This window comes from Brassica oleracea, chromosome C3, assembly GCF_000695525.1.
Source record: "Brassica oleracea var. oleracea cultivar TO1000 chromosome C3, BOL, whole genome shotgun sequence".
In the NCBI taxonomy this organism is placed as follows: Eukaryota; Viridiplantae; Streptophyta; class Magnoliopsida; order Brassicales; family Brassicaceae; genus Brassica; species Brassica oleracea.
The window spans coordinates 61802713-61906679 of record NC_027750.1 but is presented as its reverse complement, the minus strand read 5'-3'; the positions used below and the strand labels follow the sequence as shown (position 1 = coordinate 61906679).

The window sequence follows — 103967 nt, the reverse complement described above, 5'->3', positions numbered from 1 at the left end:
TCGTGTACCAACTGAGATTATGTGGAGAAGAGGTAACAAATAATGATTGTCTATTCAAGAGATACTCCACATTCCATCAAGAAGATTTGTTGTCAAAACATATCTACATAGAAAGAGGTTCTACCACTTACAATGACCTGATCTCTTGCCTAACGGTGATTGAGAATGACAAGGTACTAAAAAGGAGCAGCGAGATAAGATATCTTGATACAAATAAGACAGATATGGATCAGGATAAATCCAAGGGAGCCGTGTCCAAAATAACTCAAGGAGTGGCCGGCATGTCTATTGACTAAGGGGATCTCGATATTTTATTTTAAAGTCTTTGGTTTTGTGATTTTCTTTTAAACATATTTGATGGCATTCACGATTTTTATATAAAAGAGTTTGAGTTTATTATATCTTGCCTGATCTTACTTGAACATATGAATGTTTTGATAAAGAGTTGCCTAAAAGGGCATAATATCAAGTAAGAAATCGTGAAAAGGGGTATAGTAAGCCTAGTAAAGAAACTATGGCTAAGGCATTTCCTATAAGGCATTATACACACCCAAAAGAACATATGACCCATGGAAGTTATAATGAATGGTTTCCAAGTAGAAACAATGGGCAAGAAGGAAACAAGTTCCTTCAGTTTTAAAGAAAAATAAACGCCTAAGACCTTATAAGTGGTCGAGACTATACCTATGAGATCTCTACTGATTTAAACTATGCTATAAGATCAGTGTGATGAGAGGCAAGAACCGTGGTGATCATATTGAGATAGACCACGAAATTTTACACTATATGGCATGATAGGATTGGCCATCCTAAAGTCTAAACTTGATGCAAAGATTGAAAAGGCACAGAGTTATCCCGTAAAGATCTCACGTTGCAAAACATGTACACATAGGGAAACTCATTAGGCTTAATTGTCCCAAGCACCACGACCTTATAGTATGGTCATGAGGGGGAGAGAGGATAAACCCATGATCAATACTACAAGTTCGTGTACTACTATGGTCTAAAGACCATGTTATAAATGGCTCGGCCATAAAAGCCATTCCTCGGCCGTAGAAGGCCATGATATAAACAGCCAAACCGAAGAGGCCATTACTCGGCCAAAGAGACCATGTTATGAACAGGTCAGCCGCAAAGGCCATCACCTATAAACGGCTTGGCCACGACTTGGCCATGACTTAGCTGTATAGTGCAGGCTTGGCGCCATACAATCCATTACATATAAAAGGTTCGGCCATGTAAACCATTGTCTATAAGACTAAGATTCTAAATTTTATAAGCTTGGAGACATTATGTTTTACATGTATAGAATGATAATATGATCATATGCATCAGGCCATATAAGTGAGCATAGATATTCTCATCTCAGATTGAATACGGTTCATAAAACCAGACATACACCATCTTAAGAGATTTTGAATAAACCACCACATACATACATGTGCCGTCTAAAGATGGAACCTCAGAAGAGGATTGGGAATATATAAGAATAAGATCTTCTCCACGAAATCAAACGGACCGTGAGCCAAAACATGGGTGATAAAAATAGTGGCCAGGTACGGATTGCATGAAACAAATGAATCTGAATATTAAAGGAGAAAGATTATAAGCTGGATAAAGAATGTTAAAAGTACGAATGGTTTTAACCATCATTGTCTTGGCAAAGATCCTCGGACTATACATTATGATTTAAGACGTCCAAAGAAATATTATACAAAGCTAGCTAATTGAGAAGCTAATCGAAATGCCAGACACTGACCCGAGAAATGACTAACCAGCTTAGCACCAAATGAATGTCCTAGAAGATACATAGTCAAGTTGCTATAGAGTCTATAATAGACCAAGTGTTCCATAAGATAAATGAATCTCAGATAGAAAAGAATGGTGCATAGAAAACAAATCCGAGATTCATAAGGGAAACCATACCAGACATAGAGATAAGGCTGGCCAACTAAACATCTAAGGTACCAGACCATGTAACTTGGGACGCCAAGCTACTAGGTAACAAAGGTCCTAGATAACGAAATCTCAAAGTGATTAGATCATGTCTGGAACATAATGGAACCATATGAAAGTATCGACACACATATGAATATTATAAAGATGCATAAGAGAATAGCGCTTGAACATAAAGAGATGAACGAGGATCATGAACCCACGAATGGGTACTCATACAATCATAAAGATTATAAAAGATCATAGAGATTAGAAAAGATAAAACGTGGAGGTTCAAAGTATCTAAAAGAGAGATGGGCGTATTGGCCAAATACATATACAAAAACGCCATCTGATAAAACCAGTGAAATAGATGGATCTTGTGAGAAGTAAAGAAACCGTGAGAGATGTACATGATGTAAAGGTGTTCAGGTTTTCCTAATAACAGCTTTAGATCATAGCTTGTTACACAAGGTACTCACAGAGATCAAAGGAACATATTATAAGGAGATAAACTCATATGTGGTTGATGCTGCTACAGATTTTCGAAATTGACAATGGTCTGGTCATAAGAAAGAAAATAGATACAATGATGTAGTAAGCAGTATATGGATCACTGGATAAGATGAAAGAACAGCTTCGTTCCTAAGCTGATTCATGGACTGAAACATAAAGCAGCTGCATATAGTATGTAAAATAAGTTGATCACGCATGATCATTGGATCTCATATATTTGAAATTCCTTGGGATTATACTAAACCTAAAAGAGGTTAGTAGGCATAGAATAAATCTATGTGGGTGTCCGACCAAAAACGTCCGGCCCCGGCCTTTCAAACTAAAGATGTCCGAATCTATCCGTCTAAGGGCGTCTGGCTCTTCAGCAAAGAACGTCTGGCTCTTCTACTAGACGCGTCCGGCTTTTAAGACTAAAAGGCGCCTGGCCCTTCTTCTTGATCACGGGCTAGTAGAGACAAAAAATCAACCGGATACAAATGTATTGTAGTCCATAAGCTTGTGAGAGCCGAGATCTATGACCTAATAATATATATTTCAGTGTGTGATATAATCCACAGCAACAGAGGTCATGAGACACCATCAAAAGATGGATAAAGAACTGCAATGTCCGAGATAAATACATATGGATGGTATTGCCTAAAGCAAGGAAGATCGATGACCATATGTATGGATCATGAATATGTTCTGGCCAATATGCCATAGTATGGGAAAATTATAAAGCCATTGATATACATGTGTGTATAGAAGATACACCGAGACATAGGTTCATGATAACCATGCCTAGTACATTGTCCATAAATACTTATTTTATCCGACCATAGTAAAGAGTTAAGAGTAGACGATCACGTCTAGACTACGGACATATCCAAACACGATTTGCAAAGACCCAATAGTGATCTCCGTGGACAATGTGATTCACACTGCTTAGCACATATGCTTTACCGGGACACTCGATGTCAAAGGACATGAGAAACGACCTAAGAAGTCGAAGTGGTCTAATTACGGTTCAGTAATGAAACTGGCCGATTACTCCCATCCTATGCATACATGAAATAACACGCACCAAGATGCGTAGAATGTAGAACCTACACTGAGGTTCACATCAGGGGGAGTAGTGCGTGTTGTACTCTTTTTCCTTCATCATGGTTTTGTCCCACTGGATTTTCCTGATAAGGTTTTAATGAGCGTATTACAGATCATGTATGGTTATGACATCCAAAGGAGAGTGTTATAAATCATGGAGTGGATTGCCATTAACCAGGCCCGGCCCAAGACCGGCCCAATACGTAGAAGACAAGAGGAGAAAGCCCGTCGGCCACATCAATCCCAGCCCCGACCGCAAGGAGGAGAGAGAGTCGGCCAATGACCTAGCCGACTTAGAATTTAGGATGTTTTCATTTTCTATGTTTTAGTAGTTTTCCTATTTCATGTTGGATTAGGATTTGTACTCTTTCCTTTTATCTCTATCTTGTAATCCTTATATAAAGGAACCCTCATTGTTCATTAATAATAACACAGAAATATTCAGTATCTGAAACTCTCTAATTACAACAGGAAATAGTGTTTCATAAATAATTGTACAACTCAACCTTTTAAATTAATAAAAATGATAAAAAATAAAATAAATTATCTGCGTGAAGCGCAGATCAACCATTAAATGCAGATATCCTTTATATATTAATTGAGAAACATTACAACATTGTTTTGTAGCCATGTGTTACCATCAAAATGAAATTCAGAATTTTTAGAGAAATAGGTTGGTATTATATTTTTTTATTAAACTAACTATTAAATTGATAAATAGTGTACAAAAAAATATTCTCGCACTTTCTTAAATAAAAGCTACGGAATTGCCTAATATGATTAACGTATATATGACAATCAGTGATTATGAATAATAAATATTTGATAATAATTTTTGTATCTTAACTCTTTTTTGTTTAATTTTATATTATTAAAAGATATAATACAACCACATTAATCATATAATAAAAATAAATAAATTTTTTCTTATATGTTATATTTTGAATTTTTAAAACGACTATAAATTTCTATAAACGTTAAATGTCTTACACTAAAATTTTGTGATCAATGATTTAACTTTTTTTGATAATAAGAAGATACAAATGATCATAAATCGTATGAATATGAAATCTCATTTACTAGACATTCATATTATAAATCAGTATAGTTTAAAATTAAACTATAGAATATAGAAAAATATTTAAATATGATAATTTCTAAATTTGTATTGAAAAAGTATTGAAACCTTAATATTTTAATTTTGAAATTTGTATTAAAAAATCGCACATTAAAAATTTTGTATTTACATATGAGTATGTATTCTCAATAATAAATATTTATATTAAAATATACTATATATTTGTGTCTATGTCATTAAAATTTAGTTATATACCAAAAATAAATTTTTTGATTTATTTACCAAAAAAATATCGTAAATAAACAAGATGTATTGTTTGATTTACGTCTCTACTCTAATTTAATTATATACATAATAAATACAAATAAATAATAACAGATAAAATTAGTTTTATATATAACATTCATTCCGCGCATATAATAATTACGCGGATCTTAAGCTAGTATATTAATAAATATGTAAAAGGTTGATTGTGGATAGGATAATTTTTTTTTTTTGTAACTTGTGGATAGGATAATTTTTCATTCAAACAGACGAAATTCCTTTTTTCGCGTGTGTGTGGGTCTGTCCATAACTAATATAGTATAATATATAATATTCATTAAACATATTGCATATATAATACATAGGGAGAATATTTAACTATAGTAAATTTTGACTATAAAATAGAATAATAACTATAGCATTTACAAGAATTATTAAAAATATGTGTATATTCTTCTTGGAAGATATTATTCTTGGAAAAATTGCTTTTGCGTTGGATTTAGAAATATAAATTAACTAGTATTACCACATGTGCTATGCACAGGTCAATTCTCTGTTTCAAAAATTATTTGATCATCGTTTTAATTTTCAAATAAAGTGAATGTTATTTCAAATATTATATGAATAGTAGCACGTAATATTAGAGGTACATGCATGATACAAAGCTGTTAAAAGGTCGAAACAATAACTTTGATATCATTACAAAATTGAGACATGTTTGTAGAATTTTTCATACATAAATAAAATATATACCAAAATACAAAATATACTTGAAATACAATATTTGATGGTTAAGTACAGAGTAACAAATGATTATTAGAAATTTATTATTTTAGTTTGTTTATAGTTTGAAATTGACATTTTATTTTAATTTACCTAACATGTTTTTTTTTTAAAAAGCACACATTTAACCAAAATTAACCCACATTAGTCATTACTTATTTTGATAGTTTGTTTAATTTATAAGATTAAAATTTACAAATTTAGTTTGTCTTTTTTAAATAAAAAAAAATTGTTTAGCAATAGTAAAGTGATTCAACTTTGGATTCAAAAATGAAAGCTTCGCTATACGTTCAACAAATAAAAAAATAGTAAAAAATGGAAAACGGGCAAACCTTCTTCGTGAGGCCAAAACCTTATGCGCTTCTTTGATTCCACAAGAATAATATTTTATGTTCCATACTATCACTCCAAACCGTGATCACCAGGGATCGAAGAAACACGAAGTCAAAATTGCAGATTTATGAGAGGTGAAAAGATTTGTTGCTTTGTTGGAAAAGATAGAAGAAAGAAAAAAAAAGAAACAGAAACTAAATTATTAGATCAAAAGTTATATAAATAGGAGAACAGTTGAGATCGTGGTAGAGTGGCTTTGAACATGAATGAAATATTGATATATAAAATTGCAAAAAACAGGGATTGAAGAGGTTTTTTTTTTCCAGTCAATTGTTTTTTTTTCTAAAATTTTTTTTATTTGTCAAAATTTGATTTGTCAAGTGACTTGTGCTTTAGTATATAGGGGATGTTAATCTATAAATATTGTTAAATTTATAAATTTATAACCGTCACATATCTAAATTCTGTCTCAAGCAAGTAGTACGAAGATTCTGTTTCAAGTAAATAGTATAGAACTGTTCCTTTTTAAAATAGTATAGTATAAAATTCACCGAATGATAGTTTTAGCTTTATCGAATCCATCGAAAATATCATTTCAAAACAGCTTTTTTTAGCAATGTCTGCTTTTCTTACTGTTCCCTCCGTTTCACAAAGTAAATAGTTTAGACTAAAAACACTAATATTAAAAAAATTGATACTTTAAAAATAATAATATTTAATTAATTAGTTCAACCAATTATAAAAAAATTGATATTATTTGATTGGTTACACTATATCCAATAAATATAAAAATTATCTAAATATGTGGAAACTAGTTACATTTTGAAACAAAAAAATTTTGCTTAAACTATTTACAGTAAGAAACGGAGGGAGAATTATTTTATAGTTTTGATTTGCTCATTATCTTATGGATTATATTATTTTGTTCTAGACGGAGAAAGTCGCTCAGGGGGTCACGTTGTATTCTTGTATTGAACGCCTAATCACGGGCAACGAGAAAGATTAGTCAAGCTTTAGACAAATTGTCACATCTCTAAGCCGATTCTTACATGAACATTTGTCGATTCTTCCATATCGGTTTTCCCCTAATTCTTATTTTTTCCTATAAGTAGTTATCCCCTAATTCACCTTAGTCAATCAGTTTTATTTTAATAAAGTTTTTTATTAGAGCACGTAAGTCTTAAGACAAAACTTAACAGCAACGACGACGACAACAACAACAAGATTTGCGCATCAAAGTAGTAACATTTCAATATAGTCTCCTGCAAATAGTGATCCCATCGCCAAGCACAGCGTGCGAGATCTGCACTCGCTGATCAGCAGAGAGTTTCTGGTTCAGCTCGAGGATGGCTTTCCTGCCTCCTCTCCTCCACTCAGACGTGGAGGTCTCCGGTTTAGCAACTGTTCCTCCCCAGAGAGTGTTGTCATACACTACAATCCCACCAACCTTGATCAGTCTCATAAGCCTCTCGTGGTAGTTCCAATAGTTCTCCTTGTCTGCGTCCACAAATGCGAAATCGAAGCCGCCCTCGTTGGCTTTCTACATCATAAACATCAATAATAGACAGACCATCTCAGGACAATTACTATTTATGACAAAAAATTCTTAACATGAATCCTTAGTACTCTTTCATTCCTATTGTCTGGGAAATGGAACGGACATAATGAGACAAATAAATGACTAGGAAGCTGTACATGGCTTAAAAGTTCGTCTAGGACTGGAAGAGCTTCAGATTCTCTGAAGTCAATCTTGTGTTCAACACCAGCTTTGTTTATAATTGGCAATCCTACCTCTTCGTATGAGCCTCTATCCACGTCAATGGCAATAACCTGCAGAGCTCGTGTACCACATAAGTTGCAGAATGAAACAGATGATCTTCTTTTTTTTGAAGAAATGTTAAATTTATTCAAATAAAAAAAAAACCTTTTTTACAACAAGTGTGGCTTTGTTTCAGGTGATCTTTTTTATTTAATAAATGTTAAGTTTATTCATCTCAAAAACATTTGTACAATAGATAGATATGACATTGTTTGAAATCATATTTCTAAATTCTGAAAACTAACTAAAAAATAGCGCGATTCTAACTCGTGTCTTTATTTCTTTTTCGATATATGCACATACCTTTCCATCTTCTGGAATGGTAAGAGCAGTGAGGAGAAGAGAGTATCCAGTGAAGACCCCAACCTCAATCGTTTTTTTTGCATTTACCAAATTTAGAAGCATCCCCATTAACTGACCAGCATCTGGTGCAGTAGCCATCACAGCTTCAGGGTGGTTACAGGTAATTTTTCTAAGCTCCTTAAGAGCCTCAGGCTGGCGTGGATACACGCTGGTCTCCAGTATATACTGCAACATTTTTCTCCAAAGAAAAGTATCAGAGAAAGGTGAGAAAATAGTGAGGATCGATGAATGTGTGTAGCGTATGGCCATACTTTATAGAGCTCTTCACTCTGCAGCAATCCCTTGCAGAATTCCTTAGACATTGTAACCACAGTCTTCTTTCCACACCCACAAGCACTCAAGTATCTGGTCAAGGAATTAGGGCATAAAAATACCCATGCCATAATTTAATAATGTGCACAGAAAATAATGGTTTGGTGAAACTTTACAAAATAAGAAGTCTGAAATTGACCATTTTTATGTTCTCTAAAGATGTAAAAAGGAATAGAAAAGTTTTGTGGTTAATAGCAAAACTGATCACAGATTTCAGCCGGATAATTGAAACACAGGTTCTAAATAGCTTTTGCCTCTATGAACCCTTAAATCAGACCAGCCATTAAAGTTCACCATCAACCAGGGGGCATTTCCGGAAAAAGAAATCGTTACAAAGAGAAGAGTAGTAAGAGCATCCCTATATGGGATATTATTGAGTCTCTAAAAAAATACAAAAGATTAAGAAGTGGAGGAAAGAGTTTTATATGAGAGCCAGTGAGATATTATCCAAAAACTGTTATGCCATGTGTTCTTTTTTCAGTGACTTTAACTTTCTTTCAAAATTAAAATTTAATTATTTTGACAAAAGACATATTTTGAGCGCTGCAATGCTGTAATGAGAGAGAGAGAGAGAGAGAGAGAGAGAGAGAGAGAGAGAGAGTACCTGAGGATCCAAGTCTCAGTATCTACTAGCCAGTGAAGTGACGATTATAGAGGGGACCAGGCTTGCTTTTATGTGAAGTACAATGACAAGAAAACGGACAATTGTCAAAAGTGCGTTTATATGGCAGACACGTTAAAGCTTGCATGATGGCTACTCTGCTAAAGTTCACAAGTTCTAATGTTGACGAGACATCACAAATCCGTTCGATATAAACGATGATAGTACAAGAAAATTTCAACATAGTTTCTATAATCTTGTTTCCGTTTCTAGCATCATATTTTATGTTTTGGGCAAGAAAATGGTCATTCACATTAATGAAACTAAAAGGAAAAAACAAAGAGTGGATGTTATGTGAACCGAGATCCGGGTTTGTATTTGGATCTCAACTAGAGTCGGGTTTTAATTTCGGTCCAAAACATCATAATTTGGAATCTGTTTATGTTCAAACCATTAAAACCAAGTGAACTTTAATTTATGGGGATACAATTTTCGTTCTTTCTGATTGGGGGAGAAATATGTTTTAATACTTCTAATATGTTGAATTAGACGAGAATAAAAATGTGTGTAATTGTTTTATATAATATTTATGGTGTGGAATTAGGCCATTTACCCAAAAAAGTCATGTGCTGCATTGCAGTTAATATGAATTTCATTAACACTTTTTATTTTATGATAATTTCCAGTAAAATGGATATTTTCTGCATATATATTAGAAATTAATATTTATAAGATTTAGTGTTTTTTAGTGAATAAGCTATGGGTTTATAGATGAGGAGGGGAATACATTCTAGAAGATTTTGCGGAAGCAGACCAATAAAGATTACTAAAAATATATAACAATTATTTTTATTTAGAAAAGCCGTTTACTAAATTATACTCCTTCTGTTTAGAAAAAAATATTACTTTGATATTTTCATACAGAATAAAAAGTGATTAAAACATATTTATTTTCTTATTAATTACACTTATTCCATCAATATTATTTGAGGTAAATAAAATTATTTATAAATCAATGTACTTGTAATTAATATTAAACTTAAACTACGCATAATTTTAATTAAAATTATAAAATGATAAAATGACATTTTTTATCAAAAAGAAGAAATATAAAAATTTCACGATAATTAGTCATCGAAGCAATAGCGATTGAATTTATGGAGTGGTCAATAGGTGGATAGAGTTATTGTTTCTTGTAGCTGCGTAGATCCCTTGATTTAGGCTTCGTACGTACTAATCTTCGGAGATTCCTTCCAAGGAAATTGATCGTGTCTCTCCCAAGTAGAGTTTATTTTGTTGAGCTATTTTTTTAACAAATTTAGTGTGTTCTTTTTTTTTGATGGACTTGGAAGTGTTCTAGGCAGAAATCCAACTAATTAATTTTTAAGAGAGTGATCTATTGGTAAGTCGGTAATAGGTAAACTCGGCTGCTCTATATGGGAGTTAAATATCTATATTGCGTGGTTATATACGGATGGAAAATCTAAAGCCAAATTTTCAGTTCAGGACGCTTAACACATTTCCAAGTCCACCATACCACCCAACCACATCCCCACAGTTATTAAGTGTATTCTTGATCTTGTCTCTTTCAAAAAGTTATTTTTATAGAATATTAGAGCATGTTCAATGGTTAGAGTCCTTGATGGGTTCTAACCATTAGTTTAATTGTTAAATGTGTACTTTATGAAATTAAGAACTCTTGTTAATATAATTAGTTTTGTGAAGGTCCAATGGGAGAACCCCATTGAGGTTCTTAAGAAAAAAAAATTATTTTAGAAAGTGAATTATTAAATTTAAATTTTACAAAACTTATAAATTATTGGATTTCATAAAATTTAAACAACTATGACATAAAAACATCAAATGCTTCTTGATGATCATCATGATGAATGAAAAAATTTTAGAATTGTTGATTGAAAATGTGGTCGAATTTTTCATTCTTCATTTCTACAAAATTATTAGAAGAAGAAGAAGCCATTTCGAAGAGAAATGGTAAGATAAACAAAATCTTTAATTAGGAAATGGTAAGAGAAACAAAGTAACTCAGCACTTGTTCTTTTTGGTGAAATGGTAAAGAGAAACCAAAATCTTTACAATCGAAAGAGAAATTATAAGCTTGTAACTTACAAACCAAAAGAAATTTAACTTATAAAGAAAAAAAGGAGACACATCTTGCAAAGCTTGGCCACACAACTACCATCTACGTATGTCTTCTTCTTGTTCACATGTAAAGGCTCTGTTTCTTTTTGGTGTTTTTTGTGTCACATGATACTGATCACAAACGAGAAAACTGATCACATGGCTCTGTTTTTTTGTGTCACATGCTCAGAACTTCATGAACTCCAAAACCAACCTGCAGTACTAGTTTCGTCTCAAACATCACAACAAGGAATTTTAAGAAAAATACAATAACACAACATTATGCATTCCAAACTAGAATTTTGGACAATATTTTGGACAATAACACAACATTTTGAGTCGTTATATAACACACACACAAACTCAAACTACCATAAAATCATGTGATCTCTCGTAACCTCCCTGTAACTTCCTTCATCTTTGGTCTCTGTTTCGGGTCTGTCCCTGTGATCTCTCGTAACATGATTAAGAGCGATCACATTGCAGTCTACCATAAAAAGAACATGTATAGCATTAGAAAGAGCGATCACATTGCAGTCTAGCATGGCTAAATTAAACGGGATGACTCTTACCACCACAAAGCAACGTTCTGATCTGAGTAGTAGTCTCGATCAACAGGTCCTTCTTGTCAGACCAGAACAAAGCCATTCTTCTTGGTGTTGTGAAACTTCCAATTACTTCAGCTAGCTTCACCTGCAAAAACTGAAGCGAAACGTGGTGACTCACAAGCAAAACGTGGTGACTCACAATACACCAAACTAACTTGCATATTATACATGTCATACGTTACAAACACATACATGGAATCAACGAGCATTGATCAAAGAGATAATCTACCCATAAATGGATTGGCCACCACTTCAAGTTCCAGTAAGATCTCCACCTTGCACGATGAAATCCTGAAAATTCAGATACCAAAGGAACAAACTTTCATCATCACTGTGATCTCGGTACAACTAAAAATTCAGATTAGAAAATAAAGAACAGACCTTGATGATTCTGTGACAGAGAACGTTGTCATAGTAACCTCTCTGTGATAGCTCGACGAAGTTCCGGAAAGTTCTCGGTGAGTATTTGTCACAGTCTCCTCTGTCCATGGAGTCTCTCAAATCTCATCATCAAAACAAAATTTTCGAGTCAAATCTAATATCAATTCTCATCAACAAAACAAAATTTTCAATTATAATCAACAAAATTCAATTCACGAACATCAAATCAATACAAAAAAAAAAAAAAATCCGAACCTCCTCGGTGATTTCATCGCCGGATTTGGAAGAAGACGAAGCACCCATCGAACAACATCAACCAGAGGGATTGAAGGGTTTGAAGTTTTGGACTCGTGAAAGAGAAACACCCTAATTTTTTCCCCTTTTGCCTAAAACGATTAGCCTATTCCAACCTGCCACGTAAGGGGTTTTTAGCAGCTCCCCAAGTCTCATTTTAAACAGCGGTTCTGTCTATTTTTCTTTTTTCTCATTTATTTTTTTGGTTTTTTTCTCTAAGAACCCATGTTTGCATCCTCCCTTGCTCATTTTAGTTTAAAAAAAACACGATTAAAAAAAATATCGTGTCATAATCTGGATTGATATTTGTCAATAGTACATGTGAGTGAGTTACATATATATTTTTTAAAAAAATACCATTTCCTCTAATTGATTAGTTGATATTTAAAGTTTTTATACAAAGATTAAAAATAAAAATTTTTACGTAATTTATTTTGATGATATAAAATTATATAAAATAAAACTAGTTAAACCGATAAAAATGTAAAAATGTAGCATTTTTTAATCAATTAAAAGATTTAAAATATATTAATTTTATGTCAAATAGTGAAAACATCATTTATTTTGCAATAAAATAAATAAATTTCTTTAAAGACCAAATAAATTGAAACATAGGGAATATTATTTAAGATCGTCGCCTAATCATGCGCAAGTGTAGTGTACATTTGATATTATAATTATTCCAAAGAGACGAATCTCTTGCCCTCATATAAAAAAAAAAAGACAATGCACGTGATGCATAGGAAACATGCACTTTAGTAAGCCATGCAAACTGAAATGTGACAACCACCTCGGTAATAGATATATGACTAGAAGTTCTGCAATCAACGCACTTCGAGCAAACATATAATAAATTGTCGATATGAACACAGAAAGGAAAGCTTGAACATCATGCAGCCAGGACACTCGTCATATTGGTCTCGTCTTCGAATGCGTTTGTGATTGTAAAAGAATTCTCGAGGAAACATGAGATTTACATCCCAATAAATTTTATGATCAGGATGTATTATCTATATCCTATTGTTTATATCAATATGCACGTACGGTGATGGACCTATACTATTTTTTTTTTACTTGGGTCATTAATTAAATTAAATATTTTATAATTATTAGTATTATATAATTATTAAAGTTTAATATATTGTTTATATATACTTTTAGGTTCACTAGCTATAATAGGAAAACAAAACATTATTTAGCCAAAAAAAAATCAGGCTTTTAGTTTAAATTAACTAAATAAATTGGACTTCAGGTAAACCCATAATAAATTTGAAAACACAAAAAAAAAAAAAACTGGATGCAAACGTAGATTTGAACTAGGGGTGTTCAATCCGGATATCGGTTTGGTTTCGGTTCGGTTTTTTCGGTTTTTCGGTATCTCAGTTAGTAAAATATAACTACCATTCTAAATCCATATTTGCTTCGGTTCGGTTCGGTTTATATACCGTTGGTTTTCGGTTTATTCAGTTTTATACCAAAAAACATAATTCTTTATTTTGGGATCATATTATATGAATTTTAGAGTCTTGTTGTCAACACATTCATTTATTAAAAAATATTATAAGTTTAAATAAAAGTTCATCAAAGTCATGTTTCTTCTATTAAACACGAAACTCTATTCGTTTATAGATAAAAAAAATTGTGAAGAATTTCCACTAATTGTTATCATCAAATTTATAATCTTTATTTCAATTTAGTCAATGCTAAATTAAAGCAAAAAGATCAAAAGAAGACTAAGAAAATAAGAAGCATGTTTGCGATGAATTGTTATTTAATTATAGTTCAAGTGTTTTACAAATCAGGACTATTTTATTACTGTAAAAAATATGGTAATAGTTATTAGCAAAAAAAATAACTTATGATTTTCATACGTTGTTATAAAATATATACATATTTACATGTTTCTATTTTTGATCGGTTTTATTCGGTATATTCGGTTTTATCGGTTATATACTGAACCATATCCAAATCCTACGGTTTTTTAAAAATCATATCCATTCGGTTTGTATGGTATATACCAAATCCAAACCATATTATCTATTTCGGTTTGGTTCGGTTCGGTACGGTTCGGTTTTGCCATATTGAACAGCCCTAATTTGAACCTAGGTTTAAGAGGGTCAGTGGACATATCTCACTTGTTCTATTTTACAGCTTTTTTTGTAAGACATATTATTATATTAAATTTAAAACGAGTTTAAGCGATTACATCTGGAGCTATGCTTAATGGTAACAAGATAGTATAACATGAGGGATCCTCGACGATTTGATGAACATCATAAAACATAACACTAAAACAAGAGATAACAAAGCTAACGAAAGAGTCTTGCTGTGTCCCTGAATCGACATTGATTAGACCAAACGGCAAAGTTTGGAAGGAGGTTGAACGAGCATGAACAACTCTAGCTCCGACATCGAAGCTCTCCGAAAAGACTAGGTGAATCTCAACAAAAACGAAGAATATAAAGGTATTGAATTTGACGCTGACAAACAAATAGGATGGACCTTGAAACCGAATAGCACATGTGACAAAATCAGAGCTAATGCAAACTCCACAAACCTGTGATGGATATACACATAATGGCAATTTAAGCACCACATCACGGCTTTGGGCTAGATGAACCCTTTGCACTGAGGCGCAACGATGGATCGTGGACAGACATGATGCTTCGGAGGACGAATGATGGCTCAAGATATAACAGTCAGCAAGTTTAAGCTCCATAAATGGTTTTGGTTCAAACCAAAGCATGTGTCGGTTGAGTACCAACGGCTCTCGGAAGGGATTGGAGTGACGAGGTGACGCAGATTCGGTGAGGTGATGCTCATGACTATCAACCATGAGGAATGCGAACTGAGATCCAGCTGAGAAAGTGAGCTATGATATTACCGTATCTTAACAGAAACACTGCTCTTAAGGCTGGTTTTGACGCATATCAATAAAATTTGGTGTTTCTCGCCGAAATGGTTCTGAAATGATGTTCAAAGCTGCCACTGCTTCTAGAACTAGAACTCATCTTCAAGAACTCACCATGTCGTGGCTCACAGGTGTGGTGTACAAGCTCATTCGAGAGCGAACACTCGGCCTAACAATTGCGGGGAGCTCGAACGAGAGGGTCAGGAATCCAAGATGTTCGTTGGAGACTAAGATACCGCTGACTGCCAGACTAAGAACATGATCGGGGAGAGGGTTATACGCCTTAAATTGAAGGAACACTCTAAGGTAAGGTTGGTGGATTGGATAAGCCTTGCACTGAATGAGCTAGAAAGCACAAACGATCAAGGGATGTGGATTGAATGGTGACGCAAGATGTGCGGAAAGTCTCTTGATACTACCAACTTCTAAGCTCGAAGATATGACACACTCCGACGACTCAGAAGATAAGATGTTCGATGAAGAACAAATGATTCAACAAGTTAAAAAGAAAGGTTTTTATTAAAAAGTTGAATGACTAAAACAATACAATAGCAAGCCTTTGTATAATAGGTTGTGGAAGAAATGAATATTCTAGTCAATCCTAGAAACTATAAAGGTCTTAAAACTAGGAAGACTTGACTAGAAATATTGACTTGACCAAAGACCAAGATTGTTGACCAAATATTGAAAGTTTTGGTCACAGAACTCTTCGGCTGGTTGCATCCTTTCGCATGGTTAAAGATCTCGGAATTGCCGTCAGATTGATATATTATACGACCATGGCTTGTATTTTCTTGGTGGGCCTTTCTTGGACAAATCCAAACACTGATTTTTTATTGAGCATAAGGCTCCCCGTTCTGCATCAAGCCCATTAGCTTCCCTCGGTCTAGAACTTCATGGATCAAACCGATAAGGCCCATAAAATGCCTATTAAACCAAGCTATGATCAGTTGCTTAGCTGGTTCGTACCTGAAGCTAATCGTTGAGACATAGCTGCTGATTTGGGTCGCATCAGTGGGGGAGATGTCGGAGTTGGAACAGAGTCGACAAGCGGAAGAGCTAACGAGCGTGGTAGATCTGGAGCGGTGGTGAGCAGTGGTGAGGAAGAAAGGGAATCCGTAGAAGGGCTGGCGTTGAAACGAGGTTTTGAGCGATTTGCAGTCATGAAATGAAAGTTGAAGAGAAGGTGAAGAAGAAAGGAGGGTGCGTAGATGTAGAAGAGTCGACGCTGGCGGCCAAGGCCATCGCCGACGTCATGAACCAAGGCTGGCGGCAGTGTCTCGATTTACAGGCCTGGAAGAGTAATCTAGGGCAAACTTAGTTTTGTTAAGAAGCAGTGTTGTTTTTTGTTATACCTTAGAGCTCAAAATTTATAAAATTTAAGATTTGTCAATTGACCTCCTTCCCACTATGTGTGTACGCCTAAGTGCATATATATTTAGAAAGGTATTTTTTCTTAAAAGTAATTTTAAAAATATAAATTATATTTAATTTTTTATTCTAAATAAAAATAGTAAAAGATTTACTGTATGGATGAGGTCTTTGGTTACAATTGGTTATACATATATTAACAAAGATAAAGTTATCTAAATATGTGTGAAAAGGTCTTCTATTATAAAACAATAAAAATCACCTCAAACATCATGTTTATTGAAACAGAAAGGGTTACTATAATTCATATTGGATATTGATCCATATGCTTAATGAACGCAGCAACTCTTGCGCTAATGATCGGTTTCTAAATATGTATACAGATACAGACAATAGTTAAAGCACGTGATTCTTAGGACAAGTGGATTTTCTTAAGCCATGCGAACTGGCAGCTCCAGAAAGAGACAATGCGTAAAATAAACTAAAAAAAATATTTTAATTCCATCAAATCAACTTTGGGGAATTGGTGGAGGTTCGCGTTTTGTTTGTCTCGTCGTCTCATGCGTTTGTAATAGCCAGGGCCGGCCCAGCAACCTTTAAAGCCTAAAGCAAAAAAAAAAAAATTGTAATGCCCTACCAAAGCTTCGAACTCGCCACCAGTAAGACAATAAGAGTAGAATTTGCCACTACGTTATAAAGCATCAGCTCTACTAGCTTTAGTTCAGGCTGCCTGTGGCAATCAAATTAAACGAATTACCAGTTTGTAATAGCCATTCTTGACATCTATTAAAAATTGATGATTATTTACCCTATATATATTGCTGTCGAGAGGTAAGAAGATCTTATACATGCAAATGGCAAACGAAACGAAACCAAAGCCTACTACTCTATTACTCGAAAAGAAACCAACTGAGTTTGTTAAACCCTCGAAAAAAACTCCTTGGGAAACTCTCTTCCTTTCTACTCTGGATAATGATCCTCTCAACGAAGTTATGTACGGAGCCCTTTACGTTTTCAAAGCAAATGAAAAGAACCACAATGATCCTGTCTCTTTGCTTAGGAAGGCATTGTCTGAACTTCTCGTCTACTACTATCCACTTTCAAGTAAAATGAGTAGACGAAGAAGTGATAGAAAGCTTCAGCTAACTTACTATAGCGAAGGAGTCCCGTTTGTAATCGCGACGGCCACTTGCAACCTTGCCACTTTAAACTATATAGAAAACATTGATGAAGAAATTGCATTGCGTCTTGTGCCGGAGGTCGAACTTAATTATCAATATGAGATCAGCTATCATCCTCTCACATTGCAGGTAATACTTTTTCATCTGAGCATATAGCCTTGGTCCTACAAAAATATTGTTCATCTTTTGTTTTGGTCAACAAATATTGTTCATCAATAATGAGAAATGTTAATGACAACGATTTCAGGTACTAATTGTAGTCTTGGTCCTACAAAAGCCATGCATGTCAGCTATTTAAGTTGTTTACATTAGATATATATATCGTATTAGAAATTCGTACAATAATAGGTATTCTTTATCAAAGCGAAAGACAACTAATATAATTAAAAAAAAAAGAGAGAATTCATATAATTGTTTCTTTGCTTTTGGAGGTGACCAAATTTCCTTGCGGTGGGTTCACTATAGGCGTGGCACTGTCACACGCTGTGTCTGATGGGTTTAGTTTCGCTATGATAATGCATGCCCTTACTGAGTTAGCCGGAGGAAAGAGCAAGCCATCGGTAATGCCGGTATGGGAGAGAGAGCGGCTAGTTAGAGGAATAGACAATAAACCGGCTAGAGTGCCTGGCAGTAACAGTGATGGTCTTCTGGCGACATCACCGTATATGCCAACTGATTTTATGGTATGTTTTATTCACATTAATTTGAATAATTGAATTGAGATACTAGCTATTCCTTATCAGAATCATTTTAGTATTTTAATTTTAAAAATATCAAATATCAACCGGTTTAATTTAATATTTTTAATTTTTTATTAGTAATGTTATATAAAATATCCGGTGGCCCATTTTAAACCTTTACCTAATTTTTTTAACTTTTTTCTAATTCATATCTGCTAAAAATTCACTTGTCTACAACATCCTCAAAATAAAAAAAAACAGCTATTTTAAATTGATACTAGATTTTGATCCGCACTTTCAAAGCGCATACTAATTTTTCGGTGAAAACTTAATATAATCACAATTTCTATTTATTTAAAGTAGCTATTGGCATACAACCCATAACCCGAAGTCTGAACCGTATCCGAACCAGAAAACCTGATCCGTTCCCAGTCTATAATGTAAGAAATACCAGAATGGATCTTGTAAGGTGGTATAAGACATATCTGAATTTGGAGTATTATTAGCCGAACTTGAACAAGTAACTTGAAAAACCAAAACCCGAAAATCGATCTGAATATCCAAATTAATCACAAGTATATATAAGACATATGTATGTAGTAAATACTTAATAAATAATTTACTTGTTTGTTGGAATAACCCGTAAAATTATACTTATAAAAGTATCAATTATAACATGTTCCATAATATTATTAAATATTAATACCTACATCTTAATATTTATTTTATAATATATATATATATATATATATATATATATAATACATATATACATATTTAATTTTAATGCTCTACTATAAGACTTATATTATTATGTATTGATGAGGATTTGAAGAATTTTTTTCTTGCATTTGGATTAAAGTACAGTTCTATTAGTATATATATGAATTAGTAGATATATATAATTCTTTTTATATTAATAAATAAAATATAATTGATTTGTTATTTATATTTAATGTTAATATAAATTTAAATCATTATTTTTTTAAAAATAATAGATTAATTATTTAGTTACTTAATTTTAGGTTAGGCATATATTTAATAATAATTAAATTAGATATAAGTAGAAATAATAGAAAAATAATTAAATATAATAATTTAGCCTAGCCTAAATTACTTATAAGTAGACAAAATTGTTTTAATAGTATTGATTTTGTATTGTTTTAGACTACGGTTTTAAGCCAAAGTCTGTGATCCACTTAGGTTCAAACCCAGCTTTACTATTAAATTATAACAGTTTATTCTGCATTTTAGATTTTAAAACCCCCGAAATGCATATTTCTAGACATAAGTTTTTTTTTTTTAATAACAACATCAAGCATATGTTGTTGATTAAAATTCTGAAACGGTCAATCAATAATATGACTTAACATCTCACTATCTAAGCTACCTAAAATGATAAAAGTTGATCGACAAACTCATATAAAATTTCAAGAATTAAAAGTATATAAAATAAATAGAAAAGAATAATTATTTACTTTCAAAGACATTTAATCAAGAATTGAAAGTATATAAATTTTATGTACTTACCGACCATAAAATATATGAACTCTTAATACTAACCGATAGACCTATCTTTAATTTAAATTAAATATACACATAAACTCTCTAAAAAAATTAAAATATGACTGTAGAAAAAATTATTTTCAGAGCAAAAAAATAGTGCTTTATGACACCACCGCAATAAAGGTATAACAAATAAATCTACGGATTAATTTTTACGGCCAAAAACATAAAATTACAGCTTGTTCCAATTACTTTCATTGTGACTTCAGAAAAATACAGAACATGAAACTTACTAAGTACTAGGTGATAACCCGCGCTCTGCGTGGAATGAGTGACTAAAAGATATTATTACTTTTAATCTATAGATATTATAAAGTAAAAATATATAGTCACAAATATTAGATATAATAAAATATTGAACGAAATTATGCGGATTTATATAATGTAGTTTTTTTCCAAAAAATAACTGTAATTGGTTAGGTGTAATTGAAGTATATTATATGGAAATAAATCTTTAAGCGTAAGAAAATAATTAAATAAATTTATTATAAATTTAAGATAAAACAACACATAGGAATATAATTATTACTTTCATACTAAAAATTATGATAATATGAAACAAAACATAGGTAATAGAATAATAAAATACAAAAGCAACAAATTATAAAGAAACAAATAAAAAAACTGATAAAACCACAATTAATGTGAAAAATGTCTTTAGAACTCTAGGTTTGCAATCCTAGAAAGATAAATAACAAAGAACTCAAGGCTACGTATTTATATACGTTAAATTAATCTTCTGAAATCAATCTCACCCTAATTATATAAAATATTCACTAATTATTATCACAAAACTTGCGTTTTAATCCCCTTTAAAAGCTTGCCTTAATACACGATATAATAAATCAAAGAAGATCAAATTAGGTAAATACTATCATGCACAAATGATGTAATCAATTCACTTTATTTTTAAACACTTGTAACGATATCTCCTTCGATTTCGGGATGATATTTAAACAACAGAATCATGTGATATAATTTTTAAAATCTGAATACATAATCTAACTTTCTTTATAAATTTTGAATTGATATCTAATTTAATTTGTTCAAGCGGGCTAATGAAATTTTTCAAATTCAACATAATAACATACGTAGCTAACCGGTCAAGGTTATAGCTTAATACATCTTTTGATATATTCAATATAACTATACCTATAATGAGTTTATATATGTGAGTTTGATATAAAAAAAATTAACATATGACCATTGGACAATAAGGACTTCTGAAATAAAAAAAAATTAATACAAACCGTATAGAGCAAGCAGTCATATAGCTCCTTCTACATTTTGAAAATATTGAAATTGCCTTATAGTTGATATCATTTAAGTGAGACGAACATTCTTACTTATACAAAAATAAATTTATACTTGAGATTTCTATATTCTCAAAGATGATAGACGTTTCGAGGTATATACGATTTTTATTTGTACTTATATCATAAAGATGATAGGCGTCTCGAGATAGATGAGAAATATTTCTTGAACTAAAATCTGTGTTATACTACTTTTACTAAAATATATTTGTTTCTACTTGATGGATATAGAAACCTAAGGAGACTACAAAAATCAATAATAAAAGAGACTTTCTATTAATACGAAGGAGGCTGCGTGAGAAATGGGTAATGAATGATCAAATGAGTTATCGGTTATATAGATAGGAATCATATAATATATTATGTTAAGCTATATTGTAATGAATAATGACAATATATGTAATTAGTCTAATGAGGAGAGGGCTTTTAATTAAAGGGTGTGAGAGTGATTCTAGTGTTGACACCTAAGAAATGACAATTTAGTTAATAACACATGAGGTCAAGGTTAGTTTAAAATAATGCTCCTCAAATAATAAAAAAAAGATACTCGAGTTCTACATTTATTTTAAATAACTAACCCCAATTTAGAAAATGCTAATTTGTGATTCATCACTCTAAATTTATATATATCCAAATGAAATATCCATAATTTGATTTTTGTATTTCTAAAGAAAATCTTCATTTCAGCAAAAGAAAAAAAATCTTTGATTATATATGGAAGGTTCACCCTTTCCTTATACATGCTGCAGGTTACAGAGACGATAAACATTAGGCCTGAAAATATTAAAAAACTTAGAGACACTTTGGTAAGGGAAGATGAGTTTCTTAATAAAGAGGGTGTCACTACTTTTGAAGTTCTTAGTGCGTACATATGGAAATCGAGATGTCGAGCCTTAAACCTAAACCTTGACGGGATCACTGTCCTTGGCTTCGCTGTTGGAATCCGGCATGTCTTAGATCCACCAGTGCCTAGAGGATATTACGGTAATTCTTACATGGACGTCTACATCGAGTTAACCGTGAGAGAGCTCGATGAATCATCAATCTCTGATATTGTAAAGCTTGTGAAGAGAACCAAGAAATCAGCTTATGATAAGAAGAATATCGAGGAAGAGCTAAGGAACATAGAGAGATTGATAAAGGAAGATGCAAAATTTGAAGGGTTAAGTGATAGTTTATTGTTCTTGACTGATATGAGGAATATTGGGTACTTTGAATCGGTAGATTTTGGTTGGAAAGAGCCTGTGCATGTGCGGCCATTGACGCCTGAGAGCGCAAAGAACTTGGGGATGATCTTGAGACCTTCAAAGGTGGATCCATCAATGGAAGGTGGAGTTAAAGTAATGATGACATTGCCTAGAGATGCAATGGTCAACTTCAAGCAAGAGATGCATATATGCGTAAGTGATATATAATGAGCTACTAAGTGAATGTTTGTATGCATGCTAGTAAAATATGAGTGTATATGTGTCGTTCTTCTGGTACTTAATTCTACTGGAAACAAGTTTATTCCGTACGTACGTAGATAAACATCACTGAGCTTTTGAATTCATAACTTGATGTTCTTTTTCTTTTTTTTTTCATACCCGTAAACCACCTTGGTGGAACCGAATCAACATAGATTGTAGCAAGAGACCGAGTCCGAGCACCATACGCAATCTTATCAGTCACTCTTCTTCATATTTTAATGACTCAAGTAATCATGGTTTTGCATCATTTGAAAAAAAAATCACTCCTACTTGGCAAGCTAAAACCACTCAAGTTATTTGGGAATGGTTAACAACCTCTGATAATAGTTAACTAACTGCGAAGGAATCACAGTTTGTAACTTTGTACATGTAAGAATGTATTTTGTAAGAACTTGTGAGATGATAAACATCAACATATTTTTAACTTGGTGAACAAAAAAACATACTTTGAACTTTTTCATATATTATTTGAATGTATATTAACGCTTTGTTCCTCTTAAAAAAATGTAGACAACTTTTGAAAACTCAAAAATTTCGTTCTCCACCTAAATTTTTTACTTTCCTCATATTCTTTTTATTCTAAAATTTTGAGTGCCCAAACTTTTGCAACTCAAAGCTTTTTGTTTTTCGTTTCTCTAATAGTATATGTGATCGAGAGTTGCGTTTATAGCGTTGCGGTTGGCTTTGGACATCGAAGCTAGGCCTCTTATCCCCTGTATATGAATCCTGAAACATTACAACACGTGTTCGTAGCCACGTGTTATCACGAGAATGATTCTTATAATTTTTAGAAAAATAAGTTGGTCCATATAAACATATACTATGTTTTTTATTAAACTAACTATCAAATTAATTAATAGTGTACAAAATAATATTTTTTCTTTCCTTAAATAAAAGCTACAAAATTACCTAATATGGTTAACATATATATGACAATTAATGATTATGAATAATACATATTGATAAAAAAAAATTATAACCTCTCTTTTTTTGTTTAATTTTAAACTATTAAAAGAAATTAAAAATCACATTAAGCATATAATAAAAACAATTAGATTTTTTCTTATATGTTATATTTTGAATTTTTAAAAACGACTATAAATTACTAAAAATGGTAAAAGTCTCACATTAAAAAATTTGTGATCAATGGAACTTTTTTTTGTTCAAGCAAGATACAAATAATCATATATCATAGGGGTGGGCGTTCAGATACACGTTCGGGTTTGTATCGGATATTTCAGTATAAAGGTATAGAACCCGTTCGGGTATTTCTACACTTCGAGTCGGGTTCGGGTATTTTATGTTTAGGTTCGGATATTTTGGGTCGGGTTCGGATATTTAAATTTTAAAGAAAAAATAAATAAATTATTCATTGTTTAAGTTTTTTGTATTTAAAATATATTTTAACTTAATTGTTTTTTTTTAATTTTTAAAAGATTAAACTATTAATAGGTTTGGAGATAAAACTTTAAAAATAGAAAGACACTAATTTAGTTGTTGTTTTGAAATTTTAGCTGCAACTTTTGTTAATGCAAGAAACAAGAACTTGATATGTATTTTAAGTGAGTAGTAGCAAATGCTTTTGTCCATAATTATATGTATATTATCTAATTTTTAACAATAAGAATCATTAATATAAATATTTTGAATAAAATATGAGAAATAAACTAGAAATATAGAGTTAAGTATACTTATGTTTAGTTATCTTCGGATATCCATTCGGGTTCGGATATTACCCGTTCGGATTCTGATATTACCCGAACTGGTGAAATAAGTAATTTGTTTTGTTGTTCTAATTAGATGATTTTTAGACCGAGCTGGTGAATATATACTAGACAAACATTTATATTTCGAGTTTGCACTTATATTCTATAACAGCTTGATATATTAGATTTGAACACTAACCTGTTAATATAGTTTGCCGGTGATTTTTTTAAAAAAATTTGATTCTTAGATATGTATATGGAGTAAAACTAATTTTTACATATGTCTATTTTTTTAATTGATATTTATGTAATTCACTGAATTCATAAAAGTAGTTAAAAAAAGAAACTTAACTCATATCAATAAAACAAAGACGACAACGAAAGCACAATTCTATAGAGGTAAAAAATGAAATCACTTATGGATAATCAATAGTAAACAAATCGAGAGCAGAAAACCTAATTCCCTTTCGTCATTATACAATCGATGTTGCCTATTTGGTTTTGGTGATTTGTGTCAACCGCAAACTTAATTTTCTTTTGTGCATATGAAGTCTTAAAAATAATTAAAATGAGATGTAATACGTTAACTCTTCAACAACGATGATATATTTAAGAGACCAACATTTGTATTCATCATTTTATAATCGATAAAGATTGTAGTATTGCAAAATGTTAAAATCATTTCATAAACAAACATTATTATAAGATGATGATTTCTTATAATAATGTTTGTTAAAGATAAGGTTTATCACTATTAGTGATTATCTATTAAGGTGATGTCTTGTTGTCCACTCCATCACGTGGCTTGTTGCCAAGGCAATTACGTGGCTTATTGCCACCTCCATCACCGACTTCATGTTCCTATAAATACCCTCATGTGTAATAGAAAGTGATGAAGTCGAACGTTAATAATAAAAAGCTCACAACTCTCTCCCTCGTGTTTTCATATACATAAACATAAATAATCAAATTATCTCCTTTGCTTTTATGTTATCAAATCTTTGTTCTTTATAGTAAATACACAACACGTTATCAGCACGAGCTCTTATATACCGGTGAGGTTTATTAATCCGAAAGCTCTTAAGCCAATCGAGGTAATGTTTAAATTCATGTGTTTCAATATATTTAATTTACTTAAATTTTATTATTGTTCCGGAGTGAGAGGTTAGGCCTTCTCCGTTTATTTTTTGGGATGATAGGCGCTGTCTTTCCCGACTGATCATTATGGTGGACTATGCCTTCACGATCAGACGATCACGTGGTAGGCTTTGCCTCCGTGAATTGAAAAAAAATAAGGTCACGTGGTAGGCTTTGCCTCCGTGAATTGGAAAAAAAAAGGTTATGTGGAAGGCTTTGCCTCCGTAAATAAAAAGAAAATGTCAAAAATAGTAGACTAAGTCTCTTTGGACCTTGAATAAAAAGAAAAAGGTTAATATGGTAGACCATGTCTCCTCAAACCTTGATAAAAATGATCAATATGGTAGTCTATGACTCCGCAGATCATGTGGAAGACTAAGACTCCCGATTTTATTTGTGCTCTTTAAATTTCTGCAATTTAAATTTATGCCCTCAACGTTCTTCAATATGCAGTTTACATGAGTGCCTGCACAAGCACGCTTCAAGAAAACTATATATAAACCATAAAAATGGATGTGATTTTGCACTGTGTCCTAATAGATGTGCTAGATAGTCCTCCGGCTTCTTCACATAGGCATGGCGAAGAGGAGGGAGTGTCCATGTCAAATCAAGAGTATGAACATCTCTGACCGCTTCTAGGCGATATAATTTACCGCCTTCCCAAATAGGACCTTTTGCCTCCAGAGTTGGCCAAATTTTGGATCCGTTTTTATATCGCCAAATAGTTCTACAACCCAACTTTCAAGCAAATCGAGAGGTTCTGCAAGATTTAATAGGTAAACCATAAAATTACAATAAACTCAGACAACAGATAAAAGCCAATTTGAATGCAAAAACGTTTTCCAAGAATTAGAGCGAAACACATCATAAACCTAGAGTATTTTACCTCCTCCAATGACAACGAGTTTCATCAATCCACCGTGGTAATATTCCTTCTACAATTGGTGAAACACATCATAAACGTTTATATTATTATTCTATGAATAATGTTATCATGTGAATTTTGACAAAGCACAAACTAGATGCCGTTGATATTACGAGAAATAATTATAAGACTTTGGCAGTGGGTGCAAAGATGCACCTGAAAGAAAATGAGCTTTTAGAAATCATCGATATAAACTATATCGGATGAGAAAAAAAGGAAAAGCCATGATATTTTACATCACTTTGATGACGGTTTATAAAATGAGGTGTATCATAAGAAAAGATCTAGAAGATCTTTGATAAATAAATTCTTGAAAGAAAGGATTAAGTAAATAGTCGGAGTTGATATAAATCCTCCGTGAAAACTGAAAAAAATGAAATCATGATACTAAACCATCAAGTCGGTCTTACTAGAAAAGAACGAGGATTTGGATGCGGTAGAAGCCGCTATCGTGGTCGTGGAAGAAGATTCCGTCCATGTAAAATAATTAGAACTTCCACGAAAAATGAAAGTGGCCGGGTGATAAAAGGCAAACAGAAAAGGTTTGCTACAGATGCGGCAAGAAATAATTTTGGGTACGTATTTGTCGTATTCCCAAATATTTAGCCGATCTGTATCGAGAATCAAAAAGAGAAAGAAAGTGAAATAAACTTCATCTCTTATGAGCTCGGACCATCTTTTCATGGCTTGAATACTCATCTCGATGATTCAGATTTTCTGGTTGGTCCAGAAAATAAAAATATCGATGTGATATGAGAATTATCTTCCTGAATAAGATTTTGAGATTCAGGATGGAGATAAATATACCTGACAGGTATTGGGTCATCATCATGACTACTAAAGGTAATAAATATATTTCCTCTCTCAAACTAAATAAGTATAGTATCTAGTAATATAAACATATTATTGGCTCTAGAAGAGCTTATGATGAAAAGACATGCATAAGAAAAAAATGGCAAAACTATAAATGAGTGGTAAACCTGAAGTTTACTAATATATAGCCATCTCCAATAATGTTATTGACATTATTGTGAAATGTTGAAAAACCAGAAGTATTTCACATATAGCATGTCAAGAAAATAAATGAAACCATCATGGGTGATGAATCATCAAACAAGTTCACAATATGTGATTTCTTTAAGCATACCCCAAATTAAGATCTCACTATAATGGTTTTGAAACATAATTCATCCCAAATGGGAAAACTGAATATGTTATTGGTTCTAAAGTGGAATTCAGTACGAGATTTTAGACATAGAGTGTCATCATCTCGAGGGGGAGAATTAAAGAATCCTAGTGAGTGGAATATTGAAAAATTATGTTTGCACTTGAAAAAAAAACTTTATATAGTAAATTCAAGTAAGATGATCCCCATGATCGGGTGTAAACATGCAGTTGTGCATGTAATAAAGACATATACTATCCAGAGGGATAAAGTCTATGGATAATTAGAAATATGATCGCAAGTTTGCTAGAAGCATATGATAAGCTGATGGAATGAGATATGTGAATGGATTACAATGAAAAGTAGAATAATCCATTTATAAAATGTTTGCCAGACATTTTGATGAAATAATGAAATCTCATATTCCATCTGAAAAGGCTCCAATAATAAAATGTATCCTAAAATGACGATATATGAGTCTATGGCACGCTAGAGACGTGATAGACCACTTTGGTTCCAAAGAGTCCTCGAAAAGGAGCAAAAATATGAATAGAGGATGAATCTCATGATGAGACCGTTGATATGGTTAATATTACAGTCAGGTACCTGGGTAAATCATCGATGATGATAAAGAGATCTCGATTAACCATATCAGTACGTATAAAAAGATGAAACGAAAGACAAAATTAGATTGTCGACAATAAATGAAAAAGAGCTATATAAATAAAGATTATGAATCTACCTCTATGTACGAGGGTAGAGTGAATTGATTGGCCATCAATACGATATAAAGCTCGTTAGAAAAACGAGAGATTTTTTGGACCAAAAGTCCAAGGTATATATTTCTCCAGAGAATGAAATAAAAGATGACCTTGCGGTATGAAAAACGGCTTGTTCCAAGGTCACTAGAGAATATTTAAAAATAGATGCAGTATATTAAAATGTCTGGCAGGACATAAACGACTTAAGTTGCATCTTGATATTTAGTAGTCCCTGGAGAGTTAAAGATGCTCTCGGGAATGTATAAAACTCTGGAAGAGTTAGAGCAAGCCATATATAAAGTAACTTGAACCGGTAACTGTTGATATGTTTACGGCACGATTTTCCGATTGCCATTTTAATGAGGATGAATTTCCAGCATTATCGGGAAGAATTAGTAGAATTCCTAAAGAGATTACTTGGTATACACCGTCATTGTTACACCTTGATCCCCCTACGAATCAAAGAGAGCCGGAAATTCAGGAAATTGTGCATTTGCATAACTTGGCAAATCAGTTACCAAATGTGTTCACAGATACAAAATGATATACCCGCTGAAAATGTTCTATCAAGAGTTGATTGATGTTCCTAAAAGACAAACTGATGGTAAAAAAATGAATGAACCTAGGATTCAGTTAAAGAGGGGGAGACTAGCGGGTTCTAAAGATAAAAATTTCCGAAAGAAAAAGAAATTTGTTGAGCAAAGCAAAAAGGTTCAGGAAGAACCTGATATTGAAAGATGTCTGAAAGAAGACATAAGTGGAAAGGTTCCAGAAGAATCTGATACTTAAAAATGTCTGAAAGATGACATAGATGAAAAGGGTCAAGATGAACCAAATAAAGATGATCCAGATGACGAAAAGGGAACAGAAAAATATGAGATTTCCATCAACTACACCATTGATGAAAAGTTATAAGATAAAAGATGTTGATGGAATGTTCTCCTTTTCTGTCCAAAGAGATCAATCATAAAAGTGATGATCCCGATCCAAGGTCCATTTTATAATGTTAAAAAGACATGATTGGGAGGAGTGGCAGAAGGCCATTCAAACTGAATTATTCTCCCTAAATAAAAGGAATGTCTTTGGACCTATAGTCATAACGCCTGAGAATATAAATCTTGTTGGGTATAAGTGGGTATTCGTGAGAGAAGTAACACGATATAAAGCCTGATTAGTTGTCCAAGGTTTTTCTCAGAGACCGGAAATTGATTTTGAGGAAACGTATTCCCCGGTAATGGATGCAATTACGTTTAGATTTTTGATGAGCCTAACGGCGTCTAAAAATCTTGAAATGCATCTCATGGACGTTGTGACTGCATATTTATATGGATTGTTGGATAACGATATATATATGAAACTCCCTGAGGGATTGAAAATGCCAAGGGCATTGAAAGAAAAATCCAGGGAGATTTGTTCGGTCAAGTTACAGCGATCACTTTACGGATTAAAGCAATCCGGACGCATGTGGTACAATCGCTTAAGTGAATATCTTTAGAGTAAAGGATATGTGAATAATGCGATATGTCCATGCGTTTTTATAAAGAAATCGTCATCTGGCTTTGTGATCATTGTTGTATATGTAGATGACCTGAACATAATTGGAACTCAAAAGGAGGTTGATGATGCTCGAACTCATATGAAAGAAGAGTTCAAAATGAAAGATCTCGGAAAGACAAAGTTTTGTCTTGGGCTCCAGATAGAGCATCTCCGAGAGGGAATATTTGTGCATCAATCAAACTATACGTAAAGGTTATTGAAACGCTTTTGAATGAATAAAGCGACTCCTTTGAGTACTCCAATGGTTAATAGATCTCTTGATGTTGAAATAGAAGTTTAAAAGATCCTGGTAAGATCTTATATAAATAAGTACTTTGGAGATGCTATTCGTAATAAAGCATATGTGAACTTAAATGTCTTGCGAGTTGTATTTGATTGAATATACTTTTAGACACTAATGTTTTTGCAAGATACAACTCATTTCCTATTCATGGAAATTAGAATGGCGTCAAGAACGTATCCGTTCTCTCCAAGGTACAGTTGATTTAGGGTTGATTTATTATAGAAAACCCGAGTTTGGTATGGTTGGTTTTCCAGATGCAAGATACTTATCAGATCCTCATAAGGCTCGATCGCAAATCGGCTATGTTTTTACAATTGGTGGAACCACGATCTCTTGGCGATCCCAGAAACAAACTCTAGTTGCGACATCTTCGAATCATGCTGAAACTATTGCACTTCATGAAGCATGCCGATAATGTGTGTGGCTTCGGTCAATGAGTCACCACATATAAGAATCAAGCGGAATAGTCAACGAGAAAGAGCCGACGAAAATATTTGAATATAATTCGGCTTGTGTCGCTCAACTTAAAGAAAGCTATATCAAGAGCGACAGAATAAAGCACATCCCTCCAAGATTTTTCTCGTACATAAGGGAGCTCGAGAAAAATAAAGAGGTGGACATCGAGCGTGTACGGTCATGCGACAATCCAGCTGACTTGTTCACAAAAACTCTTCTGACTACAACGTTCCGAAAATACGTTTACGGTATCGGAATGCGACGTTTGTGTGACCTGTAAGAAGAAACTATGTCCATTATTCTCAGGGAGAGATTACGGCAGTGTACTCTTTTTTCCTTGTCATGGTTTTTATCCTAATGAGTTTTTCCATGACTAGGTTTTTAACGAGGCACTACGTAATAGAAAATAGATAATCAAGGGAGAGCGTTAAAGATAAAGTTTATCACTATTAGTGATTATCTATTAAGGCGATGTCTTGTTGCCCACTCTATCACGTGGTTTGTTGCGAAGACAATTACGTGGCTTATTGCCACCTGCATCACTGACTTCATGTTCCTATAAATACCCTCATGTGTAATAGAAAGTGATGAAGTCGAATAATAATAAAAAGCTCACAACTTTCTCCCTCGTGTTTTCGTATACACAAACATAAATAATCAAATTCTCTCTTTTGCTTTTATGTTATCAAATCTTTGTTATAGTAAATACACAACAAACATTTCATAGTTTCCAACTATATAAAAACGACGCGATGTTATACCGCTCAATTAAATAACGGCACGGTGTTAGCCTGAGAAGATAAATCAAAATCACTGCTTTGGCTTTCGTCTTCTTCACTTGGAGAAACACACAGTAAAAAAAAAACCTAAAAAGGGATGAAACTCGCAGGTCTGAAATCGATCGAGAACGCACACGAAGACTCAGTCTGGGCGGCGACTTGGGTTCCGGCGACGGAAGACCGTCCGTCGTTGCTTCTGACGGGATCTCTCGACGAGACGGTGAAGCTATGGCGAGCGGACGAGCTGGATCTTGTGCGGACCAATACGGGACACTCCTTGGGAGTAGCAGCTGTGGCGGCGCATCCTTCGGGGATAATCGCAGCGTCTTCTTCGCTCGATAGCTTCGTCCGTGTCTTTGATGTTGACACTAATGCTACTATTGCTGTTCTGGAAGCTCCGCCTTCTGAGGTTTGTGGGATGCAGTTTGAACCTATGGTAATAGACTTTACTGTCTGAATCATAGCTGTAGAAGAATGCTTAGAAACTATTTGGAATTTGTAGCGAAGATCATACAGGAACTTAGAGTGTGATGTAATATGGTCTGAAATTCTATCAAGACCAGCTTCTGATTTGTTAATGTTGACTTACGACTATAGTCCCAGAACAACTGTTATTAATGATTATTAGGTGAAACATCCAAATCACTTTTTCTCTATTCCTGTTCGGTTTTAATTGGTTCGATTTTACCGATTAATCATCTTTTAAATCGTATTTTTTTCAGGTTGTTATATGGGATTTAATGAATTCCACTCATCATATTCATAACAACCTTTTTAACCAACACATTTTTTTTTGAAACACAACCAACACAAATATAACTTGAGATTTAGGATGTTCACAAATCACAACACTAACCAGAGATTCTTTAAGAGTGTCCTTGAAGCCACTCATGAATGGCAGAACGAAGGGGGTGGTTAGGGACAAGGTTACGATGGGCGAGCTTAAGGTTCGTCATTGGTGAGGTATCGTGACCATTGTCGAGCCATTCTCTTAAGGCTTCAGCTTCATAGGTGTGCCCATCGGCTGCAACACTAGGCTCTCGCATTACTTCCTGAATAACGAAGAGTCAGTCCATTTAGACTAACTGTGGCTAAATGAATCGAACAAACCCCCCCAAATTGTCTAAAAATCAATCAGACACGATCATTTAAAACAAACCGAAATGCCCACACTAGTTCGTTTATAAAAACCTATTGAGACGACCACTCTAGATGATAACAAATATGAACTTAATTAAGTCGTCTATCTAGAAGTAGACATTTCAGGGATTTATTTTATATATCCTAACAAAAAGATATGCTTATCTAGATGGAGGGTTTAAGTCCTGACCTGTGTAATGGGACAGAGAAAATATGGGGGAGGCTCGTTGGAAACCGACCGCTGAAACGAGGATGATGGTGAATGTGATGCTGACTCACTGTTGTCCAGGTTTAGAAGTCTCAAAAGCTCTACAGTTGTTTTCATAGCTTCATCTCGCTCTTTCTGGAACATTTCAAACTGACGGGGGCAATCAATATAAAGCTGTTCTTCGAGTTCCTTTTGGATCCCCTTCATGTTTTCGATTTCTGCTCTCAGGTCCTCCTCTGCTTTTATCCTGCGTTCCTCAATTTCTAATCCCCGTCTCTGCTCTTCATAGTACATTGTCTCAAACCCTCTAGCCTGTTAAAGAATCATATGGATAAAATTGACATCAAGCTCGGGTTTTAAGACATGCATGTGTTAAGTTTTCATCAGTACTTGTGCAGGAACTTAGACAAATTTAAAAAATTTGACTAACAAGAAAAGTGTTGGATTCTAATTTTCCTATCTATCACAAATATATCTCCATAGGTTTTGATACTTTTAAGCTAAGAAAAAGGAATTCCAATTAAGAAAACACTCTTCCACTTGAATGAAAAATGTTATGTGCTGACCAAACTGGATTTTACGTACTGATTGGTCTTCAGGTGAAGATAGGGAATGCGACACATTGTCATGTTCACCTCTCACTGCTTCCTCATATGGTACTAAAGCAGAATCAAGGCCCTGGAGGCTAGTTAAAGATTCAGAGGAGGGGTGCGGTGAACCCCTACGATCAAACCGTCCCTCCCTAATAAACATAAAATTAATATTTTGTTAAATTATTCGAAATTATAGTATAATCCTCCAACATTTTTTTTTTTGTTAAAATATAATCCTCCAACACACCTCGTATGGATGAGATTTCCATTACCCACAAGCCAAATTTTACAGCAATGAGGCGCATGTTTAGTCACATAATCGAATTTTCTAGATGTGATGTTAACCATGTCCCTGCACATCATCAAAAGAAAAATATGATCTAGAGTGAGCAATTTCTTGTTTAAAGACTCATTTGGCATAACGCGGTTTTATGGCACAATCGAAGAGAAATGTTCAATTGAGTCGTAGTGGAAGACACAAGAAGGATTCTCAGCATATCCTTACTCGGAGTTGTGGGAATCAGCAGCTGCTCCCATAATAAGCTTCTTGATATTGTTTTCATAGATAAGTTCCACAATCCCTTCCCCAACATTATTTGCCAAACTATATGATATATCCACATCTTGTTCGAGAATCTGCAACATAAGCAATCTATGAATTTCATACTAAATTCTCACCCCCTGTAGATTTTGATCATAATTGTTGTTTAAGAAAAAAGTGAATTGCAACAAAATTCCTTTATTTGTGTGGCACCGAAGTATCAGTAAGTTGGAAGAGCCCTCACTCCTTCAACTACGCAGATATCACGGTACTTGAGAAGGATCTCATACGAACTCGTCAGTTCGGACTCCTGAATAGCATCGATCTCGCTTTGTTCTAGCCCACTTGCTGGAATTCACAAACAAAAACTCAATAAATTAATAAAGTTGGAACTATAAAAGAACTATTTGACTTCTGGGCACTTACATTAATTAAATTTTTGAAATTCGACATATTATTATCGTTTTATATTGTTTATTTATTTATAAAATTTATATTGTAAGAGCATCTCTGACTCGACTGCATAATCTACTCCAATCCATTTTGTAGTAAATTTTGCAGTGGGTTGGAAATGCTCTGAGTTCTTTCATGAAAGTAAAGCTCGGTTTTCCTCAATAATCAGCCGCTTCACCCACACGTAAACACTAATAGAGAAACCTACACTACAAGAATACAGCTTAAACGCCGACGGTCGAATTAGTTGGAAACTGGTCGGTAATTGGTATTTCTAACTAATTTCCGAGGATCGAACTTTAGTCGGAGTTTGACGGTCGGAAAGCTCCGCTTGTCGGAAACTAGTCGATAGATTCCGATAACAATTTTGTCGGAAGCATTTGTCGTAAAGTGATCGGAAAATTCCGATATGTTTTCGAGAAATATATTCAGATAAACTTCCGACAAATTAATATTTTAAAACAAAAAAAAACAAATTTATAAAATGTAAATAATAAAACTCCAAATATTATTTAAATTATCAATAGTATTCATTTATAAGGAAATTATACATAAAATTTCCAGAAAAAAAAAAAACAATAAGTGCCTGTGGAAGGAGTTCAGCTGGCCAGATCTGCAAGTGGTACAGGGTGGTTGGTGCGGTGGTGTAGACTGCGGCGGCGTTGTAGGGTGGGACGGTGACGGTCGGTGTAGGGTGCAATAGTGCTGTGTAGAGTATGAATCTGGCCGTGATGTGGAGATGGAGTGAACGGTAACGGCGGTGGACTGAGTTGTGACGTCGGCGGTGCAAGGAGTTCAAGCGGTGGTGGTCTAATGAAACTTTTGTGGTTGTCCTTTGAAAAAGAAAACATAGATCTCAAAGAAAGGAAAGGGGAGAAAGTAATGATGACAAATGAAGAAGGAAATAGAGGAATTGATCTTTACCGGAGATCTGGAGAAGAAAGAATAGAGTGAAAGAAGGAAAATATAGATGGACGAAGAGAAAAAAAAGGAATATATAGGCATATACTAATATAAAAACATTAAATGGATATAGATTTGTGGACTAGAAAATTAGATATTATGCCATATATCTATTTAACTTCTCTATATATTTTATTATAGTACAAGACAGTGCTCTGAAACTTCAGACCACCGGTACTCTGTAATTTCACCGGAACAAGATATAACGAGGACAAAAAACTTACTTTTTTACTGTCAATTTTGCGATGATAACTCAACTGAATACCGAGAATGCTCATGTCTCGGTATAATCCGAGATTCTTCCGATCTCTTTACCGAGAATGTTTATGTGTCGGTACAATCCGAGATTCTTCTGATAACTTTACCGAGAAATCTCTGAGAATATGTGTTTGTCGGAGTTTCCGAGAATATTCCAAGAACGTTACCGAGAATTTTTCGAGAATATTTTTTCCTCGGAAAATTTCTACAAACTTCCGATGAATTTTAAAGTTTCTCACTATTATCTGGCACAGTTGTCGGAAATTTTCCGAGAACCATTGACATCGGAAATTTTTGTCGGAGTTCGTTACATGTTCTTGTATAGCTAGCTTTAAATCCTACGATCAAGAATCTTTTGATGCTGGATAAAACTTCATTACCAGTGATAGAGAGGCTAAACAAGGTAGAAAAACAAAGGATCTATTTCTTGTACCAGCTGCAACAATTTGAATCACCGAAAAAAATATATACTATGTTGGATTTAAGTTCCCAAGAAGCAGCAAGAATAAAACATAGAGAAGGGATACTTAACAAGTAGGGTTGATGGAAATGGGTTGATGAACATGAAGAAGGTAAAGCTTTTTGGGCTGGAGATGCCTCAATGCCCATGTGAGAGTCAGTCTGCTTTCAGAAACATCTGTGCTTACTGCAACATAAACTGGATCGTCAATCAAAGCCTCTGCCATGGATTTTTTTCTAAGCAGAGACGAATTCTCTCTTTTCCAAAACAAGACGATAAGACATATAACTATTAGAAGTATTATAATATATATATATATATATATACATGATCGGTCCCTAATTGCCAAGATGTTTCCGACCATTTTGTCTTAACTATATTTACTCTTTTCTAAGAAATAAGTGATGACAATGATAGATGTGAGACATTTCTCCGAAGATTTTTTTTTTTGTGCCACTTGCTCACAAGAATTAAAAATGAAAATATCGGTGAAGTTTCCTAGATATCCACGCGCGCTTCTTTGTTATTACAGGAATAGTTTTCAATCCGAAGCCATATTTACCGAGAGGTTTCACTAAGTCTTGAAGGTGCTCTTGAACAAGTCTTTTGACAACGTTCCCTTAAGCCGAAGTTTGACTAGGCCGTCTCTTTTGTTCCATGTTGTGTCCTTGTCATTAGCGGGAACACTACAAAAACACAAAGCCCACTCCGATGACATTTACCAAGAACTTCCTTTATGGGAAAAGTCACGACATCTTTGTTAGTCGTGGGCAAAAAAACCGGAACTGGAAAACCAAACCAGAACCGAACCGGATTATCCGTAACCGAAACCGGACCAAAATCTTCGAATACTCAAATGGTTCTTTTATTTCTATATCCGAATAACCGAACCAAGAATCGAACGGATACCCGAATATCCGAAAAAAAAAACAAGTTTTAGTTTTATGATATAAGGTAAATTGTCATCAACCCCACTCAAATACAAGCTGGATAGGAAGGGTGATAACATTCTTGCCATCAGACCACATTTTCTTTTATATACTCTCTTATATTATACATATATATTTGGTATTTCTATATTAAAATATAGTAAATACTTACCAAACTAGCACTTTAGTAACTCGAACTCTGGTTGGATTGACGAATATGCAAATGTGTAACCAACATACCACTTAAACTAACATGTTAACTAATATATTTTGTATCTATATTTGATTCATATATTAAACGGGTACCCAAAACCGAATCAAAATCGAACTGAAATCTCATAAGTACCTATTGGGTATAAGAATGATTTATCCGATATACCCGGAACCGAATAGTTCCTACCCGTAACCGAACCGAATGCCTAGGGCTAATCTTTGTGATAACATACTATAACAAAATTTGTTGAAAAAAATCAACAAAATCTTACTAATTTTTTAAAATTTTTTTACTAATAATGCATTACTTAATTTTGTAATTATACTATAATATTATTAAACTAAGGTCAGTTAAAGCTTTATTATAAAACAGAAAAATAAGAATTCTATGTTATTTGTGTAGATTCTATAATTAGATTTTATATTATATTAAAACTAGATATAAGCATGTGCGTTGTAACGAATTTTATTTGATATTTTAATTTATTAAAGAAAATAAAAATAATAAATAATTTTATTGTACTTTTAGGATTGTTTTGCATATGTTGTGTGAGACTTATTTTATAAATTAAGAACTCATTTTTATACATAAGTTACAATTAATACTTGTATTTTATAATAATTGTGCATATGTGAATTGTTATCAACTTTGTACTTGGGGTAGAAAAAACACTCATACCTATAAAATGAAAGTTAAATAAGACCAGTCGAGTCAATGACAACATTATAAAAATTTTATATACTATTTAATATTTTATTAAACTTATTTGATGTTTAATAATTTTCGTAATTCATTATTTCTTAATGACATATTTCCATAATAACATTTTAATTAAAAATTGAAGTAGAAAAATACTACATAGTAAAAAAAATGTAATAAAATGATGATGAAGCTTGATTTGTTTTTGAGAAAACACATATGAAGATCATTTACGGTAACAATAATAATCTATTTCTTATCACCAAAAATGAAAATATATATCAAACCTGTGTTTAATTTTTCGTATGATCAAACATGTATTTGATTTTTGTATAACCAAACACATATAAATACCAATTATGACAACATCTTAATTTCTGATTATTTGTTAATTATATAGTTTTAACATCATACTTGTCATCAATTTTTTTAAATTACTATTACATATTTTATTAAAAAAGAAACTTTTTGTTAAGATTTTTTTTAAAAGGCTCCTTTTTAGTTAAAATTAAAAAAAAAATACTCTTTTACATTTTCTTTTTAGGATTTTAGAAAAGGAAAATTACTATCATATAACCTCTTACAATTATATTCTATTTAGAATTTCAAAAAAAAATTGTTATCAAATAATTATTTCTAGTTACTATTAAATAATTTTAAATTATTACTTTTACAATTTGTATCAATACTTTTGTTAATTAAATAATTTTTAGTATCATGTTCATCATCAAATTCTCTCTTAAAACATATTACCAAATAACTTTTTACAATTTTATTTTGGTTAGGACTTAAAAATATGATTTAAATCTCTTTTGTTTATGATTATATAAAATAAAAAAAAACTATCAAATATTCTTTTACAGTTTTTGTTTTAAGAATTTTAGAAAAGGAAATTAATATTACATAATCTTTTACAATTTTATTTTGTCTAGTATTTAGAAAAATAAAATTACTATCAAATAATTATTTCCAGTTAATATTAACTATAGAAAAGTTGCTATTTTCATAATTCATTTTTTAAATATCACTAGTATTTAGTATCATGTCGGTCATTAAATTTTAAAAGTGAAAATTACTATTAAATAAAATTTTACATTTATGTTTTGTTAGGATTTAAAAAACAATTATTTGGTTAAATTAAAAAAAGGAAAAAAAATATTTTACAAACCTCTTTTATTTACGATTTTAGGAAAAAAGAAGTTATTTTCAATGGCAGGTTTTTATTGACACATTAACAATGTAATTTTTTATTGACATATATCACAATCATATCGGATGAAATATTTGAAGTTATTTATAGTTTATATATTTTTTAACACCAAATTATATATTAAAAAGAAAATTAGTTATTTATAATAAAAAATAATATTACTTTTACAATTTTATTTTATTTAGACTTAAAAAAAAAGAAACTTACTTATTTTATAATTAGTTTTCTTTAATATTTTATTAAACAAATTATTGTATTTGTAGGATACTATAATTCGTTTTTTGAAAGATATTTATACATACTCATGTACGACAATAACATCATAACTGGATAAATTATGTTAGCATCATAAGATGTAATAAGGATAATAAAAAGATGAGTTGTATCAATAAATTAAAGAAATACACAGGTAATATTTTCTTGTAAATACTATTTTGTTTTATGAAAATAATATGAGGAAGCTTAAAACTAATTAATATAGTTGTGAACTATTTGTAGCTATTTTTGGTTTATTTTTTTAACATACAATTATCTATTAAAAAGGAAATTGAGTTTTTATAATAAAATAATAGGAGTAATTTTACAATTTTGTTTTGTTTAGGCTTTTAAAAATGAATATTAATTATTTTAATTTCTTGTACTTGTAGTATTTTATAATTTGTTTTTGTTTAAGATTTTATTTTAGAAATTTAATATTTTCCTTTTATTATTTTCTTTCTTTAGTATCTTTAAAAACGAAAATTATATTTATTTTTAAAAAAAGAAAAATTATTTTTAAATAACTTTTTATAATTATTTTTTTCTTTAGGATTTTAAAAGAAATTAACAATATATCACTGTAAAAGACTACGTAAATTTTTTTTTTGTAATAACAATTTTCCTTTCCTAAATCTCTTTTAAATCCAAGAGACAGTCTTGGATAACGTATGGTAGTGTTGTGTTTCTACGTTTAGCTGCTTCTTGCTTGGGTCTTTGATGTGCTCTGAAGTTACAATCTGTGGCACGGTTGTGGATCTACGTATGCTATCTACTGATAGGGTCATGTTTACCCTCCTCTTTGGCCATCTGTGTTGTCTTGTTTCTTTACTTTCAGTTTCTTTTGCATTTCTTTTCTTTAGATCCGTCCAGCTGTTGGAGTTTGGATCATTGAAACAATGTCTTCTCTGTGTTTTGATTGAATTAAACCCAGCGGTAAAATAAAATTCTTTTAAATCTTAAACAAAAGAGAATTGTATCATATTTTCGACACTCGTCACAATATTAAAAAAGTTTATGACACATGTTGGATCATGTGTTATTAACAACTGAAAACCAAACTTTATATAATAAGATACAAGTATTATATAAATTAAATATGATAAAATTATATTAAATTGGTAAATTAACTTATTGTATTTAAAAAATATATATTTAAGTAAAATATCATTCACCATTAAAATGAGTTGAATTTTGTAAAATGTGTAATGATTTTATACAAAAAAAAAAGTAAAATTATTTACACAAGTTAAACTTTTATAACAAACCGACAACCAAATGAGAACCAATTATTTTTGGGTATTTTTTCAGTTCTTAATTTAATTATCGGAACTGAACTAGAAACTACCGAACCAGACCCACGAATCCAAACAAAAATAGGCTATTTAATAAATGTATCCTCTATACAAAAACGACGCGATGTTATATTGCTGAACTAAATAACGGCACGGTGTTAGCGTGAGAAGAGAAATCAAAGTCACTGCTTCCGCTTTCGTCTTGTTCAGTTGGAGAGAAACACAGTAAAAAAAAAACTAAAAAGGGATGAAACTCGCAGGTCTGAAATCGATCGAGAACGCGCATGAAGACTCCGTCTGGGCGGCGACTTGGGTTCCAGCGACGGAAGACCGTCCGTCGTTGCTTCTGACGGGATCTCTCGACGAGACGGTGAAGCTATGGCGAGCGGACGAGCTGGATCTTGTGCGGACCAATACGGGACACTCCTTGGGAGTAGCAGCTGTGGCGGCGCATCCTTCGGGGATAATCGCAGCGTCTTCTTCGCTTGATAGCTTCGTCCGTATCTTTGATGTTGACACTAATGCTACTATTGCTGTTCTTGAAGCTCCGCCTTCTGAGGTTTGGGGGATGCAATTTGAACCTATGGTAATTGACTTAGTCTATGAATCTTAGCTGTAGAACAATGCTTAGAAACTATTTGGAATTTGTAGTGAAGATGAGACAGGAACTTAGAGTGTCGTGGAGTTTGGTCTAAAATGTCTCTAGATCATGTTTTGGTTTGTTCATGTTGACTTGGTCATTGCTTGTGATCGTTTATTACTGCTTAGGTAAAACATCTTCTTGATTTGGTCATTGATTGTGATCGTTTCCTGTGTTAGCTGTGACATGTGTTCATTAATACAATGCATTAATGATAGATGATTATATGAATCTGATCTGTAGATTAATGCTTAGAAACTATTTGGAATTGTTGAGCAGCGTTTGAATGTTTAGCTTAGATCAGACGGGAACTTAAGAGAGCTGTCTACTGTGGTCTGAAACCTCTCTAGATCATCTTCTGATTTGTTCATGTTGACTTACGACCATAGTAGCAGAACAACTGGTACTTGGTGAAATATCTTCTTGTTTTGGTTATTGCTTGTGGTCGTTACCTGTATGGACTTGTTTTCACTGATTACGTAATACAATTTACATGAATCGGGTTTGGTCGCAAAGTTCTTCTTCGCAATATTTTCTTGCTACATGTGATTACGTATCTAGGTGTTTTGTTGAATGAATCCACTGCAACTAATAAGTGAAATCATTTACATGTTCCAAGGGTACAATCCTTGCTGTTGCAGGTGGTAGCAGCGCCTCAGTCAAGCTCTGGGACACTGCGAGCTGGAGAATACTCTCAACTCTATCAATCCCACGTCCAGAAGCGCCAAAACCTTCTGACAAAACCAGCAGTAAGAAATTCGTTCTCTCCGTAGCTTGGTCTCCTAACGGGAAACGCCTTGCTTGTGGTTCAATGGACGGCACCATCTGCGTCTTTGATGTTGAACGCTCCAAGCTTCTTCACCAGCTAGAAGGTCACAACATGCCTGTGAGATCCCTTGTGTTCTCCCCTGTAGACCCGAGAGTCCTCTTCTCCGGATCAGATGACGGGCATGTGAACATGCACGACGCAGAAGGGAAAACGCTGGTGGGGTCTATGTCGGGGCACACGAGCTGGGTGCTGAGCGTTGATGCTAGCCCAGACGGTGGAGCTATAGCTACAGGGTCAAGCGATAGAACTGTGAGGCTATGGGATCTTAAGATGAGAGCGGCCATTCAGACAATGAGTAACCATAATGATCAGGTTTGGTCTGTAGCGTTTAGACCACCTGGTGGAACTGGTGTCCGTGCTGGTCGTCTCGCTAGCGTCTCCGATGACAAGAGTGTATCTCTCTATGATTACTCATGAAAAAACCCTTTTAATGCATTCTTCAAGTGGATTCACTAGTTGTAACAATGTAATCTTGCAACAGCTATTTGTTTGTTCAAACTTCACGTTTAGAACTTATTACAAAACTGAAAAACAGATAAAAATAACATACAAAGGTCTGATTCTTAGGGCCTAAGTTTTTGACTTCCTAAGTAACTCTTGAGAACATCCATGACAGCTCCAAAATCAGCTTTCACCTCAACAGGAGGGTTAGAGAATCTGCAAGCCATATCAGGAATCGCCTTCGAGTGATAATCCACCTTCGACTGAGTAAACTTCAACCCATGAGCAGTACTCACAACCACGGTCCTATCCGTGGGCGCAATCACTCCTTGCTTCCTCAGCTTAAACAAAGCAGTCAGCGCCACACCCGTGTGCGGACAAATAAACATCCCAGTAGAATCCGCCTGCGCCATAGCATCCATCAGCTCCTCCTCCGTCGCCTCCTCCACAATCCCATCACACTGCTTCAGCGCATACACAGCTCTATCGATCGACACAGGGTCACCAATCTGAATCGCGGACGCAAAAGTGGTACTTGCAGTCATGGGCTTGAAGTCCTTCCAGCCAGACTTGTAATGCAAGTAAAGAGGGTTAGCATTAGCCGCCTGCGCACACACCAGCCTCGGTATCCTATCAACAAGCCCCAGCTCTTGACACATCTTGAACCCTTTGTAGAAAGCATAGATGTTCCCAAGGTTGCCACCGGGAACAATCACCCACTCCGGAGGTTGCCAATCAAACTGCTGCAAAATCTCAATCGCAGCAGTCTTCTGCCCTTCTAACCTCAAACTATTCAAAGAGTTCGCCAAGTAAATAGGCAGCTCCGAAGTCACCTCCCTAATCAACTTCATACACCCGTCAAAGTCAGTATCAATGCTCAACACAAACGCGCCGTTAGCTATCGGCTGAACAAGCTGAGCCATAGAGATCTTATTCGCCGGCAAGAACACGATCGACGGTATCCCAGCGGCAGCACAGTAAGCTGATAAAGCAGCTGACGTGTCTCCAGTGGAAGCACACCCAACACCAACAACAGGCCGGTTCATTTTCCTTAACCGGTTCACTTGACTAACCAAAACAGTCATACCAAGATCCTTAAAGCTTCCGGTATGACTAATCCCACAGTGTTTCACCCAAAGATCGTTCATTTCGAGAAACTGTTTCCCGAACCTCTCCGCCCAGAAGAGATTCGAGTTACCTTCGAATGCCGAAACGATGTCGTCGTCGTCGATCTCGGGTAGGACCCACTCCTTCTTGGACCAGACTCCCGATCCGTACGGCCACGTGCTCTTGCCGACGCGCGAATCGAAGAGGTCGCGCCAGTAGGCTCCGTCGAAATGTTTGAGAGCGTCCATGTCGTGCTCGACGTCGAGGAGGCCGCCGGAGCGGCTGCGGTAGACGATCTCGTCGAGGGAGTAGTGCTCGGCGGAGTTCGGGGGAGCGTTGAAGGGGACGTATCTGGCGGAGAAGGGGTTCACGGCGGTGGAGCGGTGGAGGCGAGCGTCGTCGCGGATGGTGTTCTCGGTGCGGCGTGGAGGTTTGACGGATGTCTCGATCGGAGTGGTGTTGTTGTCGGCACAGGAAACGGCGACGGGGCGGTGGCGGAGGAGGGAGGGAGAGGGGTGGCGGCGGATGGGGTGTTGATTAGGGTTTAGGGAAGAGAGAGAGGCATTGAAGAGAGAAGAGGAAGCCATTTCTAGAGAGAGAAAGCGATGTGAGATTTTGCGGCTGCGAGAGGGAGAGGGAGAGGGAGAGAGAGAGTGTGAAAAAGAAGAATGGCTTAAATTCAGATAAATCCTGGTTATATTAAACCGGTTTTGAACCGGGTATTAGGTTTTCCTAAATCGAACACATGGTGTAGCGATCGATCCTTGGGCCCATGAACCCATTCAAATATCAACATCTCTCATTTGTCACGTTTCAGGTGAACTAAGTGCGTATTATAAGCTAGATCCATTTAACCAAATAGATTGGAAGATAGCTTTTAATCAGTCACGTTTAAGAAAAATATGCATAATGTAGTTTTTTAATAACTTTTCAGCGTGATTTCACTATTGCCCATTTTAGTATAGAAAAAACCGGAATCAAAACTCTAATATGGGGAACTTGTTGAAAAGTGAGTTTAAAGTGATTAAAGTGCCTAACTTATTATAGAAACTGCCTAGGGATTAAAGTGAGTTTAAGAACAACACATTTTTACACAATGAAAAACATGATCTAGATCATCAAATTGAGTTTAGAACTAAAGAAGTGAATGCTAACATGTGGTCTCAACCATTTATGGCTACGAGTTCTCATGAGCTTGGATTGGACTTTTCCAAAACAATATTTTTCTTCAATGTACAAGAACTCAAAAACGTATAACAAAAATAATATTAAATTTTCAGTATCAGACTATAATTTTACAACATTCACCTCAAAAGCATCATTTTATGGCATTTGTCAAATTTAGAATTGAATTGTTGAGATAATACTTCACATGATAATGCAACACAAAGACTTAAAACCACATAATGAAGAACATAAAAAAAAATGTGGAAAAAACAAAGAAGAGCAACAAAATATAAGAAAATTTTGAATACAAATGATGTGAACAATACTTAATTCTGAATGAAACTTCACCCTTTGTTAAGTGAATCTTAGCATTACGTATATCCCAATTAAGTAGCATGAACCATCATTATAATGCACAACTTTGGCACTAGCCACTCAATAACAAAATGCATGAAAATATAACCAAAGTTAATCATAATTCAATATAATTCATCCAACTATTTGGACGTTTGATATCTATAGAAGATAGCGAGAGGAAATCGCAGGTATAGAGAATAGCCACGGTAAGAAAATAATGGATATTTTAAAGCTTCTTTGGATGTTTTGGTAACTGAAGTAACAACTCCACCATCAAAATAATTTGTATCGCCACCTGGATTATTTAGATCATTTGTTATGGAGAATTCATGACGGATTATGAGGTATATTCTTTGTTCTTTTGTTGCTTAGTATTTAATAATCAATAGTTATTTATTTTGATTATATCTAATGTTTTGTTTTGTTATGCAATATAACAAATTAAGTTCATAAATTTATATTTTGTAAAAAAAATTGTTCAATTGTATGTTTGCGGTCACAAGATATACCCTACCAAACCCTCTCTTAAAATGTATTGACTTTGTTATTTGAATGGATTATCTTACATATCGAGTCATGTGTTTCAATATGAGATATAATATTACATTTCACATCCACTTTCTATATAAGTTTGTATAACTTCGTTTAATAATTTTTTTTGGCCAAAGATCTTTACAAGTTTTCATTAGTGTAGAAGTAAACATTTATCCAAGCCATGTTGTCTGTCATTGATTTCAACTTTTTACTTTTCAGTTTTTTTCTACAAATTTGTCAATTTCTTTTCTTTATTTCTAGTTTTTAAATTATTGAGGTCGGCACTGATTATCGATTCTCTGATATAGTCACATACTATCAAAGTAATATACATGTAGTGCTTAATTTACATTACCTATATTGATTTCAAACAAATCAATAAAAGTTGACATCATGTTTTTTACCAACTCTTAAGAAATTTTATAGTCTCTAGCTAGTCTAATTTTGAAACTTTCAAGGTTTTTGATATACAATCGATTGGTTCTTAAATGTCTACTACAAACAAAATTATATTATCTGTTTAACTCGACGTTAATAGAATTAGTTTTAACTGCTAGATGAACTATGGCATACTTAGGTATGCATTTTGAAACTAAACTTAATACTTTTCGTTTTTATGGCTCAGAACAAAATTAAAATAAATGGAAGCGAAATAAAAGATACTCCAATATGACTAGTATGAAGATTCATTACTCTACTTTATTGTGGACACACAAGTTATTATCAAAACAAGTGAATGATAGAGATACATCAAATGTATAGTAACTCTTAGGTCCACAACAATTTATTTTCTAAGTTTGTCTAAACCATATCAGACCATATAAGACGTTATAGCAACACTTATGGCTAAGACATTACGGTAACATTTTGACCCTCTTATCAATCACTCAAATAAATTGTGATCTTCAAACTTTTTTTGTTCAATTTATTTTCTATTGAATATTGCGGTAAATGTGAAAAAACATGATGCTCAATTTTCATATGTTCATTCATCTCTCTATTTTTCTTACCTTTAATCCCTAATCCTCTTTCAACAAGTTTTGACATCAAATAATCATTACAAAAGATTTTTGATGTTCCTATGACTGCTTTGGTGGTACAAGGCTCGAAATAAGTGCTTCAATGCAAAAGACAGTTTATTTGTAGAAACTTTGCAATTAACTAGTCAAAAAGCGGAATCACAGAAGATAACACAAGTAAGAAAAGAGTTTTATGTTACAGAGGATGAAGAACCAGAACAGGGAAAAAATTCAAGCTAACCCAACCATGAATGCAGATGGAAATGCCAAGTTGATGCCTCTTGGTCTGAGGTGGATGGTTGGATATATGGGTCTGGGTTTTATACTGTTCAAGGCGAAAGAGATAGTCCTCATGGACAGAGGTGCAGTCCAAAATCGAGAACGCCATTACAGGCTGAGGTCGAATGTAGTATGGGTTCGTGGATGTCATATCCTCAGAGTGGAGTCGGACTGTCAACAGTTGGTGAATATTATCCATAGGGACGAAGACTGGCTAGCCTTAGCATCGGATATTGGTGATATTAAAGCCCTTTGTGCAAGTTTTCAAGATCTTTCTATCACTTATATATCTCGCTCTTTAAATATCTGTGAGGACACCTTAGCTAAAGGAGCCTGATCACACGACCAAAGAATCTGGTTTGTAGACGTTGGGTTCCTAGTTGGTTTGCTCATGGAGCTGACTTAAACGAACCAGTCTAAAACGTACAAATAGTACTTGCCCTAAATTTTCTACAATATTTACCAAGATATGCCACTTGCATTAAAACTCAACCTTTTTGATTATTTAATAAACCGAGAATGACGTATTAATAAAACGAGAATCACGTATGCTTAATTATTATTATACCGTTAAATTACTAAACCGTTAAATTACTAAACCATTACTTAACCACAGCCATCCATTATGTGTACAACGAATTGTAGGAAAGTAGTTGGTTTATTAAATAGATACGGGCCGAAGCATACGGGCCAAACAATTCTAGAATCATGTATGCTTAATAAACCAAGAAACGTTTAGATTATAAACCATTACTAAACATCTACATTACACAACAATCAAAATACAATTGCTGGTTAAAAAGAGTGCATTGTATATCATTGACAAACCATCGAATTAAATTGTGATGCTATCTTTGCACACAAAAAAAAATTGTGATGCTATCTTAGTTCATGGCATTCGCATCAGATTAGTGGTTTTGGTCTGCAGAATCAAAACCAGTACATTACATAGATACAAATATATGTCATATAATAATATCATAGTTCATATTAATATTACTATCAATCATGTGATTCAAATTTGATACCAACTTACACAATATGATTTATTCAAATTAAATCTAATAATTCAAAATCAAAACTAATCATTCAATACATGAACTTACGAAGTTTGGTTTTAACATACATTGACCTAATTTACACTAGTCCGACATTACCGAAGATAAATTGTATGTCACGTGTTGATTAAGTGAGGTTTTTATTGTATTATGTGGTAAATAAACCGTAACGTTTGACTAACAGAAGTCAAGTCAATGTATGTTAAAACCCAATTTTGTAAGTTCATGTATGGAAAATTGAATTTTATACTAGTTGATGTATGTTTTCGCACAGGAAACGTGTTTATGTACTGATCGGGACCGTTAGCCTCTGTTGACGCATGAATCGGCCGATTTCCCGAAAATTTACTATTGGACCAAAATAAAAAAGAATATAAACTATAGAGAAGCTTTACCGATAAGGCAAAGGGCACGCTTCCTACGGCGTTCTCTTCATCACAGGGGAGACTAACAAACACTCCCTGTGATTCACGTTTCCAGCGACCAAAGGCAACCGGATCGTTTGGAATCTGCAGCATGATCACCCTGATTGAATATTTCCATTGAAATATCAGTCTCCCTGTTCCATATGATCCTTGTCATATTGAATACCGCCCAGCCTCACTATACGATCCATGTCTCCACGTCTCCACGGCTCTGAGATACGACTGATCCACTGCAATTCCGTGTAGCACACGTATTCGATCATTGTCGATACGATATTAATCCTATATTGGAGTCCATCATAACGACTTCAGAATGAGATCATCGTCTCATTATATATCTGCTCACATGGCAGATATAAAAGGAAAAGGGATTCAATATGATGATGATGAGCCAATCTTACTGACTGCGGATGATGAGGGGCAACTGGGCAAGTCATAAAAGAATTCCGTATGTCTCTCATCGGGAAGATCCTGAATCCAAAAAAGCAAAACTTTGAAAAGCTGCTCCAATCAATGCCAACTCAGTGGGGTGTGCAGGATCGCGTCACTGCAAATGATTTGGGGAATGGTAGATTCTTATTTAACTTCACATCAGAGGAGGACTTAAACGCGGTTTTGAGTAAGGGACAATTCCATTACAATTACTGAATGTTTGTGCTGGTACGATGGGAGCCTATCATACATGGCGATTATCCTTCGATCATCCCATTTTGGGTCGTGATGTCTGGAATCCCGCTTCACTTGTGGACCGTTAAAAACCTTAAGAGTATAGGTGGAAGACTTGGCCATGTTGATGTTGATTCAATCCAAGTGGCTGAGGGGAGGATGCTTATTGATATTGATTCCCGCTTGCCCCTTAAGTTTACTAAGAAAGTTCAAGCTCCTGAAGGGGAAGAGGTAACAATCCAGATCAAGTATGAAATGCTATTCAAACATTGCTCAACGTGTGGACTCCTTACACATGAGAAAGGGTACTGTCCTTTGACGGTACACGCCCTGGTGGGTACAAATCAGAACGTGAAGTCTGATGTTTTTGCGCGCGTCCAACTACCGCGTGAGCAGACGAACCATCAGCCATCGCTGGGAGGTTACAAGACTTCAAATAGTCAGTCTCAAATGTCACAGGAGATGAGATCTCGGCTCGACGGCTACAAGGAGAGCTATGCTACTCGGGATCGGTCAACCGATAAGAAACATGGAAGGGAATCGTATCACTCACGGCATGGAGATGAGGAGTATCCCTCACAACATCATAACGTCAAGCACCATTCGGATAGAATTGTGCGAACTAGAGATGACATATCATACATATATGGCAATGCTAGGTCTCGATACGGTCCTTATGATCGTAAAAAAGAGTTAACTTGGCGCGAGAAACACAGGGATGAAAAGTCAGGGAAGAAGGAGAATGAGAGGTTGCCTCATGCATCAAACTCGATTGCTAGTTCTCCTCGCTATGAAGGGAACGACGCAACAACAGAAGGTGATCGGAACAGCTATGTTAACATGACGTCAAAGGATGGTAATGAGGTGACAATGCACCATCGGAGGAAAATTGTTAGTACGATTGTAACCCCATCTCGAGCGCTAGTTCCATCTACTGAGAACGTCACATACAGATTACAGGAATTAGCTTGCGCGATCTCATTCTCACCTACGGCTTCAGTTGGGAAGGAACATGTGATGGTCATTGAAGCTTTGTCGGGCATGGATATTACGGCTGGCCAGGATGGTGGAGCTATGGAGTCGGAGATTAAAGATGATGATTTGTTGGGGCTTGACCTTATGGAGATAGAAGCGGCGAGGAATCAAACTAATGCAGCAGAGGAAACACAAGAGGTTGGTCTAGCGCTTGATCGACATAAGACTAAGAAGAGTGGTACTAAAAGGAACGCTCCATTGGGCGTCCAAAGCAAGAAATCACAGTTCCTCCGTCGAGGTTCTCCGGCTGCTCGTAGTGGCAGACACAGCCGTGCTGGTCAGCATGGTACATCGAGGAAACCGAGAACAAGTTCTTCTTAGGGAGAGGGTGCGTCGAATGGTGTTTGTTTGATGGGTTCCAAATACCCATCACAGAGTCATCCATGAAGACAATCAGTTGGAACTGTCGAGGGATAGGGAATGACCTAACAGTTCGACGCCTTACAGAGATGTGTCAGAAGCATCGCCCATGACTTTTGTCCCTTTCTGAAACAAGGAATAGAAGGCTGCTGTTGCAAAACATTCAGGCCGACTTAGAATTTGATCATCTTTTTACTGTTGAGCCACTTGGACTCAGCGAAGGTTTAGCTTTATTTTTTATGGAAGAATTTCAAGATAATGTTTTATTTTCGAATAACAGAATGATTGACATTGAGGCAGTCATTGATTGAATAAAAATCTTTATGACGTTTGTTTATGGAGACCCTGTACTTGAACGAAGAGAACAGGTTTGGGAACGTCTTACGTGTTTCTCAACAATAAGAAATGGACTCTGGTTCATGATAGGAGATTTTAATGAGATAACTAATCACAATGAGAAAACAGAAGGACGACAACGCCCTGATAGCTCGTTTCTACCTTTTAGACAAATGCTAAGTGATTGTGGTATGTTGGAATTTCCTTTTACTGGGGATATGTTATCATGGGTAGGCAAGAGAGCACGTGGAGCCACTGTTAGATGCCGCCTTGATAGAGCTGTTGGAAATGAGGACTGGCATGAATGATTTCCTCACACGACTGTTAAATATATGATGTTATGGGGATCAGATCATCGTCTGGTCCTAGCAGTCATCCTTACGAAACCAATAAGGAAGTCAAAGAAATTTAAATTTGACAAAAGGTGGCTGGACAATGTGGAACTGAGGCAAGTGATTCTTGACGGATGGAAATCTCCAGGCCTACCCCAAAATGCTAGTATTATGGAGCACATTTCGAGTTGTCGTAAAGCATTGGGGGAGTGGAGGAGACAGCATAATCTGAATTCGGCAAAGCAAGTGGAGGAGCTAAAGGAGAAGGTGGAGAGCCTGTACTCGAATGATGATGCTACAACAGAAGAAATAACTGAAGCTTTGAAGGAATTGGCTGATGCTCTTAAAGCAGAGGAGATGTTCTGGAAGCAAAAAAGCAGGGTGTTCTGGTTGCGAGAAGGCGACAGAAACACAAAATTTTTCCATGCATTGACGAAGCAAAGGAGAGCGAGGAATAAGATCAACTAGCTATTAGATGGAGATGAGAATGTTGTGGAGGATGAGGAGGGACTAGTAGCCATTGCTACTAGCTACTTCAGACAAATCTTTGAGTCCTCTAATCCAGAGGACATAGAAGAAGTGCTTTCAGAGGTCTCTACAACCATTACTAGATCAATTAATGATGATCGCACTGCTCCGGTTACTGAATGGGAAGTCAAATTAGCCCTCTTCACTATGCACCCGGAAAAGGCGCCTGGCCCGGATGGGATGACAGCTATCTTCTATCAGAAATTTTGGGATATCGTAAAGGAGGATTTAACTCATATGGTTAATCAATTTCTTTTCAATGGAGAGGTAGCGAATGGTTTGAACGATAAAAACATATGTCTCAGCCCTAAGACGACCAGACCTAATGTGATGTCTCAATTTCGGCCCATCAGCTTATGTTGTCAGTTATAAGATTATCTCCAAGGTCTTATGCCAGAGATTAAGGAAAGTTCTACCTGATAGAATTTTGGAAACCCAGTCAGCCTTTGTTGCTGGAAGACAGATATCAGACAATATTATGATTGCACAAGAGATGTTCCATGCGCTGAGAACTAAACCAAGTGGGAGAAATAAAAGGATGGCCATTAAGAAAGACATGAGTAAAGCATACGATAGGATGGAGTGGTCTTTTATTGAAGCAGTTATGCGTAAAATGGGATTTTCTGAAGTTTGGATCATTTGGATAATGAGGTGCATCACAATGGTTAAATACAAAGTGCTCATGAATGGACAACCAAGGGGAAATATAGTCCCGGAAAGAGGTTTACGTCAAGGAGATCCTTTGTCTCCTTTCATCTTTATTCTATGCATGGAAGCGCTCATTAGCCTTCTTAATCATGCAGAGAACCAAGGGATGATAACGGGGATGCGTGTTACACGTGTGTGTCCCTCGGTATCTCACCTTCTCTTTGCTGATGATAGCCTTTTCTTCTATAAGGCAGAGCCCCGTGAATGTGAAGAAGTGATGGAAGTGGTCAGGAAATATGAGAAAGCATCAGGACAGTGCATCAATTTTGACAAATCCTCCTTACTCTTTGGTAAGAGGGTTGGCGCAAACCTTAGACAACAAATCAAGGATAAACTGGGGATACAGAATGAGGGAGGTATGGGAACATATCTTGGAATCCCAGAAGATATCAGCGGATCTAAATGTAAGCTCTTTGCGTTCCTTAAGAAAAAATTAATGCATAGAGTGAATGGATGGACGGGGAGGTGGATGTCAAAAGGAGGGAAGGAAGTTCTGATTAAATCTATACTGTTAGCACTCCCGACGTATGTTATGTCTACCTTTTTGCTCCCGTTGGAGATTTGTGAGAACCTCGCGAGTGCCATTGCACAATTCTGGTGGAGAAAAAATCCACCAAAGAGAGGAATTCATTGGGCTAAATGGAAAAAGATGTGTTTACCAAGAGAAGAGGGAGGGATTGGTTTCCGTATGATCCATGAGTTTAATCTGGCTCTATTAGCCAAACAACTTTGGCTGCTAGTCCAGTTCCCGGACTCGTTGGTAGCTCGAGTATTGAGAGGAAAGTATTATAGAATGAGTTCGCCATTGCGATTGCATTCTGTGAGTAGTCCATCCTACGTCTGGACCAATATATCTGTGGCAAGAAAACTACTACTATTGGGGATTAGGAAAAAGATTCATTCTGAATATGAGGTTAAGGTTTGGGAGAATCCTTGGATTCCTACTACACCAACTAGGCCGGCTAGACCAATTGCTCCAATCCTACATCCAAATTTGAGAGTTAGTGATCTCATTAATGGCGAAACAAGGGAGTGGGATGATGGACTACTAGAAATGTATGTTAACCCAGATGATATAACCTTCATTAAGAGTTTGGCCATAAGCTCAACTCACCACCGAGACTCCTTCTGCTGGAACTATACCAGAAATGGCCAATACACAGTTAAATCGGGATATCGGGTAGCACGGAACCTAATGAGGAACGATGAAGAGAAGGAGATCCTGGAACCCAACATAACAAAACTCCAAGCCTTTGTTTGGAAAGTAAAAGCGCCTCAGAAGATGTGTCACCTTATGTGGCAACTGTTAACAGGACAAGTTGCTGTAACAAGGAATCTAGTACGTCAGAACATGAGATGTGATAATTACTGCCCAAGATGTGGAGAGCCAGAAGAAACGGCTACTCATGCCATATTTGAATGTCCTCCAGCTCTGCAAGTATGGTCTCTAGCATCAACACCATCTGCTCCTGACATTTTTTCTTTATCCAGTATCTATGCCAACATGGACTATCTCTTCTGAAGGAAGAATGACATTGCTGTACCAGAGCTTGACAGAGACCTTTATCCTTGGATAATCTGGTATATCTGGAAGGCCCGAAATGATAAAATATTCAGGGGAATAGATAGAGATCCTATTGAGCTAGTTAGATATGCTGAAAGTGAATGTCAGGCTTGGTTTAATGCAAATGAGAGGGCACCGGGCACCCCACAAGAGCTTCAAAATGAGGAATCCCAAGTCATATGCTTGGATAATATATGTATGGTGGATGGATCATGGACTTCCATGGCACAGTTTAGTGGTTGTGGTTGGGTCTGGAAGGATAGCTTAGGACAGATACAACTAATGGGAATGCGCAACTTGAGTAGGAGAAAGGCTGCTTTACATTTGGAAGTGGAGGCACTGTGGTGGGCAATGGAGAGCATGCTTCTACATTCTTCGTGTCAGAGCTTTGGAACAGATTGCAAAGATCTAATTGCAATGATACGAGAACCTCAAGATTGGCCAAGCTTTGCAACTGAATTGGAGGCAATAAAGACGCTCCAGCTATGTTTCCCGGACTTCAAGATCTCTTATATCCCGCGAGCACAAAATGGAATATCTGATTAGTTAGCTAAGTCTGCTAGATCTTTTTATAGGGAGCTTTGTTAGATTGGTTGTTCTATTCTGGTCTGGTTACCCAGACCACCTCAAGTTCTTTGAGTGATAGAATGGTCGTTCGATGTCAAAAAAAAAAACAAAGAAAATTTACTTCCCAATAACAATAGATTTTAATAGAATCTTAAAATCAATGAAAACTAAACTTTTCCAATAATAAGGGATTTTGAGTGGAATTTAAAAATCATCACCCCAATAAAAATGGATTCTACTCAAATTTTAAAAATTCACAAACCAATAACAATGGAATCTCAAAATTTAATAATTTATCTAGAATTCTTTGCCCAAAAACCCCCCCCCCCCCTAAGTTTCCTATTAATGCAAAAAAAAAAAAAAAATTTTAATCCAATATATTCTTTAATAATTAAAGTTATACTATAATATTCGTATTTCACTTTTACTTATTTCCTAAATTTTATGATTACAAAATATACATTATTTCAGTACGGAGAAACCAGAATCAAGACTCTAATCTATGGAACTTGTTGCTATCTTTATTATAGAAATTTTCTAGTGATTAGAGAAACAGTAATCAATGGGGGAAATTAGATTTCATAAACATCAACACATAGACTTTCAATGGTGACCAAGGAACGAGGAAGAATATTCAATTTTTTATTATTATTTAAAAAAATTATCATTCACAAAAAATATTTTTTCCTTCTCATTTTTTCTCATTCTTTTTTTTTAGAGAAACAAAGGACGAAATTATTTCATTTTCAAATTTGAGAAGGGAACAACCATTTTTTTATGTTTTACATTTACTATTACATGTAAAGGAAAGAGAAATTCTTCTGATCAGAATTTGGTTATTGAACTAATTCAAAATACTAGGTAATGAACCCGTGCGATTGCACGGAAACTCATTTTATAAAAAAATATCATATTTAATTAAAAATTATTATTGTAAAAACCGTTTACAATTGCCTTTGAAAAAGTACCTACATTACAAACATTGAATTCATGTAATTAGCATTAAAATACACATCTGTGGTAAGATGATAACACATATTTTTACACATTTTTATAACCCTTTATAAACATCATTACGAAAAGATACATTCTTATACATTTTGACAAAATTTTAAAGAACAAAAATACATCTATTGACATTTTTTGGATTTCTATTTATAATAAGAAATCACATTCCTAGGATGATAAGACACATTTTTATGCATTTTCATAACCTCTTGAAAATCTTTGCATTTTTAGCATAAAAATACACATTCATAAAATGATAAGACACATCCTTATACATATTTTACACCTTTTGGTAAACTTGTATTTTTAAGATTAAGATGTTGATTGTTTGTAGTTTTTAAAATGGTTTTTGGTTTTTGTTTTTGAGAAACCACTTTATTTGCCAATCAAGATTTTGCTAAAAATGATTTCATAAAAACTAGAGAAACTAGTTTTTTTAAATAACCACCTATTTCTACACAGAAACCAAAAACCAAGTTTTTTCAGATTTTGCCAAGTTGAACGATGTTTTTTTTTATTATGATTTTTTTTATTTATCATTTTTTTAATGGCCTTCTTTTCATATTTTTTTGTAACTTGTCTTTCTTTTCATATTTATCTTATGTTTATGCCTCATTCCCATACTCATATGCTTACTTCACCATCACATCATCAAATAAAATTTTTGTACTTTATTAATATAAAAATAAGTGATTATACATAAAATAACCATAGAAATATGTGTATTAATTATTTTAGAAAAAAATATCAAATATATGATATTAATTTTTTATTTATAATCCTTAACTACTTGTATAATAGCATTTGAGTCAAATTTGAAAATCATTCGAGATCAAATTAATGTATATTTACATGGAATTTACAATATTTTTATTTTTATTTAGTATTTATATTTTGTTTTAAAATAATTTTCGTAAATAAATTTATGTGTACTTGAAGACAGTGTTATTTTATTATTTTCAGAATAATATTTTACTATTAACAGTATTTTTATTTTATTATATTTAAAGTAAAAACCAAAAACTAAAAACTAGAATCTAAAACAACCATTCATGTTTTTCAAAAAACCAAAAGCTACTGCAAAAACTAATATCCAAAAATCAAAAATCAAAATCCAAAAGCCAAAAACTAGAATCTAAAAACCAGAAAACAATCATCACCTCACTAGGTTGATTGTTTGTGGTTTCTCAAATAGTTTTTGGTTTTTGTTTTTGTAAAAACTCTTTTTACCAATCAAGATTTTGGGAAAATAGATTCCCTAAAATATAAGGAAACCAGATTTTGTAGTTAACTATCTATTTTCAAGTAAAAACCAAAGTCCACTATTTCTTGGTTTTTAACAGTGTACGTGGTTTTGTTTTTTTTTTTACATTCATGGGTTTTTATTTTCTATTTATTATTAAAGTATTTGCATATTTATGTATTAATATAACAAAATTAATAAGTAATTCCAAATCACTAAAGTTTTTGTATATTTTATACTAAGGAATAAAATTAACATAATTATTTATTTTTAGTTTCAAAAAATAAACCAATCTACATATTCCTTATTGATAATATATAGATACTTAATTTTTATTTATTTATTGATTTCTTACTGTCACATTCATTAAATCATATTTTAAAAATAATTAAACAAATAATAAATAAAATTTATAAGAACAAAATATTTTCAGAATAATCAAATAACTAATATCTAAAAATAAAAATCAATATTGCCATCAAAATACTGATATCCAAAAAAAGAAAATATTTCCAATGTATTATACATATTACAATTTTTATTTAATAATCTAGCTATTACTTTGTATGTTTTAATTTTTGAACTACATAAATTTTATGCATTTTACCTTATTTTTTTAAAATATATATATATTTTAATTCTGTTAATATAAAATCAATTATTCATTGACTATAATTAAATACACTTTACAAGTCCAGATATTTATATTTATTTTGTTATTTTAAAAGAAAAAGCCGAAAACTAAAAACCAATATCTAAAATCACCATTCATGTTTTTCAAAAACTAAAATCTACTGCAAAATCAAAAACCAAAAACTAAAATCTAAAATCTAAAAACCAAAAACCAAAAACTAAAAACCAAAAACAAAAATCCAAAATCTAGAAACTAAGAAAACAATCCAAACAGAAAATATTAAAAATTAATAGAACACAACTAAAATACTAATTCAAAAGAAAAAAACTGCAGAAAAGTTTTTGTAACTTCAATGGCTTGGATATTTATACAGATGACCTATATCTGCCTGAAATTCAGGGGACAAAAACAGAAAGTGTGATTCTCAATTCTTTCTATCAATAGTCTTCCTTGTTCAAAAAATAAAAATAAAAGGGACAAAAACAAAAACAAAAACAAAAACAAAAACAAAAACTTTTCTGCAGTTTTATTCTTTTGAATTTAGTATTTTTTTTTAAAAAAATTCTGATTCTAGTTTCAGTCTCTATAATGTTGGTAGAAACTAATCATTATCCCAAATTCAGAAAATATTTAGTTTATAGCTGATGTGGGTGTGTATGAATAACTTTATGTATTTGAAAAAATATATATATAAAATGTTGAGACTATATAAGTTTTGGTATGACAAATAAAATATTTTTAACCTACGTATTTATAAATTGAAATTGTGTGACTGACTTGTTGTTTGGTAGTTTTGTTACTTAGGAATTAGGAGTGCTTTATTCTTATCATGAATTTTAAGTTTTCTTATTTTCAAAATTTAAAGGCCAAGTATACACATATTTTAATTCTTATTGTATCTCTCAAATTACAAATTATTAGAAAGTATGGATTTTGTTAATAAAATATATCAAATGGGAATTGGTTGAGTTTGGATGGTATATTATATTAAAAAAATCAATGTATCTAAACACCACTTCCTATGATGGTATCCGAAACTTAAAAAAATAAAATAATTTACTTCATATTTCAAAAAGAAAATCAAACTTTTTGAAATGAAAAAATAAATTATTTCAAAATCAGTTTTTTTTTATATTTTATATAGTTCATAAAACGATAATAATACCAAATTATTATAATTTAAAAATAAAAAATATTACTTTAAATAAATATTTAAAATTTAAAAGGTTTTTTTTTTTTAAAAACTCTATAAGAATTTTAAAAAATCATACAAAACTTGTAACAATTTTTTTAAGATTTAATTAATATCAATTTTTTAGATTATTTAAATCTTAAATTCTCCCAAATCCTTGATTGTAAAGTAATATACAATTTGCGGTTTCCACCGAAAAACTCAAATTTTCAATTTTGATGAAAACACACATTTTTAACTTTTTGGTGGAAAAACACATTTTTCCAATTTTGGCGGAAAAATATCTTTGTTTTTTTGGATTTTAGCGGGATAATACGTTTTTCCAATTTTGGTGGAAAATCGTGTTTTCGCGTTTTGGTGGAAAATCGTGTTTTCGCGTTTTGGCGGAAAACGTGTTTTTCCAATTTTGGTGGAAAAAATGAAAATTTCAAACTTTGGTGAGAAAATGATTTTTCAGATTATGACATGAAACACACATTCTTCGAGTTTTGTCGGGGAAACACGTTTTCAGATTTTGGTAAAAAAAATCTTTTTGGAATTTGGCGGAAAAAACATATATTCTGATTTTTACAGGAAAACACGCTTTTCGAGTTTTCATAGGAAAATGCATTTTTTAGATTTTGACAGAAAATGCATTTTTTGAGTTTTGATGAAAAAAACATGTTTTTCAGATGTTGACGTTTTCTCAGATTTTAGCGAGAAAAACTCGTTTTCCGGGTTTTAACCTGAATCACTGAATCATTAGGTGTTTCATTTAAATGAAAAGCCCATTAGACATTACCAGATGATGGTGAAACCTGCCCCAACCGACAAGATTTGCAACTTTAATAAAATTTAGCCCAGCTTAGCCCAACTTATTTATAGAATATAAATATCACCAGTAGCTCAACCGAATCAATTAGGTTGTCGGTCGTCTCGACTTTCTACAGCTTCAACCGAATCAAGTCAAACTAATGGAGAGTATGGCTGAAAAGGCCTATGTAAGTACCATTCCTTATGATATGGTTTTGAATTCATGGTCGTTTTACTTTTGGATGATCTGTACGAGTCTCCCAGAATAAATTAATTTTTTGTTAGGGTTTTGATCGGTATTACAATGACAATCCGCCTACATTAGTTCCGTCTACTTGGAGTAAAAACTATGGTATCGGTCTCTATGGTAGGATTGGACTCATATGCCACAATCTTCAGAAGGTAAAACTAACTAACTAACTAACTGATATCATTAATCATCACTTATTTCTCTAATGTCTGAATTTTTCGGTTTTGTTTGTTTTCCCGTTTTGACAGGGAACAAACTTAAAGTTTAAACGCTTGGAGAAACATACAACCGAGCTGACTGGGTACCTCAGCTACTACATAACTTTGGAGGCAACGGATCCGGCCACTGGCTCTGTCTGCTCTTTTCAGACTCAGTTTAGCGATGCAGGAAGCCGCATTTATTGTTCAAATCTCAATGTATGAACACTCAAAGATCTCAATAAGAATAACTCAACTCTTATTGTTAGATTAAGAAAACTCTCTCAAAAACTTAAGCTCTCACAAAAGATCTCTCTTAAGTCATAAGTTATATCACAAGTTGATATCTCCTTATATAGATCCTAATATTTCCTAATCTCACTTATCAAACCATGTTTCTGTTTTTCCTAATCCTAACTCAACTAGGATTAGTATTTCTTGGACTCCAAGTTAACATCAAGTTTACTTTCAGCAGCATTTCGTTGGGGGCTAGGATTACCTGGTTTACCATAGCCTCCAGAATCAAACAAATACGTAAGATTTCTTCTTATTCAATCAGGACTGTTAACTGTTTTCAAAGGTGACCTTGGCCCTGCTCTTTTTAAAAAGTGTATTTAGAGGACTAAATGTTTTCTGACATCAGGTAACGAGCCTGTAGATGATGAATGGGAGGAGGAGGACACACCTGGAATACATGAGTTCTACAAAGTTCCGATGCCCAAATGGTTTTCTGATGAAGCCTTGGAACGTGACAGTAAAAAGTATGGTAATTTAACATTATATGAACCCTTCATGGAGTTTTTGACTTGTATATACCTCTAGTTAGTAACCTAGGTTGGAATCATTCATTCATTCGTTCGCAGGTGCCAGAATCAGATCTGCATGACAATGACTGGCTTCAACTTCTCATGGAAGTCGCCTTCTTCTCCAAAGCAGATCGTGTATGTACTTTTCTTTCTTTTTTTTTTTTCTTTTTTTTTGCAATTTTCTTGTCCAACTCTCCCAAAGCAACAAATTGAAACTTGTTATCTTCCCCATCTTATGATTGTAATTGCAGTGTTTGGATGCTTACCTACCCTTGGAGCTCAAGAACGTTGTTGTGGAAACTTTTGAATATTACACAACTGTCTCCGGCGTGGCTGTACAAGACGTTCTCTCACCACCGATTACAACTCAATCGGTTTACATGAAGAAGAAGATAAGAAGAACATAGATAACCCCAAAGAAACCCTAACCCGAGAGTATCATCCTCATGTACACTCTCTAGTCTCGAAGATGTATCGATGAAGATGATTCACTTAGGAATATATCAGAAGCTTCTCTTCATACTGACTCAGGTGCAACTCATGTGCCCAACTAATCAAGCTCAGCTACAAACCTTCTCCTGCCACCAGAAGCTCTCAACACTTGTATTACTCTTCAAACATGGCTTTTAGCAAAGCAAAGAATAGTTGATCTGTTGGCTGCTCACTTGCTTAGATTTTGATTCTCTGTTTGTATACTGGAATAAAAGAAAAAAAGTGAAAATTGTATTCGCTAATTTTTGAATATCTCATGCGAAAAATCTGAAAACTGTTTCGCTAATATTAATAATATGTTCCGACTTGGTAAGTTGTACATATGTTTTACTTGGTTATAAGTCTAATAACGCAATGCAAACATGAATAAGTTAAGTAACGATCCCATAAATACCAGCTACATGTCCACATAGATAATAAATAAAACATGCACCAAAAGAGAGTTTGCAAAAACACAACTGAGCTCGCTCCACATGTCTACTCTTTTTCTTGTTTTTCGGTTAGAGAAACTTCAAGTCTCATGTGTTCTGGTTTGCCATCCATGGTCTTCCTTACTACAGCATGGTGATCACCAGCCAAGGTCGTTGAAAGATGGGGATAGCCAGACAAAGTCACGGAAGAAGGATCGGTGCAACACTTGTAACTTAGGTAGAAGATTGCATTGTTTGCCTTGAGCTTCTCACGGGCCTCTGTTGTGTAATCTTCAAAAGTTTCCACAACAACACTGTTGAGCTCCAAGGGTAGGTAAGCATCCAAACACTGCAGTTAAGCGTGTGAGACAAGTTTCAAGTTTTGTTGCTTTGGGAATTGAATAAAAAAAAAAAAGAAAGAAGAGTACATACACGATCTGCTTTGGAGAAGAAGGCGACTTCCATGAGAAGTTGAAGCAAGTCGTTGTCATGCAGCTCTGATTCTGGCACCTGCGAATATATGAATGAATTAATTAATGACTAACTAAAACATATACAAGTTAAAAGAACTCCATGAATGGATCATCTGATGTTTATTACCACGTAATACTTTTTACTGTCACAAGCCAAGGCCTCATCTGAAAACCATTTGGGCAGTGGACTTTTGTAGAAGTCATGTATTGCAGGCGGGTCCTTGTCCCAGTGATGATCCACAGGGACGTTACCAATAGGAGTGATTCTGGAGACTATGTTGAGCAACGAAAATCTGACACCCAATGGACTGCGACGTCCTTGGTCGCGTAACAGCGTTTGAAAAGAAAAGACAGAGCCGTTGGCCGGATCCATTGCCTCCAAAGTTACGTAGAAGTCCATGGATCCAGTCATCTGCATACTATGTTTTTCCCAGCGTTTAAACTTAAAGTTTGTTCCCTGTCAAAAAAAAAAAAAAAAAAAAAAAAAAAAAAAATCAGAAAAAGGTGATAGATGTATGATGAGTAGTTAGTTAGTTTTACCTTTTGAAGATTGTGGCATTGGAGTCCAATCCTACCATAGAGACCGATATCATATTCCTCTCCCCACTCGGGCTCAATTAATGAAGGCGGATCGCTGTTGAAATCCATATCAAATCCCTAACAAATTTTACTTGTTCCCTGAGACTCCAGATCATACAAAACCAACGACCACAAATTGAAAACCATATCATGAGAAATCTCGGAGATTACTTACATAGGCCCTTCCGCAACGTTTTAACGCTAGCAAGCGAGGTACTCGTTCTGGTACCGGTAGCCGTTCTTCGGACGATTCACACGTTCGCGCCCGCTTATCCCTTGATGCTGTCGGAGCCATACCCTTCAAACCTCTGGCCAAGCCCTTCGAATCTCAGATATTTTTAGATAGCTCGGTTGAAGACGACCTACGACAACTTAGCTCTGTCTTGTGATATCTTATCCTTATATACTTTACTACGCTCGGTTGGGCTGAGCGGGGCTAAAAATCTATTAGAGTTTCAAATGTTGTTGGGTTTGGCATCCTTTACTTTCATATATATATATATATATTGGGCTTTTCACCCCGTAAAAAACAACCGGGGAATTAGGCGACATGTCCATATTTGAATATAACTTAAGGAAATACACATAACAACGCTTACGCAAACGATATAATACAATATTATTGTGAAACTGGACACTAAGTCCCTTAACTGCGCATGAAAATAGATATGATAACTTCCTGTCATGTTCCAATAATCTAATAAAAAAATTTGTGAGCAACAATCAGAATCGGTTAACTGTTAGGGTCAAAATCGATTGCGACAAAATTAATGCCTGAAAATCCCCGAGAAATATTTATTTTCTAAAAAGAAAACAAGTAAGCAAAAGACTAAAACCTCGTCTAAACTCCGAAAGAATTGTACGACCAAATTCTTAGAAAGATCGTTTGGTTTCACAAAACAGACGGCTCTCAAAGGACGTGGCAACCAAACCAATATCAACCAACTCCCCGTCGGGAGGATCGGACAGACCACGTCCAAACACGCCTAAGGGCGAGTCAGATCGATCAAATCAACTCGCCATTGGGCAAGTCTGATGCTCCACATCCAACTCGCCCAATGGCGAGTTGGATCAGCTCCATTCACTTCGCAATCAGGTGACTTGGATCAGTCTCGTGCCATGCATTCTCGTCTCCAAAACTTCTACTTTCGAATCTCGATCAAACTGTCTTTTGTTTATTGGAATTACCATTGGAATTTTACGATAAAAACCGCAAATGCTTGTTTTCTCGTAACAAGTTTGAATTATTCGTATAAAGCGGCAACTGTTGACTTAACACTAAGACGGCTCAAAACTATACGAATAATTTAACTATTTTAAAACCGACATCACGCAAAGGATGATTGTTCTGAAAAAATCGTAAAAACGCTTAGTCGCAAAACGATCCAGGAAGGTCAAAAACGCGGCTAAAAGGCCAACTTGCAATTGTTATACGAAATTGAGCCCAAGGTTGCTATGACAATCTATCTAAATCGCAGCTCGGTTAGGTTTACGAAGTCTTTAGGTTGCTAGAACTAGGAATCTCGCCTACAGCTCTCGTATCCAAAGCTCTTACCTTCTGTAAACGCTTAAAACGCAGATTCAGAATAATAATTTCCTTGCTCTCTTTTCGTTTATTTCAATCTATTATTTTTGTCCGTTTTTATTATCTGATTGCTTGACGTTTGGCTTAACAGAAATCTGTGACCTCATGGAAAGTTAGGAATTTTTTTAATTTTCCTTATTAACAGAAATCGACGGTGTGAATTTTAGTTCCCACACTTTTTACTGGTAGATTTCTAGATGGTGAGTTTAAAAGATTTCGTGAGAAGAGAATGATCGGGTTTCATCTATTTTTTACATCGGTAACATCAAGGAAGAGAGAGAGAAGAGAGAGAGAGAGAGAGAGAGAGAGAGAGAGAGACGCTTGGCCGACCGATACATTTAGGGTTTGATTGGTTGGGGCGGTAGCTTTCTATTTTTTTTGCTCTGAGATTTAGGCTTTAGATTTTTAGCTTTGGATTTTGTTTATTTTTCTGTAGAAAATTTCCAGAGCACTGAATAAAAACGCTAGAGAAAGTGCTTTTTAAAGTTAACATATTTCTTTTTATAATTTTTTGGTTTTGAATTCTGTTTCAGAAATAAAAGTATGATTGCTTTAAAAAATGTAGTAGAAATTAAAAAGACTGTCCATAGTTTCTACAACCACTACCAATCACTCCCTAAAGATGATGAAAGTGATAAATAAGCAACTTCAAAGATATTCTTCGAAAGAAAGAAAAGCAGGAAACGAACTTTAGAACTTGCGACCGCCACTTTGGCATAAGCCTCTTTCTCGATCGAAGAAGTAAGAAACGAGAGACGGCAGCCCTCATGCCTCATACGGCTTGGAAGAGAAATCAGGTCATCCTGAGCCGCGAATGAAGGATCATCATTTTCAGTAGCGAGCCTCCGGACAATCGGCTCCCATTCAGAACAGGATGAACCGGGCAGGGTGGCCATCAACGACTGACGACGCTTACGGGTCGCAGCGATGATTTCATCCTCTGAGCCATGGCTCAATGAAACAGGAAACCGCTGCTCCCAAGGGGCACCCTCGTCGCCGGAGTATCAAATCGAGATCATAGGAAGTTTGTCGGAAGCTCTACTCCTCGACGCTGACCTAGAGGTACGAAACGACGATCTCCTCACAAGTTACCTGGCCAATCACTCTGAAGATTGGACCTGGACGGAAGGAGTTGCGGTAACCCCTTGAGAATGCTCCGCTTCATCCTCGGAACCCTCGGTGATCGGTGGAGCCCTATTCATCCCCCTGGCATGTCAAAAGCAGCTCGAACACGATTCTGGTTAAACGACGACCAGTTCGAATGACCTCTCCGAAGAATTCCGATCAAGCCTCGAATCTCGTCAGAGATCGAGGAACTTCCGGAATGAGAGAATAGTAAAGGAAAAATGGATATTTGAATCATTAAACCCAATATAGGAGAAAACCGACATAAAGATTAAGAAAAGTACTAACCTATATTCTCAGCCTAATTCCGGGGAAGTCGAGAGAAATCGAAGTCACCTACTGACACTCGGTCCACCTTGAAGACAAAAAATTGCTCGCGCCACTTCTCGTCGCGATAAGGAACGTCCTCAAAAACATGGCGACCTGGACAGGGGGACACCAGGAAAGTCCCCAGATTCTGCTGGTTCCGCTTCACCAAAACAAGATGTCAAAATTCACCAAGACCAAACCAGAGACCTTCTTCTCTGGCTCTAACCAGCAACGACACTAGATGCCTAAGAAAGTTTGGGCAGATTTGAGTAAACGATAAGCCAAGCTCCGCCAAGATTTCAAGGACTGGCTCCAGAATCCGGAAAGAGAGACTGCAAAACTGGACGAAAGGGAGATAAGCCCCGCAATATCCCCTTCGAACAGTCTCGGGAGTCTCTGACGCAGAGGCCAGATCAAGAACGACGGAACGATCGACTCCGTATACCTGGTGGAGATCTTCGAGATCATCGGCTGTGGTTATCGGCTGAGGAAAACTGAATGATGAATACATCTCAAGATTTGATGATCAAGAAATCTCAAAGCAATAACAAGAGATTGACAAAAAGAAAAATCAGAATTGAAGCTAAGAAGAAATCTTTCACGTATACATAGCCGCTATAACAGCTCTATCACCATTCTCAAGAAAGACAATGATGACCTAGGCTTCGCACTAGCGGCGCCTGATATAGCCGTTACACGCAAGGATGGAAGCGCGCGAAAAAACGGTCCCCAAAGCTATCATTAAGCTTAAACAAAATTAAACCAAACGACAAATGACGAAACCAGGATCAAAGCAAACTGTCTCTTTTTCTCTCCTCTAAGTGAAAAGAGACTGGGGGACAAATGTTGGACCCAATTTTGGTGAATACACTAATGGGCCGCGATCAAAGAAATGAGCTGCAAGAGCTAAAGCCCATAGCGAGCACGCGAGCTCGAGACGGAAACTTCGAGGATCCAGAGATCGCGGAGGAGGTTGCGAGTATCACGGGGAGAAGCAACCATAAAAGGAGAGGAGAAACTAGGTGAAAGGACGCGTGCAAAAACCTAGAGAGAGCACACAATTCACATCGAACTCATTTCACTCTGTTTTAGGCCTGTTCTTTAGTCGATCTCTTTGTAGTTTCCAACCTCCGTTCGTTTATTGTAATCGATCTCTTCAATCAATAAAAGTCCATTTTTGTCAACTGATTTCCGATTACATCATTGTGTTCTAAGGATATCGTTGTCTGCATCGTTAATTCTTCCCCAGTTTATATCACGAACACTATCAAATACTTAGTGTAGATTTTAGGATCTACAATATTTATCTTTTTATATTCTTTTCCTTCTAAAATTTTGTTTCCAATTTTATCAACAAAAAAAATTGTTTCCAATATATGTCACAATACATATATATTATTATACAAATGTTTGTTTTGTTTCTATGACGCCCCATTTCAATGATACATTTTATGGTGGACACTAAAAATAAATATATTTTATGTAAAACAAAGATGTGTCTAATTTTAACATTTGATACAAACACAAATTAAAATATGAAATTCAATATCCGCCCGATCGCGTGGATTAAGGTCTAGTACACATTGAAGACACTGCTAAACCCAGGCAAGTATTTGAGTTTTAGGTGAAAAGATTACAGATTTCTGTTTGAAACTGAGACTTGCAGACAAAGATAACGATGTAGAACATATCTAAGACCAACTTGGTCAAAATGGGAGCTTCGGAAAATCAGTAGTCTTGCATGTAAATGTATAGGAAACGTCGTATTCTTTGTCTTGCATGAAATCGTTGATATAAATAAAGATGCTAGTTTATGAGTTCCTCTGCTTCGAACAACAAAAGAGCTGCAGCTCAAATACAGAGTTGGTGAAGATTTGAGTCGGGAAAGGTTAATATATTCTGTAGTTTCACATACGAGGTCACAGACTGCAGAGATTTGACGTGAAATTTATCACTGGAGGTCGAATATATAGATTCAAGTCGTTCTAGTCCAGAGAAACATAAAAACAAAGTAAAAGTTCAGAAAACATAACTGCAAAAACTAAAACTAGATCCAAATGTCTAGTCATCGTCTTCGGTGGTGGTTAGAGCAACTTCAAGACTCATGTGACCTGGTTTCCCATCCATGGTTTTCCTCATTATGGCAAGGTGATTACCAGCCAAAGGCGTTGAACAAGGATCGACGCAACACTTGTAACTTAGGTAGTAGATTGCATTGTTTGCCATGAGCTTATCACGAGGCTTATCTTCAAAAGTTTCCACAACAACACTGTTGAGCTCCAAGGGTAGGTAAGCATCCAAACACTGCAGTTACGTGTGTGAGACAAGTTTCAAGTTTTGTTGCTTTGGGAGATAACAGGAATTGAAAAGTAAAGAAAGAAGAGTACATACACGATCTGCTTTGGAGAAGAAGGCGACTTCCATGAGAAGTTGAAGCCAGTCATTGTCATGGAGCTCTGATTCTGGCACCTGCGAATTGAATGAAAGAAGGATACCTAAGGTTACTAACTAAAAAACATATATAAATGATCATCTGATGTCTTATTACCACGTAATACTTTTGACTATCAAGGGCCAAGGCATCATGCGAAAACCATTTGGGCATTGGACCTTTGTAGAGTTCATGTACCGTGTCCTCGTCCCAAACATTATCCATACGCTCGTTACCTGATGTCTCTAACAAAACAGTCAGTTCTGATTTACCTAAATAGAGTTAGTCCTGAATAAATTCTATTAATATTCTTACGTAAAGGTTCGATTCTTGAGGTTAAGTTGAGCCAAAACGTTCTGACACCCAATGAACTGCGGCGCCTATAATCGAATAACACCGTCTGAAAAGAGAAGACAGAGCCAGTGGCCGGATCCGTTGCCTCCAAAGTTATGTAGAGTTGATCGGATGAAGAAACATGGATCCTAAACATCTCCCAGGTTTTAAACTTAAAGTTTGTTCCCTGCAAAAACCCCCCAAAAAAAAAACTCAGAAAAAGGTGATCCTATGATCATACATAGATAGTAAGATGGAAGATGATCAGTAGTTACCATCTGAAGATTGTGGCACTGGACTCCAACCCTACTATAGAGTTCGATAATATAGTCATCTCCCGACTCAGACCTAAATTCTATATCAGAACCCTAACAAAAAATCAAACGACGAGCTTATTATATGTATGTATGGGTCTATCAATCGCTAACCATATATAAAGATATCTTACATCGGAGTCCGCATCGTATACTACCCTCAACGCATCATTCGAATAATCTCCTCCTCTGCTAAACATAAGATCATCCATCAGCGACGCATCATCTTCCATATCCCCCAAACTTGTCATCGGATCCACAACCCTAGAATTATTTTTTTCCGTGTTCGGCGTGTTTTTTCCACCGTCCGTCTACAATGAATTTTGGTTTTATAGAGCCATCATATCACGGTTTTATCTTTTAGGGGGGCTTATTATTGTACTAAGCGTTTGAGAAAATTTCAGGAGTTTTAAATTTACTGGAATTTGAAGATTTTAATAGGGATTTTATTAATAAATGATTACTTCGACAACGTGACTCTAAAATTCATATATTATAATCTCAAATTAAATAATTATGTATTTTGGTATAAAATCGAATAAACCGAAAACCAACGGTATATAAACCGAACTGAATTAAAGTAAATATGGATTTAGAATGTTAGTTATATTTTAATAAAATATGGATTTAGAGTGATAGTTATATTTTAATAACCGAAATACTGAAAAACCGAAAAAATCAAACTGGAATCGAACCGATATCTGGATTGAACACCCCTAGATAATTTAGATGGTGATTTATGGTCTGATTGGTAATGGCTGTAGCTTTAAATTTTTTGGTGTAGAAAAAAATCTGTAGATTTTTTGCCGTGGTTTTAGATTTTATTGCTGTAGAATTTTATGGAAAACACTAAAAAATTGCTTTGGATATTTGGCTCTGCAGAAAGGTTATTTTAAGAGTTGTGGTTTCAAAAAAAAATTTAAAGGTTGAATGCTCTGAATTTGGTGCTGTAGAAATAAATAGGACTGTGGACGGCAACTACCGATCAGCCCCTTAGGTAGGACTTTTTTAAAAACTATTGGATTATCTCTATACGTAACGACGTCGTTTTAACTCCTTAGTTAAAAAGAAAAAAAGAAATGGCTTTTCCCGGATGATTCAAGTAGAGGTGATGTTACAACCATCATAGCTGTTCTCCGAGTTACATCTCCAGTTCTATCTCTTGTTGCTCATCAAAGACGTGTGATAACTATAAAGCATAAGAAAGTGATTTAGCAGATCCCTGCGGCGCCACTTCAAGGTGGTATACACTAGTTTTCTTCAGTTATTCACTCCAAGTTGCAGAGAGTTTGCGAACAAATCTAAGCTCATACTGATATTGAGTTGTTAGAATGGAATATTGTTAGAAAGAACATTGGTTTTGATAGGATGTTGCTACTGACCATTTAGATCGGATGGTTAAAATAGATTCTATGTATCAGGTTTATACTAAAACCACAAAAAGTTTGGGATGTGCAGACACAAAAGTGCATGTATATATCAAACGAACACCTACTATATTAAACGAACACCTACTCCAAAGGAAAAGCTTCTGTTTTGGTGAAGTTTCCACTCTCCACACAGGTTTGGTCCACTGCTACAACCTACTATATTAATCTTGATAACAGAACAAAGGATACAATAACGAAATGAAGATATCAGAAGCCAAAAAAAAAAGAAATCTTTAAGTACACAGAGCAAATGAAGAAAATTCAAACGTTAAAAATCATATATTTCTGGAAGGACCAGAAGCTTCAACTGCACCATCATCAGTCTCGTAGTCATCGTGGTCTTTGGTTTGCTAAGCTTCTGTGGCGAGAATGTAAAGTAAGTGAACTTTGTTGGTCCAGGACAGGTCGAGCAATGTAATTAAGATTGGTTCTGGTGTGTTCCAAGACGATTTGAGTTATGTCGAGATCAAAGAGCATGGAATCGGAGCGTTAGGGATTCGACAGAGAAAATCGAAGAGGAGATCGGAGGTAATGACGGTGTTGGACAAGAGTGTTTGGCCTCAGACGCGAAGCAATGTGATGGCTCTTTCCAACCCTTTCAAAGGAACTCTGGGACTGTGGGACAAGGGTGAGGCAAGCAGGGGACAAGAGAAACTAGAAAGATAGTTCTGAAACAACGTTACAAGAATAGAGAATGGCAATTGTCGTCCACAGAGTACGAGATAGAAGATGAACTAAGCAATTGATTTTTTCTTCTAAAATTCCATCTCTGTGGCATTCTTTTCTATTGAATTTGAAGTGCTAATCAATTTTCTAATAATCCAAAATAATTTTTGATAAAAACATTTGATGAAATCCATATTTTCCAATAAACAGAGTTTTGATAGGATTTTTACAAATGTTATATCCAATAACTTTGGATTTACATGAGGTTTTACGAATACCATATCCACTAAAATGAGATTTAGAAAAAAAAACTAAAATTTGATGAAATCCCCAATTCAATAAGTCCTTTTTGATGCACCCCAAATCAGAAGCAGAAACAAATCAAGAAGACTTCGCTTATGGGCTTAAGATTAAACGAGATAAGCTTGACGATCTATGAAAATATGTTTATGGACATGATTCAACCCAAAGAAAGAAAGGCTCAAGAAGAAAATACAAGCTATGGTCGAATAATATATCAATCTGACGGCAATTCAAAAACTGTCGACCATGCAAAAGGATCCGACCAGACGAAGAGTTTTGCGACCACAAATTCCCAAATTCGGTCAAAAGTTTTGGTCGTTGGTCTTTGGTCAAGTCCACAATATTTATGAGTTTTCAAGTTTCTAGATTTTGACTAAACATTTTGTATGTCTTTGCCTATTATAAAGGCCATTTGATCAATGAAATAAAATAAACTTTGAATGATTATTTTTGGAACTTTAAGAGTGATTCTCACTTTTCTTTCAATGGTGTGTAATATCCACTGATCAAACCGATTCATCCTGGTGCGTCATATCCAGGAAATCATCCTCTTTGTCGTCTAGGTGTGGCATATCCTAGGACATTGAGTTGGGAATATCAACAGCCTTCCGCATCTATTGTGCGACCCTTCGATCCATCCATTTCTCCTTTTTGTTGGACTTGTGCGTTATATTAAGCAACAATCGGAGTTCGGAAATATCAACAGCCTTCCGTAACTGTTGTGCGACCCTTTAATCCATCATTTCTCATTCGATCTGTCTGAGATCATATCCCATAGTCCGGCTGAGTGATCCTTTCAAATCTAAGGCGTATCACCCCTTAATTTAGGAAACTTAACAAAATTCAGTTTATGTTTGAGTGCACGAGCTCTCTTTGGTCTACTACGCGGTGAAGAGCCTAGTCCACATGGAGAATATCCGCGAGCCCGCATACGACGACTGGTCCAACCTCGGAGGCCTGTTTGTTGAGCATCTGGTCAAGCTGAAGATGAAGCCTTTCCAAACGACGGGAAGGAAGAAGGAGAACATAGGGAGTTTGCTCACATCGATCTTCGTACATTGCGGGATCTCCTTGGCGCAGACTCCGGTTGTTACCAGGCGCGTTTACATGGATGCAACGCATCTCACGAGCACACAATGGCTCAAGGATGGTGACTTCTGGACTTTCAAAGATGGGAGAGACATACGTCTGATCAAGCTGCCCAGGCGCTCGGTCACAGACTTCTTGGGTGGTTTCACTAGCATCCAGTTTCACGCCGACCCGCGCCTCCTCAGCAACCCCGCCACTATGCCACGCCGCAACACTGTTCCCCGAGGCGCGAGAGCACATTAGGAGCAGCCAGAGCCAGCACTTCCACCATTCCCGTCCATGCCAGACATGTATGCACGTGACGAGGGTGACTTCCAGCGCGTTGTCATTGATGCTCGGAAAGCCATCTGGGCTAGAGTATCGAGATGCCGTTGTGCGAGTAGGAGGAGTATAATACCCTATCGTCATGAGAAAGAATTATTTTAAATAAATAATTCAAGTAATTTATTTTGTGGAATTTATTACGAGTTCGTAATTTATTTCTCAAAAATAAATTTTTCTCAAGACAAAAATACGAAGCTAAAGTTGAATAGCGATCGATGCATTAAAAGTAAATTAGTAGCTTAATTAGATAATTAGGCTATTTCTTTTAAAAGGAGAAAGGTGATCGATGAAAATGGTGTTTTGATCACTAAGTTTGGGTTAATTAATCAAGCTGAGAAGAAAAGAGGAGATAATGAAATATTTTATATTTCTTATGGCTTGGTTGCAATCAACGTGTTTGATGGGAAGGAAAGGAATCGTACAGTCTTGCTTTGTCGTCACCAGGTGTCTAAACAAGAAAGGAAGAAAATAAATAATATGCTTGCTCATGCTTATGAGCATCACGTGGCCAACTTGGAAGCAAATGACTTACCTGAGTCATTGTCTTGGAAACGTGGCCAAAGATGAAAAGGAGAGAGTGTGATACTTGTCACCACCTCATAGATCTTGTTTAACTATAAAAGGAAGGTCAACCTCTTCCATTTTCTCACTTACGTGACCAAGAGAGAAGAAAGGAGAGCAAGAAGAGAAAATAAATAAAGAGAAGAAAGAAAAAGAAGAAAAGAAATAGAAAAGAGAAAATAAATAATTTAAAGAGCTGTTTAGAGAGGCAAGACGTGTTACAAAATTACGGGATTAATGGTACGGAATCAAGACGAAGATTTGGAGGAAATAAAAAGGGTTTGGTCAGCTTCCGGAATCAAAAAGTCAAGTCACATCGGTTAATCACTGTAAGTCACAGTTAATTGTTTGTTAACAAATTTTTAATGCAGGTTCCTGACATCAGAGACGGCTTCCGAAGTAGGATTACCGAACCGGTCTAGATGTCAATTTGTGGATCCGAGGCTTGAGACGATGTCTGGGCTAAGTGGATAACAAGACTAGTCTAAGCATCCAGATTAATGTGATTGTGTGATTATTATATGTTGTTATGGTGTGTACCTCGTGTTGGTACTGTTATGTGAGAACCTTGTGGTGGTTCTAGTAGTAGTTTGCAGGTCATTGCTTCCTCGAATGTTACCGATCGAAGTTGACACTTGACATCATTTATTTGTTAACTATTTTAGAAATTTTTATAGTCTCTAGCTAGGCCAATATCGAAACTTCAACTATTATAAGGTTTTTGATATTCAATCAAATAATTCTAAAATGTCTACAACAAACAGGGTCCCACAACAAACAACATGATCTTTTCTAATCTTTTCCATATGCTTAACTCGACCTTAATAGAACTAGTTTTACTGCTAGATGGACAATGCCATACTTATGCATTTTGGAATCAAAGTTTATACTTTTCGTTTTTAATGTCTCCGAACAAAATTAAACCAAAATGGAATGAAGTAAGAGATACTTTAATATGCAACGAAGCCGACTGATCAATAAGAAGATTCCTTTCTCTATCTTTTTGTGGACACACAAGTTATTAAATTAGGGCCTGACTAGTTCAAACGCAGCGGTTGCGGTTACGGGTGGTTGCGGTTTCTAGCGGTTTTAAGAGATTTGTACGACTGGTTCTGCGATTAGAAATTGGTGCGTTTGCAGAATACTTATAACTGGTTAACTACCAGATGCAGCAACGGTTAAATAATAAATAAACAATATTTATATTTTATATAATTATAAAACATCAAAAATCATAATATTATAATAAATATAAATATTATATTTAAAAATGTATAGTTTTAAATTTTTTAAAATTATAAAAAATATTTTTATTTTAAAATTTATAATATTAATTAAAATATAATAGATATATTTTAGTATTTTCATAATTCCAATTTAAAAATTTTATTGAATATTTTTATTTTTGTATTTATATTGTTTTTTAAAAAATAATCCTTCTGCAATTGTCCGCAACCGCAAACGCTAGCTGAAATCAGTTTTTGAATTTTTAAGATTTAGAGTGGTTTGAAGCGGTTTAGAGCGGTTTGAATGATTATTGCAAAACGTCAACAACCGCTACCAACCGCAAAAGCTACGTTTGCGGATGGTAGCGAGAAAACCAGTCATACCCTTAATAAGTGAACGTGAGAGGTACAAAAATTGTATCCTAAACTCTTAGAGCCACAACAATTCCCTGTTTTTTTTTTCCTTTTGTCTTTACGTTGTCAGGCCAGCTAAGACGTTACAGCAAATCTTTGGCCCCATTCAAATACAGCAAAACTCTTATCAATCACAAATAAATTATCATCTTCAATAATATTTTCTATTCAACTTTATGCATTAAAAATGCTTTTTTTTTAATTCAAACAAAAGTGAAGTCCACTCATATAATCAACGAAACAGAACCAACGAAATTATTTACATTGAAAAAATTCAATGAGTTTACCCAATGTCACCACCATGAGGGGTGTTTTTAACAAACCACAAATTAAAGGGAAAAATATGCAAAAACATCAATATTGGGAGGAGCGAAACAAACAAATAAATAAAATAGATAACAGTTTCAGTTCTCCTCTGTTCTTTTCTTTCTTGATTTGCTCTGTTTCTTCAATAATACAAGACGAGACGACGATCACAGGAAGAACAAGAGTACTTGCGTTTGACCTTGAAACAGAGTGGTAAGAAACAGAACAACCACTTCGCCTCGATATCAACCGCTGACACTTTTCCGCCGCAGTATGGACACACCCCCGGTGCTTGTTGCCTTCCAAGCTCCCTCTTCTCCTCGTGATACACAAGCTCCAAACACATGTTCTCTTCTTTCTTACTCCTATTCTCGAGACACCTTTTGTGTCTATATGACTATATCATTTAAGTTTGCTAGGCAAAGTTTGGAAGCGTGAAGAACAAGAGAAGATAAAATAAAACTTTGTTGTTGGGTTTAGCAGTACCATGACAATGAATTTATAGAGGATGTAAGGAGGATTACGTGGCATTCTCTCCAATACATGTATAAACTAATTTATATATTCATAATAAATGTATAAATAATTCATATTTCAAAAAAATCTTGAGTCTTGGAAATCAAGTTTGTTTGTTTTTTTTTTGTCAAAAGAAATCAAGTTTGTAAGGTGTGGAAACTGTTGATGATATAAAGACCGCTTTCACGAAACCAAACCACGCATTTTTTACAAATTTTAAACAAAAACATAAGTAAACAATTAAAACAAAGAAGTTTTATTCTCATCTCAGGTTTCAAAAGAAATGAAACAACACAGGCAACTAGATTCAACATGAATCCAAGAGGAAGCCATAGCCGCATGTCAAGAAGAATTGTCTTGTGTACAAACTACATAAGTACTTGGATTTTTTTCTGTACCGATGTACCATATCTGAGGGGAAAAAGGAATGTATTGGGAACCAGCACTGTCTTTGTGTTATCATCTGCTATATATGACTCAAAACTTGCAACCAAAGTGTGCGTTACCTTCAGAGCCAGATCTTAAGAGATGATAAGGTATCTAATAGAACTTTTTAGTTAGCAGCTTCCTCTTTTGCTTATAAAGTTTGCATCACAATTGGACTTCTTCTTCCTCTTTCCCTCCACCAGATGAAGTATCTCCTACAAAGGTAATACATTAAAATATCGTTAATAGTCTTTGCAGTTGAGAACTTCCATTAAAATATTTTCATGACTGCTTCTTGCTCTGAAATCTCCAGTGAAGAAAGATACGTCATGTAAAATTCAAATTTTATTCAAAATACATAACTATTTAAAAAAAAAGGAATGTTAAATTTATTCATCTAAAAAGAAAAACTTTTTTAAAACATGTGTATCCTTAGGTTTAAATGTTTGTGAGAAACAAAGCTGTTATCCAATTTGAAAACAGAACAAAATTGCATCAAATTTGCAGGTCTTCATCTTGAACCAAACCAGGCCATCATGGCCTTCTCAAATCGGGGACTTTTATTGAGTGACGAGATTCTATTGCGGACCACCTTATCAAAGTACTTGATGAGAATAGTTGAGGGCTGATGTGTTTCTCCATGTCTTCTCCCATTTCTTTCTTTCCAAATCGTGTGTACTGAGACCTGAAACACATATCTCACAAGAAACATGTCTGTTCGATCTCTTATTTTCATACATAACCATTACCATGATATTGTCATGTTATCAAACTCTGTGAATCAAATCATTTTCTTCAACTCTTCTAGTGACCCGACAGAAAGGTCTCAATGATGAGAATGTAGTGGAAAATTCTTCAAACAAGGTAACGAGGGTTGTAACTTACAAAAAAAAAGATAATGAGGGTTGTAGCATGTACGACAATATTTGCATTAAACAAAAGGGCGATGGAGATGTCTAAATACCTGAAGAACAACACTAGTTTTCTTGTAGAAGCACCTCCACAAACCATTACTAGAAGAGTAGGGAACACCTCCATAAAAGAAATCTACATGTGATGTTCTGTTCTATTAGCCAATATGACATAATTATTCATAACAATTCTTAGAAATTTCAGGTATAGCGATAAGAACGAGTTGACGTTGCATATTTCTATTCGTTAAAATCAGCGAGAATATAGCATTTTTAGTTATATGGAAAATAATACCAAAATCATGGTTGTCAAATCATGTATACATAATTTTAATATATATAAGAAACAATTTTTTGACCAAATTGGGCTCATTATCTCAGTGTGACACAATTAAGCATTTAAATTTATATAATAAATTATTAGTGGAGAGATGTTGTGGATCAAATTAAATATTAGAGACATATTTAAAATCAAGCTGTTGTCGAGAACAAAAATAGAAATTACATGATAATCTTAATTTGTGAAGCGTATCTAGATTTCGAACTAATTCAGCCATGAAAATTAAAAACACAACAAACACTACTTGATGCTTACTCAACAGCATTATGTTTAAATCATCTTTACTAGTTTAGTAGTACATAGAAATATAGTACAATGGTGAATCATAATGTAAATTCAAGATTCACATACTAGACTGTTGTAACATCTCATTTTAAACTTTTCTCAAAAAAAAAACATCTCGTTTTAAACTATCTTATATCATTTATGTTTTTAATGTCAATATAATATGGGATTTATAGATACTTAACAACTTTGTAATCTCATTAAGAATATTCTTATAATGCAAATAATAGTTTAAAATGTCATTTACCATGAAGTTATTGGTGCTTATTGAAATCTATCTAGCTACCATACTAATACGCATCATGCAACTTTCTTGTCGTAATCTACAACATAAATGCTGATTAAAAATGATCGCATTTAAGATAAAAGTGATGTATTTTATATTAAGAAAACAATATTAAGTGATTACTCTTAATATGTTGATTAAAAATAATCATTGTCACGTTTATAATGACCTAAAGTGATGCACAAACATAATATATTTTTAATATGTTAGAAAACATATTTTATTTGTATATTATGAAAATTTCAACAATTACATTCTATTCTCCTACGCTTTTCAATGGATAATGAATTTTTAAGAGAAATTGAATCGAGTAATTAGTGAAGACACAATGTCTTATAGTGCTTACCATTTTAGTTGCTATAATAGTCCAAGATGTTACTGCAAAGATATGTGAAAAACTCAATCAGAGCTAATCTTTAGATTAAGTCAAGAAAACTCATATTTTCATCCTATATTTAATAATTTAAATTTCTACCACATATTTAATAATATTTTTGTGTAGTACTCTAATAAATATAAACAAACGATATAAAATGTAAAAGTTTGGTAATAATATAAATGCAAAATGTAGGGTTCAGTTCAGAAATATAAAAATAGTTTGAAAGTTAGATTATAATAAAATGATTCACAATAATTTTTGTAATTTGATTAGAATGTTTTTTATGATTCTGGTGGCAAGAGATTTTCCGATCAAGCGAATGCAAGTATAATGATGATGATGGCAACAAAGATTTAGGTTGGGGTGATGGCACTATTTTTCTTTATTTACAATGATTTATATCTTAAACATATCTAAAATATTGTCTTAAATTCTAATGGTATCTACAGATAAGGAAAAGAAGGAGAAACTAGGTCATCTGGTTATGATGACAAATTTATGTTGTCATTGTAAAGGATCTACTAACAGAGATATCTGCAAACATTATGGTCATTACTTCAAGTCATCCAAATACTTGTCACGTATTTGAAAAAAGGAAACATGGTTTCACAATTTTTGTGGAAATGTATGATGGTATGCTTACAAAGCCAATGCATTAGTAGTCATCTCGAGTTCAAGGTACGATATCATTGTATTGTAATAATACTATTTTAACAACTCTTTTCTAATAATTTTATATTTTTCTAGCTATCCAAATTCGTAAAGGACAAGAATGAATTCTAAATTTTTAAGTTCACATATCCACCACATAACAATAATATTGATTATGTATGAAAATGGAGTAATCCATTAACAATCCAGAAAAATGTAAGTAAACAATTTAGTGTTGCTAATTTTGACGTTAGAACTAGCATCACGTCATATAAAATTTAATTTTTATTTTATTTTTCTGTAAACATACTTCACAAACACTATCAACTTCTTACTAACTATTTTATTTTCATAAATCATTTACCTTACAATCTGGTGTATTTTGATGAAATTGATCGATCCATAATATAGTTCAACAAAATAAATGAATAACAAAAAAGTATTTGTAGGACATTTTTTTCCAAGACATTTTGGTTTATAGTATAAGATATATGAGACCATGGTATTAGATCAATTTAACTAAAATCAATAACATTTTTGTAAATTTAAGATTTGGCTTGACACATTTAATTTTGGTACTTATACAATTTTAAGTGGCTTGCAATTATTATTACATCATGTATATTGTCTATCTTATTTTTCATACTCTATGAATTTTTTGTTTTTTGAAAAAGACAATTACCCTATCCTTATTTATACACTATGAAGTTTCAACAATTATTCTCTTTTGTCTGCAATTTTATCCGTTAGATATTAATTAAATCAAATAAGTAATTAGCTGCTATGATAGTTCAAGATGTCACTGCAAGATACGCCAGCAATCTTGGATTAAGCCAAAGAAACTTATATTTTTAACCTTTGTATGGTAACATATATTTCATACACGTAAATTAAAATTGTAGTTCAATAAAAATAAACATAAATAATTAATATAAGATGTAAAAGTTTGATAATGATATAAATGGAAAGAGATTCGGTTTAGAGATAAGACAAAATAGTTTGAAATTTGGATTATAATAAAACTAGTGTAAGTAGGACAATAGATAACTTTTTCTAAATTACAATATCTTCAACTTTGTTACATTGAAAAAGTGATAAAAGAACTCCACTAATGGCGAAGAAAATATTTTGTTATTTCAAACAATGATTTAAAACGGATAGAAAGTTGCGATTTCCGCCGTCTGAAACACAAATATTACACCTTTTCGCCAAAATATAATTAAAATTTAAAACTTTCTTGTTTCTTCAATTAATAATAACAAAGATACCAAAAATATTGGGGAAAATTTGGAAAAATAACTTTCCTTAGGATTATATTTTGGAAACTATACCATCTCTTATTATTTTTGAAAAGTACACTTATATATAAGTAAAATGACAATACTATCAAATTTAAATATCTAAATTAATATTTGTTTAAACAGAAATAATTTTGAAATATTCCGTTAAAAACTTTTCTAGAAACAAATGAACAACAATACAATTTTCACTACATTTAAAAAAATACTATAATATCTCTCCCGGAAATAATTTTGTTTTTTTTTTTTTTTTTTCAATTCACAGAACATATATGGCGTTGGTTTTGATCTCCATTTTTGAACTATTTACAAGTTTCGATATTGTCTCCCTTTAACTTCTTCAATTCTCTTATTTTTTTAATTTTTTTTCTGTACATTCTCTTCTGATTTTAGTTCCATGGTCTCTTTCTTTCCTTTTCCTCTCTTTCTTTCCTTTTCCCTGTATTTTCCATGGTCTATTTCTCTTATTTTCCCAGAAAACAAAAAAATAAACGTTTGCTTCAAATTTCCTCTGAACCTGAATTTTAAACTAACCAAATGACAACAATAACTATAGAAAATGAAAGAATAGCAAAGAAAAAAATAGAAAAAGTGTTAATCTTTGAATTCTTTAAATTGCAATAATGTTGTATACATTTTTTGTTCACATAAAATTCTGTAAATTTAAAAGATATAGATAAGACTTATACATTTCCGAATTTTTCTATTTGTTATATTAATATATTAATATTTATTTATTTCAAATATAAATAATTAAATTTTGAATTTAATTGTTTAATCAGAAGCAGGATAAAAATGTCTTTTCATATATTAGAAAGTGTAGTTTTCAAATGGATATAATTTTCAAAATTTAAATAATAATTAGGGTAATTTTCAAATTATCCCAAAATATTGGGATTGGTTTGTAGTGGAGGTAAAGAATGTAACTCCACGTTCAATACAAATTGAAACCTAGTAAATAATAAATTAGAAAATGATTTTTAGTCCATTATATCATTTGTATGATCTTGAGACTGATCCTATGATATTTAGTCTCTTAACATCTATCTAGTTTTGTAAGGAAACACGTTTGATTTCTACAAGAGTTGCCAAAACTCGATGTTCTAACGTAAGATTTGAAAGAGCTGAGTATATTTATGCTTTTCTCAACTAGAGTACTTATATTTAACAATTCACTAATTTTAAATCAATTAGTATACTTTTTATATATACAAGAAGAATCTATCACTGAATTCACTAAAAAGTTGAATAATTCACATGCTGATACAACACTAGTCACTAGTCTAAGTAATTACCATATAGGTAGATGTAAAGGGATTGAGACGATCTGGATTTGTTATATAGTGCAACGCATGAAAGGTCTATAAGATCTACAAAGTAGAGCAAATTTTAACAAAAACTGAAAAGTCATTGTTATGAAAATTGGTTTGCCTAACATATTCATTATTGATAATGTTTTTTGAGGGCATATATTCTAGATTAGACCATTAATATATAACAATAGTGATTAGTAATGGAGGTTACATGGCATGCATGCAAATATGTATTAGTGTCATGATTACTTAGAGCAACCTCCAAAGTTTATATATATAGGGCACTAAGCCAACACTGTCTTGAGCCACTCTCTCGCATAATGACCTTTCCACTACAATATGACAAATGATATATTTAGTTCACATGAAACATTATCTCACTTTTTAGAAAGGTTTTCATTAATAAACAAATTACGAAATGCAAAATCTTAAACCAGAAGCTGACCTTCCAATCCAACCTAGAAAATAATATAACCAATTTGCATGTGTGAATCAGGTTATCGGTTAAAGATATGTTATTAGTATTCTAATCCGTGATTCGAAGTTCCAATTTAAGAATATCAATGCTCAAATGTAGTACCTCAAACGATGTACCATAGGTTGAAGATTCATAAGAATTTATATAAAAAGAAAAATCAATTTATGCCATGGAAAAATGATTAAAACCTATACAAAAGATAATGGAATAAAAAGATAACACTATTCAAAAAAGCAATAAAAACAAAAGCACATTACATTCCATGATGAAGTGAGGCAACTTATGTTTACACAAAGAACAATGCGGTCAAGTTCCTCTTTTCTTGGATCATAATTAATTTATCTTTTTCCCTGTTATAAAGCAATATATATAACAGCAAAAATAAGTAACATGAGATATTCATAAAACTAATAAAACAGCAATTAATTAAAAGCCAAATTAAGCTAATCAACAAAGAAAACTTGGATTGTGTTGGGTAGACATGTGCCCATGAATCCTTCCTCCTCGTATACCTCCCCTTGGTCAATCATATCTATACCCCTCAAACATAGGTTAATTACACTTATGCCCTCCTTCCCGCCGTTTTTGACCGTTACTAGACCCGTTTGAAAAACATCTTTCACCCACTCTTCAAACAAACCGTTAGCAAAAAACCCACACCCTCTGTAGAACTTCTCGATCAGTTCGGGTTCGACGGTAAACCCGAATCTCTCTTCATGTTGCCCGAGGATCTCTTCACAAGAATCTTTGATCTTCGTCACGAAAAACTTGGTTATATCTTCGTTGGACAAAACAGTGAAATCAAACCGGTTCTTGATCGAATCAAGAAAACGTTCTTGAGTGGCTGATTTCGCTGCTGCTTCCTCTTCTTGCTCTGCGGCGTCGACTCTTAAGTTAAGGTCAAGAGCATTTGATCCGAAACTCAACTGCCTTGAGAACTCTTTCTTGATGTTGCTTATGTCGCAAGCCACATCCTCCTCTTCTTGGATTCTCGGATTCTTCATCTTAACCATAGTCGACACAGCGTCAGATTCCGGTTTCCTCTTGTTGTTTACCAAACCGGAACTCAATTTCTTACACTTCAGCACCATTGGTATGACAACATGTTCGTTGTCTTCACATTCATCATCTTCTCTCGTCAAAAGGAAGATCATGTGGCTCTTCTTCCCTCGAGAATCATCCAAATCTCCGGACTTTCCAGCCTCAACTCTATCTACAAGGAGCTCCATGAACCGGTCGTTGGCTAAATCAACTCCCTCTATCAAAACGACAACCTTTTCTCCGTTTTTCAACGCCTTTTCGAGCTCCTCGTATGCTTCACTTGCCTTGGATGTTTTCAGGTTAATCTTCAACATGTTATCGACTGACCCGAAAAGGGAAGTTGTGACTGTGAGAGCCAATCTTCTTTTCGCAGAAACATCGTTCCCCGAAAGCAGCATCCAAGTATCTCTCCTCGTACTCCTCTTTACAAACTCTTCCATGGCTTCAACGACTGAAGGAAGAACTCCCCTTTGCCATGGAATGTTCTCTTGAAGCTTTTCTGATAACCCCCTCATTGTAGTGGATCTCTCTGGTTCTTCTTCATCATCAGATGGAAATGGAGAATGACCAAGTGCAAGAGTAATCTTGGCTTCCACACCTTCATCATTGCTAATCTTGAATCCATCCAAACTCAACTCATCGGTTAGATTCTTCTTTAGACCTTCTTGATTGTTAGTTCCGAAACTAAACTCAATAGTACACGAGTTCTGCCGTCTGAACTTGGCCACCGAGCTAGATGCACGTGAGTTTTGTTTTACACCTGACGAGTCCACAAAAGCAGAGCTGCTCTCTTCCGCTCTCCAGCCAAATCTTTGAGTAGTCATACCGGGTTTCATGTGGTGAAGAGCTTGACAAAACCGGTTCCATTTCTTCCTCAGTCCACTCAATTCATCCTGAAACTTAAACACACACAACACAACGGTTCAAGTAACCAAAGAAACAATAATAAAGAAGAAATATATTTCATTTATTAACATTTTCTTTTACCTTTTGGTTAATGTTGTTGTTGTCTCCATGAGGTTGTAGCCAAGGTGGTAATATTTTGTGCTGAGCTGATATAAATGCTTTTGCTTCTTTCTCATAGTTAAAAGCACATTCTCCACAAAAGTTTAGTTTATCATCTTCCTCTTCTTGTCCTGATCCTTCTTCCTTAACTCTAAAAGGCTTCATCTCCATCACTTGAGGAGCCATCTCAGAACTGTGACCACTGAAACATCAAGTACTTTAGTGATCAATGGTCTGGAAAAAAATAAGAAAGATAGAAAGAAAGAATAAAGAAAAACCTGGAAGCATGGAGAGTTAGTGAAAGTTCTCCTGAAGGAATTGAAACAGCTTGAAGAGCCCATTGAACATCAAGTGGTGGCTGCTTCATTTGACACCTCATGTATGTTTGGTAAGAAGCTGTTCCCAAGAGCCAAACTTTAGCTCCTGAGTTGCTATACTCATAAACCAATCTCCCTATCTCCTCCACTAGATGATCCGCCGCGCTGTACTGTGATGATGATGCGCTGTTTTCGCCGCTCCACACTGCCCAATTCAGATCCCCAAGACAAACAATCACACCTTTGCTACTCCAAGATGTGAATGAATCAACTTTCCTCTTCAGCTCCCTCACTTGTCCCTCTATATCCTCCTTGTTCATGAAGTTCAACCCAACTTGTGAGAACTGAAACTTGATGAAGTGAGTTTGCTTTAAATCATCTGGAACTTCTCCTCTCTCTATTCTTCCCATGAGCTTTGCAACCACTCCTTCTGTTAGAGGGACAGAGTCTCCAACTATGACGGTGTTCCTCTTCTTGTTGTTTTTCATCCCAAGAAGCACTTCAATGACCGGGTTTGCGTCTTCTCTCACATGATCTGGAGCAAATGTTTTGCCTTTAGGGAAGTGGAAGAAAGGGTTCTGCTCAAAAGAGTGATGATTGGTCAAGTGACCATGCCATATCTTACTAGGGTTAGGGCTTAGAGTCCCTCCTCCTTGATTGTTTTCACTAGAAGTAGGAGAGCATGGAGAAGAGAAGACACCAACAGAGGAAGAAGATCCATAGAAAACAGGGGAGACAACAGAGGAGTCATCATCTATGTTACCCTTCACCGAGACGCTAGAGAGTCCAGCTTCTCTCATCACTCTGCTCACACTAGGATCATCAAGAATCGACACGACGAGCTGCTCGAGTTCAACCTTAACCGCCAAGAAAGGTTGGTTCTGCTGGCTCTGCTGCTGCTCCACGCACCCTCTCCTCTGATGCGCCTGTGCTCTCTTCAGAGCCGCGACCAAAGCGTTGGAGAGCGAAGGCTGGGTCTGAAACAGAGGGTTTGGATTCGTGGGAAGCCTGTTGAGAGCAACGTTGAAACAGAGCTCGAGGGCTCGGCAATGGAGAGAAGGGTGAGCCATTTGTCGGCCGAGGGCTGTCAAAGGATGAGACTTTAGACATGCCCGTCGGAAAAGATTCGATCTTGTTGAAGTTAAAAGCGTTGAAGCTACGTGAAGTGGAGTGACCTGAGAATGGCCTCTCCTTCTTGCTAAGGTTAGAGATTGCTTCAAAACTGAAGCAGCCTCTGGTGTTAGTGTCTGGTGCACGGTATAAGCCCCTGTACGCATCACTAAACCACTCACCTTAAATCTTTACTCGTCCAAGAAACCAAAAAAAAGGTTGAGACTTTGAAGTTTGTTCGAAGCTTAAAGGAAGAAACAGAGTAATGGTCGAAGTAAGCTTTAGTGTTAAAAAGATATGTTTTAATGTTTAGTGTGAGAGAAGTGTCGAAGAGATGAGGGCTGATCAATTATGGTTTTATAATGTTGAGTTGGTTTCACACTTTCGATGTTGTTTTTTTTCTTTAAATTTTGTATTAATTTAAATATCATTTTCCCTTTATGGTTTTTTTTGTTTTTAAATAAATTATACTCTCCTTTTGCTTTCGTCTTTTGAATAGTAAAACAGCTTTCTGAAGCTTTTTTGAATTTCCCACTTCCTTCAAGCTTCGTTTCCCTCCACAGGTTCAAGTTAAAAATGTATTGGAACTATATTTAATCATCATCTTTATATGTTACATATGAATATTGCAATTGATGGCCGGCTTAATAATAGCGGAGGCCCAGTTAATTTCTCAAAGTATAGTTATACTTTTTATATATACAAATAGCATTAGTATATAGGGCACTAAAGGGACGTCAAAAAAAAAAAAATATATATAGGGCACTAAAGGTTTTTTATTTCCAGTTTTTGAAATAAAACTATTTTGGCTTTACCATGTAACAATACTTGTTTTGGTATCGTAGGAGGTAGTACTCATCTATATTTCACTTGTTTTCTTGAATCTGCTTCTACATCCGGGCTTGTCTAGGTCCGTACCCCATAGTTTTCCTGACCCGAAAACAACATAATTGTAAGAAACTTCAGAAATTTTATATAATTAACAAAAAAATGTAAAATTATACGAATGATATTCATATGCATGGATATGTGCCTTGTGCATACAGAATTGGTCCTTCAAAACTTGATTGGATATTTTAACAAAATTAAAACGACTGAGAATAAGTTTTAACTGTCTAAGATATACAAAAGAGGGCATGTTTGATTGGTCCAGGACATGACCGATCCTAGATCGACAATTTAATACTCGATTTTGATTCTTCAACCAAAAAAATGGTGTATCTTGGCCCGCATGTTTTTAGTCTACCAAAACGTTTCTATATATACATATAAGTTAGTGGGAGATTTTAAAGTTGTATTTCAAGTTGTGTTCGAGCGATCTGTGTGACCATATTGAAAATTTTGAACCGGAAATAGTGCTTTTTCGTAATGAGGAGGATCCGACTTATGAACATTTGGTCCATGTTCGTTTTAATATTTTAAGTCATTTTGGTATTGATAAAAACTAAGTTATGTTACAAATATATTTGAAGAGTCATGACAAACTTAAATTTGAGAAAGACAGTAATAAAAATTTACTAGAATATGAAAAAGGAAATTTACAAGAATGTGAAATAAGAAATGATATAAAGAAGAAAAAAATTACAATAATATTAATGCTCAACCAAATGAGCTATCCAACAAGATTAAATAACAAGCTTATGGGTTTTTTACTCTTTAAGATTAATAAAAAGGTATATAATATTTTCTTTTATGTACGGAATAGTATCATATAAAAGAAAGAGTAATCTTTGAACGATTTTTATCTTCTTGAATTCTCTCTAGTCTCGATCTTCCTAGAACTAAAGAACGTAACTACAAAGAAAAGCAAAAGTTAATATTAAAGAGACGTGAAAGTAAATTTTGCAATATATCAAATGTATATAAACCAAAAATATATTATATAGTTTAGTTACAAAAAAATATAAATATATATATATATATATATATATTATATAGTTGAAGTGAGGTCGCTGTTTTTGAGGATGATATTTGAAGAGAGACAGAATTTCATTCCTCAAGTCCCCAAAAGAAAGTAACAATCTGTCTCCTATCTTTCAATTCTCAAAGCACTATCTTCTCTCTTTCTATCTCTAAGCACATAATAACATGTGGGTATGTTTATTTAACCTAAAATATATTACTTGAGCAACTTATATCCAAATATCATAAATTCGAGTAAACTATACTTTTATAAAAGAAAATATATATTTATATGTCAATGTAATTCTAGTAATGTTATAAAACCTAAAGGCTAAATTCCAAACCTAATATATATTCCCTTAAGATCTTGACTGAGAAAATTTAGGAGAAAAAAATGAAAAATATTTAATTTTTTGTTAGGGTTTTGCCATCACACCTAATGTTATCGAATTACTATAGAACATTAGTGTAAGGTGTATGTATATATATTACGACATTACATAATAAACTGAACACAAATTGCGATTCTGCGTTTTTGTTTGATTATAAAATCTCTGTATCAATAATAGCCTAACGTAAACTTGGACCTTTACAGTAGTATTAGTATATATGTGTATGAAATCTTCCGGTTTCATAGCTTTGATCTTAAACTAATTCGACCTAATGCATGCTTCCTCTAAATGGTGAATTTTCGAAAATTTCCTAACCTATATCTAATGCTAACAGAAAAGATTGGTCCTCGCTGGCGCGCGATTGGTGTCAGGATGAAATAAACATCGCATGTTATGTAGAATGTTAAGCTTTATTGTGTAACTAGAGAGTGAGAGCGGGTATATTATTGATGTCCAAATATATTGATGCAGTTAGGTGAGAACTGATGTGGTGGTTATTAGGTTAACTGATGCGATGGTTATTGTATAAAGTTTGTTTTTTTCTTATATACAGTTATCATATCAAAAGGTAGGTCTCATGGAAAATATTTGTTGGACTAAACTAATATCAATAGGTCACCCTTGTGTTTTAATAGAATAGATATTTAAAACTATATAATTTATGAGTTACTTTATTTAAATTTTTTTACGTACACTCTTATGTAACTCTTTTCAGGCCTGGCATATCATCCAACCCGAAAAATCGAACCAAAATCAACATGATAATATAGGTCTGGTTCGAATTCTGGTCCACAGCAAAGTACATATTAGATATTTTTTGGACCTGCAGATCTCGGTTTATGTTTTAGTCCTACCCGAGATCTAATCTGGTACCTAAACTATCTAAAATATTTTGACCTGTTCTTTGAAGAGCGGGTATATTTTTTGTTTTACATTTTTTTTAAACTAATTTTTCTATTTTTGTAATTTAATCGTATTTGTGTTTTTTATAATCATATTTCTGTAAAATATATTTTTTTAAATGATTAGTAAAATATTTTAATAATTGTATCAAAATAGTAGGACTAAACATATATTAATAGGTCATGTTCCTAATTTAATATAATAGATGAGTTAATATGTTTGTTTAAATAATTTATTAGTTGATGAATATCTTGTATGTTTCTTGAAATAACCTACAAAAATTTGTAACCACAAAAAAATTTAATGTCTTATTTAAGCTTAATAAAATTGTAAGGATATTTTTTTTTGTATAATTTATTACAGTTAATTTTCTTTCTAATAAAAGGTTAAAAATAAAAATCAAAATATTTTCTCTTCTTTAGATGACATCGTATTGGGTTTAAGATGGGACGATGTTGTTCTGAAGTCATATCATTATCTTCATTATTGCAATTGAAATATTTTTTTTTTGGGTAGTTTTTTTTTTGTGAAATGATATAGCATTAGTTGTATCGTAAAAGGACGTGGACTGCAGAAAACTATTACCTATATAGAATCCGTCACTTGTGGAATTAAAGTCACTCAGCAGTTTTACCTTACAAAAAAGTGGGTCTCGATTATTTAGGAATTTATAATGGAAGTTACTCAAATATGAACCAAGCGTACAAACTACAAAGTAATTATTGTTATATAACTAAATAAATATATTTAAAAATAGGTTCAGTGGTAAAAATAGTTGGACACAACATATATCAATAGGTCATGATACTAATTTAATAGTATTGATAGATGAGTTAATATGTTTGTTTAAATAATTTATTAGTTGATGAATATCTTGTATGTTTCTTGAAATAACCTACAAAAATTTGTAACCACAAAAAAATTTAATGTCTTATTTAAGCTTAATAAAATTGTAAGGATATTTTTTTTTGTATAATTTATTACAGTTAATTTTCTTTCTAATAAAAGGCTAAAAATAAAAATCAAAATATTTTCTCTTCTTTAGATGACATCGTATTGGGTTTAAGATGGGACGATGTTGTTCTGAAGTCATATCATTATCTTCATTATTGCAATTGAAATATTTTTTTATTGGGTAGTTTTTTTTTTTGTGAAATGATATAGCATTAGTTATATCGTAAAAGGACGTGGACTGCAGAAAACTATTACCTATATAGAATCCGTCACTTGTGGAATTAAAGTCACTCAACAGTTTTACCTTACAAAAAAGTGGGTCTCGATTATTTAAAAATTTATAATGGAAGTTACTCAAATATGAACCAAGCGTACAAACTACAAAGTAATTATTGTTATATAACTAAATAAATATATTTAAAAATAGGTTCAGTGGTAAAAATAGTTGGACACAACATATATCAATAGGTCATGATACTAATTTAATAGTATTGATGTCCAGTAACTCTTTATCAAACATATATACACTTCGTTGTTTGATACATGAAGACGTAATAGGCTAATAGCTAATGAATTATATATAGAAACAATATCGACTTGACTATCTTAAATAATAAATGTAATCCCACTTGAACGGTTATATTATTGATGAACTGCATATTGATAACAAACGGTTACATTAGGGTAGTAGTCGATAAATATATGAAAAATGAAGTGTATATATGACGGTAGACATATGTTTAGTTATTAATAGGACAGTTATATTAGGGTTATATGAACAGGCGATTATATTAGAAATTATATTATAAATTATCAATGAAAGTATGTCCGCCACTAAACACCTCATATATCCACGATCAAACAAAAATGCATCATATTTTAATAGGAGAAAACGGTTAATTAGAAGCAAACGGTTACGTAAAAGTGATATATACATTTTGTTTTATTTTTAAATAAAGAAAATAAATAATTGGACCAAACAAATATCAATCGGTCATACAGGAGTTTTAATAGAATAGATGCCGTTAAGTTACCACAACTTTTGATCATGCATGGTACTCGAATAATCACCATATCTTTATCATTAGTTAATTATTTTTATTCAACGTGTATACGTATTTCATAATCATTATGTCGTCTCCCATGCAAAAGCTACACCTCAAGTACCAAATTTTCTAATAATGTTTAAAGTATTTCAATAATCAGTACATGTACATGAGCTAATACAAACACATGGTTGCTTCTACTTAATGGTTTCTGACATATAATTGAAGACTCTATCACAATTCAAAAATAATTCCCTGGAAACATTTATCATGGTCGTTAGTACCAAAAAAACATTTATCACGGTCGTTCACAGCAAAATTTAACTTAGTACTTTTTAAAAATCGGGAAGTTCGGACAAGATCTTAATTTTTCCCAAAACATCCTGTCCAACAGAAATTGAACTAGCTATGGACGCAATGTATAGGGGTCGATGAATTCAGTGTTAGTGGCTGATTTGGTTGAAACCTATAAATTTACTTCGTTAAGGTGTAGATAGACAATTTAGTGTCGAAAGTCGTCGATCGGTGGCCAGTTTATAAGTATTATAAACCCAAAACTCTAAAATTTATTACTAAGAAAATTAAAATAGTGTTTAATCAGTCTATAAAATGACTAAAATCTCATGCGTACAAAATCTTACATCTTAAATGTTTTTTTCGTGTAAAAGCATCTTTAAATCATAATAAAATGGTTGACAATGTCGATTTTCATGTTCGATTCCAAATATGCAATATTCTTTGTGAATTGTGGAAGATTGTCTTTTTGAGGTTTCAACATATTAAGCTGAATTTTCAACATGCCAGTGAGTTGCAGGTTACATTTTCATTTGCATATATTTAGTCTTATGTGCAGAACGATCATCAATGGTGGCACTTGGGTTCAATAACTGATATTGACATATTAAATATGTACGTAAGAACCGATTCTGAACTGCATATTATTGGGAACCCATGTTATTTTGGGAGGTAAAGGAACGTTATCAGGGAGACAAGTCGGGAACAAAAGAAAGGACCAAAAGGAAAAAAAAAAACAAATAAAGCAAGTAAAACAATAAAGAAGAGAGCTGTGAAGAGCTATTGCTAAATGGTAAGGCCATGATTATCCCTAAGAAACCCACAATGGATTTCTTAGTTTAAAAAAAAAAAAAAAATTTAAAAGCAAACCAATCGCGGGCTGCCACGTGTCAGTGGGGCCCGCGAACAGTGTAAGAAACTCACTAAGATCGGTTCTTAATTAGTAGTTTTTGTAACCGATCCTTAAGGGTTTTGTGAGGACCCACGCACTAAGAAACCCACTAAGGACCCCGGATAATCATGCTCTAACTAATGGTAAATATCATTTCAAAAATGAATTATTGAGTCTTACAAGATGTTATAAACAAACTATAAGACGTCTAAAACTTACTTCCATGACAAAAAAAACATGGAAGCAAAATCAATCGAACTTGAAACCGTTCGGCTTTGTAGCGAACAGGACATCAAGTATCGATACAAACTTGTAGCACCAGGATGGAATCTAAGACATATACATATGTCTTTAATACGTTTATAAAAACATATGTGATTAAAGTTACAGCTCAAGAAAAAAAAAAGCAAAAAGAAAAGTTTATAAAAAGACATATACATGTCTTCAATACGTTTAGTAAGTACTTTGGCTTTCTCGTTTTGCTTCGTACTGTATGACTATATATATTACTGCATGCATCAAAAGATGACGTATTAACTGATCATTGCTGCCACATTCTTTCTCCGATCTCTTAGTTTCTCTGATCCCAACGAGAATATTTCTCTTTATTGTTTTTTTTTTTTCTGCTTTATAAATCTTCTTTTTATGTGAATTTAAAGATTATGTTTTTCAAAAGAAAGTAAATCTTCCAATGGTATAAAGGGTACATCTTAGGGTTACTTTTATCAGATCGATTATCTTTTCTTCCATAAAATCATAACCTCCAGGTTAGATTAAAGAATCAGATTAAAGTCGAATAAAATAGTAAGAAAAAACAAGGCCATCATTATATTTTAACAACTTTAGGGCTATTGTATACGGATAGAGAAAATGGGCTTAACCAGATTGGATACATATAACTTGGTAATGTTTAATTCCTTCCATAAAAGATAATTACCTTAACCTACTCTATGTACATCAAAGCCATTTACCAAAGCAAAATGTAGAATACGTTTTAGGAGAAAAACTTGAACTATTAAAATTATCTACTGAAAAAAATAATTATTCCTTATAAAAATACATATAATTTTGTTTTTAGTGTTTTCAGAAATATAAAGCTGAAGCGTCAAAAACAGAAAAAATTGAAGCGACTATACTTAATTCAATCTCTATTGGTATTTTTTTGTAATCGTCTATATGAACTATTTTATGTTCATTGATTGATTGATCAAACCTATGCAGCCGGTTTAATTACACTTTAGTACTCTAATCTTGATCTGTTTATAAAGTTAAGTAGTTTTTTTTCGACAGTTCTGTATTTATGTTCGTTATATAGACTACCAACTGGTTAGATCTAATAATAACTTACAGTTATTGGAGAATTTTATATTCTTTCTGTATTTCATGTTTCATGATATTTAATTATCAAATTTAAAAGAAGAAAAAAAACTGAAAAGGGGAAGATTAAAGTGACTGTACCATATTAAGAAATGTAGTACGTCTTCAACTATTGCAGTCAAAAAAGCATTTTTAACCTTTTACATCGGGATAGTTTTCACTATCTTTATAACTTAAAAGAATATATTTTGGTTTCACAAATAATTCTTTTGATCATCTAGCGTCGTATCCTGAAATAAAGCTCGTATATATACGTATCTTTACTTTTCTTTTCTTTTTTGTTGGGAACATTAACTTATTTTCTATTTGTATTAGTGATCACTTTTGCTATGCAATAGTATACTCTTTTCACGAAGGATATGCTTACGGTGAAAATATATATTTTAGGATTTTAGGGATTTTAACATTTTTCAAAGTGATGTTTGGTGTCTACGTCGAGTTTATTTGAACAAGCTGGTTGGCATGAAAATAATTTTCTCTGAGAAAAATGTAGCAAAGCTCGGATTATTGTTTTATTTGATAAAACTCATTGTTGACACAAATAAGTAGTTAGTACCGCCTAATTTGATATCAAATTTACATCAGAAAGGAAAAGGGAAAACAAAAAACGGAACAAATTATTGAAGAGGATCGGTCAAAGAGGAATAATTAAGCTCTTTCTTTTTAGCAACTTCTATTGTGATGCACTTTTGTATTTGTCTTTTGCTGCGTACATTTGAACGAATGTTTCTTTACTTCTATCACAAGACAAATAAATAATTCAATAGATAAGTTTTTGTAATGGTTCTCTCAAACAAGAAATAACGTTTTTATTATCATGAAAAAACAGTAAAAATAGTAGTAAAAATATAATTTTAATTTAACCAAATTTTACAGGAAAATGAATTATAAGTAGACTTATTGGGAACACCATTTTGTAGCCAATTCCTCCGGTAGCATTTTGGTAAGTCCTCAACAACCATAATTGTTTTTTCCTTTTTAACCCGATATGTCAAAGGAGTTTCAAGTGATTTACTATTTCATAATTGTGTGCGCTTGAATAACCATTTTGATGTTGTCTTCTAGGTTGTCAGAAGGTGCGATATGATTCTTTATTGATTATGTTTTTGACTATATCGTCATTATAGAGTAAACATTTACTCCAAATTTTATGTTACTCTGTGTTTTAATTACCAAAGTTTTATCAAGTGAAATAATTTTTCACCACATAAGGCTAGTTACTATTCAAAAAAGAAAAATGCATATTCAGTTTTACTCTATCACCACATTCAATCTCAACAAAAAATGATAACATGACCTTTGAAAAATGATGATATAGCATTAACCTAGACATGTACAATTTTTCTTAAAAATATTTATATTTTAGGCAAAGTTTTTTTTAATAGTAATGACTACTAAATCATATATCACCATTAAGTTAATTTTTGTATATATATTTATTTTGGAAAAACTGTTTAAATATAATAATAACTAATGACATATATCACCATTAAATTAATATGTATATCAGATTAGTCAAAAATAAACTAAATATATTTAAGATATTTTTACATCAACTTATATATCCTGAGTTGTATATATATAATCAAAATTAGTTGTAAATATGCATAAAATACAAAACTAAAGCAACATTAATCAAATAACATTTTTTATTGTTAACCAATTTAATGTATTTTAAATAAAATAAAAAAATAAAAACTTTATTAGAAATTATATATAAATATGAGAATATTTAAGACTGCTGGTAAGAGACATGTTTAAAATAAATAAACATTAATTACAATACAATATAAGTTAATTTTATTTTTATAAAATTTAATCGTAACTTTATTAAAAAGTAAATAAAATAAAATTTAAATAATTAAACAAAACTAAAATAAATAAGAATACAAAAGAATATATTTATGATTTTATTTTTTCCACACCGATGAAGTTAAAATATAAAATAATGTCTAAATGTAATTTTTATTTTTTTTTAAAAATAAAAATATTATATTTAAAATTAATATTTGTGTGCATAGCGCATAAATATTATACTATTAGAATATATCAAATATAGACATATTTAAACTAGGTGATAAAAATATTTAAAATAGACAATGACTAAATATAATATAAACTAAAATTTTATTTTTTATAATATCTAATCTTAACACTATTAAAATTTTAATAAAATAGAAGAAAAAATATTAATGATTTTATTTTTAAACCAATAAAATTAAAATAAATAATAATAATGTCTCAAATATAAACTAATTTTTTTCGGTTGAAATAAAAAAAATATTTTATGTAAATTATTTTTTTTTGCGCATGATGCATGAAACTCTTAGTAATTAATGAAAGTAAACGTATTTATTCCCCTTCCTTTTACTCTTTCTTTTTTTACCATTTTTCTTTCAGCTCTTTTCCACCAATCACACTATATTTGTATTGCGTTTACGTTAACGTTTACTGTATATTAATAATTTTAATAAACCGACATTTTTAAAAACTGTAAGCGTTAAGGCTACACGCAAAATTGATAATTACCACTCACAATTTTTTCTTTGACCCACTCATCTCAATAGCAACACTGCAAACTTGAAATACACTACAGACGGGTTAAACCCATAATGCATTCCTATCGGTCTAATCTAAAAATATATACATAGTTCTGTTGAATACATGCCTAATTAGGCCCAATATCTATTCTTGCAGATTTTTGAGATTTTTTTTGTTAGAAAAAAGGCTTAACGGAAATCTTTAAGGTAAGGGGTGAATTTTATAGGGTAATCGTATAGCATCAAATGTCTCCCAAACTATGACCTCATTCTATATATCCTCGAATTAAAAGTTTGAAAAGTATTTCTCCACAAAACAAAATTTAAATATGTAATTCTCCGTAAACTTTAAATTCAAAACCTCCAAACCCATACAGATTGATTGCCCTGGTTTACTGTACCTAAACTAAACCGAGAATTTTATAAACCTGACTTTAAACCAATAGTAAACCTGATTAAAATCTAATTACATCTATTAAACCGTGAGTTAATAACACATACCCAAGAAAATAATTCTCCTCTCCTCAATTTGAATCCAACAGTTCCACCTTTCTGTCATTCTTATTGAAGTTGCTAGATTTCATATGATATCCAATCAGGTGCTTCAGCCAATGACTAGCTCTAGTTCCTCTCGTTTTTCGTTGAACGCGTGAGAAGAAATTACCGCCATAGCCATCTTCGTCTGTGTTTCCGTCAACAATGTTGCAGAAATGGAGATCAGAGATCGGAGATGTGGCAACAGATGTACTTGATGAAGCTTGTCCATAGAACTAAAGCTGTCAAACTCAAATTCAGAAACATAGAGTATTGGTTTTAAAAGAGACTACTGAATGTATATCTGTCTTTAGGTGTTTGGTGAATTAATGATATGAATGGAGGTATTTGAGTCAGATGTTTGAATCAAACTTCGTTGGAATCTTAGATTGATGTCGTTTCTCGGTGCAAAAATAGAGAAAGATCATAGTGCTCGTCAATCTTATCTTTGTCACTGGTTTTCTGATTTCCAGAGATAATTTAACGTTTAAGCTTGGGATCTGATTCATTATGTGTCACTATAGTGAGTCTCTAATTATTAGTCTTTAGTTCTCAGATTTTAGAACGTTCTGTTGTATTTTAATTTTAGGTATGTGTTATAAAAATGTCCCTTTTCGAGAAAATGAAATGAAAAAAAAAAAAAAAAATTCAGAAAAGTGAATGGGTTATGGTCTGGTTAATTATGTACTGTTGATTTATTTTTGGTATGGTTTATATAATAAACCGGATTTACATCATAATGCGTTTAAATCAAAATTCATGGGAAAATAGGTTTCAAACTTTTAATTCAGGGATATATAGAATGAGGTCATAGTTTGGGAGACATTTAATGATATACTATATTTTTCTTGGGGAAATAGCTTGTTTACCCAATTTTATATGATTGATTCTTTCTTTCGTTATATTTTCTACAGATGGCTTAACCGAAATCTCATCATAAGTAGAAATCGTAACGTTAGATTGAACCGAAAATAAATTGGATCAATCGTTTGTTTTCCTACTAAAAAAATATTAGATTAAAAAAAAAATCAAAATATGAGCTGCGATTGGATTAAAAAAGGCTAATTTTAGCTGACAATTGCATTCTTCTAGAAATCGAGTTTTTTTTGTTTATAGGAATCGAAATAAGTTAGAAGTGGAATACATGTTCAGTGTTCACGTTATAAAATAAATACTAGAATTCAACCCGCGTTGAAACGCAGATGAAGTTTTTTTATATAAATCTTTGTTCATGTGTTTGTAGAATTTTAAATTTTCTTTTAAAAAAGTCATGTTGAGTTTTTTTAGTAGTGTATAATTTGTAAAAAATATCAATTCTTGGTTTTAGTTCGTATACAATTAGTTATTATGAAGTCCATTAAACAATATATAAGTATATATATACGTAAAATATGTTTTAATTTGAAACTAATTTCAAATTTGTAATTTGCATGTAGACATGCATTTTTAGGTATGAATTTTAAGAAAACTTATATTAATGATCATGACCAAACTACGACTGATTGAGATACATGAGTTTTGATTTTATAAAAGTGTGACTAATAATGTTGTATCGACCGGAGCCGATGTGAGAATTTTGTAGTTTAATGACAAGCTTTTAGTTTTTCAAAACAAATTATAGAATTCCATTTTCTGAAAGAACATATCGATGTTGGGCTCTTTTAAGTTGACAAACAAAATAATTAGATAGTATATGTTATAAAACTAAGGTCCGGTGGAAGCCCATATTCGAAAACCCATATTCTTATGCCTTTGTATTTCCTATCTCATCTATCTTATTAAAACTGAAGTACAAAATGGGATTGTTTGGAAACTTGATTAGTAGTTTAAAAAATAAATCTGTTTGGAAACATGGTTTGTTTAAATTGTTGCGTCTGCCGGTTTTTCTAAAGCCCATAGAAATCCATTTATTCTATAACCCATCGATTTGAATTTTGAAAAAAATAGTTACCTTAAATATCTCATTCTTATCGTATAAGATCTTATTCACTGTAACCCATCAATAGGAACAAAATAGTATATACCCTAACGATTTATGATGAAGATATTTAGGAAATATCTATGACTGAATAGCAAGATATCCTAAAAAGTTTTAACCAATTAAATAGAACTTCCATAATTTGAGCGAACATTTCGCGTGAACAAGATCAATAGTATCTAATTTTCAATAACATATATTACAATATATATGATTTCATCAAAAACAGAAAGGAGCAAATATCGGTGATACATATATCCTCGCCATAAATACAGCTTAACCTATATTTCTTCACCCATCTATATATACTGAGACTACATTCAAAGACTTTAACATCGAGATCGAGGTCTCACAGCAAACATGTCAAACGAAAGAAAAATGTGTCTTATTAAGGATCTCAAACCGTTCCGAGATGAATGGCGTCTCACTCTGAAACTGCTTCATTCCTGGAAACAAACCACCAGCTATGGAGGAGATACTCTTGAGTGCGTCCTGGTTGACCAAACTGTAAGATACATTTTCTTTGACAGAATATATATGCATATGTATATCGATTCTCATCTAATAGTTACTCATATTCTACTCTGTTTTCTTAAAAGGGTGCTAAAATCCAAGCATCATGCAAGAGATCTCAAATAACTCGTGTTCAACGTTACCTACGTGTTGGTGAATGGAAGGTCATTGACACCGTGAAAATAACTGGGGTAGGAGTGGGTCAATATCGACCTACGACGCAGCAGTACAAGATGACAATCATAGGAGACACATCAATAACCCCTTCTGATTATCGGAATGATAATCACTTCCTTAATCTGGCTAACTACGAGGAGATTGGTAATGGAAAGCTGAAACCCCATTTTCTAATTGGTATGTGTACATAACGATTTTTACTTTTTGTATATATATAGTTGTTAACTATTATAATGAAGTAAATCTTTATTTGTTATTGACACAGATATCATGGGACAGGTTACTGATCTTGGACCAGTAGCTATGGTCCAAGCTAAGGGAAATGACACAAAAAGAGTTCATTTCCGTTTGCGTGATACAAGGTAGTTTCAGTAATAGCTTTTAATAATTATTTTTACATTTTGTGTCCTAAGTTTCAATAAATTTCGGTATCTTCTCTCAGTGGTCATGAAGTGGCATGTTGCTTATGGGGAAAATATGCTGAGCAATTTGAATCGGTGGAAGAAGCTAATGATGAAAGTATTATATGCTTGATAAGGTTTGCAAAAATCAGCGAATACAGAGGTATACACTCCACATCTTATATGTACTTTTCCCAAAGTATTAATGAAAGATTTTCTGAATATTTTTATTTAATAAAATAGGAGAAAAACAAATAACCAATGCATTTGATGCTTCACTTGTGTTTCTCAATCCAACAATGGAGGAAGCTATCGATTTTAAACAGAAGTAAGTATGAAATATATATTGCTGATTTTGGCTCTATTAAAATTTTTCAACTTTGGCGTACTAATTATTGTTTTGATCAGGATGTTGAATGATCCTCTTCCCCTAGGTATTTTGGATCAAAGTAATGAAAAGAAGATAATCACAAGGGTTGCTCACGATTGGAATGAGGTAGACGTGAGATGTATTTCTGAGATTTTACAGAGTTTTGAGGTAATAATACTACGTTACGTATCTGGATGTTAATGTGGTCCTTATCATAAGAGTTTTAAATTTATATATTTATAACCATATAGGTTGACAGTTGCAAGATCATTTGTTCAATTGAAACAATTGACACAGACTGGGGTTGGTTCTATTTTGGGTGTAAGAGACACAATCTACGTCTTACTAGGATTGGTAGGAAATCTACTGGTAAGATGATTCAATCTGAAAAGCCACAATTTTATTGTGAAATGTGTCGTGGAGCCTGTTCAACTATCGAGCCAAAGTAAGTACAAAAATTAGTGTATTGCTTTTAAATTATAAAACAAATTTGCTGTAACTTGTGATATGTGAACTTTACAGGTTTAAGCTTCATTTGGTTGTGAAAGATGACTCTGAGACATGCATATTGATGCTTCTTGACACTGTAGCTAAAACAATTATTGGTAGCAAAGCTGTTGAACTTTGGGATGGTTCATTTGATGAGGTGATTTTACTTTAACAGTTTAACATATAGGCTAATATTTGAATGATCTTACCAGCCGAAATCTGTTTAATATTTGTAACAGATTGAAGACCCAGAAATCCTTCCTCAGCCTATTCGAGACTTGGTTGGAAAATCTTTTTGTTTCGGTCTAGCAATAAGCACTGACAATTTAAATGGATCAGAGACTTTTAAGGTTTCTGAGGTTTGGTCTGGAGAGTATATTCAGAGGATCGAATCAGTCTCAGAACCAGTTTCATTAATTGAGACCAATTCCTCAACTCTATCTGGTGGAGAGGTAAGTGGTTTTTCCATATTTGACTTGAGTTATGAATAGAGTACTCACGGGAATAACTTATATTGTTTTAATGTTTTAATTATTTTTTAGCTTCTTGCAATTGATCATATCAATGAGAACTCATCAGAAGATGTTTCCACCCCAAGTAACAAGCGTAAGGAAGATGAGTGTGATCAAATGGACATGACATCTACATCTAAGAAGTTATGCACTAATATCATAAAGGTGGAGAAGACAAAGACTGATTAGTGGAAGTTATGGCCACCTAATAAGGAGTTATTTTGCATAACTTTTATTTTATTGTTTTATGATCTTCTCTTTCGTTTTTTAAAATTTCGTGTTGGTTTTGTTACATTTGAAATTCCCTCATCTATTTATTCAATAAAGTTGGATTTTTATTCGACTCACGTCCAAAACAAATCTAGGTAGTTTGCCTATTATATACTTCAACTGATTTTCAAAATTGGTCATCAGAAAAAACTGATTTTATACATTCTATGTCTAACCAACAACTTAGCAACAACCATTCTAACAGATCTTCACTTCACGTTTAAGAATTAAGAAATGCCTTTCAAGAACTATTTTAATTCTTAAATAATTACAAAAAAACATAAGATACCTTTAATCATCGATAGCTTCCTGTGTATGTAGAATTTGTCCGACCATTCACCTGCAGGGGTATCAACTATATTAAGCCTGATCCGATGATGAATTTATATAAGAAGTTAATAATAATGACACTCAAACTAATAAACTAATTAATACAATATCTACTTACAAGATATTTGTTATGATTTTGTTACCATAAAATATAAATCTGTTCAATATTTCATAAACTTTGGGATTTCACCAAATCACATTAATAGTATAATACAAAACGATATCATAATCAATTAGGTTTAATTCTTTATTCTTAGTCATCTCTTTCTCAATAGTCATTACAGAGTAGAAGTCACAGTTGAGAACAATAGATTGGTTTTCATATATGAGAAGACAGTATGAAAAGAAAAAGAGAGCATTCCTGTGATGACAAGGAGAATGAACGACCATCTAACTATCCTGAGATGGACATCAGATATCAGAAAAAATGCATTGAAAGTCAATCAATCTCAAGAATACAGAGCTTAGCCCGGGAGGATGTGCAGTCATCTGTTGAAATCAGCTCTGTTTTTAAAAGGTTATTTGGGGTGTTTGAAAAACGACCAATAAACACCAACAATGCTTCAGTTAAAGGTCATATTACAAGCACACCAAAAACCCTAAGAAACATATTCAGAAACAAAATCGGTAATAGTTCTAGCAGACATGAAATTACACTGCCTTTAAGCTTTCCTACTCGATTCAAACTAAATCGTGACAAGTCTCGAATTGTTTTAGGTGTTTCTTTGGATTCAGACCAAGCTACTAAGACTCCAGACCAGAGAAGTTGTTTGACCTCATTGAAGTGTAAGTTTGTTGTTATCTATTTTAAATTGGTAAAGACATCATTTACACATACAAACTATTATGTTCTTAAGCAAACTTTCCATTGTGTCTTTTATATAGCTCAAGTTAGCAACAATACAGTATTAGGCAGTACACAGAGACCAATCCAGGGGAACTTAAAAAATTATAAACGTATGGCTCTTGATGATATTACCAATACTGCTTCTAAAGAAGGTGTGAATACAAGCACACCAAAAACACCAAGTAACAAACGCAGAAGACGCAATGGTAAGTGTTATTTAAGGCCATATGTTTCAGTATTTAAACGCATTCCTATGAGTCTATATACTGATATAGTCGTCTGCAAATTTGTTAAAGGTGTTTGCTTGGATTCAGACCAAGCTAATAACACTCCAGACCAGAGTAGTTGTTTGACGTCGTTGAACTGTAAGTTTGTCTTTATCTTTTTAAACATTAACATAAACTTATTAGCAAATCCTTGATGTATCTTTGATGCTTCGTTTTTATTTTATTATATAGCTCAAGTTCTGAAGGCAACAGACATAAAAACAAGACTTAAAACTGTCTCAAATAAGCAGCAAAAGAACAGACGTGCTCTTCTTCATGATATTGCCAGTATATCTAACTCGATTGCCTTTGATTTTGAAGATACACCATCAAAATATATATATATATATATATATATATATATTCAAAAATGGATTTTTACTAAACTATTTTTCAATAACCATTATACAAAAATGTTGTAAATATATATAAGAAAAATAAAACACATATTTTCAAGTATTTAAACTAATTTAAAAGTATCATTCTTGATGTTTTATATACGTTAAATCTAATTAATATATATATAAGTATATAAATCTATTTTTAGATAATTCGGGTACCCGAATACTTCGGTTCGGATCAGATTCGGTTCTCTAAATAACAAAATTTTGAATAACTCGAATATTTAATCAATTTATGTTCGGGTTTGGTACTATATTTTTGGATCGGTATCGGTTCTGTTCCTCGGATTCATTTTGCCAAACATTAATAATTACATGAAAAACAAATATCAACATATTTTTCAAAATATAAACCCGCGCAGGTGCGTGGGTCAAAGTCTAGTATTGTATTAGAGTTTCATACTTATGTAATTCCCTTTATAAAGAGTTCCTTATTGTCTAATAAAGATATAGAGTTTCCCCTTATTTTCATAACACGTTATCAGCACGATAACCTCTAGCCCTAAGCCCCCACGAAATATTCTTCAACTCAGCCGAAAATCATCAAACCCTAAACGCAAAGGAATCTGCCTCGAAACTTCAAAAAGGCCGTTATCTCAAACCGTGAGGACCCAGAAAACGATCAAGATATCAAATCGAAGCTCTCGCTGAGACGAATCCGTCAGTGCAAACCGCTTGTCGATCTGACCACCGACTCGCCCTCACGCACAGATACATTGCGCGCCAATTTGATTTGGAAACCAAATCCGATTCCAACAAGGATTTTCTAGCCGAACTCAACTATAAGTTTAT

General features: G+C 33.6%; 13 protein-coding genes and 1 long non-coding RNA gene across 23 annotated transcripts; 6 read left to right on the top strand and 8 right to left on the bottom strand.

Annotated features, from left to right (window-relative positions):
• Positions 1-6925: 6925 nt before the first annotated feature.
• Positions 6926-9134, bottom strand: LOC106333106 (probable caffeoyl-CoA O-methyltransferase At4g26220). 3 transcript variants are annotated; one of them, XM_013771586.1, is made up of 5 exons: positions 9091-9134; positions 8426-8519; positions 8115-8339; positions 7688-7822; positions 6926-7532 (listed from the first exon to the last, which is right to left on the bottom strand). In XM_013771586.1, exons 2-5 carry the CDS (start codon positions 8474-8476, stop codon positions 7242-7244), a joined length of 702 nt encoding a protein of 233 aa, XP_013627040.1. In that variant the 5' UTR covers positions 8477-8519; positions 9091-9134; the 3' UTR covers positions 6926-7241. The 3 variants fall into 3 exon arrangements, with proteins under 3 accessions (XP_013627040.1, XP_013627041.1, XP_013627039.1); XM_013771587.1 differs by lacking the exon at positions 9091-9134 and adding an exon at positions 8626-8879; XM_013771585.1 differs by lacking the exon at positions 9091-9134 and having other exon boundaries at positions 8426-8879.
• A 2017-nt stretch (positions 9135-11151) lies between these two features.
• On the bottom strand, positions 11152-12635 carry LOC106332202. Of its 6 annotated transcripts, none has more exons than XR_001268014.1 (5): positions 12216-12436; positions 12064-12125; positions 11799-11928; positions 11599-11713; positions 11152-11448 (listed from the first exon to the last, which is right to left on the bottom strand). It is a non-coding gene; the product is annotated as an uncharacterized LOC106332202 (long non-coding RNA). The 6 variants fall into 6 exon arrangements; XR_001268012.1 differs by having other exon boundaries at positions 11154-11440; XR_001268013.1 differs by lacking the exon at positions 11152-11448 and adding an exon at positions 12471-12634 and having other exon boundaries at positions 11465-11713; positions 12216-12369.
• A 5010-nt stretch (positions 12636-17645) lies between these two features.
• Positions 17646-22946, top strand: LOC106331162 (spermidine coumaroyl CoA acyltransferase-like). The gene is made up of 3 exons (XM_013769491.1): positions 17646-18101; positions 18404-18655; positions 22281-22946. The coding sequence occupies exons 1-3, from the start codon at positions 17646-17648 to the stop codon at positions 22944-22946; spliced, it is 1374 nt and encodes a 457-aa protein (XP_013624945.1).
• Positions 22947-31654: 8708 nt separating this feature from the next.
• On the top strand, positions 31655-32416 carry LOC106336321 (WD repeat-containing protein VIP3-like). The gene is made up of 2 exons (XM_013775118.1): positions 31655-32164; positions 32243-32416. Exons 1-2 carry the CDS (start codon positions 31867-31869, stop codon positions 32269-32271), a joined length of 327 nt encoding a protein of 108 aa, XP_013630572.1. The 5' UTR covers positions 31655-31866; the 3' UTR covers positions 32272-32416.
• An 82-nt stretch (positions 32417-32498) lies between these two features.
• LOC106331161 (U-box domain-containing protein 56-like) lies at positions 32499-36749 on the bottom strand. The gene is made up of 7 exons (XM_013769490.1): positions 36458-36749; positions 34496-34599; positions 34216-34346; positions 33958-34062; positions 33703-33859; positions 33100-33429; positions 32499-32821 (listed from the first exon to the last, which is right to left on the bottom strand). The coding sequence occupies exons 1-7, from the start codon at positions 36747-36749 to the stop codon at positions 32636-32638; spliced, it is 1305 nt and encodes a 434-aa protein (XP_013624944.1). The 3' UTR covers positions 32499-32635.
• A 4434-nt stretch (positions 36750-41183) lies between these two features.
• Positions 41184-43022, top strand: LOC106335237 (WD repeat-containing protein VIP3-like). Its single transcript, XM_013773705.1, has 2 exons — positions 41184-41573; positions 42247-43022. Exons 1-2 carry the CDS (start codon positions 41235-41237, stop codon positions 42871-42873), a joined length of 966 nt encoding a protein of 321 aa, XP_013629159.1. The 5' UTR covers positions 41184-41234; the 3' UTR covers positions 42874-43022.
• Positions 42910-44658, bottom strand: LOC106335236 (threonine synthase 1, chloroplastic-like). The gene has a single exon (XM_013773704.1). It carries the CDS (start codon positions 44589-44591, stop codon positions 43020-43022), a length of 1572 nt encoding a protein of 523 aa, XP_013629158.1. The 5' UTR covers positions 44592-44658; the 3' UTR covers positions 42910-43019.
• A 6569-nt stretch (positions 44659-51227) lies between these two features.
• LOC106331160 lies at positions 51228-54918 on the top strand. The gene is made up of 7 exons (XM_013769489.1): positions 51228-51429; positions 51475-51538; positions 51665-51953; positions 52071-52316; positions 52498-52764; positions 52999-54251; positions 54333-54918. The coding sequence occupies exons 1-7, from the start codon at positions 51228-51230 to the stop codon at positions 54916-54918; spliced, it is 2907 nt and encodes a 968-aa protein (XP_013624943.1).
• Positions 54919-59911: 4993 nt separating this feature from the next.
• Positions 59912-61446, top strand: LOC106333862 (UPF0725 protein At5g63820-like). The gene is made up of 7 exons (XM_013772254.1): positions 59912-59996; positions 60094-60210; positions 60307-60455; positions 60734-60789; positions 60899-61016; positions 61119-61196; positions 61313-61446. The coding sequence occupies exons 1-7, from the start codon at positions 59970-59972 to the stop codon at positions 61443-61445; spliced, it is 678 nt and encodes a 225-aa protein (XP_013627708.1). The 5' UTR covers positions 59912-59969; the 3' UTR covers position 61446.
• Positions 61447-61972: 526 nt separating this feature from the next.
• LOC106335277 (UPF0725 protein At5g63820-like) lies at positions 61973-63399 on the bottom strand. The gene is made up of 5 exons (XM_013773754.1): positions 63191-63399; positions 62977-63093; positions 62564-62893; positions 62396-62473; positions 61973-62312 (listed from the first exon to the last, which is right to left on the bottom strand). Exons 1-5 carry the CDS (start codon positions 63308-63310, stop codon positions 62031-62033), a joined length of 927 nt encoding a protein of 308 aa, XP_013629208.1. The 5' UTR covers positions 63311-63399; the 3' UTR covers positions 61973-62030.
• Positions 63400-67989: 4590 nt separating this feature from the next.
• Positions 67990-69468, bottom strand: LOC106335278 (UPF0725 protein At5g63820-like). Of its 2 annotated transcripts, none has more exons than XM_013773756.1 (6): positions 69247-69468; positions 69074-69166; positions 68781-68985; positions 68586-68701; positions 68426-68503; positions 67990-68338 (listed from the first exon to the last, which is right to left on the bottom strand). In XM_013773756.1, exons 1-6 carry the CDS (start codon positions 69361-69363, stop codon positions 68096-68098), a joined length of 852 nt encoding a protein of 283 aa, XP_013629210.1. In that variant the 5' UTR covers positions 69364-69468; the 3' UTR covers positions 67990-68095. The 2 variants fall into 2 exon arrangements, with proteins under 2 accessions (XP_013629210.1, XP_013629209.1); XM_013773755.1 differs by having other exon boundaries at positions 68583-68701; positions 69247-69466.
• Positions 69469-75354: 5886 nt separating this feature from the next.
• LOC106335279 lies at positions 75355-75908 on the bottom strand. The gene has a single exon (XM_013773758.1). It carries the CDS (start codon positions 75775-75777, stop codon positions 75574-75576), a length of 204 nt encoding a protein of 67 aa, XP_013629212.1. The 5' UTR covers positions 75778-75908; the 3' UTR covers positions 75355-75573.
• A 6672-nt stretch (positions 75909-82580) lies between these two features.
• LOC106335275 lies at positions 82581-86094 on the bottom strand. Of its 2 annotated transcripts, none has more exons than XM_013773752.1 (3): positions 84639-86094; positions 84343-84562; positions 82581-84254 (listed from the first exon to the last, which is right to left on the bottom strand). In XM_013773752.1, exons 1-3 carry the CDS (start codon positions 85952-85954, stop codon positions 82758-82760), a joined length of 3033 nt encoding a protein of 1010 aa, XP_013629206.1. In that variant the 5' UTR covers positions 85955-86094; the 3' UTR covers positions 82581-82757. The 2 variants fall into 2 exon arrangements, with proteins under 2 accessions (XP_013629206.1, XP_013629207.1); XM_013773753.1 differs by having other exon boundaries at positions 82581-84248.
• A 13465-nt stretch (positions 86095-99559) lies between these two features.
• Positions 99560-101250, top strand: LOC106331159 (replication protein A 70 kDa DNA-binding subunit C-like). The gene is made up of 8 exons (XM_013769488.1): positions 99560-99651; positions 99732-99853; positions 99934-100018; positions 100099-100228; positions 100312-100505; positions 100583-100706; positions 100789-101001; positions 101092-101250. Exons 1-8 carry the CDS (start codon positions 99560-99562, stop codon positions 101248-101250), a joined length of 1119 nt encoding a protein of 372 aa, XP_013624942.1.
• Positions 101251-103967: the final 2717 nt, after the last annotated feature.

What these genes read in the sequence shown, in the direction of transcription:
- LOC106335277 (XM_013773754.1), bottom strand. Translation starts at nt 63,310, where the DNA reads ATGGCTCCGACAGCATCAAGGGATAAGCGGGCGCGAACGTGTGAATCG. An exon ending in AACGTTGCGGAAGGGCCTAT is followed by an intron (nt 63,094 to 63,190) that starts GTAAGTAATCTC and finishes AAAATTTGTTAG; the next exon opens with GGATTTGATATGGATTTCAA. An exon ending in TCTTCTCCAAAGCAGATCGT is followed by an intron (nt 62,313 to 62,395) that starts GTATGTACTCTT and finishes GCTTAACTGCAG; the next exon opens with TGTTTGGATGCTTACCTACC.
- LOC106336321 (XM_013775118.1), top strand. Translation starts at nt 31,867, where the DNA reads ATGAAACTCGCAGGTCTGAAATCGATCGAGAACGCACACGAAGACTCA. An exon ending in TACTATTGCTGTTCTGGAAG is followed by an intron (nt 32,165 to 32,242) that starts CTCCGCCTTCTG and finishes TAGCTGTAGAAG; the next exon opens with AATGCTTAGAAACTATTTGG.
- LOC106333862 (XM_013772254.1), top strand. Translation starts at nt 59,970, where the DNA reads ATGGAGAGTATGGCTGAAAAGGCCTAT. An exon ending in TATGCCACAATCTTCAGAAG is followed by an intron (nt 60,211 to 60,306) that starts GTAAAACTAACT and finishes CCGTTTTGACAG; the next exon opens with GGAACAAACTTAAAGTTTAA. An exon ending in AGCGATGCAGGAAGCCGCAT is followed by an intron (nt 60,456 to 60,733) that starts TTATTGTTCAAA and finishes TTTCAGCAGCAT; the next exon opens with TTCGTTGGGGGCTAGGATTA.
- LOC106335275 (XM_013773752.1), bottom strand. Translation starts at nt 85,954, where the DNA reads ATGCGTACAGGGGCTTATACCGTGCACCAGACACTAACACCAGAGGCT. An exon ending in CTAACTCTCCATGCTTCCAG is followed by an intron (nt 84,563 to 84,638) that starts GTTTTTCTTTAT and finishes TTGATGTTTCAG; the next exon opens with TGGTCACAGTTCTGAGATGG. An exon ending in ACAACAACATTAACCAAAAG is followed by an intron (nt 84,255 to 84,342) that starts GTAAAAGAAAAT and finishes TGTGTGTTTAAG; the next exon opens with TTTCAGGATGAATTGAGTGG.
- LOC106331160 (XM_013769489.1), top strand. Translation starts at nt 51,228, where the DNA reads ATGACGTTTGTTTATGGAGACCCTGTACTTGAACGAAGAGAACAGGTT. An exon ending in ACAAATGCTAAGTGATTGTG is followed by an intron (nt 51,430 to 51,474) that starts GTATGTTGGAAT and finishes TATCATGGGTAG; the next exon opens with GCAAGAGAGCACGTGGAGCC. An exon ending in ATCAGAAATTTTGGGATATC is followed by an intron (nt 52,317 to 52,497) that starts GTAAAGGAGGAT and finishes GTCTTATGCCAG; the next exon opens with AGATTAAGGAAAGTTCTACC.
- LOC106335236 (XM_013773704.1), bottom strand. Translation starts at nt 44,591, where the DNA reads ATGGCTTCCTCTTCTCTCTTCAATGCCTCTCTCTCTTCCCTAAACCCT.
- LOC106331161 (XM_013769490.1), bottom strand. Translation starts at nt 36,749, where the DNA reads ATGGTCGGAAACATCTTGGCAATTAGGGACCGATCATGTATATATATA. An exon ending in ATATCTGCGTAGTTGAAGGA is followed by an intron (nt 34,347 to 34,495) that starts GTGAGGGCTCTT and finishes CTTATGTTGCAG; the next exon opens with ATTCTCGAACAAGATGTGGA. An exon ending in GCTGATTCCCACAACTCCGA is followed by an intron (nt 34,063 to 34,215) that starts GTAAGGATATGC and finishes GATGATGTGCAG; the next exon opens with GGACATGGTTAACATCACAT.
- LOC106335278 (XM_013773755.1), bottom strand. Translation starts at nt 69,363, where the DNA reads ATGACAAGTTTGGGGGATATGGAAGATGATGCGTCGCTGATGGATGAT. An exon ending in AGTGCCACAATCTTCAGATG is followed by an intron (nt 68,986 to 69,073) that starts GTAACTACTGAT and finishes GGGTTTTTGCAG; the next exon opens with GGAACAAACTTTAAGTTTAA. An exon ending in ATAGTCAAAAGTATTACGTG is followed by an intron (nt 68,504 to 68,582) that starts GTAATAAGACAT and finishes TTCAATTCGCAG; the next exon opens with GTGCCAGAATCAGAGCTCCA.
- LOC106335237 (XM_013773705.1), top strand. Translation starts at nt 41,235, where the DNA reads ATGAAACTCGCAGGTCTGAAATCGATCGAGAACGCGCATGAAGACTCC. An exon ending in GGATGCAATTTGAACCTATG is followed by an intron (nt 41,574 to 42,246) that starts GTAATTGACTTA and finishes ACATGTTCCAAG; the next exon opens with GGTACAATCCTTGCTGTTGC.
- LOC106331162 (XM_013769491.1), top strand. Translation starts at nt 17,646, where the DNA reads ATGGCAAACGAAACGAAACCAAAGCCTACTACTCTATTACTCGAAAAG. An exon ending in ATCATCCTCTCACATTGCAG is followed by an intron (nt 18,102 to 18,403) that starts GTAATACTTTTT and finishes TTGCTTTTGGAG; the next exon opens with GTGACCAAATTTCCTTGCGG. An exon ending in ATATGCCAACTGATTTTATG is followed by an intron (nt 18,656 to 22,280) that starts GTATGTTTTATT and finishes TACATGCTGCAG; the next exon opens with GTTACAGAGACGATAAACAT.
- LOC106333106 (XM_013771585.1), bottom strand. Translation starts at nt 8,557, where the DNA reads ATGGCATGGGTATTTTTATGCCCTAATTCCTTGACCAGATACTTGAGT. An exon ending in AGAGTGAAGAGCTCTATAAA is followed by an intron (nt 8,340 to 8,425) that starts GTATGGCCATAC and finishes AAAATGTTGCAG; the next exon opens with TATATACTGGAGACCAGCGT. An exon ending in TAGACGAACTTTTAAGCCAT is followed by an intron (nt 7,533 to 7,687) that starts GTACAGCTTCCT and finishes TTTATGATGTAG; the next exon opens with AAAGCCAACGAGGGCGGCTT.
- LOC106335279 (XM_013773758.1), bottom strand. Translation starts at nt 75,777, where the DNA reads ATGTGTTTGGAGCTTGTGTATCACGAGGAGAAGAGGGAGCTTGGAAGG.
- LOC106331159 (XM_013769488.1), top strand. Translation starts at nt 99,560, where the DNA reads ATGGGACAGGTTACTGATCTTGGACCAGTAGCTATGGTCCAAGCTAAG. An exon ending in GCTATCGATTTTAAACAGAA is followed by an intron (nt 100,019 to 100,098) that starts GTAAGTATGAAA and finishes TGTTTTGATCAG; the next exon opens with GATGTTGAATGATCCTCTTC. An exon ending in GGGATGGTTCATTTGATGAG is followed by an intron (nt 100,707 to 100,788) that starts GTGATTTTACTT and finishes TATTTGTAACAG; the next exon opens with ATTGAAGACCCAGAAATCCT.